This window comes from Triplophysa rosa, linkage group LG21 (assembly GCF_024868665.1).
Source record: "Triplophysa rosa linkage group LG21, Trosa_1v2, whole genome shotgun sequence".
Taxonomy (NCBI): Eukaryota; Metazoa; Chordata; class Actinopteri; order Cypriniformes; family Nemacheilidae; genus Triplophysa; species Triplophysa rosa.
The window spans coordinates 9,545,734-9,687,367 of NC_079910.1; the positions used below are offsets into that span (position 1 = coordinate 9,545,734).

Sequence of the window (141,634 nt, forward strand, 5' to 3'; positions counted from 1 at the left end):
TTATTGCAAAAGGTCAATATATTCAGAATGTCAGTTTACCCATTCTGCTCATAAAGCCATACAGCCCTCATTTGCGTATAAAACAGGTCCTTACCACTTTGCCGAGAAACACAGTGCTGCCTGAGGCGAGCGTGCAGGTCAATCCAACCACTTTAGCAAACAAATTGGAAAGGGACAGGTAATCTGGCATGTCCATCCCTAAGAGAATAGCTCTCACCTCAGGAACACCAGAACCTGAGGGATTGGGAGCGAGACATGAATGTCCCAACTCGAATTGAACAAACAGCACTTTGTGTGCAAATCATGTTTGTGTTTTCTCATATTTTTGTGAAAACTTTTAGATTAGACTTGGTCAGTCCAATTAACTTGTGCCTTCCATAGGCCATTTGCTCTAAATTGAATTTTCTGTTATCAACTATCATGTCATTCAAAGCTATAACTATATTTAAAAATGATGTTTGGTCAGAATTTAAACACTCCTTTCCACAATTCTTCCTATATTGGTTTAAACAGGAAATCAATGGAACAGAGATGTGGTAAATGCATGACAATCTAAACTGGACTGATTTAAAGGGACGGTTCACCCATAAATGAAAATTCTGTCATCATTTATTCACTCTCCCTCCTGTCTTTTCAAACCAGTATGACTTTCTTTGTTCTGCAGAACACAAAAGAAGATATTTTGAAGAATGTTGGTAACCAAACAACAATGGTACCCATTCACTTCTATACGAACACAAAACCAATGCAGGTCAATGGGTACCGTAGTTGTTTGGTTACCAACAATCTTCTTTTGTGTTTTGCAGAAGAAGGAAAGTCTACAGGTTTAAAATAACAAAGGGGGGGGGGGGGAATGATGACAGAATTTAATTTTGAAGATGAACAATCCCTTTAATATAAGCATTCTGGATTTTTAAAGATATGTCTGTGATGGGTTGACCTGCAGAGGATGGGCAGATGCTGTGTGAAAATCCAGTGGATAAAGCACAGAGGCAGGCAGGGTACAGCGTCCAGCAGAGGAATTGCAGCAGGTGGTGACCCTTAAGACAACCGTACAGCCACTGGTGAGCTAATAAGAGACAAGGGCACAGGCTAATCAGTGTATTATAAACGCTAGTGAGCATGAGGTGAAGTGTGCTTTTGAAAGACCTTGCCCTACACACCTGCTAACATGCTTCAGACCTTAAACAGTTAACTTTCCTCTGTCTTTTTCTCATCATGTAAATTTGGTACTGTTGTGGAGCGGCTCACCGTTCAGCACCTTGGTCACAGTCGTGTCCATGAAGAAGCTTATTAGAGCAGTAAGCATGCCTAAAAGGGCATAACAATACCACTCCATACTAGCCAAAGAGACCATCGTCTTCTTCACACACAGCACACAGTCTGCACAAATTCAAAGCACATCGATTGCAGTTGTTTGGAATAATTTGTGTTGATTTCACTGAAATAATCCCCCTCACCTCTGATCCGTGACCGCTCATGTTTCCATGGTTTCCACAGGTGCTTGTGAGAGCTGATTAGCTTTTCCTCCGTATTATCTGCATCTGTCTTATCTTGATGTGTGCACTGTTCTTCATTTGTATCAGGACGCTTCACATCAACGCAAGTCTGATCCATTGCCTGTCAATGTAATGTAAATGATGAGAAATTGTCCATTGACAATTTATTTTAATTTCTCAAAATAAAGTTTAAAAAGAGCTCACCTGTCAGCCTGTGCACTCCACATGAAAGACGTTGAGGTCAGTTTCAGATCCCAACCCTCCACCACCCTGGCGTCACTAGATGTCGCATGAATGGAAAATTAAGCTTTAACTTATTTATGGTGCTTGTCTTTGACTGCTTCGCCTCTGGGCATCCACTGAATTGGAACAATGTGAGATTGAAGTTTCCTTTTTTTTCTTTTTGATCTTGCAAATGTTAGACGGAGCTCCTTTGGCCTTTTGGACCTTTTAATTAGGTGGCTGATAAAATGACCTGTTGCGGATCTTTGGTGCAATGGCAGAAAGGGCATATCAATTTATATAAACCAGCTGACCTTTACAACTGTGCACTGTGTGCATATACCACTCACTTGCTTTAATGAGTCCTGACTAAAATGAAAAGAGCAATATGAATTAAAAAGTGTACCCACTTTTGCATACTTCATGCGATTGGCCCATTTCCTCGATTTGAGCACTGATTCGTGTTGCATTAACCTTCATTCAAGGTGAAAGCAATCAAAGGCACCCCCCCACACACAGTGTAATTGATTTTCAATTAGTTCTATTTCACACAGAATTTCTAAAATCATGTGGTGCTACTGCGGTGCAAATATACTATATATGTACTAAATACATAGTATGCCCATCTGCCCATGGGTATTTCACACACAATCAACATCTGTTGTCTTTTACATTTACCCTGTGAAATTTATATGACAGGCATGATGATTTTTTAACAAATAACACGGTGCATCATTTACATCAGGTGGAGCCAACCATGGGTGTGTATATAATAAAAACCCCCTTGCGGGTCTTGCGAAACCCCCACCCTGAGTGCCAAAAGGTAAAACTTGCTGTTTATTTGAAATTCAACCCCACTGTTTCGAATTGTTATATCCCTCCTGGTAGACTCAAATCTGTTATTCTCAGAGGAGTAGCCAAATCAACGGGGGAATATGTGTGAAATGTCACAATAATAATGCTTGCCTCTCACTCTGTGACTGGTGAATGGTTTCCATCTGTCATTCCATATTGTCTTTGTATTTCCTGTCAATATTCATCGTTTTTTTTCTCAGATATGGGATAAGTGTGTTACAGAATCAGTCACAGAAGCAAACAAAACAATAGATTTGTGAATATATTTTGACAGGGGCGTATATGGATACAGCTTGTCTATATATTTGTTTTCTAACTCATCATGTATTATTTCTTGATTTGTGATATTTTGTATTGTTAGAGCATCATTGTGACTGTGTTTCTGTCCCATAGACCCTACAAATCAAGCTAGTCATATTGAGACGCAGTGACAATCCTGAAGAAATGATCAGCAACCTAAAATGAGCAAAGCAGCTTAATGCACAATTCTTTCTTTGAGCTGGCAATGTAGATTTAAAATTCACTTCAGATACATGATATTAGCTTTAACTAAACACTTTGGAACAATCACGATGAATATTGTACATTGTTGAATGTTAAAATACTTTGTCCTATCCCTATCCCAACTATAAACAAACCATTTTCAAATAAACCTCATAGTGTAAACGTTATGTGTATTATATATATTTGTATATGTATTTGATTAATTTGTTCATTTTTTGTTAAATCATATTTTCTTTTTTTATTTATTTATTCTATTTATTATTTTTTAAAATTGTATTCTGGAATTGTATACAGTTTACACACTGTATTGTTCTCGGGGGTTCTACACAAAAACCAATAAAAACAGAGTTGATCAAAAACATTATGGGTATTATGGCCGTTTGAACATCCCCAACCCTCGCTCTTTGGTGCTCAGTTCTCCTGTCATGGTTTCTGAGCTATAAATGCCATGTAAGTGTCATCATTACAATGCTGATTGACACAAGAATGCACACAGTCCCTAACCCATCCCGAGTGACTATCTTTAGCTGTGATGTGAAAGACAGAAAGACAAGGAAAAGTATGAAAAAATAGTCTATTGACGCTTTCAAGAGCTCCCAAAAAAAAGAAATCAGGCACTGGTAAAACATCTTTTTTTCTCATGACACACAGCTACTTTTAAAGTAAAGCACTGCCAATGGATAAAAATGACTGCAGCCAGATGGTGTAGTTACAAAATCTACCAGCAGGTGTTAATTGGGCAACCCGTGTTTTGACACTTTAAGTTTTGACCAAATTGTTTAGCTCCACATGCTCTTCTGTGTATTCATGCTGTTACAAAATGCTCCCCTAAGAGCCGTCCAATGATATCTACAATTCAGATCAATACCTGGGAGGATATCAAGTGAATGTTATAATGTGAACTCACATAAGCTTGAGGACAAACTGTGCCAGTAGCGATTATACTGCCGACAGATTAAAAGCGCTCTCTCTCTTTCTGTCTCTCTCTCTCTCTTGAACAGAATCAAAATAGAAGAGCTGCACTTGTGACACATGTAAGAGTTAATGTTGGCTTTCTTGGCTGGATTCAGACAATTTGTGAAGGACTTTAAAGCTTTTACTGATAGGAGAAGAAGCTCAGTGAGTCTGTATGTCATGAATTATGCATAGAAGATGGCCCCAGAACTGTCATCGAAAATAATCCACAACCTCAAAAGAAATGTTTATAATAAAAAAAACGTGTGTTTCTAAATACTTGCTGTGCATCTCAAACTGCAAATGCAAAGGAAGACTAGAGCTTTGCAAAATACTAAACATTCTATTATTAGCAGCGGTTCTCCAAAAACAAATCCCACCTAATCCATTTTCCTAACATCATTTGTCCCTCAACTACATACGCTCATCAATATTCCTTCCATCTTTTAGATAGAAGACCCACCATGTGAACTTTCGTTCCACAGCCTTGTTGTTTATAAAGAGATGGACATCTTTTCTCGACCGTAATTTTCAGGTTGACTGACATTTTGCTGTCAAGGAATGGTCTTCGTTCACAGAACGTTTCATAAAAGTGCACCTGGAAATCACAGCAAATTACTCTGGATGGCAAGCTGAAGAGAAATGAATGGAGAACAGGCAGAATGGGAGAGAGGAAAGGAATTGATGGCTATTTCAGGAAGTGAGTGTCTGGAATGTCAGCTGCTTGCTCTCGGCTCGCCTCTCTTTCCTATCTCTGAGTCTTTGTCAGAGTCCCTTTCTCAACTTCAAGCCCTCATGACACAAAACTTTTCCGACCACGGAGCCCCTCACCAGATAAATATAGCACACTGTCGCCCCACAATTAACACACACACATGTGAGCATCTACGTACAGAGCCACTCACAGCAGAGAAGAAAATCTCATAACCTAGACCAAGCATATAAAAGACGGTCAGATAGACAACACAGACCACAGCTAATACGAACTGTGAGACGGGTCTTGAGAGCAACTGTTTTTAATAAGGACAGGCATAAAACTACTTTATTCATAGCCTTTGGGACTCGTCTTATCAATTCAAGACTCTGACTGGATATTGATTTGAGACAAAGAAATCCTCTAAACACTAATGAGCGTGACTAACTCTTCAGCTTATCGATCGGAGTGCAGTCACCACCAGACTTCTTCTTCATCCACAACAAATCCATACATGGAGAAAAGCCGGGGACTCTTTGCTGAGGACTTTGGATCTTTCATGTGTCCAAAAGATGCTTTGGGATTTCCAAGTGAGTTTGAAAACTATTGTGTATTGTACTGTGTATAAGTACACAACTTTTTTCTCTTTAAACACTTGTTTGTTCCTCAAAAACAAACAAACAAACACGCTTCTGTACAGAACTATTTTCCTTATGCCTGTACATATTGGCAGGCCACTTACTATATGACAACTGTGATAAATGCACCAAATGTATGCCACAGACTTATTTATGGTCATATGAACTCCACTAATGACATCAAGACTAAATGAGACATTTCACAGTCATGGGGTGAGCTTATGTAAGTTTCTGTGTAGTTGTGTATGTGAAGGCAGATGTATTTTCACACAGCTGTGTCCATGCATGTGTAAAAGTATGTGGTTAAATTCAACACACAATTTTAATGTGCTGTCGAGCATTGTCTGTCCCCTATACAAGGGCATCTGAGGGGCAAATTGAGGGTGCGAAATCGTGGCTCACAGCCAAAGCTGTGACTTCATTGTTGGGGAATGACTCAAGTGACGCAGTCTCGCAGAGATGCCTGCTGCTCAGTGACATTGATATATAAATATGAAGTATAGTCAGATTCGTCAAATTCCCACATGTCACTTGAGGTATATTAATGCATAGGAATTCCCATTTGCTATAAAGTGACAGCTGTGAGTACACACTCATAATTAAATTAAATTGAGTTTGTTATGATCAGTCACAGATACAGCGGGGGTATTCAAGCTTTTTTAGTCCAGGGACCCTCTGAGTAGATTGAGAGAGGAATTACATGTTTTAATACCCTAAGTGTTATTTTATTAATTGATTTTCCCGTCCCCTGTATATAACAACAACATTAATATATTTACATTTACTTTTTATGATGCTTAAATTACACAGATATTACACAGAATAAGAATTGTTGATGTACATTGCCAAAATTGAGAGAGTCTGTTTCCTATTATGAAGACCCCTTGATTAAACCTACAAAATACAGTTGTTAAATTCAACACAATCGTTGCTGAAAGAGTCTGATGGAAAAATCCTCACACTCTAGTCCCAAATATAATCACCAGATATTAATATTTTATGGTTCACTTTAGACAGAACAGAGACCCCTGGAAACATCAAGACACTGGGAGACACGTACGAATTCACGGTGGATGTCCAAGACTTCTCGCCTGAGGATGTGATAGTCACCACCTCTAACAATCAGATTGAAGTTCATGCTGAAAAGGTAAACACTTGCAGTTTCGGGCTTCCTCTAATACAGTCGAATCTTAAGAATGTGCGAGGCATTTCCTTATGTCTGAATTTTATTCAACAGCTTGCTACTGATGGCACAGTGATGAACACATTTACACATAAATGCCAGCTGCCAGAGGATGTGGACCCCACCTCAGTGAAGTCATGTTTAGGGGCTGATGGGACTCTCACTATAAAAGCACAGAGAAACACGGCAAAACTGGAGCATGCACAAACATTTCGCACAGAGATCAAAATCTAGATGTTTCTACTGTAACTTGTTTTATTAACTGTACCTACTAGATACTTAGTCTTGCTTTGTCATTCCTCCATGATCTCATTTCTTTGACCATATACATTTAATTTAATCATGTTAGATGTAGCCTATGTAAAACATTGAAGACAAATACACTGTTACCGTCAATTTCCCAGCTACACAGATCCCCAACCACATTTTTGACACTGACCAACTTAAAGGGAAAATTCATCCCAATATTAAAATGTTGTCATCATTTACTCATGCTTTAATGGAACACAATAGATGGAATTGACAACCTCAGTCAACATTCACGTTTATTGTACGGAACAATTATGCAATTAAAATGAATGACCGAGTCTGTCAGTGCCTAATAACATTCTACCTTTGTGTTCCACAGAAGAAAGAAAGCCACAGAGGCTTGGAACAACATGGCTGCATGAGTAAATGATGACAGATTTATTTTTATTTTTTTGGTCAACTACTCCTCAATAACCTTTGTACAAAGGTAGCCTAACATTTGCTTGCTTACATTGAAACAGATTCTGGATCATGATCATCGCACTGGGACAACATGGATCATAATACAATTTGTAATTAATATCAATGTTTAAAATGAAGAAGAAGAAAAAACGCTTCATTGAATCATTCTCACTAGTGGTCTCAAACTTTTGGAAAGTGTGGCAAATAGGATAATGACTCACGCAGTTTTTTCCTGAATACCGTATGCATTGTACTTATAATCATTGTAATTTTAAATGTAAAACTGTTGTGCGTAATTTTAAACACTAATTTAAAACAAAACAGAATAAAACCATTTTATCTGATTAATCCTGGTCTCTCGATTAATATATTGATATATTTTAAGCTTGTGAGCCAATGGTTTGGTTTGTGTCTGGACATCATGAGCAAATAACAAAGTACTCTATGTCCCTTTGATTAGGCTACTTGTTCTATGAATAGAGTCTGCAGTCATTTGTCAGTCTTATCACCTACTATTTTTGTGTGTCAATTTTCAACCTGTCACTGCTGTAGCAGATATGAAATGAATGTCAGTCAACACTTATACACATTGGACAAAAAAATAAAAATTCTTGCATTAAACAAATAGTTTTATATCATAACTATAGTTTCATATATTGGTAAAAAATCCTAACCTGTGAATTTATCCAGATGGATGTTATGGCACGCTAATGTTTAGTATTATTTAAGGAATCTGCATATTATATAAGAATTAATTGAAATATGTGGTGCTGGAATTTAGGAGGCCTGTCTATTTTCCCTAAAGCTACAGTGTTATGGTTCACTGGCCATTTAGTTAATGAATAAAAATGTGCACTACAATAAGCCTACAACTGGCTGGTATGTTTGCCCGGATATTAACTGCGTACATATAATGTCGGTAGTGTTTGTTTAAATGCAAAATTTATACAAAATTAATGGGATTTATCTTGAACACATTTGCTCACATCATTCCATTGCATGTAAATTCTGTGAGAACCTCTGCAAGTGCATTTATGATAGCTCAAGCTCGCCGCCATGTGGCAAAAAAGAAAAGCCGCGCATGCGCAGCTGTCGCTCGACATCAGCCATTCTGTCGGCCACTATCAATCGATTAGAGAGTGGAAGATGGCGGCGCGTCGAGACTGAGCATTGAGATCGATCACCGAAACACTCGATTGGACGGATCAGTTGAAGTCCGGTAATTCTTGAAATTCGTCTATTTTATGAGGTAAATAACCTGAAACACCACTCGATCGTTTAAGTTGTTGTTAAAACGGGTCTTTAGAACAGTCTGTAAACGAATGCGTGGAGAAAATAAGTAAAGAAGAGGCAGGATTTCAGCCCACCTCTGTCAGCGCCATCTTGATCCAGCAGGGCCAGGCACGCTGAATTAATCCCGGAGCAGAGTGAAGAGAGAGAGGACTCATAATCAATCCGCAACATCGTCAAACACATTCGTGATAGGAATGGCGCAGTGGCTCGCAAAACACTAGACACGTTTGCTGTCGCTTGCTTAAGTCAGACACCAACGTGCTCAACATGGCTGTAGAGGATAGATTGATATTGAATGCAGAGTGCGTCTCGAGCGATCTCGAGATAATCGTATCAATGTTGCACGGAAATATACTCTTGACTCTTGTTACGTAGTGATAATGTTTGTTGACGTAAACAATAAAGTCTGTTGGGTGGTCATATGTCTGGTAGTGCACATGCATTGAATCATAAGGAGAAGATGCATCAGAATGGAGTCAGAGTAGATTACATAATAACTGTACAGGAAAAAAATAAACAATAACAACCAAAGTTTGACTAAATGTGCAACCCCATTATTTGCTTTAAACGTGTGAAGCTAAACGTTTTGATAGTGAGAATACAAATTTAATGTGGATTACAAGAATAAATCTTAACAGGGGTGCTGCTCCCTGTGAGCCTCATACTTACAATAAATGCAATTGCATTATAATAAAAAAATCTTTGTTTATTTATTTTATTATACATCAGGGTAGTCTCTCTTAGGATCAACTCCATCCATTATGGACTTTCCTTGGCACAGTGGGAAAGTCCTTGGACAGCTCAATGAACAGCGTCAGTTGGGTCTTCTCTGTGACTGCACGTTTGTGGTGGATGGAGTAGACTTCAAGGCCCACAAGGCAGTGCTTGCAGCGTGTAGTGCTTACTTTCGCACTCTGTTTTTGGACCAGAATGACGTTGTTCATCTCGATATCAGCAATGCTGCAGGTAGGACCTCTTTCGAATGGAGAGCATTTGATCTAGGATTGCTTTTTGCATTCCTGTAACACATTTAATGCTTTTCGACAGGATTGGAGCAAGTTCTTGAGTTCATGTATACGGCAAAGCTGACCTTGAACCCTCAGAACGTCGAGGATGTCCGTGCTGTAGCCTCCTTCCTTCAAATGCAGGAAATCGTAAATGCCTGTTCAGCTTTTCAGTCCTTGGCTGTTCCTTTATCATCCAAGCCTGGTTAGTACACACTTCAGGTTTTGATGTGAAAATCAAAGAAGGTATTGGAATAAGGCACCTAATGGCTTATCTTCCTTATTTGTGTTCCTGTAAACTAGTAATTACAGAACCTGTGGAAGAACAGCAGAAATCTGTAAGGAAACCAGAGGATGCATCTTTACAGGAGGAGCCGGCGAGTGATGTAGGAGCTCAGAAAGTCAAACCTGAAGTAAACGAAGCTCCCCCACAATCAGAGACAACAGAAACTCAGGAGGTTTCTTGTAGCCCAGCTGAGAAGCAAAGCTCAAAGTCTCAGAGAGCTGCTAGCAAAGGAAGTGGATCCTCTAAGCTCGCCAGACAAAAGAAAGCTGGTGTCTCAGAGTCCAGAATAGAAACAGAGGAAGAGAGCGCCACAAAAGAGATTCCGCAACTTCAAGATGATCCGAATGATGCAGACTACACTCCCAGTCAGTGTTTCATTTCATTCATTTTATGCTCTCATATCATCTTTTGATACTCATCTGACACTATACTACTCTCACAGAACCCCAGAGGGCGGCAGCTAGACGGTCGTATGTTAGCACAAGAAGAAGCAAATCGAAATATGCCACTGTTCACTCACCCACACAAGGTAAACATCTACCTTCTACCCTAAAAAACAGGGTTTAACTCATGTTTTATGTTTCATGACTGCTAACATGTTTTAACAGTCGATCAAAGTGAAGAAAGCGTGCAGAAGGACGAGAGTGTTAAGAATGTTGCAGAAGATGATGGAATGGATGAAGAAGAAGTTGAGGATGAAGAGCTGGATGAGGAAGGAGATGAGGAGATGGAAACAGAGGATGGAGAAACATCTGGCTCGGATGGGAAGATGTCTGCAACTGCCGCCGAGCGCAGTGAATCTAGAGCTTATGGTTCTGTCACACACAAATGTGAGGTGAGGGATTCTTTAGTTATATCAATCCTTGACAATACAATAGTTTGGACACTCCTACTGATTCTTTATTCTTAATTTTATAACTTTTTATGGAGTAATAGTGAAAACTGAATTTCTGTGAGACATACGGAAGCATAGAAATCGTTGGTAAACAAATCCAGACTATCTGTTATAAAAAAAATCCCAAATTTCTCAGAATAAACCTTGAGAATTCTGAATGGTATCGAAATTTCCATGTGTGCTTGCCGCTTGTTTTTTCAGTTATTATCTCTATTATAGTTATAACTCTATTGTTAAGAAATTAGCACATAGACAATTTGTTTGTCTGCAAAATTAATTTCATGCATTGAAGCATACACATTTCAATTAAAATGTAAAACTAGTAAAATACACGTTCAATCATGTACATCCAAACCTTTGGCTGGCTGTGTATAAATTAGGCTGTGTGGATGTAATAGCTTGTGGATTTGCTACAGAATTTTCATCATTTTCTCCTACTTAGGTTTTTTCATGTTCTTCTACCTATTGCAATAATCTTAATCTTGCAGGACTGTGGGAAGAAATTTACACACACAGGCAACTTTAAACGTCACATGCGCATTCACACCGGTGAGAAGCCCTTTAGCTGCAGAGACTGCAACAAATCCTTTTCAGACCCGGCTGCCTGCAAAGCGCATGAAAAAACACACAGGTGAGTCCTGCACACAGTCTTTAAACCACATCTGTGGTAAAAATGTACCGTTGTTCACACAAATTCCTGCCATCCTTCGCTTGTTAAGCCCTCTGAAGCCGTACTGCTGTTCTACATGCGGAAAAAGCTACAGGCAGATCAGTCTGCTGAATCTGCACAGGAAACGGCACACGGGCGAGGCACGATACAGCTGCGAGGACTGTGGGAAGCTCTTCACCACATCTGGGAACCTGAAGCGTCACCAGCTGGTGCACAGCGGAGAAAAACCTTTTCACTGCGAGTACTGCGAGCGGGCGTTTTCTGACCCCACGGCCAAGATGCGCCATCTAGAGACCCACGACACAGACAAGGGTTACAAATGTCAACACTGTGATAAGAAATTCAACCAGGTGAGAGATCAAAATGAGATCAGTTTGATAATATAAATTTTACTTACAAACAGAAGTTGGCATCACACAGGCTCTAAGGAAACACACCTGTGTTTTTGTTGTTGAGGTTAAATAAGCAGTTTATAAATTGTGTTGATTTCATCTTTTTCAGTTGGGAAACCTAAAAGCACACCTGAAGATTCACATTTCAGATGGGCCGCTCAAGTGTAGAGAGTGTGGGAAACAGTTCACCACCTCAGGTAAGTTTTTAACACTAAGTTGAGATGTGGCACTTGTGCGACACTATATATACATGTGTGACAGAATCAGAATATTGCCTCTGTTGTACGCAGGCAACCTAAAAAGACATCTGCGTGTGCACAGTGGTGAAAAGCCGTTTGTCTGTATGCATTGCCAGAGAGCGTTCGCTGACCCTGGGGCCTTACAGAGACATGTGCGAATCCACACAGGTACACACTGTTTTTCATCTTCTAATTCACATGTGGAGTTGGTTTGATTTGACTGACTGTATTTTCTTGTTTAAGGTGAAAAGCCCTGCCTGTGTCTGATTTGCGGAAAAGGCTTCACACAGGCCAGTTCGCTCATTGCTCATGTACGTCAACATACTGGAGAGAAACCATATGTTTGTGATCGCTGTGGCAAAAGGTAACCGAGAGAATTCCATAATAATGTACTCATACTCAATAAAGCAATATGACAAAAGAATGATTATGATGAATATCACACCTTAAAGGTTTGTCCAGTCCAGCCAGCTGGCCAATCACATCCGTCATCATGACAATATCCGACCACACGTATGCCAGACCTGCAACAAAGCTTTTGTCAATGTGGGAGATCTGTCAAAGCATATCATTATTCACACAGGTAAGATGCGAAATGTCTTCAAAAATATTGAGCTCAAAAATATTGGTCCTGTGCTAAAAATGACTTCCTGTTCACAGGGGAGAAACCATTCCTGTGTGATAAATGTGGGCGAGGATTCAATCGTGTGGATAATCTCCGTTCCCATGTGAAGACGGTGCACCAGGGGAAGGCGGGCATGAAGAGACTGGTGGTGTCTGAGGATGACGGGGAAGAGAATCTCCTCCCTGAATCCACCCCGGAATCAGAACTCGATAATAACGAAGTCAACATTGTGACCGTGACAACCGATGACATCATGACTCTGGCCACAGAGGCTCTGGCTGGCAGTGCCGTTGCACAGCTCACAGGTGATGTAGGGGAATAGGAGAACGTGATAGAAGCATCGTGGGTAAAGTGATTCATGAGAGATTATTGTAAATTGTGAGCTATAAAGAGCTGGAAATGAGAGGAGATGGTGGTGATTGGGTGGTCACCTGAATTTTTTTGTTGTGTTTGAATCCTAGTGGTACCAGTGGCAACATCAGTATCTGCAGATGAAACTGAGGCGCTGAAAGCAGAGATCACAAAGGCAGTAGAAAAAGTGCAGGAGGCAGGTGAGGCAAAGAAAACAAACATAGCAGAGGCCTGCATTTTCGATTTTTATATTTATAGATGTGATGCAATTCTGTGTTGTGCCTGAATCAGCGTGTTAACTTCTATATTATTCCTGCAGATCCCAACACCCAGATCTTGTATGCATGTGACTCTTGTGGTGAGAAGTTTTTAGACGCCAGCTCTCTTGCCCAGCATGTGCGCATTCACACTGCCCAGGCCCTGGTCATGTTTCAGGCGGACTCTGACTTCTACCAGCAGTACGCTGGGGACGGTACATGGCATACCACTGAGCAGGTTATCCAAGGCGGAGAGCTCCTGTTCCGAACCCGGGTGGAGGAGGGTGAGGAAGGCGAGGCAGCTATAGTCCAATGTGAACCTCAGACTGAGGGGGCAGACATGGAGACCAACACACAGGTGAAGACAGAAGAAGTATCTGTGGACTCTGAAAACCAAGAACAGTGAGAAGTTATACACTCAATAAGTCAAAAGGATCCACATGGAGTTTATATGGTCACCAATGCAATTAATATAATGACATGTAAGACCTCCCTCAGAGGGTTAGATTGATGCCTGAAAATCGCTCATGCTACAGCAACGTGTGCAGAATAATAAAGCAATGTATTGATTGTTTAAAAAATATAAGATATTTAAATATGATTCAAACAAATCCATGCTTTATGTATGTAATTTTTTTAATTCTGGTCTAAACTTCTGTCTGTATATTTTTCCTGGCATAGCTTGTATTTAGATCATGTCACCCAAGGTCACGTAAATATGACTGTCCAACAGCTTTCAGTGATTTGTGAACTTGTTTTATTGATTTACTTTTGTGAAGTTTCAGCAAATGTGATAAATCGAGCTTAAACTGGTTCAATAACAAATTGCTTGTTTTACTATATGCTTTTCATAACAGCTAAAGCAATTCTCAAAAATAAATGCTACAAGGATCATATTCATAATGCATAATTTCTAAAGAGTAGGTCTTATTCATTAAATATGATAACTATGTAAATTGTTTATAAACCAATTAAGGTTAATGTGACAGTTTGCATGCAAAGGATGATTGTATATATTATTCATATAGTAGTTATTTTATGCCTCTGTTTAGTGAATGAGATCTAATATCTCTAAATTAATTATATTCTTATTAATGATTTTTTTATTATGAGATCTCATATCAATTGTGTCATTTGTCAGTATATACTGGTCTTGTATATGTTTATTCATACCATTATATACAGTCTGTTTTGTAAACAGAATTCATCCAACAGAAAAATATATATTGCACAACAATTAGAAACAATTACATATTTTTAAAATTTATTTCACTAGGACTCAACCTCAACTAAAGCTTGTAATTTGATTCGTTGTTAATAAACTCATATATTTTGGATGAAAATTGAGTGATAATTTCCCCTGGAAAAAAGCATTCTACACCAATGTCAAGGCAACAAAGACTAATAGTTGTTTACCAGAAACTTATGTTTAGAAGCTCTTTGTTTGTGAAAATGCAGCAGAACTGTGAAGAGAGCTATAAGAATCCAATTCGTTTTCAAATAGAACATTTTAAACCACTGAACAAAGCTTTTTGTTGTAAACTAGTTGACATTATCAGGTACCAGAGGGTTTGCTCTGTTGTTTAAACCAGTGGTTCTCAAACCTTTTTGTTGTAAGGCCCCCTTTGTGTAGAATGCATTGCTTTGCGGCCCCCCAAATAAAGACTTATAATCTTAAACTTAGAATTTTAATTAAACCAAAAACATATTCAGTTATACAATGCTGGAACATCAATTCCTTTGGTTGGTGGTCTTATTTTTTATGTTTGATTGCATAAAATCTATGATAAATTTCTATATTTCATAAAATGCCACAAAATCTGTGGCTCCCCGGATCCATCTTCGGGACCCCCAGGGGGCCACGGCCCCCAGTTTGAGAACCACTGGTTTAAACGCTTTTAATCGCCAATTGCTGTAATGGAGGGTGACACTTAAAGTGTTGTTACAAGTTGTGAACCACTTAATGTTTGAAGATTTGCTTTAAAACGCGTTTTGAATATTTCATGCAGAGAAATAATGAGGTAACTCTTAATAAAAAACAGGTATGGATTGTAAAAATCTATATCTTTCCTCTGCAAAACACAACGGCGGTACCCATTTATTAATTACGGGCACAAAACCAATGAAAGTCATTGAATGTGCACAGCCGTTGTTCGGTTACCAGCATTCTTCAAAATATATATATTTTTTGTGTTCTGCAAAAGACAGAGTCATACAGGCTTGACATGACGAGATGGTGAGTAAGGTTAAATGATGACAGAATTTTCACTTTTGGATGAATTATCCCTCAACAGATGGAAACATAATTAACAAATGTTTATGTTTAATTCATAGTGTGATTTTTTAGGATTACATTGTATTTTATATCCTGTTAAACATGCATTATTATGTGTGGACAATAAAAAACAGAAAGTTTTTAGTGATTACAACAGATGCGTTAGGCATGCGCAAAGCGACCAGAGTATGACATCAACATACCGCGAGAGCTTTGCGAAATATGTCATACACTGTTCAGACTGCGCAGCGCCGCAAGATGTCGAACACACCTAGATCATAATATTCATGAGGTTCCATGAGGCAGTACGCTATTGGCTGCAGCTCTGGGTCAAAGTTCACGCCGCGATAGCGCTGACGTTGTCCAACGGCGGCAAATGGCGACGGGTTGCTTGTCAGTGATGGACACCGCGAGTGTAGCAACATTAATCTGCAAAAGACGAAGTGCTACGATGGTTCCTACATTGTCTGGCTCGTTCTCAAAGAGCAGTCTTTTTGTTTTATCTGTGACGTTAATGCTGCAGGCCGTTTTAGGAGACGGAAAGACTCTCGTTTTGCTTGACAACCCCAACATCAGAGACACTCATTCAATCTTCTTCCGCAGTTTAGCAGGTGAGCTGTACATCTTATAATACGACGGCATTACTAATGGCTGCATTTTATTTATTACGTCATTTCAAATAGGTATATTATTATACACGAAAAGCGACTTTTAGTGTAGGTGGCAAGATTGCTGCTTCCTTGTCTAGGCTTTGAACCTGACTGAGACATTGTACCAACATTCTTGAAACCAGTAACGTTACTTCCACGCTTTTTGTTTGTAGTATTTTAACAATGACCACGTAATTGTTCTCAGATCGTGGGTTTGACCTTACATTCAAGACTGCTGATGATCCTGGTCTCTCACTGATCAAGTATGGCCAGTTCCTGTACGACCATCTCATCATCTTTTCTCCATCTGTGGAAGGTGAGACAATTACAGCAAACATACCAACTAATTCATTTTTAACGTTTATGCATATATACATTTTCTTAACTTTTAATTTAACTCTGATGCAACAGATTTCGGGGGCAACATCAATGTTGAGACCATTACAGCGTTCATAGATGGTGGAGGAAATGTTCTTGTTGCTGCCAGCTTTGAAATTGGTGAGCTTCTAGTTGTAATTGTTACACAAGAAAGAATGCATACGCAATTGTCTTGTAGGTACTAGGTAGTAATGCTAGCAACTATCCCATGCCTTTTCCAGGTGACCCTCTGAGAGAACTAGGAAGTGAATGTGGTATTGAATTTGATGAGGAGAAAACTGCTGTCATTGACCACCATAACTATGACATTTCAGATCCTGGAGAGGTGAATTAAAAGAAGGGAAATATTGTATTGCTCACCTCATATACTGTAAAGCATCACTTTATATACATAGCAATTCTTGTTTGGAGGATTGTTGCATTTAGCTTTAAAATGTCTTTTTTTACAGCACACAATGATTGTTGCTGATTCAGCGAATCTTCTTAAAGCCCCAACTATAGTTGGCAAGCCCACTGATAAACCAGTCCTGTTCAAGGGTGTTGGGTAGGTCTCTCTTAATGTGTTATTTAAAACACTGCTGTTCAAAATCCACAAGTTACAAGTACTTCTCTTTCTCAGTATGGTGGCTGACCCAGATAACTCTCTGGTGCTGGACATTCTGACAGGCTCCTCCACCTCTTACTCCTACTTCCCTGATCGTCCTATCACACAGGTATAGAAATGCCTGTGTATTTGTTTTAATGTTGTTATATTACGTTCATTTATTTATACCAGTCTCCGGAATTAAGATGTTCAGTAGGAGGCAATGTTTGCCTAAAATTGATTTTCAAGTGCATTGTTTCTCCTTATGAGGGCTTATTTAAATATGGTATGGCTTTTATGTCAAATAGAAATATGATAGAATAGAAAATTCTGAAATAAATTGTTTATTAAGAAGGAAAGCACTTTTTGTCTGGGGTGTTTTTGACACACTGTGGTCTGATTAGCCCTGATAACTTGCTGACGTTTACTCATCTCACTTCCCATGTTTCCCAGTATCCTCATGCAGTTGGTAAAAACACCCTTCTCATCGCTGGTCTCCAGGCGAGAAACAACGCACGTGTTGTTTTCAGTGGGTCATTGCATTTCTTTAGTGATGCTTTCTTCAACTCTCCAGTGCAGAAGGCTGCTTCTGGCTCCAAGAGGTCTGACCTGTAATGTTAGAGAAATTGTGAAGTTATTCTAAAATATGAGAAATTAAGACACTAAACATAACTAACAGTGCTATTGAAAGATATTATTTATTTGTATGATGCATGCTGTGTATACTCATCATTTTCTCACAGATATGAAAAGACTGGCAACCAGGAGCTGGCTGAGGCACTGTCCCGTTGGGTGTTTAAAGAGGCGGGTGTACTCAGGGTTGGAGCTGTTAGCCATCATCCAGTTGGAGAGAGCACACCCCCTGCTGCCTACACCATCACTGATCTTGTGGTGAGACATCATGGCATATTACTGTTGATACAGCCAATTATAGATACATTATAGGTCTGTATTATTTGATACACAAGACGGAACGTTTTTTCGTTTTTGGGTGATGAACAGTCACTTCAAGGTGTTTGGTGAATATCTCTTATGTTTTAATCTCACTAATCAGCTGTTTTGTTGTACCTCGCACATAGTAGTAGTCCAAATAGTTAAGCTTATTCCAGGTTGTCCCCCTTAATATGCAAGTCTTTATGGACTAAAGATGTTATAGTCTCGATATATATTCTTGGCATACTACTGTATATGACTTGTCCCAACAGGAATACAGCATTGTGATTGAGATGCTGTCAGGTGGCAAGTGGGTGCCCTTCAACGGAGATGATATTCAACTGGAATTTGTCAGAATTGATCCATTTGTCAGAACGTACCTCAAGAAGAATGGTATGTTACTACTATAGTTCTGCTGCCAGAAGTTATAAGGCAGGGGTTGAAATGATGAATAGCATCTTTAACATGTGACTGCTTTGTGTTTAGGTGGAAAATACAGTGTACAATTCAAGCTGCCAGATGTCTATGGAGTATTTCAGTTTAAAGTTGACTACAACAGACTGGGTTACACACATCTGCACTCCTCAACCCAGGTGAGAGTTTCATTTTTCATTTGTTTTCCTTATTTGTTAAGGGACTATTATCTGTAAATTTTTGTAATACAATTTAAATGTACAAGATTTGTTAAGTAAAAGATTATGAAAAAAATATATTAATTCTTTTGTTATTCCACAGGTTTCTGTCCGGCCATTGCAGCATACCCAGTATGAGCGCTTCATTCCCTCAGCCTTCCCATATTATGCCAGTGCCTTTTCTATGATGGCAGGAGTCTTTGTCTTCAGTGTCGTCTTTCTGCACATGAAAGAAAAAGAGAAATCAGATTGAAATGGGTGAAAGTGAAGAGGAGTCAAAGGAAATGAGAAAGATGCTTCAAACCTCTAGCACACTTCAGGATGTGGACTCATATTCTTGAGTTAGATGGTGTGCCACTACAGCTTAAGACAGCATTTGTAAAAAAATCACATGGTTTTGTTTGTTCCCCCCACCTTTTCTCACTTTCCACTCTTTTCTGTGGACTGATTTAGTCATTTGGTTGTTTAAATTCATTTAGAGGGGCACATCATTTTTTTATTTGTACAAAAGAAAAACTGAATTGGGTTTTTTAACAGATGTTATAAATACAACATGCGCTGATGTCTTGCTCTTGCTAAGAAAAGATTATTGTTTTGAAGTCTACCATTTGTACATGAATGAGGAATGGATGTTAAAATGTGGTTAAACATCTGAAGTCATTAAAATTTTGACATTCCACCACTTGCCGGTTGTCTTTTTTGCTGGTGAATTGCATTATTGATGTGTCTGTGTCATTGTAAACTAAACAATAGTAATTTGGATGAATGGATGGGATAATTTTACACACTAAATCCCTAACAATGGGACGAACAGTTTGCATTTGGCAGCCTACACGTCTGTAAGCTTATATTTAGATTGCCTTTGACATTTTATATAGAGATATTTAAGAGATGCGTTTATATAGAAACAAGTGTGTGAAGAAACGAAGATCAGTCGAGGACTTTTATTTTGAAATTTCACAGCATTCCATTAAACCAATAATTTAGACAAATAAGTAAACTAAACATATATACATAGTAAATAGTTATAAATTGATATCAAATAAAGTAAAAGGTTTGTAGGTTGTCAAATTTAACTTTACTACTTGCTCTTTCATCATCAACCTACTACACTTTCTAAATTGAAACTGCAGTCGAAGAGGAAAGTTGCGACAGGAGATCGTTGACGATTTGTTTGTTCTGTTCGTCTCTTTTTCTTTAGATTATTGACTGATTAATATGATTAAGACTAAATAGGATTTAAGATCATATTAAAGGGCTCTACGCGAGTTACTTGAGTAACTTTAGCGCATGCTGTAGGAAATTGAATAACCAGTTTTAGGTTCGCACTTTGTCCAGCACATAAATCGGCTTTTATGTGCTGTTAAATAGGAATAGAGGTTAACGTTAGGTCGATACGCTTATAAATGAGCGCCGTCGCATTATGAGTAAATCAAACAGTTAACTTAGCCGCTCAAGCTAACAATTTTAAACGACATTAAATTAAATCATTTTACGCCAGAAAAAAACACTTTCACATTTAAACGCTTTATATTTTTCCATTACAGTAAACTTGTTTCAGATCATTTAAATAATTTGTGTCCGCGATGTGTATTTGTAATGACGGACTGTGAACATGCCCGTGTGTCGGGAGCGCGCATCAGCTGACAACCGCAGAGACTGAGCCAGACATGGATCAACTCAAAGTCAAAGACAGGATCCTCGAAAACATCTCTCTCTCCGTCAAGAAGGTAAGACTCTCTTTACTTCCATCGATGATATATTTCAGCTTTCTTGGGTGTATAATTTGAAGGTTTGTGTGAGGTTGTTGCGGTTTACGCTATCAAAACAGTCGGGCCTCCCTCCTACTTTGTAAGACAAACGCCTATACATCTTATGAAGACCTTGAGTGTTGTCACAATATAGTGTTTAATGAATATCAGGTTAGTTAGTTTGCTGTCAGTAGGTCTAGCTGTGTTATAAGAGTTTACATTTTGTACTTTCAGGGTAACGTTAGCTATAACGCGTGTTGATCAGTAAAGGACATGACAGTGATGAAGTCATTCTTGGCTCAAGTCAAGTAAACAGTTTAATATGCGTACAGTTGGAAATAGAATTTAAATAAGATGATACTTTATAAACAATTGATGTCATCAAATAAGAGCCTATTATTAGGGCAAGCATGGGTTGCTACCCATTTTGTGGGGCAATCCCAAATCATTCTGTCCCTGCATAGCCTTCTTTGCTGTGTTTAATTCACGTCTTGGTATGTATTTGCTGTTTAGAATGTTGAAACTTTTACATCTTTGTGTTATACACAAATCAGTCCTTTTAAAACCTGTCACCCTTTGCAGATTCTGATAGACAGGTTCTTGGCATTAGTGTGCTCTTATGGGTTTGTGATGAACTTTAGCACAACTTATATGTTTCACTTTTACAGTATCATCAAAGTGAAATCTTGTTCTTCTTGATTGTTCTTCGGTGCTTGGAATGCCAAGGATGCCTGCACTTTAAGAATTTAACAGACAGAATAAACATTTGATGTAAAAGTACCGCAGTCAATTTCAAAGGATCATTCCTTAACTTTAAACCTATAGTTGCAGAGTTACTTCGCCGCATGTGAAGACGAGACGCCAGCCATTAGAAACCACGACCGGGTTCTTCAGAGGTTGTGTGAGCACTTGGATCATGCTCTTCTCTATGGGTTAGACAAACTGCACCACAAACATGTTTCAGTTTAAAGATTTAAAAAATGAAATTGTAGGCTTACTGATCCTTTCTTTTTTTGTCTTGAAGGCTGCAGGACATCTCATCGGGTTACTGGGTCCTCGTATTACATTTCACACGGCGAGAGGCTGTGCGACAGATCGATGAGCTCCAGCACATAGCCACCAATTTAGGCAGAAGTAAGGACAAACCTTAACCACCCACAGTGACTCTGTGATGTGCATTACGATTGTAGTGAAGTAAATATGAAATATATGTCCATTTGCGTATATATTAAAATATTGGAACTGTTTTGATTTTATGGCACTGATAAAATGCGTGGACTTTTAATGCATGCAGCTAAATATGTGGTTGTTCTACAGGTCGTGCCTGGCTCTACTTGGCACTCAGTGAAAGTTCTTTAGAAAGCTACCTCCGTCTGTTCCAAGAAAATCAAGGACTGCTGCAAAAATACTACTACAAGTGAGTGATTCTATAGCTAGATAGCTTGAGCATGGAGCTTGCAACGCCCAAATCATGGGTTTTAATTGCTGGTAAAATGTATACTTCAAATGCACTGTTGCTTTAAATAAAAGAATAAAAGACATATGCATACTCCAAACGCTCAATAGTGAGATAACAATAGTGTTTTTCATTTTACATGGTTTAGGTTATGTTTCCTTTAACCAGTATTATGTGATTTTTGGTCCTTTTGCAGAAATGCATTGGTTTGCAGTCATGATCATCTGACTCTTTTTCTTACACTTGTCTCTGGACTAGAATTCATCCGCTTTGACCTCGAACTGGTATGACCGTGCATTGATTTGCCTGCTCTGGAATTAGATCAGCTATTCTCCTTAGACCTCTAGTACCTGATATGAAACATGTAGAATTGACGGCTATGTACTTTTTAAGCTAGAAAATATCGAAAAATGCTTACCACTTGTGTTTGAAAAAGTTTTGGATTTGTGCTGTGCATACACAAATACTTTGGAAAAGTATTATATTTTATAGTGTAATTTTTCATCTGTGTTTGGTGACAGGATGTGCCATACCTGGACGTTGCTCCATACATGCCAGAATACTATAAACCTCAGAATCTGTTGGATTTTGAGGAGAGGTTGCCAAGCTCTGACAGTCTGTCTCTACACTCATTCACTTCCCTTACTTCCACTAACCTTGAGTGGGACGACAGTGCCATCGCCCCATCTAGTGAAGGTGAGGTGCTCAGATTTGACTCTCTTTGCCTCTCCACCTGTCACTCTTCCTATCTTTCTTTTTGATATTATCTATTGTTTTTATGATTTCTTTTACAAATAGGCTTATTTGCTTCTAATGCACCAGAATGGCAGTACACAACAAAAATGAATAACCTTCAGTATTTTTGGAAACTAGTGGTTACACAATAATATTTTTTCATTCATTCCATTTGACACCACAATCCACTATGTCACAATGTTTCTTTCAGTTGTTGCTCTTAGTTCCTCATATACCTCAAGTTTCACAATCAATTTTTATCACAGTTGTTTTCTCAGATTTGATCTCATTTTCACTATTTCCTTCCTACTGATGAGTCTTATTTCTCCTTTTGTAGATTATGATTTTGGTGACATCTTCCCTGTGTTGCAGTCATTGCCTAGTGCAGACTGGGAAGGTGGGGCTCGATTATTTCCCCCCTCCTTAACCTAACACTCACTCTCCACCCTGTCCGTTCTCCTGAACCCAGTAACCAGCATCACGCATGTCCATTTCATTTAACACATGTTTATTTCATGCATATAAATGATGAAAGTAGTTGTGCTTGTGACCCATGCATGGGTTTCTGATTTGACGTTTCAGTTTACTCTGTCTAAGCCTGAATGTACTTGTGGTCTTTTTCAGACTAAATGTGAGATAATGGTAAATCATATCAAAACATCTGATATATCTGAAAATAGCTGTCTGTGCTCAGCCTGCGTTTCCTGCTTTCAGCACCTGTGTCTGGTTTACAGCTGTTCTGCGTGTTTGATGCCTGTTTTGACCACAAAAAACCCCAAAAGCTTTATATATCAAGTACAATACCAAAAATCACTATTAACTTAATAACTTAAGAAATGCTATAACAACCATGTAGCAGTGTTTTGAATAAAGTTGTTTCAAGGGTATGCCTGTTGTCTTGGCCTGGCACAATGGATGGGTGGATGCAGCATCGTAACAACAGTTTATCTTCCCTCCCTGTGGTATTCGTTCTGCTAGCACTGAAACAATAAAATGTTAGCCTCTGCTTAAGCTCCTATATGTTCCTGTGTGTTTGAGCTGTTTTTCCCCAACCGTTTTTTCTGACAGAAGGAGATTTGACTGATCCAGTCAGCGTGCCTCGCTCCTTCGGATCAGATCCTCAAACTGTCAGTGACTGCGTGGTGGTGAGGGGGTCTGCGGGCACTATCAGGATCACGGGTCTATCGCGAAGCCCTACGTTTCGACACAATCCCTTCAACGAGGACTCGGACACAAACACTTCGGCTGATGTCACTCCGGTACACATGGCTAGCCGTCATGCTTCCACAATAGCGGAAGATATGGAGAACACCAGCAATGAGCTGGAAGTCATTAGGTAGGTCTTGATCTAAGGTTTTTAAGATGAAATACAAATTTTCTGTGCCTCTTCCATTAAAAACATATTTGTGCCACATCAGGATGGCAAGGCGCCGAAAATCTGGTAAGAAACGACGGTGTAGGGTGTCGACTGATTCCATGAGCAGTGAGCAGAATGTAATCTCTCCGGATGGGCCTGACACAGAGGAATGCCTTCAGATTGTTGTTGAAAGGGACATTGTAATGGACAACCTCAATTTGAACGGTTGTGGTTCTTTGGAGGAACCAGACGGTCCTGTGTCGGAATCCTTGAGGAACCGAAATGAGGAAAGAGAGGATGATGATCCAGAAGCTGGACTGAGGCTTCCTGAGATGTCTGACACTTCTATGGACAGTGTGGGCCAACCCCTTCGTGATGTCATGGACAGGTTGAACGGTTATCTGGATGGAGAGAGCTGGGAGCGACGTGAAGGTGACGAAGAAGGAGTCGTTGGAGTTGTCGGAGCTCAGCGTAGTCCTGATGATGCCACCTCTGCCACAGGACCCCCTCATCAGCGGCCCTTTCGAGAGGACACGGGTGGAGAACCTCCGGACCCAAGCCCTAGCTTCTTGCAGGCCCCACTTCCACCTGCTGACTTCTACTGCTTTACCTCCCAGAGTCCAGAACCTGCTGCCTCGTGTGGTGGCCACCATGACACTGCAGGGAATGGTGAGCCACAGGATGTTCCTGTTGGCCATGAAGATGAAAGAAAAGCAGAGGAACCAGCTGAAGGGCAGGACCCCTCCGTCCACGTAGAAGAGTCAGCTAAGGAGGAACATAATACAACAGAAGAGGAGGAAGACAATAAAGACAAGGGGATACAGAGCTCTCATGCTGCAGAGTTTAAGTGAGATCATAAACTGTGGCTATCCTTGAATGAATTAGACCTCAGCCTTAAAACAATGCATCTGATCTGGAGGGTTTTTTGTTGTTTGTATGTTGTACAGGGTAGATAATAATCATCTACTGCTACTCATGATTCACGTTTTCAGGGAAAATGAAGAACAACTCTTTAAGGTGACAAAGAATTTCATTGTATACAATACAAACGTCTTTTAATAAAACATTGCTGTCGGTTAATTCTGTGAATTTGCTGTATGACACGGACATGCGTGTCATTCCAAACCTGTAGGACTTTCTTTCTTCTGTAGAACACAAACAACATTGGCCACCATTGGCTTCCATTGTATGGAGACAAAACCACTGAGACATTTCTCAAAATATCTTCTTTTGTGTTCCACAGAAAAATAGAGTAACATACAGGTTTTGAACGACATGACAATAAACGATAACAGATTTTGGGGGGGGGGGTTGGGCGAATGGTCGCTTTAAGAATAAGTAAACTATATTTCAGATGATAAGGATGAGCACAGGCCACATGGAGGGAGATTTGCAGCCTCTTTATCTACTTCTGACCGACAGTTACATTTACCTCTTGCGTAAAGGTCAGACAGCCCTCTTGAAACACATTGCAGTGTTGTTAAGACACAATCTCATATGCATTCTTTGTGCCATTGATTTTCAGGGGCGGCAGAGAAGCCTTACGGTGTCGAAGAAGCTGTATCTTATAATGAACTGGACTACATCTCTGTGAGTAGATGCATTGACATCTAAATAATCTGTTTTGTACATCGCATAGACATAAGAGCCCTGATTTTGTGTTTTAGGTGGGACTCCACCAGCAGACTGTTACTCTAGTGTGCACCAACAGAAGACGACAGTTCCTGCTGGATACAGCAGACTCGTCTCTGACTGTGTACGTTTCAAGCCGATTCATTGAAGCAGATGTCTTTGAGATTGAATCAGACATGTTTGATTAGAGCGTATTTTTGTGTTCTTCTCATTCAGTTGGTTTCTGAACGTGTTGAAATCAGCCTTGGAAAACGACTGTCGGGAGACCCCGTACCCATCGGTTCTCACTGACGCCACCATGGAGAAACTCACTCTCTCTAAGTTTGTGTGCCAGGAGACTCAATGTGAGGTAAAACAGGAGATCCATCTCTCTAAATAATTCATGAATGTCTGGCAGACAGTGGCTCACTTTGATCATCTTTACACTAACTCTTCTTGCAGTGCATACAATTAAAGGAACAGTTCACCCAAAAATGAAAATTCTGTCTTTATTTACTCACCATCAAGTTGTTCCAAATATGTATAAATGTCTTTGTTCTGATGAACACAGAGAAAGATATTTGGAAGAATGCTTGAAACCAAACAGTTCTTGGCCACCATTGACTACCATAGTAGGAAAAAATGCTGTCAAAATGTCTTTGTTCTGTTCAACACAAAATAATATATTTTGAAGAATGTAGGAAACCAAACTGTTCTGGCGCACTTTTGACTACAATTGTCCTTTTTCCTACTATGGTAGTCAATGGTGGCCAAGAACTGTTTGGTTACAAGCATTCTTCCAAATATCTTTCTCTGTGTTCATCAATACAAAGAAATTTATTCCGGTTGGAAAAACTCGAGGATGGGTTATTTTTGGGTGAACTGTCCCTTTAAAGCGTTTGTAATGCTGATACATTTAGACGTGTGTCCATTTTGGGATAAGGTTTCACTTTGTGTCACATCTCTTACATTTTACAACTTACATTTCTTACATTTTAGCAGACGCTTGTATCCAAAGCGACATACAAATAACATTCTGTCTAAAATGATTTGACCCTTCTAATCCGACATTGAGCTGACTATGTTGTTTAGTTGTCTGAAGTGAGCATCCGCCTGTATTCTCTGATTCACTGGGAGGATCCCATGGACGTGTCTGTGGCGTCTCCTACATCGCCATCCGGCTTCAGAGAGTCCAGCAGCACTAAAGAGGGGGCGCTGCTGTATCGGGCGGGTAGCTCCTATCTGGGGAAGGAAGTGTGGAAGAGCTGTTACTTGGTGCTCAGGTACCAAATGTCTTGAATTTTAAATCTTTTTAGGGTTTATGTTTTAAACTCATTCTTAATCTGTTGTGTACTTTGCAGCAATGGGATCCTCTATCAGTATGCAGAGAGGACGGATGTTACACCTCTGATGTCTGTTACAATGGGGTAAGCTCCTGTTGTGGTTTCAGTTTATAGATTTCATTCATGTTGACTTAATAGGTGGGACAGGGTCTAGTTGGTTTTTTTAGGGTGTATTTAGTCACACAAATGTGTTTTCTCTGTAGTGTTTTTATGTTTGCTTTAAAGGCTATGATAGGTTGTTTAATGGTAGATTCTGTTGTCACAACTGACAGACGTAATGTTGTGACAATAGTGTAGTGTTCTGTAATGATAACAATGTTAAAAGTAAGGGATAATGTACAAACAGCCGGTTGTTATCGCAGAAATAAGCCCCGACAGTGTAATAAACTCGTATCACATTGAAGGGGCTTATTTTGTGACAACAGCCGGCTGTTTGTACATTATCCCACTTATTACATGGCTACTTGCCACATGAGAAAAAACTGGACATGAAATGTGAGTTTGAAATATTTTATCAGCTCATTATTACCGAATGCAGACCTTCCGCGAGGAAAAGCCGTTTACTTTCGGTTTGGTAAGAAACGGCGTTCAAATGTCACAAACAGGCAATTAGGTTTAATCATTTGTAAATGTTATTATAAGACATATTTATATTTAATTTGTCAAAATGATTTGCTGCATCCAGTTTTGAGAGGTTGTTATCTGGGAATAACAAACCTGCAAATGTCGCGACTGGCCAATCAGAATTGAGCATTCCAACGAGCCGTGTATTAAATAAAAATAAACCTGCCGTTGGAGTAGAAAGTGCCTCCTCTATATAATATTATTTAGAGGTTTGAACATTAGTGTCTTCATTCGATGTTTGTGTCTTTAGGGGTGAGCACTGTGGAGGCTGCAGGCGTTCTAACAGCTCAGAGAAGCTCCATACATTTCAGGTGATCCTGACTGCTAGAGCTCCGTTAGAGCTCAGCGCTGAAAACGATCAGGAAATGGCCGAATGGATGCAGCTGCTCTGTCAGTCTGTCTCTAAGGGGGTGAGCATACATCACATCAATGTACTTCAGTTGTTTTGCTGAATACATTTTCCCTGAAGCTCTCACTTAATGTGTATTTAAGCATATTAGACCTAATGTTTTAAATGCACGTCAGATATTTCTGCTATTTAAATCTATTATGCACACTGTTGTGTTTGAGCTGTTGACTTGTTAGCTGAACTTGGGAGTGTGCATGCTAAATGCTTTCAAAAGCATCACATGACACTGACAGCGTGTTGTTCCTCGTAACTTGCAGACATACCAACCATCTATCTCCTTTCAGACAGCAGCAGTTGCATTTTAATCTGAATCGCCCTGCATGTATGCAAGCAGAATAATTCAGTTGTTGATGATAAAGTTTTATTTGATCTATTTTGTGTTTATCAGGTTATTCCACAAGGGGTGGCTCCTGCACCTTGTATTCCATGCTGCCTTGTGCTCACAGACAGGAAGTTGCTCACGTGTCACCAGGATTGCCAGACGAGTTTTTTCCGCTCCCTGGGAGCAGCTGATCTGAACGATGTCACGGCTGTTTGCTTGGAGGAGGATAAAGAATATTGTGTCATTGTAAGACCTCGTGTTAGTTCTCTTTGTCAGCAGTTTGTTGTTTCACATCGACAAAACAATCATCCTCATTTTTTGGTGATTCAGGAAATACATGCTTGGCACTGTGATTCTTATTATGCACCAGTTTTACTAAAAACACTTGTATGATTCACTGATGCTTTGTATGTGCATTCTTGACCTCTTTTCAGGAGTTTACTGAAGATCGCTCTCAGTTTCTTCCTCCTTGGGTTCTGTATTTCAGTGGATGTGAGGAGCGAGATCGGCTGCTAGCAGAACTAGATCGTGCTTGGACTGACGTTTTTCAGGTTAGTGAAACTAGAAATTTTAGGCGAGTGATAAAGATACCTTTTAAAGGCACTTTTTGTAATATTAATTCAGTCATTTGCTTGTATGCAGTTGTAATGCAGTGTCTTTGATATACGCAATTAATTTGATGCATTTACACGCAACCTCTTATTTATGTGTCCATTACTCTAGGTGAGTCTGGCCCGTAAACCGGTGACAGACCCGACGGTTCAGAAGCGATGCAAGGAGGCACTTGAACTGATGAAGAACGCCTGGCAAAGGAGTGACAGCATTCAAAGAGGTCGATCAGAAAGGGAGCCCTGGTGTTGACCACCTGTCAATCATTGCTGAGAACACAGAATTGCAAACCTACTGTTTATGTAGGTACAAGCAGACTGTCAGCTTTAAGTCCATATAGCTCCCCTAAACAAACCAGAGGAGAGAACAGTGTGGCTTCGTGTGATATTTAAATAAGGTGTGACCTTGTTTACACATGCCTTGCACAAATATTGAACGTTTTCGCTGTCATAAGCAGAAGTTTGCAACAGGAAAAATGACACGAGATCTAAAAGTTCTCTTGCATTACACGTTTGGTATATGTAGAGTGTAAATATGTAATCAGTAGCAAAAACATATTTTTTTTTACTTCTGTTGATAATGTATATTCTTGTACAATATGCAAAGGTACTTCTTGCTTTATATGTGCTCTAGTGAAAGAATTTTCAGTTGATACTTTGTGGCTGCTTTAGAATGGTCACCGTTCGGACATACAGCAGTTTGCATGGCAGTTTGACATAGACACTCAAAACATGAAGCAAGATGGGAGGAGACATTAATCTAGCTTTATTTGAAATATCTAATAATAACAATACTAATAACTGGTACCAGCATGAAACAGCTGTTTTTATATAGGACTGAAATAATTTGCTATTAGAAACCGGTGGTATTGAGAGACTGTAATAGGGATCATATGATTCTGATATACAGATTGTTTTTAGGGCACATTTAATTGAAGTGACAGAACAGTTTATAACTGAAGGAGTTGCAGCAGAATTGCACAGTTTTAAGTTGTTAAAGGACAAGTGTTTTTTTTTACATTCATGCAAAGCATTCGTAGCACCATCCCATCAGCTTCCAGAGAAATGCTGCTCTTATTTTTGTATTTTGGCCTTTTGCTGTGATTGAATGCAGTCAAACTGGCTATTGTTTTTAAGTCACCAAACATAAACTGTTTTTTAAATTTCCATATTTAGCCGAAATATCAAAAGTCATTCCCTGTTTCTTTCTTCGTGGTAGATTCAGTGGAAAATACCACTTTAGTGAAACACTGTGAAGATTGTTTTTAAGAATCTTGAGGGGTTTTAAAGAAAGGCGATCAGTGAGTCAGCTTGAGCATGTGGATATTTTCCTGACTGTAACAAATAATACAAGGGAAAATCTCAGGTATGTTGAGGTTTGTTCCAGTTAACAGCAATTTTAAGAAATACATTGCTGGACAATGGTGAAATGCAGGTGTTCATAAGCAAACTGAAAAGGGGTTGAAGCCTATCATTTTTTAGTTGCGTGTGTGTGTGCGTGTGGTTTGACTGTGCTAAAATGGAAGTGACCTGATCAATTATGTTTTTACGTTCTAATGTCTCAGATACACTAAATTCTGCATGTACATTTTTAATATCGTATTAATAGGATCACATGTAAAAATGACTTTTGTAAATGGGACAAGTACGAATAAAATGATAATAATAACTTCATTTGTAATGCTTGCATATGACATGATACAAAAATGAAGCAAAGCTTGCAGCAAATTTGTACTAAAAATAGAACACAAAGTAAAATATGTAAAATTAAGACAAGACCTAAAAGAATCAAATAAGCAATTCTGTTGTGTCCAAAAAGAAGAAAATGTGCAATATCTGAGTATTCATATGATGTAATAGAAACGTACATAAAAACCTGATGATGCTATCTTATGGCAGTTAACTACACCTCCTTACAGTGAGTGTTGCCTTGCATCCAGAATTCAGATCTTTAAAGGGGTCATATGGCACGGATATGTGTTTTTCTGTGTCTTTGGTGTGATATAAGTTTCCCATGCATGTATTAGACACGTAAAATTGCAAAAATGAAAGTGTCGGAAAAAAGATGCATTCTATTTAAAGCGAATGCTCACCCAGACCTGCCTGAAACGCCTCGTGTAACCACACCCCCACAAATCTACGTCAGTTCGAGGATTTGACTAAGACCGCCCAAATGTATACGCAAGTAAGGTGGGCGCACCTGTCAGTACAATTGCTTTGGAACCTGATGTTCCAAATATGGTAAGAGGCGTTACATCTCACACGCTTGCAGTATTGGACCAATCACTACGCACTGGTTAACTGGCCAATCACAGCACACCTTGCTTTTTAGAGCGATGAGCTTTGTAAAAGATACAAAAAGTAGATACAAACATGCACGGTATGTGGAAAATACAGCGTTTTTTAACCTTAAATCGTGTATATGCATTGCATTACATCTAAAACAAACGATAATATCCGTTTTAGTCATGTCATATGACCCCTTTAAATGGTTGAATTTATGTAAGCAGTACAGGTTAGGGCTCATTGATAGCGTGACATAATAAACAAATGCAATTTGGAAACAACCTGCAACCCTGCTGAATTTAGACCAACACAAATCAGGACTATTGAACATAAAATTTCCTGTAGCCTCTTTTAATTTTTATTGCACATTGCATGCTTTATTTAGTGTGCAGTGTCCTACAAACAATGACATTAATTGTTTAGGTCTCATTAACCTCTAAGTTAGTTTTTTTACTGGGCAACTCCTAAAACGCACAGTGCCATAGCATTTGCCTAGGGCTGCTTTCTATTTCCATGCAGAATGGGGGTTTGAAATGTTAAAATTCAGTGACAACTAGATTCAGTCTCTGTCTTCTGTACTGCTAGTTTTTATTTGACTTTCGTTTTCCCAATGATAGCGTTCTTGTGACTGTATTTAAATTGTTTAAATTGGCAATGGGCAGTAGGTGCTCAAAACCTTCTCCTCCTCTCTCTCTCTCTCTCTCTCTCTCCCCACTGCCGCAGTAACTTCACTTGAAATGTGTGAAATATTAACGCAGCACCGTGGTTTGGGGGTTGGGGTGGCTGAACAAAAAAGAAAAGAAAACGATACATGGAGATTTTTATATTTTGGTGAATCACTGTGCCGGTCACAGTCAATGGCACTTTTATTTTAATTGATTGTTTGTTTATTTGTTTCAAACACCCTCTTACTTTTGAATTTACATGAGAACTGCGAGTTATTTTTGGCTCACAGCCAAGGATGCAGCACTTACAGTCTGACCCCGTCGAATCATCCAGAGAGCTAATGGCAGACTTTAATTGTCTGTGTGGAAGTAATTAGTGAAACACAAATGTACACAATGCAAATAATGGCAATCCAGCTGAAGTAGTAGGAGATGAAATGTATTGCTGTATTCTCTACATCTGAGCTAATGACTCGATCACATTTAAGCAGTTCTGTTTTTTAAGTGGTGATGCTCAGTATCCACTGCGACGGATGCCTTTTGAGTCTTTCAATTCAACAGTTATTACCCAAGTGGTGTGCTCTTTCAATAGATTGAATAATATTCATGTGCTCCGTTACACAATTTAATTGCACAGTGCCTCTGTACGCCCATAATAAACCATAAACAAGCTCATCATCATCAATCTGAAGTGAAATGACCAAAGAAAAATCGCACTGTATTTTGTACGGTACATTTCTATCCTAATAAGGATATATACAGTATGGTTGTTGTGAAGCTTTCTTGCTGGAAAAACTGGAGGTGTTGTGTTTGTTTCTTTGCTGAAGATGAAAGAATATTAGAGGCTCCTCTTTCAGCTGCGCTACGGTAACTCTCCCTCAGGAGTGCTGAGGAGGCAGAGAGATGCTGTGAATGAGAGAGAGAGGTTACTGCAGACCCACTTCAACATTGATGTCTCTCGTCCGCTGCACTTAGTACATTTCCTCTGGTTCTGTCTCCTCTCATCCGTCTCTTCCTCTGAGAAAATGCACTACCACTTTTATCTCAAATTTAATTTCTGTGCATAATTTATTGGAGGCTGATGTTCTCCAGGAGTGCCTGAACCGGAACGTGGGATAGCGTGTGCATATAGACGTCTTGTATGTGAGTTTAGCTACCTCGTCTCTGCTAGTTCCACCTCAGCGTCTGGCTCTGACTGTCTGGGATCCTCATGCTGAAAAAAAGGAACCCTGAGGGGCTTCTGGATCGGGAGGTTCTGCTGGATCTGGACTGTAGTGGAGACACGCATGGTTCCGACAGTTATGGAAGCCTGCACAATGGGGGTTTCATCCCTCCCAGATATGTAAGTACACAATTGTTTATTCTCACAAATGCTTGTCAGATTGCCAGATATTTGTATAAATCCTCTACTGAGGTTTAAAGCAGGTCTTAATGTTCCTCTGTGTAGCATGACTACCATCCACTCATTGCAGAGCTGTGATACATTCTACATCTAGATCTAATTACCATAGGCAGTGTAGAGTATAGACCGACTATTAGACATACTGAGGTTGACCTTCTGAATCCACATCATACCAAGCAGTCTGATATAGTTTTCCTGTAAATATTTAAATGTAACATCCAAATCTGGATACGAGGTCATAAAATAAAATGTTTCATGATTATTTTGATAATGGTTTAATTGAGGTCTCTAAACTTGTAGTGTAAAACGAAATGATGTCATATGATTGTAGTTAAACACTGCAGCTGATGACGATTATGATGACCCCATCTTTGTTCATTGCGAGAGGACAGAAAGCCCACCTGCACGGCCCGCTGGCAACTACTTCAGAGATGGCAAAAGCAAAATAGGTAAAGTATTAATGAAGGGGCAATAATATACCAGCAGTACTCTTATACAAACTACATGACAAAAAATATATGAATATGCCTGCCTATAATAATGCCTGTAAAAAAACAGGTTTAACTTCGGCTACACTCATTGGTAAAGGGTTGAAAATGAAACATACAACCATGTAGTCTCTAACTTTAAGAATTGTTGCTTTTACTGCTTACTGGTTTACTTGTTTTTTTAGTATAAATATCTAAACATTCTGAAGTGAAATAATTATTGTTTTCTTAAAAACAAGAAAAAAAATCTGCCAGTGCGTTAAGAAAAATAATCTTGTTTTCCTGTTGAATTGATTTAAATTGTCTTAGCCCACTGGAAGAAAAATAAAAAGGCACTTCATTTTGATAGTTTCACCCCAAAATGAAAACTTCACCATTTATTCACCCTGTTCAACTGGCACCCATTCACTTGGATTGGTTCTGTGTCCATACAATAGAAGTGAATGGGTGACTGTGCTGTTCGGTTACCAACGTTCTTCAAAATATCTTCTTTTTTGTTCTGCAAAAGAAAGACAGTCACACAGGTTTGAAATGACAAGAGGTTTACGAAATGACATGACAAAATTATACATTTTGGGGTGAACTATCACATTAATATCTTAAGCCATTTTGCTTCTCAAGTACAGTATGTGTCTTGATTTAAGAATGTTCAAATAATGTTAGAAAATAAATTTCTGTTTGTTTTCAAATTTCTAGAAAACAAGAGAACATTTTTTTTTTGCCAATTAAAATGGAATAAAATCCATGAATCCATATTCAAAGATCTGGTGGAAAGCCTTCACAGAAACCTAAAAGCTGTGATGTCAGGGTGAACCAACCCTCTATTAATGCTTGCGAAATTAGATATCATAAAGATATGAACACAAAGGTGATTCAGGTCTCTCTTTCTTCAGACTTCGTGTTGGTGTGGGAGGTAAAGGTACGACGCAAACGCAGAAGTCGGGGGCAGCCGCAGGGAGAGGCGACAGCGGAAGGGGAGGAAGGACTACAGGAGGAGAGCAGGTCAGAGAAAAGAAAAGCTCAACTGGCCCGATCGAGAGACAAATTCATCCAGAATCTTCAGAATGCTGGTCTTCTAATGGAGAAGGTTCAATCTATTTTCTTACAACAGTATTGTTTAGGGGATTTCTTGTGCTGTTTCTGACAGTCCTCTCTTTCTTGCTAGGAGGAATCATCTAGTGCAAAGAAGACTATACATTATCTGAAGCTCAGTGCTCCTTGGGATGTGTTGGTGTATTATGCTGAGGAGTTTTGTCTTAGAGCCCCTCTGCAGGTTAGACCCTATGTTTTTGTGTTTGTCTGAATTTTTTTGTCATTTTAAAAACTCCTAACGCAAAAGAAGGCTTAAAATGGAACACCGGAATTGGAATTGAAACTGATGGGAAATGGTGTGAAATGAGTTGGTTTTGCTCATTAACAGGCACAGCCAAACCCAGACTTCAACACTTCCGCTCGAGTTCTGCAGAAGCTCTGGGTGCCAAACATCATGACTGACTCAGTTCCCAATCGACCTGTGGACTACTACACGTGTGCCTTTCGCAAATCCAAAATGGAAAGGTTGTGCTCTTTTTCTTTTTATATTTGTGTCTTAAGGTGCTCATCTACGAGCAGAAACACATTTTTAAAAAATGTACTTTACGTGTACCTTAATATCCTGTTTTGTTAGGTTTCTGGGCTCTGATGACCGTGAAAACTATTTTACCAACACACAAAGACACAGAATTGTAAGTGCCTGATAAACATTTATTTCAAAAGCAGAACTGGGTTATTGGTTTTGATGGAGAAGCCTTATTGATGAGGCAATAAATGTTGTTAAAATGGGTATGGTGGATGCTTATTGCAGGTGTATGAAATCTTGGCACGGACTATCTATGGCAGACGGAAGCGGGCAGAGGTTGGAGTCGCCCGTTTGCTGAATGAAGGGGCTTTCACGGGTGCATTCCCTCTGCATGAGGTTAGGAACAGAACACAATATTCAGCAATGTACTGTGAACCGGTGTTGTATTGAATTGTATTCCATGATATGCACATGATCACCTTTTTTACTTCTAAGGGCCCGTTTGAGCTCCCAGGTTATGACATCCAACCAGATCAGCTAAATAAGCGACAGGTTCTGTATCACTATTGGGCCAGCTGGATAAAATGGTGCAAGTACCAGCCCTTGGATCACATCCGTGAATACTTTGGAGAGAAGATTGCGCTTTACTTCGCATGGTTGGGTAAGTGAGCACCATATTTCAGCTTATTTTATTTGTGAAATGTGGCCATAAACTGAAGAAAACAAGACGCATTTCTTTTGAGAAGCATAATTGTGTACTTTAAGATGCTTATTGTTCTTAGAGAATATGCCATTAGCAAATATTTTTTAATGATTATGTTCAAAACAAGAAAAATTCAAACTTCAGTACAATGCAGAAGCTCCCATGCTTTAATATTTAATAGGCTGTTAGTCTTTTTCATTGTTCCCAGGGTTTTATACAGCGTGGCTTCTTCCAGCTGCTCTGGTTGGGACATGTGTCTTTGTGTCCGGTATTATGACAATGGGATCCAATACTCCAGCGTAAGAGTCCTCCCATATTATTGATTAACAATGCTTGCTGCTGCCCTGAATTTGTTACTTGACATTACTCACACATTTAGTGCTGCTCTGAGCTGTTTTCTACAGAGAGAATCAATGCCATATCAATGTGCCTTATTACTCATTAGTTTCCATAGCAACTGTTGACCATCTACCTAAAGGACTGGATAAAAATCTGTTTCAATTTACAAAAAGTGATGTCCAGGAAGGGATGTTTGTAAAGTATTTGCTTTTAATGCCATCCCAGGTTAGATTAACCATCATATGAGGTTTTTAAAGGAGCAATGTGGAGATTTTAACGACATGTAGCGGTGAGGTTGCGAATCGCGCAGCTTTGCAGAAGAAGATAACATGTTTACAAAACGCGCTCTGTTGAGCAGTTTGTCCGTTTAGGGCTACTTTAGAAACAACATGGCGAATTCCACTAAGGTAGATAGAAATAGATCATTCTAAGGTAATAAATACATAAAACTTCATTATGTAGTGTCATAGTTATTTAGATTATATTGCATTTCTGTCAATAGATCCTCCAAAATATTACATACAGTACCTTTAATCGAAAATAGATCAAATATTAAACTTAATATTAAATACAAATTATTTGGCAAAAGGCAAATACAGCAATAGGCACTTTTTTCCACTATTTTATATACTCAAGACACTCATTTTTATACTGGGCCTATTAGTCTATTGATCTTTACATAAAACTAAACTATTGCTTTTAGTCAGGGCTGATCTTTGAGCTCATGGTCCTTAGGCAAAAGTCTCAGGAGATCATTACGGCTCCCCCTCGATGTCAGCCTTTCTTCTCGTAACAGATGTCTTGCTGCATTCTTTCCAGATTTCTAACACTGCTTTTTGTTTAAGCTCTGAAACCATTTAATACAAAGCCCTCTGGAAACAGATGCTTTTAAAACAGACTGAATTTGCCATCCACTTTATCTCTTTAGCTTTAACATAATTGCATGTTTCCATTTACTGTCTACAGGCAGGAGATCTGTGAGAGTGGAGGACACTATCTAATGTGTCCTCTCTGTGAGACGTGCAAACCCTGGAATATGTCTGACATCTGTCCCATGGCCAAGGTACGTGTACAAGTATTTTGCTTTTCTGGCAAATTATGTTTAATATCTATCTTACACAGGGCCGGCCCAAGCCTTTACGGGGCCCTAAGCAGAATTTTATTTGGGGGTCCCACTGTGCCCCCAATACAATCGAGTATTGTCAATGTTTGATTATTTGCACACACATTAAACCTAGCACACCCAATTCTATTAGTTGTAGCTGTGTTTGGGATGTAGGAATGTCATAAAAACACATAAACAACGCAAGGTGTATTGTGATTGTCAAAACATTTGATAATTTCATGACTTTCAATTTTAGGTGAACTGTCCCTTTAAATTTCGAGCACAGAACATACAAAGCTTGTGGAATTTATTGATCAATGCATTTAACTATTTGCAAAGATTTTATTTTAAAAATCATTTTTCTCTTCATTTTATTTTAACCACAACCTATAAAACACCCTTTTAAAGCCACACAGCCCTTGACGACGATTTAATCCCCTTTTTATTTTTTTATGTAGTTTATTAATGGTTGATAACCATTAAATTAATTTACAGTATGCACACAATTATTCTCAACCTTATCCCAAATAAAACGCTGAATTAACAGATAATTATAAATTACACGAATCACGTAAATTACATATTTTTTATCTAAATCAGCATTTTGTTGTTTGCATCAACGAATACTGTCAGATGTTCAACATTTCTATCGTTAAACACTAAACAGTTGTCAAATATTTAATGTTTTAGTCACTGTCGTGTGTTGCAAAGCACTCTCTAAACTTTAAAACTTAAGCGTCTTGCTGAACAGCTAAAGATGTGACAGTAGCTCAGTCTTCTTTAATTTGATTGGTCACTGCTCGGTTTTGTAACCAGTAATTCCCGCCTCCTTTCATTTGATTGGCCGCCTCACTTATTTTGATATTGCAATGTTGCGTTTAGTCAGTAATTTCACAAATTTTGACACACACCTCAGAAAAAATAGTGGGCACGGCCCTACGTGAGAAAATGGATGTGTGTCGTGAATATATCACAAAAAAGCAGTCATTTCGTGTGATCTTGGAGGCCCCTAGTGGCGACGAGGCCCTAAGCAGCCGCTTAGTTCGCTTATAGGGAGGGCCGGCACTGATCTTACATAGTAACACTTTATAATGCTTTTGATAAGCCTTTAGATATTATTACCAAAAACATATTCAATAATTTCGGTAAACGTTTTATCAGCCAATTTGGTGATAATAGGGAGTTGGTCCTTTCTAACAGTTTCCACTTTAGATTACAGCTCACCACATTTTTTTGGAAGGTCTGGTTAACTTTCTTTAGTTTTTTATGCACATAAGTGTAAGTGAAACTGGAATTAAGAGGCCAAATGAAAGGAAGGTCTACACACTTTTGGCAAAAGGCTTTCTTGCTTTCTTGTGGTTACTCTCAACTCTTCTTCAGGTTGGTTATCTGTTTGATCATCCTGGTACGGTCTTCTTCAGCGTCTTCATGTCCTTATGGGCTGTCACGTTCCTGGAGTACTGGAAACGCAAGAATGCCACACTCGCTCACCACTGGGATTGCATGGATTTCCAAGAAGAAGAGGTTTGACGTGATTTCTAGTTCTATAATATTGAACATTTTGTATAGAACGCTGATGCGCTGACCAGAAATAATAAAAAATGCGACAGGAACCTCCACGGCCTGAGTTCGCAGCTATGGCACCTGCGATGGAGGAAAACCCAGTGACAGGAGTGAAGGAGCCCTACTTCCCTGAAAAAGCCCGCATTTCACGCATGCTGACTGGATCCATGGTCATTATTATTATGGTGAGACCCATATGGCTTCTGAGGGCTTACTGGAACGACAGAGAGTATTGAAAGTTTAAAAACAAAGCTGTCATCCTATCGATTTTCACTAAAGGAAGTATCGACTTGGGACACTAAGTAACCACCTATACACCGCTTTAAATGCAACCACCCGGAACATCTTTTTATGATAGCAGTTAATTTTATGCATGGGAAAGCATCAGTTACATTTTTCTTATAACGTACAAAAATTTTACCGTTTAACGAATTCTCTCCATCTTCCTTTCTTTCTGTTTAGCTGTGTGTGGTGATAATCTTTCTGGTCACGGTGATCATATATCGCAGTATAGTGAGCGTAATGATGTTTGAAACTGGGAGTTCTGTTCTGCGCACGCAGGTAGGCACACCATTCCATCTGCATTAAACTTCAATATAAGATGACTCGACGTAATGCACCATTTCATTAATCTCCTCACCACCTGCAGCGGTTCTCACATTCTCAATGCAAACCCCTCGCACATTTTGTCTTTCAGGCTGGGAATATTGCCAATATCTCCAGCAGTTTGGTGAACCTGGCCCTGATCCTGCTGATGGGGCAGGTCTACACAGCCCTGGCAGAGCAGCTCACTAAATGGGGTAAGAATCTCATACGCATAGGACCATAAAGCAACACATGCCTGAGAAGTCATGACTTTAAATGAGATTATTCTGGTGTTGCTGTTCCCTGTGGTTCGGAGGAATGAACCTGCCCATCCACACTTTTAGAATCAATAAACCATTAGGGTTTTGTAGAGCTTTTGCACTCTCTAGAGGCAGTTATAATGAAGCATTGAGACTTTTCACATAACAAGCAGCCATTATCCGCCACTTCGATGCTCATTTTTCTCAAATATGTTTGCTTTCAGAAATGCACAGGACTCAGACGCAGTATGAAGGTGCCTTTACATTTAAAGTCTTCATCTTCCAGTTTGTCAACTTCTACTCGTCTCCTTTCTACGTGGCCTTCTTTAAGGGCAGGTAAGACGACCAAGCAACATTACGTGCCGTCATTGTTCAAAATCAATTCTGTTTATTTGAGTACTGATTTGAATTGCTCTTTATTGCAGATTTGTGGGTTATCCTGGTCATTATGGCACATTGTTTGGCATGAGGAATGAGGATGTAAGTGCTTGACTTTATTAGACATAATTTATATGTGCAATTCTCTACCAGCTGTTTTGAAAATTAGGAAGGTCTGTGTTTGTATATCATGAAGATGACACTGCCATGTAATTCTTGTTTGCAAAATTCCCAAATAACTTGCAGCACTGTAACTTTTCAGTAAGCTTTTTAGTTGTCCAATGAGTTGAGCATGGCGCTAGCAACGCCAACATGGGTTTGATTCGCAGCAAAAGAGCATACTTAGAAAATGTATTGCTTGAATGTCACTTTGAATTAAAGTGTCTGCCAAAAGCTCTTTCACAAAGCGATAAATGCGCTGTCATTTGCAAGTTGCCTTGGATGAAACATCTGAAATGTAAATGTAATGTACTATATTTATCTGTGCCTGTGTTTTCAGTGTGGACCAGGGGGCTGTCTGATTGAACTTGCTGAGCAGCTTTGTATCATCATGGTGGGAAAACAGCTTATCAACAACATGCAAGAGTTTATCATACCGTATGTGTTTCTCTTCACATTTAATCAAACTTTACATTTCATGTCGATACACTTGTCTTAATAACCTGTTCTATTGTAAAGGAAACCCCAATTAAAACACACTGAAATCGCACTACTGCAGAATCGAAATGATTTTATCTGATCTGAGAACAGCTAGTCAGCATTGTGTGGGTAAATAAGTGTTGCATTTTGGGTCAGTGCTGCAGCATTGGCACAGGGAACTACTCGGAATCATGCTTCTGCGGAGGTGTGTGTGTCAGGTTTATCCTGCATTGTGGGACGCAAATGCCACCATAAGGACAGTTCAACATATTTGATTTAAAGTGGCCCTAACACACGCGGTTTCTGCCAATCTCATATTAATCTTGAGTACCTATAGAGTAGTATTGCATACTTCGTATCTTCGAAGAGTATTTAGTTTGATCACATTTATAAAAGATAGATACAGCTGTACGATTATTTCCGAAAGCATACGGCACGTGCGGGGGGGAGGGGTAGGCTGAACTAAAGCACGTGCGCACCCATTGCCAACAAAACACAGACATCAGTTTCACTCACCGCATGCGGTTCATGTCCGGTATCCTTTAGCCCTGGGACAGCTCCATATATCAGTTTCAAACGATCTCCAAATCCAGCGTTACATCCACCGTTTATATAACATTCATCACCCAAATGCAGTGAACAAACAAACATCTGAACTTCGCGAACGTATGCTCTCTCTCCTGCACACAAGTGAAAGTGACCTCTGCGCATGCTCCTTCTCCTGGGCTGTGTCCGAAATCGCCCACTATACCCTACATTCACTATTCCCTACATTAGTTCACTAACATAGTCCACTTTAAGGAGCGGGTGAAAACGAGTGAGTAAATTCGGACACTCTGTGCACTGAAAACGCTGTGGGCGCCATCTTCTGCCGAGAGGCGGGAATTCATTCAGCGCGAGCATCACGATAGATGGCTAGCAGCTAGCCGTGAGTGTACATCGGTTGTACACTCGTTATTACCATGCATTGTGGGATTGAATGAGTGCACTCAATAATGTCCACTATGAATACGGACACCACTAAAAATGGATGTCCCCTCAAATAGTGCATTATATTAGTGTATATGGGGCCATTTCGGACACAGCCCTGCACTCTTTGCTGCCGCGTGGGCGTGCCGCGTGCTTTTCCGGGAGAATTGTCCAATAAGGGACTAAGAAAAATTGTTACAAAACAGTTTTATATGTTCGAAAAAACTTTCAGAAACCTGTACGATTGCTGGGGGAGTGTATCAAGCACAGAAATACTATATAATACGCCCAACTCGTTTTTTGACAAGTTGACCATGTTAAGCATGAGAAGACAGCACGTTTAACATTGTAAAGAAGTCAGAATGCATGACACACCGTTGCAACACCCCTTTAATAAACATACTGAGTAATGTCTTAAAAGGCTAATCCACCCAAAGATTAAAATTTTGTCATCATTTACACACTTTCATGTTGTTACAAATGCACATGACTGTCTTTAGTGGAACACAAAAAGGAGAATGGTTGATAGACTCAAGTCACCATTCACTTTCATTGTATGGAAAAAGGTGATTGAAATCTGAATGATGAGCTATATGTTGTCAGTGCCTAACAGTCTTTTGCTTTGTGTTTTACTAAAGTCAGATTTGGAACAGCATTTTATTTTTTAAGGTCCAGTGTATGAAATTTAGTGGCATCTAGCGGTGAGGTTGTGAATTGCAACCAATGGCTCACTCCACCGTTCACCCCTTTTGAAGCACTACGGTAGCTGACACAGGCCTAAGATGTCGTTTTTGCTTTTTTGCCAAAGGAGATAACGTATTTTCGAAACACGCTCTGTAGTGCAGTTTGTCTGTTTAGGTAAGAAATGGTAGAAATGTGTGAATGTGAGCAGGATTAGCCGTCTTAATGTATTTTGACAGATATGTGTGTTGATAAATCTGCAAACATTATTGTAGTGAGCTCTTGGCAAGCTGGAGATTGTTTCACTGCCAGAGCTGCAGAAGCTCTTTTCTCCGAGGCAGCAGTTCTAGTGATTTAGCGAGATGAATGCCAAACACAAGCTTTTAGTTCACTATTAAATAATGCATCAGCACCAACGTCAAGCTCAAGAAAAAACAAATATTTTAAAATGAACACAGGTTATCTCTGAGCTAAAAATAATCTCAAAAGATCCATTACTCAAAAAACTCACTTTAGCTTTGTATGTCCATCTCTCTGTCTATCGGTTTTATGGTGTCTCTTTTTCTCAGTAAACTGAAGGCTTGGAAACAGAAACGGTCCTTATCGTCTGTAAAGAAGGCCCAAAGCTCAGAAGAGCCTCAGCGGTGGGAGCAGGACTATGAGTTGATTCCATGTGAAGGACTCTTTGAGGAGTACCTTGAGATTGGTAAAATGATGCTGTATCTGTGATGGATGTGTTTAAAATTCTTTTTAATGTTTTATTTAAATCTATTGTGCCATTGACTTTTATTACAGTTATATGATCATTATTCCTTCTAGTTCTGCAGTTCGGCTTCATCACTATTTTTGTGGCTGCCTTCCCTCTGGCTCCTCTCTTCGCCCTGCTGAATAACTGGGTGGAGGTGAGGTTGGATGCTCATAAGTTTGTGTGTGAATACCGAAGGCCCGTGGCTGAGCGAGCGCAGCACATCGGTGTGTGGTTCATCATACTGGAGGCTCTTTCCCACGTCTCGGTGATAGTCAATGTGAGCACTCACACATACTTAATACAGATGAGTTGTGTTTCTCATTTACCACTTTATTTTATGAACCTGTTCCACATGTACACATACTATGTCCTTAATGTAAATAAGTAGATTTTTTATTTTATTTAGTCACAATGCCTTCATTCTCAATTTTTTTCTTATTATGCATTTTTCAATATGTTGTGTTCTTCCACAGGCTTTCCTTATAGCATTTACCTCAGATTTTTTGCCCCGCCTGCTGTACCAGTACAAGTTTAACAATGACCTTCATGGTTATGTCAATTTCACACTGGCGTATTCTCCTCCAAGCTACAACCACACCAGCCATACTGTGTGCAGGTAACGCTTACTGATGTTTCTGTTTATATTTTGTATTTGTCTAAAATCATTTTTGTTATCTGTGATGGATGCATTATTGCGCTAATGTCGGCCATGATTTATTACATAAAACAAAGGTGTCTAATAACCCAGATAATGTGTCTGATATTGGACTGGACATGACTGGTTACGTGATCTTAACATTACATGATCTTAAACATTTTAATGCTTTTTAATGAAGGGAGAGAAAAATGACATGGTGGCCCCTTTCCATAAGATTTGTTCCCACTCATTTCCCAATGTTTTGAAATCTTTAATTGTTGGAATTTTAATTTGAATCATGTTCTGACATTTCTCAGCAGTGTCTTGGCTGTTACACCATTTCACACAGTAGAGGGCAAAATTCTAAATCAAAGCAGTGAACCATTCAATTGTAGCTGTAAGCACTGTTACATTTTCTTCTCTTATGCTCATCTTTTGTCATGGTTGTTGTGCTTGTTGTCAGATATAAAGCATTTCGAGATGGAAATGGAAGATACAAACTGGTCTACTGGGAGCTGCTGGCGGTCAGACTGGGATTTATTATCGCCTTTTAGGTGATCACTGGTCCTCCATTCTGCCTTTAACATCATCAATTTCTGTTTACGTTCTTAGTGCATGTTCCAAGTTTTATTGTAAAGCAATTACATGTTCATGTTATTCCCAAAAACTGTAAAATGAAATAAACTTCAGTTAATAGCTTGAATAGCTTTTTGGGGCATTGTTTTAATATTTTAACTTCATTCGTTCTGGCTCATTTCTATACTCTCAATTGAGTACTGTGTCTTGTTTTGCTTACAAATGTCACATCACAGGAGCATTAATGTGTTGCAAATTTACTTTGATTCATATTTCTATATTGTTTCATTATTTTTGGTCATTTTGGTAACATTTGTGTGCACATCCTCAGCATGTGGTGTTCTTTGTGCTGCGTGCCATCGACTGGATCGTTCCTGACATACCTGAATCCTTGCTGCAGAAGATCAAGAGAGAGCGTTATCTGGCCAAACAGGCACTGGCTGACAACCAGGAGGCCCTGCTGGTGAGTGGCAGGATAGGTGAGGTTAGTGCACATGTTGACGTCCACACCCTGCAGCCCCCGTCCACTGTGAGCCAGTGTGTCTCATTAACACGCTCACATCAGAGAGCTCAGACGCTGACAGATTCTCAGCAGAGGTTATAAAAAGTGTTTCTTAATCGCAGTGTGCAGCCATAACCCACATAAGCCTGAGGCAGAAATGTATTAAAACTAATCTCAAAACAAACGGTGTAGTGTTATATCTATAAAAAAGGCTTGTTTGATTGTTGTCAATCATTACATTTTAAGCAGAGCTTAAATGGGCACACATCTAAACACACTGTCAAAAACCCATAACAATTTAACTGCTCTGTTTAGCGGTATTATTTATGGAAAAAGTAATATATGTAAATAGTTAAATATGTCATGACATTCTTAAAGTGATAGTTTACCTAAAAATCAAACTTTTGTTATCATTTATTCGCCCTCATTGCAAGACTGGGTATGACTTATTTTAAGGAAGATATTTTGAGAAATGTCAGGTTTTGTGTCCATACAATGGAAGTCAATATAGAGGCCAATGTAGTTTGCTACCAACGTTCTTCAAACCATCTTCTTTTGTGTTTTGCAGAAAGAAAAAGTTATACAGGCTTGGAATGACATGAGGGCGAATACATTTTGGGCGAACTGTGCATTAATTCCTCTTTAATAAAGACTATCCAATTTGTATTTGATATTAAACAGCCATTGCATAATACCACCTTATATTGCAGGCCCAATTCAACAGCAAAAGAATGTAATTTTCAATAAATCGTTTTAATGCATGTCACATTTCTCAGTCGATTTGGAGCAAAGGCTTTTTTTGCAAAAGTTTTTTTTGTGACACGACAGAAGTACTACACTAATTTTTAAATTAGAAGGTATGAGTGATCAAAATAAATCTCAACCCACTTTTCTGTAAATATGTGTTTAATTGATGCTCTGCCTCTAGTCAGAGTGTATATTTGGCCATTTGATCTAGTTTCTAGGTTTTAGGGTTGGGCTGGACCAAGTGTAAAAGTTAACATCGGCCATTGCAAACACCACTATTCTGAACCTTTGTCGTGGATGTAGGTGATGGAAGGATTTGTGCCACTGCACGTCTCTGGTGATACAGTCTTTTTTCAGTTCCATATTGTGTGACACCTACTCAATTTACACCCATCGTTTTATTAAAATGCATTTTACTTTTAAAGCCACCGTAAATGAAAACGTCTTGTAGCTCTCTGTGTGTTCATCTTTGTGATGTCAGTGGTGTGTACGTCTCAGTGTTCTGACCGTTCTTGTGTGTACTGTCATCACATATGTTCCCCTTAGCAGAATTTAAAGCAATAAAAGTAAAACCAGTTGGTATACTAAAAATACTCTTGGATTCAGAAAAAAGCATGTTGCACATTCATTTTAACAGGAAGAAGTATTTTAAAATAGAATAGAATACCTGTTCTAAAAATGTATTTAATTCTCTTTTCTGCTTTATGAACTGGTCCTCGAAGCAAGCGAAGCGCCCGGCTACATAAGACTGATCTGCAGAGATGAGGGTGCGCCAGGAGGGGGCGCACTTGCTAGAAAAACACTTGACTTGAACTGATCCAAGAAGGACATCTTAGTATTTGCTGCATTTTGTTTTTAGAAAAAAATGCACTTGGACTAAAACGTGGCTTGAGTTTTGTGTTAGTTGATTGTGTGGATGTGTGTGTGTAGGCTGCTGTGTGTGTGTTTGTAAGCATGCGTTTCTAAATATGGAAGTTCGTGCCAAATTCGTTCACTATAAACTTTAGCAAAGGCTGTTTACACGCACAACTTCCTCTGGCTCCAACTGTTTTAAAAGATGTGATCTCTTACACTGTCCCTGTCCTCCTGACAAGTGATATATACTGTACCTGTTTAGTGGAAGTTTGCATTTTTTACATGAATACTAAAGTATATATTTGTACTTAACAAAATGGAGATTGTGAAAGATGGCTGAAGCGAAAGAACCTCATTCTTCACTACGTGTTAATGTAAATGCTTCTCTGAATTACACTTTATGTTTATCTCTGGGCTGTTTAATATATTATGTTTTAAAATAAAGTTAGTTTGAATAATCGTTGAAAACAGTGAAACGTCATCACACTTATTACATTCTGGATTGAACAAGAACAAAAATGATATGCTTGAACAAGTTAAAAAGGTGAAGGAGACAGTGCTAATGTGAAGCCATTGAAGCTCTGTGTTCCACAGCTGAGAGCTGATGCCAGCTGGCAAAAGCACCAGATCCTTAATCTTTGGTTAACACGTTTCATGTAGGCAGCTCCTGTCCCACTTTCAGCTCTGCTTTCTGCAGTCGAGCTCTTGTTCTCACATTCCATTTAATTTGATCAGACAATCAAGCCCACTTTTGTGGGAGCAAACTGCCCCTTTGAAACCCTTTAACTACCAAACAAGAATCTACACATTCACAAGTTGTTACAAAGTTCTCTGCTGGCATCAGCAAACAAGTCTTCTCTTTTTAAAATACATTATTCACTGTATGGGATTCTTGGGTTTATGAAGTCCTTTGTAGATTAAAAAAGTTGTTAGAAGTATGGTTTAATAAGTTGTTTACAGTAAATCTGTGTGTTGCAATTAATGCGCAAGTACACACAGGAGTTGGACAAAATAATAAACACCCATTGTTATAGGGATGAATAATAATTGTGTAGGCTTCTGTGAAAAACAAACAAACATTGCAGTTTATGATTTGTTACCATATTGTCTAGGTTGCATGCCAAAACAAAGTTTCTTTGCTTCAACCTCTCTGAAGCAACTAGTTGTTTTTTATACGAATGATGAAACTTTAAACTGGGTCTGGATGAATGAAATCAATTGGAAAAAGGTTTGAAGCTGTATATTAAAGTGCTCTAGCATTTTTTTTCCAATGTGCTCACATTATTTTAGGGGTAGTTCAACCAAAAATTTAAATTCTGTCATCCTTTACTAACCATCCTCTCATTTCAAACCCGTATTACTTTCTTTCTTCTACAGAACACAAAAGAAGATATTTTGAAGAATGTTGGTACATTTTATCACTTGGGCTTTCGCATTGCACATGCCACGCGTTACCCGTTAAGCTACATTACATTTACATTTAGTCATTTAGCAGATGCTTTTATCCAAAGCGACTTACAAATGAAGTAAACAATGGAAGCAATTGGAACAACATAAGGACAACAAAAAGCATAAGGGCTATAAAACTTGTCTCATAAAACCTACCACAATATACAAAGCTAAGGGTTTTTTTTTTGATAGAAAGAGTAGAAAAGAGATAGACGTCAGATCAGATCGGTCAGGTGCTGACGGAAGAGATTGTTTTTCTCAGACAATTCTTAAAGATGGCTACAGAATCTGCTGATCTCGTAGCAGCGGGCAGATCATTCAACAAATGTGGAACCGATCCAGAGAAGGTATGTGAGAGTGATACTTACCTTTTTGGGATGGGATTACATAAACATTTTAGATTACCAATGTACTTTAGAAAATAACACTCAATGTGAAACACTTTCTTATCACACCTCCACTGAAACTTCATTGAACTGAATTTCATTTTTAAGAATTATTACCTGAAAAAACGTGAACCGGATGGATCAAGCTCCTCTGATTTATTAAAAGTCAAGAGGAGGCAGGTGTTCTGTTAATGATTTCTCTCTATCCCCACCCACCCAAAACCGAAAAAGAATCTCCGTTGCCTAGAGCTCCTTGACTTTTTCCCCTGCTTTCTCTCTCTCTCGCTCTCTCCGTCTCTCCTGGTCTTCTTCATTTTTTGATTGTTATGATTGCTGTGCGTTCCTGCACCATTCAGCCTGCAGGAGGGGTGGGTTGCTACATGTCAAAGTGCTGAAATATGCAACGTGGACAGCAGCTCTTTCTACTGTATTAATAACAGCCTCCATGTGCTTCAATAAGAGCAAACCAGAGCAGCCTGTTTCACGACCAATCGCTTTTCCCTATCAATAGATATGGATTAACCTAAAAAGGTTTTGTTAACAAATGAGATGATCTGTCAGTCTTCCCAAAGAGTTAGCTCATCTCTAATGATCGCCTGATAAACCACTCAGTCCTTTATAAGTCAATAAATGAGTGCGTGTGAAAAGGAGAGCGTTAGAGAGGATTTAAAGAGCATATCTGAGTGAGTTCGAGCACGCCCTCTCAGCTACTTGCCACCTTCAAACCGATACTTACTTAATTATACGCACACACACACACGCACACACACGCACACACACACTCGCTTGCACGGAGGGATATTCACATGCAGCCTTTATCCCACCCTCCTCTTTCCCGTTTCTATCTCACTTCCCACCAAACTACCCCCCCTCCCTCAACTCCCTCCTAACCAACTGCCTGCTATCCCCTTGCAAAGTACTGCTGTTGACACATAGGAATCCAGACCCACACACACACACTTGTGCTCTGTCTCCCTCCTCGGCAGGAAGGACTCTCCTCTGAACCAGACGACAGCTCGCGTCTCCCTCTCCTTCTTTTCCTCTGCTGGCAGGTGTTAGAAATAAAACCATAAATAATTGGCAGAGGGGGCCTGAGACCGCGTGAGACTGGAGGACAAATGTCTTTCTTCATCTGGTGCTGGACAGAGAGGGAAGATAAGCAAAGAGAAACAATATGGAGACGAAACTTGCATTTTTAAGTAGCTAGAACAGTCGTTTTTTCAGTTTCATAAAAATTTTGGTTTTGCTAATAAGTGGAGTGAAGCTGATGGGAAGGACAATAACCAAGAGGAACATAAGGAAGTCATGGGGGCTATAACGTTTCAGCCGCAATCTTGTATGGCTTGGATTTGCACACTGAAGTTGGACCCCGTCCAGCCTGCAGTCCACTGATACCAATGAGGTACTGCCTTTCTGTACATTTCTGTCTGTTGCACGCTAGATGATACCACCAGAATGTTGAGCAACTTGTGTTTAAGAATTTAAGAGTTTTGAGCTTGTGTTGTTTACATGAGGAGATGTCATACATACGGTGGGATCCTGAAATCTGAGGACACTAAAACTCTAGGATTCAAAATCTCATTTAGACAGAAATAGTTTATAAAATACAAAATGTAATTAGGCACCATTAAAAAAATTGTCACTAATTTGATGCACGCAAATTTGCTAGGAATGATGCTGGGGTAACAGATCATTGTTTTGAGCAAACTATGGTAACTAACATTCATGCTGTCATTAATACAAAAAAGTGACATGCCCCAAAACCATCAAATAACTTTTTTTGTTAACAGTTAAAAAAGAAAGTGTTGAGATTTATATTTTTCATGCTGCATTGGGAGCTACAGCCAACAGCAGAAATACAACCGCTTCCTGTATACAGCGTGACACGGTGAAGGTTGTATAAACAAAGATCATTCACAATATATTTTTCAGATAGCTGTAGACTCTCATGCATGAAGTATAATATTCAGCTTTGCATATCTGATACTCCTCACCTGCATAGACAAAGCTCATGAGAGATTTGGGATGTTTTCCAGTTTATAAAATCCTGGAAGAGCGACAGCAACGCTGCCCTCCAGCCGTGCTAAAAAACGCAATCAGATGTAAATACGCCAGCGCTATTAAGCGCTTGCAAGCTACTTAATCTGGCATGCATAATAGTGCAATAGATTTAGCAGGATATTAGGCTTAAATATTAAAGTGCTGCAGGGAGCAGATATGGTAAGTGTGCATGCGTGAGCAGCAGTCGAGAGGGGCAGGTGAGTGCATGTCTGGAACACACAGCCGGAGTGAAGCTGTAAAAGAACTGTACACGGGTAGACGGCAGCACAGCCAGAACTCAATGTCAGTATAGTTTACTGTCTGCTTTATATGGGGAAATCACAGTGGGGGAGTCTGAACTGAGGACTTGCTGTGGAGTTTTTGGGTTGCTTTGTGTAGGTTCATTTTTTCATTTTTTCCCTTTCTGTCATTAAATTGATTAGTTGGTGATATTATTGTTTCTTTTTTTTCATTAAATAATTGATGTTTGTTTTAAACACATGCACTGCAAAACAATATCAAAAAAGTTTTTTGAAACATTTTATAGACATAGACATAAGTCGGAAATATCTGGTGTTGGATTCATGTTATTAGTAATGTTTGAGTTTAAATCGCTTTGGTTCAATGGTGAATCTAAGCATGGTTTGTGACATTGATGAGATCTTATCTGAAACTCCAGAGCAGACACATTACATCACTGGGGTCTTTTTTGAGACATTTGAGAAGCAGGAGCAACGTTCTATTCTTTGTCCAATCTCATTGCTTTCCTGTATATGTTTGATCTCTACATTGTCATAGGTTTGGAGAAGTTGCTGTTCTGTTGAACTCAAGATTTATAATTCGGTTGTGTATCTATTTAGTGTGTTTATGAAGTGCTTCTACTTTTGACTGTTTCATGCCATGTGTGGAGCATGCATTTCGTTTTCTTTCTGAGTGTGGGGTGGGGGTTTGGAGGCTGTTATGGTCTAGCACCTGTCTGATGGTAAGCTTTATGTTCTATACTGCTGTGAGAGGAACAGCAATTATCTTGGGTGCCCAGACAAAATTATTAAACAATACAAATCTTGGAACTAGTTTTCATACAGTATTTTCTATCTGTAGTAAAAAACGAGAACACTCTTAAAACGAGACAAAATTATGCAACCTGTTTAAATACAAAATATAATATTTTTATATATAATATACTTTTGAAACGTCATTGCAAACTGCAATAACATTTTGGTATGAACAAAACTGGAAATAAGAAAATAAGAAAAAGACTTACAGTTCATTATACAGTCAATTATACAATCATCTAATGCAATTTTGCATCTAAAGGCTAAAATACACTACAAGACTTTTGCTAAGATTTTGGCCAGATTTTAAGTCTGGACTTGTTGCAGAAAGTCTGTGCCAGTTTGTAGATTTTATCAGTTAGTGTGTTTCTATCTAAGTGTATGATGTCTAGTTAAAACAAATATGTTCAGATTTTCAAAGTCTTGTAGTGTATTCCAGCCATAAGCAAAAATTGTTTTAGTTAGGTTTTTACTTGAAAATAAGAAAAACATTTTTTTTCTTTTGCGGTGTTTAAACTGGCCTTAGTTATGTATTTGTAGTCTCGGCTCTATAAGTGTCATGGGTTCGCTAATTTGTCTGGGAACTGAGATGCTTCTAAAAGCTGTATCTTTGTCATGGGCCGTGTGTGAAGCCCACATGAGGATATGATGTAAACAAAAAAGTATCACATCACAATAAAGTCTCCCTCCCTTTTTCATCTTCATTCTTATTCTCATCCTGTAAAGCCTCAGAAAGCATTGCTGTGTCATTCCATTGGATGTGTAACAGATACCCTTTTAGTAACACAGATTATCCCACACAATTATAGGGCTCTTTTCAATGAAGAAAGATCAGGTGATTTTGTTCCACCCACAATGGACGGACCTTGTGGACTAGATGAATTGTCTGTGAAATCTTTGCCTCACCCTTTTATTCTATAAACAACATGTAGATCTGCAAGACATACACAGATTTCAATGTCTTCATGCACGTTTGGTAACAGGAGAGATTGATGTGTGCTTAAGCATGGATAGCTATTACGGGGTGTGTCTTGGTGCTTTGCTTTAGTTAATACCGTTGGCAGATCCGAACATAAGAAAGTGGGGAGCGGACAGACCCATGGAATGTCTATCATAGCCTGTGACTTTTCACTCCTCCAGCTCAGTTGTGCCAGTCTGTTTTTGCATGACTCATTGCATTCTCAATGTCCTCAGCAGGTGTGGTGTTCTTATACATGCTGGTAGAGATAAAAACAGGGGTGCAGTCAAATAGTGCTGAATATACTGGCTTGTGGACAATTTAGGTTTTCGTCTTGCTTCAATGTTTTGCAAATCTGAAGTGGGACTGATTTACAGTCCATAAAATGAACTGTAGGTTCCCTCCCTACCATCATTCTTGAGTTTGGAGCACCTGCCCCATCACCTGTCAGTTGGAGGCAACAGGCTGAATATGTATCTGCACATACACGTACTAGATCTGCAACGGAGAAAAGGACGCCAAGCCACACCCTGTAATACTCGATCCCAGTTGGGCTCTGCGTGTGCAAAGTTCTCTCCTCACTTACCCTTATTCACCCAGCCAAAATCGGGTCAACAAGGCCACTCGGGGTGGAAGGGTTATCCAGATCCTCATGGCCCCTTCACTCAACTCATTAGCACGGCTGGCCTAAAAATGGTTGTAAGGGCTGAAAAAACAGCAGAGCTCACCTGCCGAATGAACAGATGGTGACGGAAGAGAGCAATAAGAACAGGCCTTGTTTGTGTGACTGCACGCTCTTAGCACGTTTGTGATCTTCAAAATGCTTCCCCCCGCGGCAAAGATAGGATGCGGCCGGACAAACAGGGCCTGTTCTTGTTGCGTGAGTTTAAACAGATGAGGCTCTTTCTTTGTTCCCTGGCTACTGGGCAATTTAAGTGGAATGACAGAAGCGCAGTTATTTGGGGAATGCCTCTGCATGTGTCAAAGATCTTTATTGAGAGTGGAGGTTGGCCATGAAAATGAACTTGTTTTGCACAGAGGGCTTAATGGTTAACCGTTGTATTGTGCTTTTGTTTTGCATTTGCAAAAGGCCATTGAATTTCAAAACGTATGTAAGAAAGAGGGTACGGTTGTTTGAACGTGTTGGCAGGCTCTTGCACTTCATTTTTTTAAGTCCTTTGATAAAGTTGATGGTTTACATGCGCCACCTGGCAGTTAGTCAATAACAAGCTATTTAATGGTTTAATGTACATATAAATGCATGTCACGGTATCTGCGTCTTTCCTTGTAATGCATGCTTGCACAAATGTGTGTCAATGTGCATGGGCGGGTGAGTATGCGTGCACATGTTTGTGTTTGTCTATGAAAAGTGATCCTGAAAAAGCCAAGCCCTACAGGTATGTGTAAAAGGCCTTTCTCTTGCTCCGCTCTGTGCACACCTGTTTATCTTTGTAGCCTGCGGGCTTTGTCAGGCACTCTGTTGGCTTGGGCCCATTTAATCTCATGGGAATAAAATAATTTGTGTATGTGTGCATTCAATAAACTGAATTAAGTCTCGCATAGAAAATAGCACGGAATACGCAGGAATATGTGATGTTTTCCCCTTGGATATTTGGAATGAAAAAATGACTGTTTGAATTGCACAGAATGGACCTTGATATAGTAAACTGTATTTTTTGCATTTCGTTCATATTTATTTTATGTACATCGAAGCCCGCTACGTGGTCAGTCTTAAAAAGCAAGGGGTACCTGATCACATTTCAAAACAAGCAGCTCAGAATGACTTGTCTTTACCTGTCCATATAATAAAGGAGAGGGAGGAGGGGAGATTGCTGGCTCAGTTCTCCTTTCAAGCACAAAGCGAAAGAAAACAGGAAGCTGCATGGGGATGAATTGTGACTTGAATAAAATGGTTAAAGCAGGTCATCATTTTAATGTGACACAAATTTAACGGCACATTAAAGATCTGATTGAGCAGTATAAATCCAGCAAACATTGGCCGGACTACGGAAGGTTCTGCAGGGTGCAGTTATTCGGTAAATCATAATACTCTGTTCTGACAAAGAGATTAAAAAAAGAAATTATCATGCACTATTACTTTTATAAAGTGACTTTTAGATTGCCCTGATTTTCTTTCTATAAGAAAAATCTTTGATTTAAAAAGTCGATAGTGAATTTTATTTGCTGAATAAAAGGCTTTGATGAAACATTTATTCTGTTTTCCCTTTTATCGTTGTAGTTAAACTAGCACAAATGAAGACAATAACTGATATTTTAATAATTCTATTCTGTGCAGTATGCGTCAGACAGTTATGGGACAGACTGTGTTAGATCTGTGGGTGTGCCGTCTGAAACTAAGCTAAATGGTCTCTGGATTAGATCCAAGATTTTTAAACAGGGGTCTGCAAAGATACTGCATGGAACTGTGAAGAACACAGTATAAGATTTTTTTTCTTTTTAGTTTTTTTGACATTGACTGACTGCTTAAATAACTATTTAAATTACATAATTAATTTGGTAATTATTAAAATTACATTAATTATCAATTCATTTCAAAATTTCAAAATATAATAAAGTCCTTACATGTTAATATTGTACTGTATAATGGGCCTGTAAATAACATGTAAACAATAAAAATAAATACATAAATAAAAAATAGAACTGTAATATAAGCCTAAGCATACTACAGATGAGCCATTCAGACATAACACCATTTAAAGGGATACTCTACCCAAAAAATGAAAATTCTGTCATCATGTACTCACCCTCAAGTTTTTCCAAACCTGTATAAATGTATTTGTTCTGATGAACACAAAGAAAGATACTTGGAAAAATGTTAGCAACTGACATTTCTGGGACATCCTTTTTGGACAGAATTCATGACAGAATTTTCATTTTTGGGTAGCGTATCCCTTTAAATCCACATACCCTAAACTGCAGGGTTTAATAACAGTGCTTTGTTTTCACACTTAGCACCACTGCCTGTGTGTTTAGCCTTCTGTATTTGACTGGGCGTGTTCAGTACGGGAGGTGTTGATGAAAGACGCTGAGTGCACAGTTAATTCTTAATTGTTAACATTTTTCTTTGACACGGGACCACAGGGTTCAAGGCGGTTCTAAGAAACATAGCTGGTCAGAGTAATACCATATAGCAGGCATTGTCGCACCTGTGGGCTTCTTTCTCTTTGTTGTGTTGGTGTTGAGAGGGTCGAGGGCAATGTCAATGCTTTGTAAATGTGAAAAGGGATTTCAGTGTCTATCTTGATGGAGTAGGTGAAGGAAGGCCTCAGGCAGTTTAAAGGATCAGACGGGCCCCACACCAAACAAAAACAAAGTGTTCTCCACCTCCAGTTGGCCCTGTTCACCTCACCAGAATTTAAATCTATACATGCTCTATATCATTTGTTATATATAATAATTTTTGTGTTCTCTCCATGATAGTGTCATCCATTATTAGTAGAAAAACTGAACACCTTAGACAGCCTGAAGTCAACCAGCATCTTTTTGTACTCCATAGACAAAATATACATATAGTTACATAAAAAGTACAAAAATCCACACAAGTTTGGGATGTCACAAGAGTTTAAGCAAATAATGACCTTATTTTTATGTTTGAATGTATTATTTCTTTAGTCTTAGACAAAAAAATGTCTTTTGTTTGTTATATCTGTATCTCGCCTTGATACATTTTAGCAGCTGAAAATGAGCCGAGATGTTTGATCATCTCAAGCAAATGTCATGATGCGTCCCGAGTCTCTGCTCTTCCTCACAGGCCAATTAGAAGAGTGGCGTCAGTCTGCCTCAGAGTAATATAACACACAAACAGTAGCCTATCACACCACACTGTTAGACCCTGCGCTCAAACAAACCAAAAAATGAAAATATTAACAGGGACAAAGGACAGAAGTCATTTCCTATCCCTGATTTGTTTGTCTAGCTAGTAGCTACACTATACAGACTGAAATGTCTGTGAAGGTGCACACTGTACTGAAATCTACTGTACCATATTAGTCTTCATATTCATTGTTAATCTTGACATTCCTGAATATTGTGTTGCATTACATATTTTTGAGTCATGTCATTCTTTACGGGCTCCTGCATGTCAGATGGGAGAATCTGTTTCTTTGATCATAACTACAATAAAGAAAATGGCAGTTTTCTATTCATTTACTTTGCAGACGCCTTTACTTACAGGAGCCCTCTAAAATTACAGGGAATATAGATACAACAAAGACAAAACCATAAGAAAATAACCTGTTGAGGACATGGACAATTACATGCTGGATTTTACTGGAAATTCTAAACGGGACGAGAGATGAAATTGAATTTATGGCTGTATCATAATGGGCTGTAATGTAGCGTATTATCACATTTGTTTTATAGTGATGGTTGTGCAGAGCATTCACAAAATTACTATATGGCCGTTTGGAACTGTATATTTCATTTGTAGAAGCACATGTACCTGGCTATAAAATAATGCTTTACACAAAACCCAATGCTTTATCTGTGTATCTGTACACATTTTACCTTTAGCTAAATGCTTCTTAAAACTTAAATCCTGATGACGACCCTTTAAGTCATCACATTCTTTTAGTGCTGTGTGATAAACCGATTGCACTTTTATTTCAGTATGTGCATGTGAGGGGTCAGATTTGTTCCTTAACTCTCGAATCTCCTGCACACCTGACGTTCTCCATCTGGAGAAATAAAGGGATCCTTTGTTTAGCGTAGTGAACAGGTAACCATTTGTGTTTTGGGGTTTAGTGTGCAGTGTGTTTGTTGTGCAGATGTGGATATAGTAGAGGGTCAGATTGTGCATTGCCTGGGCTTTTCATATCTGTGTAAGTACTTGTGGATCATGTTGAATCGTGCAGTGAAGGAGAGGAGAGAATTAGCCATGTGTACATTCAGCTTTGAGGGAGAAGCTGAGATAAAGACTTCTTTTGTGCTCTCCGAGGAAACTGAAGTACAGCAGATGTTTGTTTGAGAGTATGGAGAATATCACAATAAACAATGGTTTATTTTATTGTACCTTTCATTTGGCCAAAACTGTATGTAGGGGAGAGTTTAAGTTGCTTGGATTTCATCTCGTAGTTTAGAAAACATCTCACTTTATTTCACAGGTCAGTGGATAAGATGTGGGTCATCCGAACTGACAGTTTGCAGAACCTTCATTGCTTCAATACCTCAGGATAGCTCAAGCTGTCTGAGGTTTGCCTGTCCCTCAAGGCAAGACACAGAATACTTATAAGAGTTGCTTCTCCCATGACCCAGATTGTTTGGGTAAATAGAAAGCTGTTTAGAAATATGTATGAGAAAGAGCGAGGAGACGGGCAGAGAATCTAAGTTGACCTCCTCTATCAGGGTCTTCTTTGTGTGGCATTCCATCTCAGGTATAAGCTGCTTGCAACACTAGACACTCGGCTCATTATCATAGCTGGAGAGATCACACGTAAATGTCCTTGTGTGACCGATATCTTCATGCCGAAGCCACAGCGGAGGAGCAGTTTTGTTTGGAGTGAGGGATCCAGCTGTAAGTGATGTTGATAAGTACAGGGGATGAGGGCTGCGTGCTGCTCTCTTTAATTAAAACAGGAAGACGCAGTGGCAGCGACTGAGCCAAGCCTGCTACGGGAGAGATGAGAGCAATATATTTCAGCCAGACCTCATTTAACTTAAACTTAAAACTATACAGAGGAACGTCAAATCCACCAAGAACTGCAGGGATAAGCTGAGCTTTGCTGTGCTTTAGTCTGGTACAATAAAAAGATGGTCGGAGGGATCAGCTGTGTTTATTTGTTGAGATACGAAAACTTAAAAAGTATGATGACACTATTGTATGTACATACTGTAAAGAGCTGTAAAAAAAGCAAATCAGATCTCTTTACGTTCTTTTTCAATGTGACTTTTGTTTAAGTCTCCATTAAAGGGGTGGTTTATCCAAAAATGAAATCTGTATGCATTTTCTTTGTTGTTCTGCTGAACACAAAGAAAGATATTTGGAAGAATAGTTGTAACCAAAATGGGGCATTACTGACTACCATAATAGGAAAGCAAACTAAGGGGTCATTGGTTCCCCATAACTGTTTGTTATTTTGTTTGGTTTTGTTTGTTATCTTCTTCTGTGCTTATCCAAACAAAGACATTTATATTAATCGGGAAAAGATTAGGGTGAGTAAATTATGACAGAATTAAAAAAATGGCCCTAGTAATTTCACTTTGTTCTCTGCTATAGACAAGCCTAACAAAAAATATCAAACAACAAAGGCCCCAAAATCTGTGAACAGAAAGTTTAAAATGAACTGTATGTCAACTATTGTCTCATTTGTTTCAACTTGTCTAAAAAAACAGCCAAGAGACTAAATTGATACATGAAACATAAATGTGCCCCACATTAGGTCCTCTGAGGCAAACAAAAAAAAGACAATAGAAGGCAATAGAACCCATTATAATTTAAAATTTTGTCCACACCGGACATGGCGCGTCCGGTGTAGACACGGTGTAACGTACAAGTGATTAAGCCTTTTTGTTGTTACTTCGTACAAATATTGTTTACTTGCATACCCGAGGTACAGTATCTTATGCTTTGTCTTTATGTCCCATTTGCAGTACCTATGTGCCTCCTGAGCCATGCTCCCTGGCTATGGATTCTCTGCTCTCCTTGATTTCCAGCCTCATCTCCAAGCCTTCCATTGCAGAGGCGAGAGCTCTGACATGTGGTTCCCAGGTTCTGTTGAGACCCAGGCTCTGAGCGACTCTCGGGAAGGTAGGCCTCTGCTGCGGCAGCATCAACACATTGCCGTGTGTCAACAGGAGACGTTGGCCTTTCTCGAGCTTGAACAACCCAACACTAATGGTTTTCAATCACGTACAACAGAAAAGGGCAGTTCCTCCCCTTGCTCTGAGCCTGTCGGGTGCATTGGGAACAGGCCCTCAGACTTTGCTAAGAACGGTAATCCACTGGACAATTATTTGACACACGACAGCAATAATGTGGAGGTGGTTCAGAATCAAATGTGGACACCCATTACTAATTTACCTGAGACAGTTTATGAACAGTCTGAACCAGGAATTAAGAGTCGCAGTTCAAGAGGATTGTTTTTGCCTCTGTCGCCTACATATGTTCCTGGGGACAGGGACTCATTGGAGTCCCAACACCAGAGTACTCCATCTTCCCCCTCAGAGCTCCCAAATCTGGACCCAGTTCGCCCACAGAGACGCACCTCCCTGGGATCCATAAAGGAGAAGTCTATGCGTAAGTGCCAGTCTCACTTAGATGGGTCATGACACATACCTTCCACATTCCTGCATTATCACAAAGCAGTTATAGTTAGTGGCATATTACATAGACAATTCTGTGTACTGTGATTCTTAAAAGGTTTGTGTTTTTAATTGTCTATGGTGATTTTTTTTCAAGAGAATTTTGGTGAAAAGTTGTAAATGAATGTACAATGAATGTGACAACAGGGCGTAAGATGAGGGTGTACTCTCAAGACACCTTGAGCGATGAGTCTCTCAGCAGCCCCGGTCTGGAGTGCGACTATCTGATCCCTGGATCGTTCGAATCATTCGTAGAAGGAGGGCTCAGCACAGTGGGATCTACCATACCCACATCCCAAAGTTCCAGCCCTCTCCCTGGGCTTGATGAACTCTCTCCTTTTTCCATACCAACCCCTCCAAAGTCCTCCTTAGATTCTCTTCAGGAAACTACCAGATTGGAGGGGGGCGTACATGATGACGGGAGGCAGATGCTAGGCCTAGAGGATGGTGGGACTTTGGAAGGCCCGGCCCTCAACAGTGGGACCGTGCTGTCACTCTCCCATTCTCGCTCAGCAGACAATGAGCGCCGGCGCTTCTCTGCATCTGAGCTCATCTCCCGCCTGCAACTCTCACAGAGGAAAAACTCTTTTACCCTCAAGTTGGGCAAATCCCTCTCTGCTCGCGTGGCCTCCCGGGACCGCCACCTGTCTGGAAACCTCAGCCCGGATTGTAAGTGACTCATCAGGACTGATTAGCTCTTTGTACTGTGATGTCATTATGACACTTTGGTGCTACATTTTCAGGCTTTTCCCTTTGTATACCTTCTTTTTTCCTTCTGTGTTTGTAGACAAACCCAACTCCAGACAGCGCTTCTCAGGGGGATCAAGTGACAGTGCGCCACATAGTCCTGTGGGGTCTGCACCACCGCTGCCCTCTGCTGACTGTAACATACATGTTCAGAGGAAGCTCCTCAAGCAAAGGTAGATCTAACATTCAATCTTATTCAACGGATTACTTCAACTCATTATGTTAAATATTTATGGCTTGTTCTTTTACAGAATGAGAAGAGTTTCCATTGATGAGGATGGAGGCAGTCCTCCCAGTGGCTCTAAACGTCTATCACGCTTCCTGCCAAACAGTAAGTCGGCAAAATGAAAAATGTGAGATTTCATTATTTTTATACATATTTTTATTTACCCACTTCTCTTTCTCTCTCAGTGATTCTGTATCAGGAATACAGCGATGTTGCTATTAACAGAGAAATACAGAGGCAGCAGGGGGCGGAGCCTGGGACTGATGAAGAAAGAGGGGACTCAGCATCCCCTGGCAACCTCTCCCCATCCAGTTCATTTCGTTCATCGCGAGGCTCCGCCTTCTCCCTCTGGCAGGATATTCCTGACGTTCGCACCAGTGGACAACTGGACAACTTTAGCAATGAAGAGCGCAAACTACAGGAGGTGATTTGACGTTCAGAATGTGTTATAATTCTTAAGCTACCAACACCTTTTTCTAAGAGCTTATTTCTTGACTTTTTCCCATTTCAGGCCAAGTTTGAGTTGGTGACGTCAGAGGCCTCATACATACGCAGCCTGTCTATTGCAGTTGACCATTTTATGATGTCCGCTGAGCTCTGTGAGTGTCTGGGCACACAGGAGAGGCAGTGGCTCTTCTCCAAACTGCCTGATGTGAAAGAAGTCAGTGAGAGGTGAGAGAACGTAGGCAAGAATTTTGCCATTTTCACACATCCTCACAGATGTGTACTTCCACAGGGGAAAATATCTTTTATCTCACCTTTTTGGTTGAAAGCAATGACATTTGGCTTAGGTTGCCTGCTTCTCACATTTTTCTCCTGACAAAAATCCTACTAATCTTACAGAAGTTTAAGAAAAAATCTCAAGAATGTCACAGAATGTAGATTTGCCTCTGCAATTCCTATTTTAAGATCGATATGTTCTTCATTTTTCAATGTATTTTCCTCTTCACAGGTTTCTTCTGGACCTGGAGCATAGGTTAGAAGGGGACATTTTGCGTTTTGATGTGTGTGACATTGTCCTTGAACACTGTCCTGCTCTGAGGAGGGTCTATCTACCTTATGTCACCAATCAAGCTTATCAGGAACAGACCTATCAACGCCTCCTGTAAGCATCTCATTTTCCAAACAAACAAAATGTACTTGGTGTTATGGCTGCCATTAAGCGGTACAAACATTTGCTTTTTGTTTTTTAGACAAGAGAATCCCAAATTCCCTGGAATCCTTGCCCGTCTGGAAGAGGACCCAGTATGCCAGAGGCTTCCTCTTACATCATTCCTCATCCTTCCTTTTCAAAGAATCACACGCCTCAAAATGCTGGTGGAGGTATGTTACCATTCACTGCCAAACATGAAACACAGTGCTCATAGGCCCTGTTTTACACCTGGTAATAACATCCATCAGACGCATTGCTGTTTACAGATGTACCAAATGGTATCGTAAATGATGCCATGGCCCAAAGTGCCATCAAATCTTATAGCAAGTTTCATTAAAATTCATAGCAGATGATGCATCATGAATGTAAATCTGTTGTGTAATAGTATTGTATCCATTGTAGAATATCCTTAAAAGAACAACTCCCGGATCACGAGATGAGGACACGGCCACCAAGGCCCTTAATGAGCTCAAAAAGGTGAGACAGTAACAGCGAGGATGTAAGACTCTAACAAACAACCATTTACAAAAACATGAAAGTGAAAGAAAATGTGCTCAATAAGTAAAAAGCTCTCACCCGCTGCACTAGATTATAAAGGAATGCAACTCCAGTGTGCAATCCATGAAGAGGATGGAGGAACTCATTCATCTAAATAAGAAAATTCATTTTGAGGGCAAGGTACTTTTAAATATCTTTCATGATTTAATTTATATATATGTTATAGGTATAGAGAAAACGTACAATGTTTGTACACATATGCTTTGTTCCTAAACCTAGATAGCTCCCTTGCTTTCCACTGCCTACAACTCATTTGATTTTAATAGTTGTATGTGCTGTGAGAATGAAAACATAGTATACACAAATGGTATGGAAATGTACTGTTTATTTAAAATTTGCATTTCTTTCGTCTCATTCACCGCAATGGATTCATTTTTTCTGAGCTTTTGCCATGCATTCTGGGATTACAATTTCTGTACGTAATACATGTGATGATGCCCTAGAATGGGGCTATAGTTGAGACGGCATTATTAATTAACCTACAAGGTATTTTAGGAAGATTCAGATGTGTCTTAATTATTAATTAACTTATTGGACCAAAATCAGAATGTTCTTTCCAGATTTGCATGTAGGTTTTGGAACAGAGCACAGGCACGATAACATTTTAGTAATGTGTTAATTTTTTATTCTAGATTTTCCCTCTCATCTCTCAGTCTCGCTGGCTAGTCAAACATGGCGAACTATTAGAAGTGGACACACAAAACTTGAGTATATCTGGGTCAAAGTTTAAACTCACCACCCGGTCTGTGTACCTTCACCTGTTTAATGACTGTCTTCTGCTGTCCCGAAGAAAGGAGTAAGTCTAAGGGGAAGACTGTTTAAAACAAACCTGTTTTGTCTTAGCAACGACCTGCTACAGCATCTCTGATGGACTACTTTAAAAGGCGATTTTCTCAATGTTTTGATTTTTATGCACCCTTAGATTCCAAATGTTCAAATAGTCGTATCTTGGCCAAATATTTTCCAATCCTAACAAACCATACATCATCTTTCAGATGATGTATAAATCTCAATTTTGAAATATTGACCCTTATGACTGGTTTTGTGGTCCAGGGTCACATATGGTCATAAGAAAATGCTTAAAGTGGAAGTTCACCCAAAAATCAACTTGGTGTGATTTTTTACTCACCCACATGATGTTAAACATGTTTATAGAACTTCCGGCGTCTTTGGAGCACAAATAGAGATATTTAGGTGACATCCGAGAGATTTGCAGGCATCCTCATAGACATCATGGTGTCAGTTTTTGCCAAGGTCCAGAAAAGTACTAAAGACATTGTTAAATTGGTCCATCCGTGCAATAGGGGCAAGCCCCATGTGGCGTTCGGCACAAACCCGTCTACTTTTGAAGTGCTCTCGTCCAAGAAGAAGACGAAGAAGAAGTGCTCTCGTAAACGTGCGCCATACACTGACAAGACAGAGGAGAATATATCGATTGAAGTCGGTATTTCGGTTTGTTTTTCGCACATAAAGCATTCTCGTCGCTTCAAAAAATTCAACTGAGCCACTATGCGCGGATGGACCAATTTAACGATGTCTTCAGTAGAGGTGCACCGATTGACCGGACAGAGATCGGAACCGGCCGGTCAGTCTCACCGATTCCAAGCCGATCTTCGGTTGCCCGTGATGCGGGCAAGAACGTCACAGCCGTCAGTACACTCAAAGCCGCAAGTAAACATGTAAACGTGCACGCGCACATTCTGTCTTTCACGGCTCGTTTATACTCGCATGTGTGTCCACCGGACCGCGAGTCTCTGCTGACTGACGCGCATCTCTCATATCCGCTGACTGCACGCGCGTGCACACGCATCATGTATTGTACAGACTGTAGTTCATCTCTCGCTGCTCCGTCTACATGGGGTATGTATGCCAACAGTGATGCTATTAGCATCATGCTAAACTCTGACACATGCTAAACTCATGTTGAAGTCGTTCACTCTGTGTAAAACAAACGTAAATTCCATTCAACCTGATTCCTTGTCGTATGTTAAAACTGTGGTCATTTCACCTAGGTAAAATGACATTCAACACGACTTCTACTTGTTTTTAACAATCCAAAATATAAAAAAATGAATAAATCAACCAATATATGTGACATATATCTGATTGAGTTCTTTACGATCACAAAAAACTGCAAAAACATATACATCTTTAGATTCGAATTCACTCATAAGATTTTTTACTTTTTTATTTAAGTTGCAGCAAAAATCAACCCACTTCTTTTAATACAAGATAAAGACAATTTATTTTACATTTCAGAAAAAATGAAATAAAGCAATGTTAGTTTCATAAACAGAAACAGACGAGAATAAAGTTGAAGTATTTTATTGTTATCTTAGACTTTTGTGAGATGAGTACAAAAATGAAAAAGGTAAATTAAGTGACATGTTTAGTTATATTTTATTATTTGTACTTCTTTTCAGTCACAGAGTTCTTCAATTTAAGAGTTGTTTGGGAAAGAGAAGATTCTGTAATTTAATGCAGCTTGGAGAACTGAATTTGGGGAAATTGTAATGTTCAATCATTTATGTAATGAAAATAAAAAAAAATGTGCGTTGAAGAAATGTTAATATGGTTTTATATACAGTATACTGTCAATTATAGTTTGTGGATAGAAAATCGTAATCGGCAAAAATCAGAATCGGCAGGTTTCACTTATAATAAAATCGGAAACCGGAATCGGCAAAGAAAATCTCTAGTCTTTAGTACTTTTCTAAACCTTGGCAAAAACTGCCTATGAGGAGGCCTGGAAATCTCTCAGATGTCACCTAAATATCTCTATTTGTGCTCCGAAGACGCCGGAAGTTCTCTAAACATGTTTAACGTCATGTGGGTGAGTAAAAAATCACATAAACTTGATTTTGGGGTGAAATTCCCCTTTAAGTCTATTATGATATTGTAAAGATACAACATCTGTCTATTTTCCTGTCACAGCACCTGGAAGTTCATGGTGTTTGTACATGCAAAGATCGAAGACCTCAAGGTTAAAGATCTAAGCCAGAAACTTCAGGGAATCTCAGGCTTTATCTTCTATCTGCAGTTATGTGAGGGACAACAGCTTAAACACCAGATCCTGCTCAAGTCACCCACAGAGTGAGGACAACCAACATCTTTCACAAATATTAACATTCATAAACCTGTCAAAGACAAATAAATGTTAGCGATCCTAAAAGATAAGCTGAATCAAGCAGTGTCCTCACAGGATGCATAAAACGAAGAACATTCTCTCTTACACACAGGAGCAGTAAACAGAGGTGGATCACAGCCATGTTTCCCTCCAATCCAAAGGAAGCTATTGAGCAGACCAATGAGAATGATGGTTTGTACTTAATATTTCACTTGATAAGTCAACATCAGTTTCACAGCATACAAGCAGAAACCAAGTGCTTAATCTCTTTCAAAGATTCCTTGCCAACTTTGCGACTAATCCAGACACTAGCTCTTTCTTGAAAGCCCTCAATCAGATTTTAGAAAACTTGTTTTAATTGCCTTCTGAGGCTTTGACTGATGTCTGCTCATGTTTATCTGCACGTGTCTGTACAGATCTATCTCAGGTGCAGTGCATCAAGAGCTACCAGGCTCAGGAGCATGATGAGTTGACACTGGAAAAGGCTGACATCCTTCAAGCTATAACAATAACAAGTGATGGTAATAAAATAATTTCTCTTCTTCTAGGTACACTCAGTTCTTTCCTTTCAAGCAGATTCGGTGGAAGACATACAGCTGTCATGTTTTTCAATTCACAGGGTGGGTGGATGGGATCCGGTTGTCGGATGGAGAGAGGGGCTGGTTCCCCAAAACGTACGTGGAGACGATCACAAGCCGCAGTGCTCGTTTGCGAAACCTCCGCGAGAACATTCGCATTAAGTGTGTCTCACAAAAATTTGAGGGAGAGACTCTTTAAGATCTTTAAGTACGGTTACAAACTCACTGCTACTTGTGCTTTATCAAACCAGATTGAATTTGACATATTGAGTCATTTACTGTATTTAAAATGGCCATGGCTAACATTTTAGCTGTAGTAAGTTATACTTTATAACTGTAGAAGTTTATCTTTGAAAATGTACTGCAGATAGAATAAATAAAGCTATGCACTGCGTTTTTGAATCACATGGTCATCATCGGTTTTGCACTTCTGTTGGTTTTTAAGCTTATGGCTCTTCTATTGATATTAACTTTATGATTTGCAAGCTCAATAGTGTCAATTACTGCGTAGCATATGGTGCAGAGCTTTCTAACAGTCTATGGATGCACATTGCTGAAAATCCATAGCAAATTAACAGTGTACTATTTAAATTGTTACTGTAGGGCCATTTCATTATTAAGTCAAATAAAGTAGGATGTAAATGTATGTTTTTGTTTAAATCACCAGCCACACAGTAACAAAATGCTACTGCTGGCACATTGGAACCAAATTTTGGACTTATGAATGATGCTGCTACTGCAACCTGAATATTAGTGTAGGCACATGCCATTAGTCTTCTGTAGAAGATCATTTACTACTGGCATAAAAATAAATACAGCAATAAATTAAAATGATAATGTTATTTATGTCAGTGATGCTGTTCTTTTTTGCCATGCTGATTTTATGGGAAATTTGTGGGGTACTGATATCCTGAGCATGTTCTATCAATCACATTTGAAATATAATCCTTTATGGTGACTATGTAAATAAAATAAAATAAATGCATATATTCTAACTGGAAAGGTCTCAAGTTGTCTGTGACAAAAAAAAAAACACAACTTAAATTCAGCCTTCAGGTTCTGTGTGAAATTAACTTTACTGTAACTGGGATTCCCAGCAATGCAGGCAGCTACAACAAAGGATGCCTCATAAAAATGAGTTTCATTCCAGACTCACCTCATATCCCATGGGGCAATAAAGCAGCCGGGTACAACGTAAGAAGAATAGCTTCTTTGTCACAGCTGTTCTAAAAACCTTGAATGCTTTCCAACTGCCGTAAATCAGAGTGAAAGGCTGCAGAAAGGAAGCTGCAGTTAGAGACAGATAAGAGACCGACTCCAGGGGCCCAGGAATGCATTCGTAATTAAAGCAATTTATTACATCTCACTGAAACATTTTGAATTATTTTTATACAATGCTTTGTAATTATGAGTGGTGGAAAAACATAAACACTCAAATGGAGTAAACTGTATGAATTATTATGTTAAATTGTAACTAGTCTTCAAGCATATTTATTCAATATAAGCTAATAATCAGCTTTTTGATCCTGAAGCAGGAAGACTGTAACCACACATTTACCATGACATTTGTAGGTAAACTTATTTGGCTACTGCAAATAACAAAAAGTTACTGTGGTGTCCAATGTTGACATTGGTGTCAAAAGAATAGCTTACCTGTAAAGAGAGCATGACTTATCAAAATGCCAATCAGACACCAGCTGTAACTTGGCAACAAAAAGTTGCGCGTAACTTTAAAATAAATAGTTGTCAGTCAACACCGAAGCCGTGTGTGGTGTGGCTCAGTTGAGTCGGATCTAGGCTGGTTAAAAAAGTACCTCTACCCTTTCTCCTGTTCGCCACTGGCCTCTGCTGACTACAACCTGCAACTACACAAACACTTTTCATGCATCGGACTTGAAGATTTTGTACTATTGCACAATATTATTATTTTTATATTAGTTTCTTTTTAAATTATGTTTCATGAAATGGGGTACGCCTTTATGCATATGGGACGATGACGTACTTCCGCTAAAATCTCAGCCAGCTTAGCCACTTCCGCTCTCATTGAGCTGAGGTAAATGTTTATCAAGTGTTAACTATGTGTTTAGCAGGAAAACTTATCAAATTTAAGCAAACCGACCGACCACACTACATCTGAAAATTGCTATATGCCTTCGTGATCATTTACTTAGCTTTTTTCATATTAGTGAATGTAGCTTGAAGCAGATAGCCTGAAGCGCTTCTCCTTTTCGGTCGTTGATGTATGACGCAGTGTTTGGATAATAAGACTCACGCCGTTAATCGTAATCCGGGGTGCATCTTGAAGCGAAAAACGCTATTGTTTCCTATGGATGTAACAGAGCTGGTTGTAGCGGACATATGTCATCGCTCCGTGTGCATATATGCCTACCTCATTGTTTGTGAGGGCCATGCCTGCCCTGGGTTTATGGATTATAGCGGGTGATATGGGTCAAAATTAATGACTGCTTTCTGTCCTGCAGGAAAAAGTTAGTCTATATAAAAAAAGGTGAAGAGCCTGAGAAAACTAAGTGAAAAGATTTGTTACTTTCCAGCTCTAAGTCCGGGTGTCTGTTTTTCCCATTGACTGGAAATTTAAATGGATTTTTCAAAAATTCTCATTAGTTTAATTGTAAACTATAGCTAACCATGCTTGATGTCTTAAATAGCACATTGACTATACAGCACTGTAATGTAAAAATGGAAAACTAGAGGAGAAAACAGTTCCTGCTTACGGCCTACAGTAAGGACATTCCCTATTATACACAAATATAAACCTGTCACTGCCAACAGAACTCAAAACAAGGTTAAAAATGAAGGTTCCACTTTAAAAAACAACAGAAAACGTACTGGTAATTTTTACAGATATTTCTATGAATGCTAAAACACAACGCAATGCAAAAGTTACAACACAGGTGAAACAGAAGTAAAAAATGTGGATATTAATATAGTATTGCGTGCTTTGTTTTTACAAAAACATTTACAGTGCAAGAATAACCTGGCAGAATTATGACCTGTGCAGAAAATGTTGTACACACAACACTTTTGTCCTAGGCTCTGAACATCTACACAGTGAACCTAAAGGCTTGATATTTCAAAGATGCTGTTGAACCGTAAATGTCAGTTTTTATTCCAACTCCTTAAAGAGGATCATGTGTTTGTGATGGCTATCTACCTCGAAGAACCTTGAACGGTTTCCAGGAGATGTAAAAAGATGCTGCAGTTGAGCGATAAGAGATAGCCCTCCAAGCCCAGGCACGCGTTTCTAATTCAAGTAATTTATTACATCTCACTTAAACATTCTGCATAAATTTCATACAATGCTTTGTACTTACAGTATGTGTGCATGTGTGAGGTATGTACTCATTCAGTACATGAAGTAATACTGTATTAATTATTCTCTAACAGAATTATCTGAACAGTTTTCTAACTATTAAAGATCTTTCTGCAAATCTCACAAACCGAGCTGAAATTTGCAATACACAGTAGTACACAATTGTCTGTTTGTCCCAATGAATAATAGGAGCATTTGTGATGCGTCAAAGAAACTCGGGTCACAGTTATATTCATTTCTCATTCTTCACATTTTCCTCAGCTTCTGCGCTTTTTCGGTATGAGAGGAGGGGTGTGTTGTGGCAACGAATCTGTCACTTTATCAGGCTGTGAGGGATGGAAAACAGCATGTAAACTTAAAATCTACTGTACAGCAATGTTTTTTTTTCCAGATTTTTTGGCAGTGTTGAAATCTACTAAAATCATACTATGTTAAAATGATTTTTACACTATATTATTCAATATATTAATAAAAAAAGAATCTGCTGTAAAAGGCTGCTGCTGTATACAGTTATACCTGTTGCAACTGGAAGATCCAGCTTTGATAATCCTCAGGGTGAGTACAAGAGACTAGCAGAGGCTCAATCAGTTCACCTGAGAAACACATTACACCAGATAAGCAAAGATTGCACAAGTTTAGATAACAGACTTAACTTGTTTCAAACTGTCGTGTGGCTTGAATTCTGTCAGAAACGGTCTAATAGATCTATGTGGGCCTACGTGAAAAACTGCACATATTCTAGTCTAGTGCACCAATTTCGGTCAAATATAAATCATCTTCATAACTTTGCAGTATTGCCATTTTTGTAGGTAGATCAAATACATGCTGTAAGAGGAACAGTGGTAAGCCAGTCTGAGTGTGTTTATCATATGACTGTTTGGTGAAGGTGAGTCATAAGATTCTATGATTGCAACAGATCACTTGATTTCTGACTCTTAGGCCACTCAGATGTAATGTATCCATGTGTATGTTGTTTTCTTATGGTTTATGGTTATCCTACCAGCAAACTCTAGCCAAATGATAAGAAATAACATACCCCAAATGCATTGTATTATTTAAGACCGTTACAGATTTAGTCCGTCCTTGCACACAGGCCTGTACTGTAGTCTAATTTAAGACCACAAAACAACAGACCTCAGCACTCGTCATATAAACATTTCTCTCATATAAACCTCTTCTGCAGCGAGTTCTTTAGGGCTGTTTTGTCACTACTTGTATCACTCACTATTGTAGTTGTGGACAACATCATTGTTAAAAATCATAGGGCCTAATTAGGTTACGCTAAAAATGGCAACTAAACCAGCGGGTTTTCTAACTGGGGTCTGGGGACCCCCAGGGGGCCTCCAGAAGGTTCTAAAGGGTCCCCAGAATTTTTTTTCACAAAAGTGTACTAAACGTTATTACAGTTTTATTTTTAAATGTTGATATGTTCACATAGTGTTTATCCCTCCTGTCTTGCTTCATTCGTATTTTTAGAATTGTTTATATTTGTTTTATATCTCTAGTGTTCGCTTTCAAACAATCGCTCGCTATCTCACTATGGGAAACGCCTCAGGCGTGATAGACCGATAAACAAAAGCTTTTTGGGTGTCCTTCATAATCATAAACTTTGAAAACCCCTGTACTAAACCATCATCAGTGCATGTTTAAAAGTGATGGTTTTAATAAATAATTAAACTATAAAGAGTTAAATGCTTATATTTTTGACCATTTATTGTGGAAACTCTGAAGTTCAGTATTATGTTGACATACTAGACAGGTGAAAAGGTGTTGATACTGTTGCGTACCTTTGAGTTCAAATTCCAGTCTGCCAGGTAGAGCAGACCTCTCCATAGCCTTGATGCTTTTTAGTGGTAACTGGCCCTTCAGTACAAAACCATGATACAACTCAGTTACATACAAACATACTAGCACATAAATAAACAGTACATAGTGTAGCAGAGTTTTAAATTGATTATCAAATAAAAGTCGGGGCTTATTAAAACAGATACAAACACAAACCATTTCCAGTCTGATTGGGATCAGCAACAACAGGTTGAATTTCATTTCATTTTTCATTTTTTCTGCGTTCCAAATTGCCCTTCAGTGGACTAAACTGTTTATTTCCTGTTAGTATGCTACTATGTTTGCAAAAGAGCTAAACGAATGTATTTACAACTGAACCATTTTGCACTTGTGTAGTACATTGTGCAAAACTGCTCTTCCAGCTTGAGCCACAGGTGATTAGTTTGGAAATTCAGAGAACTTGCTGCTGTAGATTTACCGCAATATCAGTCTGTCACTATTTATTCATAAAAACATCTAACCTCGTATTTCACACGAACACGGTGACAGTCAACAGACAGAATGAGCAGGTCAAATGGAAACAGCACCAGCAGACGTTCCTGAGGTCCTTTCAGGATGCGTTCCTGTTGTATGATACATCTGTTTAGTGCAGTTCTGAATCATCTCAGCTATAGTCTAACCCAGCAGTATCTGACCTTTGAGTATACGCTGCTGATGTGCACCAGTGAAATATATTTTGGATAGCCCATGTGTTGAATGGGAGTCCCTTCCCATTGCAAGATGGGAGACCGCAGTAAGTATCTTTTAAGCTCCTCCCTCTTCCAGCTCTCATTACACGGCATCTGGAGTCGTGAAGAAAATTGAAAGATATTTAGCACTCAGTTGCTGTATTGTGCTTGTCTGGTTCACATTTGACCAAAATGGTGATACATTTAGAAATTCTGAATAAAATGTACCAGATATGAAAGAGCACTGTGGGAGGGGCTCAGCTGCTGCCTCAGACTTTTGTGTCTCCGGTCCTCAATGTTCTGCATCCAACTTTTTGTTTCTGCAGCACTTGCACAAATAAAGATCTTTGAGTCCACCATAGGTCCTGTAAAAACATTATAAATTAGAGAACTGTGGACATTTTATGACTCACAAGGGGACAATATTGACTATACAACATAGACTCTTACCGCTAATCTCAAACATATGTGAGCCGGGGTCCTGCTGAGAGATCAGATGCACCTCAATGGCAGAAAGAGGAAGAATGCCCTGTCAGGAGACACACTGATATGTCAGCATGGGCAAATGAAAGCTTGGGGTTAAGTTCATGCCATTAAACATTAGTTCATTTTTTGTGTATACATATTTCCTATTGAAACTGATGAGTTGTTTATTACTCACAGAGCGAGTCTTACCTCATAAATAAAATCATGATTAGAGCTGTCCAAAGCCAGAATTAACAAATGGAAGGAAAATAAAACCAGATATCTTTCACTCATCGCCTGTAAGTAAAAACACATTAATAAGTGTAAGCTACTGTTAACTAAAAAACTTCACATATAGCTTGCAGAGATTGCAGCAACTATGTTGAACAATGTTTGTAAATTGTGACCTTTGTGTGTCCACTGTGTAAATACACAGAAGATGAATAGATAATGTCTCCATAGGTGTGTGATGCCCGCCCTTCCCATTCTCTGATTGGTTTAGTGTACAGTCTATGATGCAGCTCGTCTTTTGTCCATCCCCAAAGCACCAACTGAGAAACAACCAACAAAAATCATCAAATATTTGATAATCATACTTGCTATGTGGCGTTTGTAATTCTGAGAAATGCACAGTGGGATGTTATAGTTTAGTTCTATGTTGACCACATGGTGAAGCTGAATGAACAGACATACTTGTGAATTGGAGTGCTGTGTCAGCTCTCGTGCACAGACAGGATCTGACTTCTTGCAAGAAACACAGATGCAGAGATACGATAAAGTTGACAAAAGTTTACTTTTTTAACAGTTAAAAAAAAGAAATAACACAATGTTGAGTTAAAAGTAACAAATTGCGTTGTCCTAGAAAGAGAGATGTATTCAGTTACAGAAAGGACATATTAACACAACAGTTTTAACAGTGAATGCAGAGAATGCAATCATCTACGTTTATGTAAAGTATTTTATTCAAAATAGAATGTGTAGCTATATGGGCAATTCTAAAGTTATGATACAAAATGTTTTATACATTTATTGTATAGGGAATTAAAAAAAGACAGGCCCAAAATAGCTCTTTAAAAAGTAATTAAAGAGAAACAGTAAATACGTTTGAAGCTATTATGATCTTAAACACAGAATAGTTATATTAGGGACAGAAAAGTTCCTCTGTTTAAAGAATTCTGTATGGTGCATTGCTGTTGTTTTTGACCCGCTTTCGATTCTTCTGCCTTTCACCATTATTTGGAAACCTAGCTACACCCTTCCCCACTTCCTGTGTACTGACTTACCTCCTGCGTCAGGTGCTTCACAGAAGGACAGCGATGATGACCTTCATCTGTATCATTTCTTATGGAAATCTTGAGCTTGAGATGATGACTTTTATCTTTGTCATCCTTTGTGGAAACCTGGAGTTTACGATGATGACCTTCATCTGTGCCATTCATTGTGGAAATCTGCAGCCTGCTTTCAGCAAGACTCCAGAGCCTAAAACAACAGACAATGTCAAATCACTTTATTAAGAAAATCAGACATTTAGCAATTGCAATGCAAATTCTTGTGCTCTCATATTAGTGAAATTTTGGTCATGGATGTTTTCCGTATGAACGTTCACGCACTCGCTAGAACTCACTAGAAGATAAAGTTGTTGCTCTACACAGTAAACATTAATCATCAACAATTAAATCATCTGAGGTTCACTCCCCAACATTTCGTATTTCATCCACAGACCCCCACAGTCTCTCGTTCTCCATCTAGCCACCCAGCTTGCTGGGGGGAGTGCCCAGACATAAGCAGCTTACTGTAGGCACTAAATGACAGACACTCGGCATCTGACCTGCATTTCTTAACTCCCTACAGAATTCATATAAAAACATCAATGAGTGTGTTTCCTATATAATAAATACGTCTTCCTATTACTTCAAACACACTTACTTTTCAGCATTGCACACTTGTGCGTATCTGTGTATTTATATTTTTCAAACAGATGTGTTTATTTCTGCAGATTGAACTGGCGTATGATCCAGCTCCTCTGTTGGTTCGGGCACATAAAGCCCATGAGCTCTGATTAACTCCCACTGTAATCCCCACAGTCTCTTAATGAGAGGATTGAGGCTTCCCGCCCGGAGTAAGACAGCAGACTGTTCAAACACACTTCATTCCTTAAATTAGCTATACTAGCTGCATTAGTTCTGCCTCATTTGTTGTACGAGAGGTTCTAATGAGATCTGTGGCATCGTGAACGCTGCCCATCCGTGGTAAACCTCTATCATTATGAAGCCTAAACATGCGCGGGAAGTGTCATGCGGTTTCATCACACATTATCAATATGCATTTTCATACATTTTGAGACTGGCAGAAATGTAAATGAGATTGACATTGAGAAAATCGTCTAGAAATCATGTATTGCACTCAATGGCTGAAACTAAAACCGTCACTTAGCAAACTTCTGTAAATAACATCCCTCTTTAAACATGAATTCCAGCAACCTCAGTCAAATGCAAAAACTGAAGTCATAAAATCGTAACAATTACTTCTATTTGAACATTAATGTGATTATTAGGAACCACAAACCTAAATACTTGTCAAATATTATCTAACATTCAGATAGAAGGAAGTACTATTTCTATTTCTATTTGCAGTCAGCCCATGAGTCTGAATTTAAAAAACCATGAAACAACCATGGTTGCGGTCAAACTCTTACCCAGCATTGCTGATTTCCATCAGTTCAATCTCATCAGGCCCCACTTCATCAGTTCCCATGTGCCTCTGGGTCACGCTGCAGCATCCCATAGTTCTGGTCGCTTCACCTTACCTCTGTTTTCCTCTGCTTGTCCAGTCTCACATATACACAACCCTAATGGCTTCTTTTCTAAACTACATGCTGAGGGCCATCTGCCCCTGAGCTTCATTCACCCCCACACAAACCCCACCAGCCACTTGGGTATAAGCAGGCAACAGGGTTGAAAATCATGCACAGATACGTAGATCTGGAGAAGTTGAGTCTATCCTTCTTTGTTTGTTGTAAAAGAGTAAACAACACAACTTGGGTGCACACGAACAAGAGCAAACGAAATACAGCAGTTAAACTGACACAAATAGGCTACTGCAGTATTTCTTCCTGTTGCTGGTATAGTGGTGAGGTGATGACGCAGCAGTGGCCAACGCAACTTCCTTGCCTCGCTTTTAGACAGTTTCACCTCATGAGTGATCTACACTAAACTTGGAAAGAAATAGAACGGTTTTGTTTTAACTGGGATGGAGAGAAGGATTGATAAGGCAAATCCTATTTAAGACGATTACACCTTGTGAAGTTGCCACACTTCACAAGTGCACAGAGTCACAACAACAAACCGCAGCTGAACACGAGACAATGTTGCACAGTGTGTTTTTTTGGCAGCAATGAGCGTGTCAGCGTGTGATGGTGCAGTCTAATGTTTGTTTTGTCGCATTTGCCACAGATGGAGGAAGAAGGAGGGCTTTGTGGTCGCATTGACAATTCCACAGAAGCAAAGCTGTGCTGCTTTGAACTTAATGCCAGTCAAAAAGAACAAAATGAATTAATGTTATATCATTATAGCTATCTCATAGATAGTTGACATTGCATCAAAAAACACCACATTCCAAAGTTCTTGTGCAGTATAAGAGAATTTTCAAAAGGTTCTGTATATTGTCATGAAGGACATTTAATGATTAAACTTTAAAAAAGGAATCAGACTGTAATATCACGGTATTGTCAATAACCCTAATCATTGTCAGTCACCCCTGCTGGAAAAAATAATAGAAATAGAAATTCATGGTTTCCATTAAATTACCATTAGCTTTTTTCCATTAAAACCCTTACAACATTTCCTTTTTATAGTGTGCTTTGGGAATTATTCCAATAGGATTAATCTGGCAGATAACACCAGTATCCATCACATACCAGTAGACCCCATTATTGCTTCTATTAAAACCAATGAAATTCGCACTACAACTATTGAATCCATTAACTTTTCTGTTGTAAAATATGAATTTGACCAACAGTATTCCTTATTTCTTTTTAATTCCAATATACAGTATATCTCAAAATATTGTTATCGTGAATTCTTTTGAGCAGAATAACCGCGTAAAAAAATTGGATATGGTGATAGCCCTAAATCAGACACTCTTTTCACTATTGTGAATACAGTCATAACTGAAATGCATGCACTCTGCCCCTTATGGCTGGAATACACTACACAACTTTTAAAATCTGAACAGACCAAAAAAAACTAGACATCACACACTTGCAGACTTTTTGAAAGTTTGCAGAGAAAAACAGGGCATCACACAATATGCGATAAAACCTGCAGACTAGCGCAGACTTTCTGCAACAAGTCCAGACTGAAAATCTGGGCAAAATCTGAGCAAAAGTCTATTCCAGCCTTTAGCCATGACTATTGCAAAGACTTAGACCTCAACTTCGAAAATAACGTCTGGACTGGTACGAAGTTGGACATCTGACCTCTCAGCTCGGCTATCGAATCGATAAACTCCGCGACAGCACGACCTCAAGATCATTGACTTCCAGTAAGATAGCGAGGCGCTAACTCATTTTTTTTTTTTTTTCCATAGCGCGAAATGATATGAAACAAAGTCTGCTCTCTATGTTTAATACATTAATTCAAATACCGTTTTGGTGCTCTTTAATGTGCCATGACGTTTGACAAGAGGTTCGTCTCCAACGCAGCATTGACAATAGCCTAAACCCACAAACCTTATTGCGTAAAAAAACAAATGTAAACATCGAGTAAGGATCTTAAAGTAGCCTACTTTCAAAGCATCCCTTAACACCATGTGGCAATTTATTGAAACAATGATGTTGATGAGGAACAGCATATTAGTCAAAAGCATAGGGTAGGTTACTGTAGGTCAGATATAGATTATTCTATTATTATAAAACTTTTTTAGGCAACGAGTGGTCAGACTCTCAGTTTATCATCTTTTCATCATCCATCCTTTTCTTTGGGCTCCCTTTTGTCCACATGAGCAAAATGAATTTTGGACGTCTTCAGGTTGCAGCTTATATGGTCCCTGTTGTCCATCTGCGTGCTTTGAGCTCCAACTCCTTGTGTAGAGTTTGAGGCTTTGCTGGGGAATGGTGTAGACAGAGACCTGATAGCACTTCTCACAGGCAGCATGCGTGGAGGAACGTTGAGGTTGGAAGTCGCTGGCTCGTGCCAGGTGCACTTGCTGAGGTGCAGCTCTACACGAGCACGAACAGGTTTGGGCTGGTGAGGTCGGAGCTGATTCGTTTCTTGAGTTCTGGGGATCCGGGTCTTCTGCGTTACGGCTGCTCCACCTGAAGGTTTGTGTGGTAACTCTATGGGCTGTTGTGAAGGTGGGCTGGTATTGGACCAAACAGAGACAGTAGAAGTTGCAGGACGTTTGGCTGGAGGTTCTGTCGTGACACCACTAATGGGACACTTGGCGCACCTGTTGGTTGATTTCCATGTTGGTGTTGCTATGAGAGCAGATTTGTATGTTTTGTTAGTGTTCTTTGGGTTAAAGTTTGCCAATGACCCTGAGGTTTTCTGCATTTGCTTTTTCATGGCCATCGACTCACCATCATACAGCAATAGAAAGTCTCTTTGATGGTTTAAGGGCAGCAGCTTCTGCCCACAGCAACACTTCTTGAAGATTTCCAAAGCCAGGTCTAAAAAAAGGAAGGAAGCCACTTTGTCAGATCTGCAGATGAGTGTTGTCACACCTCACTTTATCTTCACACTATTTATTTATTTCCGTGGTGTTAGATTTAAGAATTATTCCACATATTGCATTTAAATTGTGTCCGTAAAACTGATGTAAATGTGATCAATTGATTGTGATTTAACCTGCCTTAATATTTATACGCAAGACAACATATTTAATATATTTTGAGCTATTTACTATTGAATCAAACAGCTCACCGAGGGTCTCTGTGACTGTGCTGGGAATAACTTCTTTCAATACTTCACAGTTAGTATGCAGCGCAGGGTTACAGTTCATCTCTAGCAACCAGACCTGCCAAAACAAGTATACATCACAAACACAAACTGATATCTCAATTACAATGATTACTGTAAATATATTGTGTATCTTTGCCTTGTGTGACAAATTTACAACACAAAAAGTATTTACAAACTATAACCAGCAGAGGGCACCCACACCCTATTACAAGTATTCTGTTCATTTTAACTTCTTGCCAACTAAATACACCATAACGTGCCTAGTACTTTGATAGGTGCAAAGACCACCATGAAAAAATATGTCCAAAAAGGCTTTTGGCATTCTTAAAAGTATATTATGCTAAAACCACTGAAGTTGTCTTGGTGTCTAATCCACTCATATAGCATTAAATGATGCATATTATTACATACATGCTCTGTAATTTCATCCAGTATACAGTATATTGCTGTAACATGTACATCCATAATGATCCAGTAACCTGGAGACCAGAATCCGGCTGGCCCGGGGACCGCGTGTTTACGCTGACAGTACACATGTTGCCTAGCAATGGCTTGGCAGGAATTGAGTTTACGATGCTCCATAGGGGGACAACAGGCTTCTGAACATCATGTTTTCAGAGAACCATGACAGCATAAGAAAATTCATCATAATTGTCTTGAAGAAACTAAGGAGATTACAGTACAGATAAATTAAGACTTTATGTTTGTAATGCTTCTTGTTCATGGATAATTCTGAAACTAATCTCCTGTGTTAAGCCTTCCAGACAGCAACGATGTTAACGCACACACACAATTTGACACAATTTTCGTTCTTGAAGCCCCTACTGTATACCCTCGTTTGTGTCTCACCTTGAAATTCTCATCAATCAAGAAGTCACAACCAATTAGGTCAAAGTAACCGAGTCTGCAGTCCAGTTTTGCTTTAACAGCCTGAAAACAGTGCATAATAATTTGCTGCATCCTTTTCTGTAAAAGAATACACAGTTTAATTACAAGATCAATCAAATAATTATACATTTGGTTAGTTAAAGGGATACTACACCCAAAAAGACACATTCTGTCATCATTTACTCACCCTCAAGTTGTTCCAAACCTGTATAACTTTCTTTGTTCTAATGAACACAAGATATTTGGAAAATGTTAGCAACTGACATTTCTGGGAGGGTGATAATTCATTACAGAATTTTCATTTTGGGTGGAGTATCGTTTTAAAAATAACTTTTGACGTTTTTTAGTGTATTCTATGAGCTTTTAACACATGTTGAAACCATTGTTACCATGACAACAGTACATCTGCATCCTTTTAATATAAATCTACATGTGGTCATAAATAAAACTGTGGTTACATATACACCACCCCACTAACTTTTTTTAGAATTAAGACGGATGTGCTTCTACATTCATCTTTCTACCACAGAGCCAAAGTATATACACAAAATTTACAGCAAAAGGACCCAGAGCCCAATCTTTGGGCAGACCCTTAGGCGCCATGTATGTCTCATTGATGTAGGTATTAAAGTGCTCCATTGACCAAACCGTCTCTTCCTTTAGTAGACTGTAGAGAGGATTCTTTTTCTGCATGTACTAAAACAGACAAATCTGGTGTTATGTTACAGCCATTGAAAAGCTATACACATAATAATAAGGGAAATAAAATACCGTAAAGTAACCTACTTGATTGGTTAGGTGAGCTGTGATGTTGTCTGAATTGGGGTCATAATGGTTACATGTCAATCGGATGTAACCATGGCGAAAAAACACCATGTGTGGTGAAGTACAAGCAATCAGAAAGTATGACCGCACATCAAATTTCCTGCCCTGAAGTAGCAAGGGCTTCTGGATATACCTTGAAAAATCAGAAGAACATATAACATTGATCTGTGTAGGTTAAAGATGCTTGTAATAAAAATATATTCTGGTATAATATGTGTGAAGTTGTACGATGTGAAAAGTATTAGAAAAATATTGAAGCCGCACCCTTAAACCATCACTGGTGTGAAAGCAAAACGTATTAAAATGGACGAATGAGATCATATAATTAATGAATCGTACAGTTTCACATTAATTTTTCACCTCCAAAAAATAAACGATTTGCCGGTAGATTATGTTAAATACACTGGTTTTAACAAACCTGATCTCACCGAAAATGTCATTCTTTTACCAGGTTACGTTAAAATTTGAATGAATACATATAAATTAAGCACCTTGTAAAATAGTTTTGAATTGAGATTGTGTTGGTTTTAACTTATTACATGTTCATGCTTGCTATATTTTGTGCACTACAGCTGCATATTTTAATGGATACTACACTGCAGTAATGAAAAAGAGAACATTTTTTGAGACAGAAACTAACCATGACCTGATCACATGACCTCAAAAAAAGGATTCACTGTAGGCATTTCATGATAGATTTCCACATCTTTTTGTAATGTCGATAGAATTTTAAAATAAAAATAACGTGTGACATTTTGAAATGGTCAACTTTACCCACTGTTGAACAACCCGAGCTTGTGGTAAACTGAAAGGTGACCTCTTGTTTGTCTGTTGTTCCATTGTGCTCTGTAGTCTTTCTCTGAATGCTGCTATGTCTTCTGGTGTCCTCATTAAAAAAATACCACGGCCTTGGTTAAGGCCTGTTGGTTTGCAGATCCACATGCTACTTTTGTCATTGCATACACCTAAAACACAGATGTATTCATGTTTAATGTATCAAATGCTTAAAGAAAAATCTTAAAATGACAATGCAATGACCTGTCATCATACTGTACCATTAAAGAAGGCCTCTCTCTCATCTTTCACATCCATACGGTAAGTGACAGGGAGAAAATCCTCTATCTTCATTCTCCTGCAATGTGTAATCAAATTTGAGAAGGAAGTAAACAAAAACATTCAATAGTAAGCAGTCAGTAGTAAGTTTAGTATCACATTTTTACTGAATGCTAGAAAAAACAAGTTCTGTAAATACAGCCTGACCTTATGGGAATTTATAAATATTTTACGAGGTGGCAAATATCGATACATTCGTACAATGTGATTTATTAGAAAAAAGCAATACTGAAGCCCCGCCCATAAAGTCAAACATACATTAAAACATACAAATGAGATTGTACAAATTCATACAATTTGCCATGTCTAAAAGTAATAAATTTCGGTGAGATTGTACTGGTTAATTTGACCAGGGCCACCCAAATACCCAAATAACTGATCCATCTCTGTGGGCCTCCCTCTTTTATTTCCTTCATGGGTGTCCAAGAATATGGCTAATACTCAAATTATGCAATCAAATATTTTATTCTCTATTGTTCACTATATCTGTTACTATCAAACCGACAGTTTTTTTTTACCTGTTTACACGCCCATAGTTGACTTTGCTGCTGACTCTCTCATACTCTCGTAGGCTGTTCAGCAGACCGATCTTAGTGGTCAGGACTTTATTATTGGGTATCTGGTAAAGCAACTGGCCACCTGTATAAACATCAACAGACAAGGTATTGAGTATTTTTTCTTCTCAGTTAAGATCTTAACAGTAAGAAAATGTGGATCACCTGCTTTGAAGTTGTAGTAGGTAGCAGGTGATTTGGTTTCACACCACTTCAGTTTGTAGTCCAGTCTGTTCTTGTCATATATGCGCTGCCAGCCTCGACTCTCACAATATGAAACAACTCTAAATATGAGATCAGGATAGATGCCACGTTTTTCATAAATGTTCAAAATCCGCCCTTTTCTTTTTTAATCTTGTTACATGTATGTTTTATAAGCTTTAGTTATATAAGCTGTCATCAAGCCCCCAGACTAAAGGGCAAGATTTCGGAAAAGATTACATAAAACATACAACAAATAACCTCTGTAGATCATGAACTTTAAGTCACAATGGAAAACCTTAAAAGTACAATAAATTAAAAACGTCCTCCTAACACACTCACATGGAGGCCCCATTGTTCCCTCCAAAAAAGAAGAAGGGTCCAGGACCTCGTGGATCTTCAAGACGCCTGTCTCTGTCCCTCTCAACAAATGAAACACTCACTGGTCATTTACACACGCATCCACACACACACGCACGCACGCACGCACGCACGCACGCACACGCACACACACACACACACACACACACACACACACACGCACAGAAATTGACATTTAAAATATATACAAGTAAATAGACTGTACATTATCATAATTATTTAATGATTCTTATATAAATCACATACAGTACAATGTACAAATTTCCAAATTATCCAGTTAAAAACGTCTAATGTACTGTAGGATCAATTATGATATGCTATGTTTGCTGGGAGTAGGTGCAGAAGTGGGAGACATCTGATCCCACAAGAGTTTAATTAATCTCACCTCCTCTTCCTGACTACAACCCAACCAGACTTCACCACATTCCCCGTTGACTAGTTTGTTTTTTGGCCCGGAGCCATTTCATAGAATACTAAATAATACACTACGTACAGTACTTTAACTTTCCAGAGTGTCATCTAAAGTACATACTAAATGAAACCACAAGAAAGCTTCTGTCTTTAACACACATGAAGACACATAAAGAACCGATCTGCAGTTTTTCTGTCCTGATACATTTTCCATTGAAACAGGAAGTGTGGGCAGGGCATATAAAACAGACTGTCCATTTCTTTAAAATAGCCAGTATATTTGCTTCCGATGGACTGGGTCAATGTTAAGAGAACATTATAGCTAAAGCTACCACAGACACACACTCGTGATACCTGGTTGCATACCCACCTGCCAGGGTTCCATCTGGCTGTTTTACATGACGTCTGTGTATCTTCTGAGTGGCCCCTTTTCTCCATACCTCCTGGTTCTCCTTCCGCTGTTCATCTTTATTCACTTCACCCTCAGCATTTAACACGTTGTCCATCTCCTTCTCATCTGATTGTTCCTGATCCTCCATCATTTGCTGTGTGTCTCTCAGGACATGTTGTTGGTCCGGTCTCTGTCCAGCATCTGGCTCTTCTCCGGGCTGATGGGGCTCTACACAGCTCACTAATGACATCACTGTCTCTCCCCAGCAACCGGCTTGGATCTATGCAGATGAAACAGGACTTTCCATTAGATTTGCAACAGTGCCTGACTGGCCTCTCTCAACATTGGTGTGCATGGTTACTTTTTAACTTGGTATTTATTGTTGTGACTGCAATAAAAATAGGTCAAGTGCTTGAAAAAATACCCTTGAAATTGTTTTAGTTGTACAATACAGAGTGCATGTGCTAAGAAATTTGAATCAATACAATTTTTCAAATGCATAACCATAAGGAGAGAACAACAACAACAACATGTAGAAAGATCGAGAAGGTAATATTAAACCAAGAAAAAAGTAATGTTTTACATTTTTGCAGGGTATTAGCCTAGCTTAGCTTGTCATCAAAAATTGAATAAACTTTCTTTAACACTTACACTGTAGATTTTGGAGATCACAAACAGCTTTATCTTCAGTTAATAGATCTGTCTCCCTTGGTAACTTCTAAACTGGCCGTGCATGTAGATGTTGTGACAGTCTAACATTTTCTAAGTCAATCCATGTACTTAGAAGACTCTTGGAGCATGTTAAATCTACGCTGACCAAACTAACCAGGCCAATGTAAACAACTACTTGTTGCCTTGGAAACGGGTGTCTTAGAAACAGCTTCTAGTGGTGGGTTGAACCAAACAATAACTCCAGGAAATGATTCCCAGTGTTTACAACCGACCCTGTGGGTTTAACGTCATTTATTATTAATTGTCCTCCAGATTACCGCTTTGGCATTATAGTAATACGAGAATGGATTTTCAAACCCAGTGAATTGTGCTGCTTTCTATCTCTCTCTTAAGCCATTGTGTGCAATTAGGTGTAAAATGATATAAGCCGTGGGGAAATCTGATCTAACATGGGTTGAAACAAAACATAGCCAACTCCATTGATTCTCCCCCCTTTTATATTATTAATAATCCTAATTTCAAAACGGATGAATGTCCTAGAAAGAGATCAATTTATCAGATCAGTTTAATTGCATGACGTGTATAGAGGTGTACAGTGGAGGGCTCTGTATTTTTTATGATCATGTGATGGTACTGGTTTGGGCTGGTGCACAAACAATTGTGTTGTCATGATAAAACATCAAACAAACCCTCAATAAAGGCACACAAATATCTAACCCAAACACACCTGTCTCTATGCAATTACCCTCATAATAAAGGGACTCCTAACAGACTTTGACAGGACATGCTCTTGTTTACATTCTAATTGTCCATAAACCTATTGTGTCACAATTATCCAAAAAATCCTTCAGTTTTAATACACAAAGAGCTTCAGTCATCAACCATCTGTATTCACTTAAAGGGATAGTTCACCCTAAAATAAAATTTCTATCATTACTCTCGTGTCATTTTAAACCTGAATTACTTTTTTTCTTCTGCAGAACACAAAATAAGATATTTTAAGAATGTTGTTAACGGAACAACAGCGGTCCCCTTTGAGTTGCATTGGTTTTGTGTCCATAGAAGTCAATGGTTATCAATATAACTTACAGTGTAAAGATTTTTCCATGTTACCGAGGTACCAGGGTGTCTCCCAGAAAGTGTGTAAATGCTCTTCATAACAAAGACACACCCAGACTATTGGCAGTTAACTGTAATCCCACTCTGCCACTTTTTAATTGTTTCGTCTTTTTGTCCTTCACACTTTTCTAACAGTATGTGATAAAAGTACTGTAGAGTAAGGACATTTTGTTCATTATAAAAGGTTAAAATAATGACTTAAAGGTCCAGTCTATGAAATTTAGCAGAATCTAGTAGTCAACCAACGGCTCACTCCACACCCCCTTTCGAAGCACTACGGTGGCTGACACAGTACTAAGATGTCGACACGTTTTCACTTCTTTGCCAAAGAAGATAATGTATTTACAAAACGAGCTCTAGAGCAGTGTGTCCATTTAGGGCTACTGTAGAAACAACACGGCAAATTCGGTGACCCTTATAAAAACATACACAGCCGGATTATTTTTGAAATTGATTTTAAATATAAAATTAAATCTTAAAGATGTTCATTTAACATGTTAATTTGATTATAAATATTCTGTTGGTGGTATTTTGGTCAAACGTTTGTGCAGTGTTAAAAACGGAAAAAAGGAAGTTCTTCTGGACCAGCGTTTTTTCGTTTTCCGATTTATTTTCAAATCATTAACCCTAATTATGAGCAAAAGCAAAAGTGATGCTTTTATTACCAAGAACCATTTATACACATTTTATCTTGTAAATTTAAAAAGTGGTATTTCGCATCACGCGTACAGTATTCACGTACATTATTCAAATGTCTGTTGGATCGAGGCCACACGCTCCCGGGCTTCAGGTTTTTTATGGCTTGTTGTACATAACCAGTTTCAGCCACACCTTGCCAACAGGCTGCAATCTGATAGACGTTGTGTACAGAGTGTGTGTAGGTGGACAAAGAAAGCAGGTTTGTTTTACAGCCATGTAACTCCCCTGGCTCACCATCTGCTTACGAGTATGTGTGTGTGTAACTGCATCAGAGACAACCCAGGGTTGAGAATTTTCTGGTGGTTGTCACTATCCCAAATCAAGAAAAATCCATACCAAACATGCGCATAAACTTATTGGGCTTAATGTTTTTAATATAAATTCCCAGAATTGTTAGAGAAACTGATCAGGTAACAAATGCAAACTCTCTCTCTTTTGTCATGTTTAGAAATGTACAGCATTTGGAAGGACACACCATCCAAAGGCACATAATAGGCAAATTATCCACCTGCTGTTTTTATAACATCAAAGGGGGATGAGCAGCAACCGTAAATATCATTCACTGTCATCTTTCACCTTTAATATACAGTAGGCGAAAGAGGAATGTAATATTATTGTAATGCCTTGCCAACAATAACTTGTTTGCTAGTCATCAGTACATGTGAAGATAAATATTTTTTCTTCAGCAGCAGTTACAACAGTCATCACAAGCAAACACAAAGGCTTTTTTTAACCTCAGCTGGACACTGTAATTTTAGAACGAGTGGCTATTTTCTCTAAAAACACTGCAAACTAACCAGGGAGTTCCCTACACGTGAGTACTACTCATCCACCCTAAAGGAATGTCATAGCCGTTTAAACACGTGTTCTTCTGACAGCCTGTTCCACTTCATTAGCAAACCTGGGTCAACCTTCTCCTCTATGGTCTGGAATCTAGTTCGACTACATCTGAGCATGCACAGACCAGTGTTGGAATTTTTCACGGTGTTTCCGGCTATGTGGAATTCTAATGATGTCACGCGATGGGAAGCGCTCCTGGTATTGTCACTTGACCTTTTACATGCGTGTTTAACTGACAATCATAAGCATTTCATATGCGTTGTAATTACGTTGCTGCTAATATCATTTTACGCCACACTGTTTGACAATCAGTGGCGTTAATCAAATGATTATTTACACTACTAAAAATAAAAGTGCTACAGTACGTGATGCCATAGAAGACCTATTTCTGGCAGCACAGTGTATTTCCATAAAGAATCTTTCACATCTAAAGAACCTAATAGTTCTTTTGTGACATTGCTCTGAAATAGCTATGGTGGCACTTTTTTTTTTTTAAGAGTGTACGAACCCATTTTAATGACAGATGTACTATACTACTGCAAAGTTATTGCAAAGTATAATTTACAGTAGCATAGGAAATATTTCTGTTTTGTAATGTCTAATGTCTGAGTACTTTGCAACATTTCAATCCTGTTTTGTTGTCTTTTGTTGTTAACTAGATTGCTCATTATTCTCAACCCACGTGATTTTTTATACGAAAGTGGCATTGTTTTTTAATAAATGTCAATTACCATACAAAACCCAAGATTGTATTGACATAAGAGGATTAAATATCCATGCACCTTTTGTATAAGCGGTTATATCAAGTATTTATGTTTAAGAGCATTTTATAAGGTCATATTAGGTCTCTTCACTGAATCAGAACATGGACAACAAAAGCTCACGTTTATTTTTAGTCTCTGTATTACAAAGGTCGTTCAATGTCATATCTTAGACTGCAAATCAAAAAAACATTGTCTGAGTTGAGTGCCAACTGCTGTATCAGACTAATATTTCAGAGATAAGAAAAAAGGGCCATTGTGTTGACTTTATATCAGAACTTGAATGCATCAGACAAACCATTACAATCATTAAATGAGATGTTGAACCATTCATATATCCATTTACAATAGTGTGTACATACACTAGGCATAAAAGCTCTTTAACGTGTCATTGTCGCAGCGTCCTTGCACCCCTCACTGGCAGTCAGTGTGCTTTCCAGAGCAACACAATGAGCTTCTGGCAGAACAGGGCAAATTGAGGTACTTAAAAAGAAGCTCTGTTCACATGTAACTGGATCTGCTCGGCTCTGAGGCCAGGCATTCCGGTCGACCCACTGAGGAGTCGCATGAACACAATGACCAGGCCAGCAGTTGCAGAGCCAGGCCCAGATTTTCTGACAGCCATTAACATACACCTTATCTAAGCACTGAAAACACACCCGACTGACTCGATATCATCTAAAGAAACGTCTCGGACACACTCAATTTACGTCTGAAGTGTTTCTCTTTATTAACATGCTTTTCAACACATTACAATGGATATTTTATTTAGCACAAATCCACATATTTGCAAATCTATCATGAGCAGGTAAAAGAAAGCACATTCTGCTGGATAGAAGCCAGTCAACATACCGTTACACAGTGAATGCTGTAGGCATTTTTATATGTGGAATTTAGTTTCTATGGTAACACAGATAGATCGTTCTGTTGAGTAATCCGTGAGTGACAAAATCCTTTTATAAAGCACATTTCAAGTCTAGTGTTTGACTTGCCCTTTAATACACCCTCTGAACAAAATATTTCTACAGCATTGCATATGAATTCAGTTTATAATGCAATCTCTTGAAATATTAACATACACTGAGCAAAAACACACAAAAAATATATATACACATAAAATATACAGGTGTGTGTCCTAGATTACTAGTCTTCTCAAGTTAAAAGGCTTTTTCTTGGAGGCTGAGTGCAGAAACTTTGACTCATAACACATGGAAAAGAATTGCAAAATCAGTCTTCCAGTGTAGGGTTCACAGTTCCTTAAGAAATTATTTGTATACTAATATATACTGAAATAAATACATGGATATTCAATGGGGTCCAAAAGTCCAAGACCACTTTGAAAGTTGGATCAAATAAAAAAATAGACAATTTTAATTTTAAGGGAAATTGAAGGAGAAATATTTAGTATTTACATTAAAAGTAATGTAACTTTGCGACAATGTAGACTTTGTACAAAAGGCCATTTTACAAAACGTTGTAATAAGTGATAAAGATTTAAATTCCAAACATTCCTAAAGGGATCTTAGACTTGTGGACTCAACTTTTTGTTGCATGTGTCCTGTTATTCAATACAGCACTAGGCGTCAGTGAAGACTATTGGAAATACAACTCAGTTTTGCATCATAACAACTAAACTCTATATATGTATCTTCATAAAAGACAGGAGCCCTGTTCGCATATGCAAATAACAAAAAACATCAATACAAATTCCCCCCAATGTTATCACATCCTCTTACAAGACAGAGACAGTGAAGTTCATTCTTTCAAAGGGACCGTTCAGAAGGCTGGAACTGGAAATGATGACATTGCCACATGATGGACGGCATTACCAGACAGTATTAGACACGAGTTATTAGATCTAACCATGTCTGGTAAGACGCCCATCAGCAGGCCTGACTCTGTGACCACACACCTGCTCAAGGATAATGAGAAAATGATGTTAACTGACAAAAAGCAAAACACACAAAAATCTACAGATAAAGTGGTCTGAATGACTTGCGCCATAAAACGGTTTTGTTCAGAACAAATATTGGCGCAGGTTTGAATCCACAGTTAAGTGATTAGAAAGAAAACGAAAAGGTAAACCTGTTTGGATTTCAAAAGGCCTAAGGGACCTCCTCTTCAATGACGTGATTTTGTAAAGACAGGTAATAAAAACAAAAAAGGGGGATGGTGAATGACAAACACAAGTCCATTTTATATTTATGCAAGGAACATAAAAGTACCCCAGACAAGCAAATATATGGGTGTGGTGCAATATTTGCGTCTCAATTCACCCACCTTGAACAAACATTCAGTGCTTCATTGGTTTATCCCCATTGGTCCTGTCTATACATTCTGTTTAATGTGTTACAAAGAAAACGAAGAACTTTCTGTTTCTTAATGAGTCAGGATTGGTGAATAAGTGATGAATAATTTATGAGAGTCACTTCCATATTGTACTGCTAGATGACATGTCTACCTTGGATTGAGGCCAAGCTGATTTTCGGTGGGAACGTTTCTAGTCAGAGATACAGTATAGCGCGATGAATGAAAGGCGAAGAGGAGGAGCTGAGGATGTCATTATGTCTATTTTTATCAGAAGTGTTACGCCGTGCCCATGTGTCAGTTGCAGGATATGCCACGCAGGTACAACAGACTCATCCAATCACAGCTCGCCTACTTTTACAAAAGCCACCTTCAGCATAAAAGGGGGATTGGGAGGAGGAAACTTTCGGCCTGTCTGGTTTAACAGTCAGCTTACTGGTATTCTTTAACTAAGGTTGGGTGGGGTTCCCACGTCTGAAACAAAAAAATGGGACAACATGAATGAAACAAAGCTGTGGAGGATAAAACCGACTTATCCTTTTCCCCCTCAAGTCAATTCTCTGATCTTTTTTAAAGCGTTGTGGACAAAGGGCTCTGACGTTATGCAATAATTTGCTAGTTTTAACACTATTATATATTTTTTTCTTAAAACAGACAACAAATTAAAAAAAAGAAGTTTAAAGGCATATTCTAAGCCAATGGAAATCAACTTAAAGTACTGAAAACCAATACAATGACGTGCAAAGCCATTATTTCTGTGGAAACATGGCTTGTGTACTGTCAAACAAACGTCTGGTGTAGCTAACGGTGGAAATAAAGACAACAGAAGTGCTGTCAAACACCACAGTGGTGATAAGAACGGCTACCATGACAACAATACAGCTTTACATTGTGGACTATTCCCTATCCACCAATCACATTTTATAGTTATGTATTCGCGTGTATTACCGTATGTAGAAAGGTTCCTAATGAGGTTGTATTTATTGTTCTACTTTAGTCAATGTGAAACAACAGAAAGAGTTCCCCTTGCAGCAAATGGGTCACCCAACAAACATCGTTACCAGACAGTGTTAGAAAACAGATACACAGTCCAGCACTGCCCGGTAAGATGAGTGCTAAGTGCCAAAAATGAGACTTTTCATGGGGGTTAACTTCAGTATTTTTTTGTTGTTGTTGATAAGCAAAGTTCCTCCGATGTGTCACTTCCTGAAGTTCACGGACAGTCATCATCATCATTACCAGGCAGTATTAGAAAAAGTAATGAAATCCAATGCTGCCTCGTAAGATGGAGAATACTACCCAGATAACTCCTAAAAAGCAATTCTTCACATCATCACACATCCATTGGAACATTCAGCGTTACATTGAAATCAGGGCAGTTATAATAAGTAGACAAATTATATCCAGACTATCATACTCTACCCATCCCTTCTGTTTATAAAGCCTGATGGCAAGCGTCATTTCAGGAGGGAACCACAGAAACTACAACTTGAATCAACTGGATCTGATGAGAGCTCTGACTCAGTCAACTGTCCCAGAGAAATACTGTATGCCAACAAAATAACCAGCTCCAAAAACAGGTAAAGCTAGTATGGCCCAGGAAATAGATGGCTTTGTTCCTTTTAAAACTGGAGCTTAGCAAAGCAGCCGAGGCGGTGAGTGGGCCACTAAGGCAGTTAATAATTGCCCAAACCTGTTCTGACTGGTCTGATATGACATCACAACCAGGCTGGGAGGGCTGCTCTGTTTAACAATATACGGTTGAGGAAAAATATGCATTCGAATAAGCGTCGCCCCCAACCCTACCCTTTGCAACAATGGCATTTACTGGGTGGTGATAGTCCATCCTTTACTGAAGACTAAAGTTCACAATTCAAACTACTGTTGTTTAATAAATCGGCATTATGGCAGGTGTGAGAAGGGCTGACTGATGCTAATGATAGTCAACGTTCTCTGTTTAGCTGTGTGTAGTGATAACAGCCAGTTGGAATGTTGTTCCGGGCTGATCTGCGACCGGATTCTGCATGGGGAAGGTCATGCCCAACACCTCCAGTTTACTGAGTAACGTCTGTATCTCGCAAAGTTTAAAACTCCATTTTTAAAATATTGAGTTGCATGCTTGCTATAATGAATTTGGTTTTAAACATCCGGTAAACTGGTAAATTGAATTATTAATACAATCTCAAATCCTAGTTTGAATCATTTTGTTTTCAGTAAATGCCACAAGACGTTAAAATTGACAAAATAGCTAGTGACAACCAATTTAAACTCAAAATTACACAGATAATTCAAAGCAATTTCAACAGCAAAAACTGAAGCTTGTAAGTGAATGGGAAATAAATAAGAGAAAGGGAGGGAAAGAGAGAGAGAGAGAGAGAGAGAGAGAGAGAGAGAGAGAGAGAGAGAGAGAGAGAGAGAGAGAGAGAGAGAGAGAGAGAAAGAGAGAGAAGAGAGAGAGAGAGAGACTGCCTGTAACCTTACCGTCATGAAAGGGACCCTGGTAAAGTAACAAAAAAAGCAAGCATAGGAGAAAAAGAGAGAATAAAATCTCACATTTCCACCAAGTGCTTGTAAAGCCTTTAGCTTCTTCTCGCTCAGTCAGGACCCATGCAATGAAAACCACAAGCAGACCTGCGCTCCCAGCCTCTATTTGGTTAATCATCAGCATTATAAACCAGTGCAGCAGGGCCTTCTGAGAAAGAAAGAGTGGTAGAGGAGAAGAGAGAGAGGGGGGAGAGAATAGGTATAAAAGAGCAGTCAGAAAAAGAAACAAGTTAAGCACATACTTCATTTAGCAGTTCCTCAATGTTGAGCACGAGTTGCCTCTGTTTTGGTCAATTATTTTTGCCCTTCTCATTTCAGCTTCAGTCAGGTGCAGGTTTAAGCTTTCCTGGCTGCCTGCACGGGTCTTTGGGTTGTGAGCGAGGTTTGATCAGGTAACCCTGCCCTCCTTGTTGGAATGTGACTCCACGTTGAAATGGACAACCTGAGGGGTAAACTAGGCTTGGCCTTAATCAATAGTTTGTGAAGAACAAAGATGAGGTAACCCTAAACCTTACTTAAAGGCGGGCCTTGCTCGGATGACTCAATCTGCGTTTCAGGTTTAAATGAATGTGTTGTTTCCTGATGTGCTGCTATGAGCATGCAGAGAGAGAGAGAGAGAAATGTGTCTGTTTTTTTAGGGAAAATCCTCTTTAAGGTTATGCAAAGCTAAAGCTGGAGGTGTTTCTGCCGAATTTGTTTCCTTTCACTTTTGGTTGAATGAAGCTGGAAATGAAGGAGGGTGATTTGCATATGTGATATTATCCTGTTTAATCCAGAATTTCCAAAGAACCCAAATGCGCTAATGTTTTATTATATATTATATAACTGATTTGACACAAGATATTGTCATAAACGTTATTATTCTAAGAAACAATATATTTGCCGAAAAACTAAAAACTCTTAAATAGCTTTCTTGTAATCTCACCTGAAATGATAAAACTGACAAAAACGATGCACACTTGCTAACAGACTAAATGTGCACTGAGGCGGGAAGCTGAATAAAACGTCCGCACTTAAGTACACAAGTTCAATGTGCTGCACTTCCGTGACCTCTCACCCGTACGCGGTAATTAATACGCCATTTTCCTCTCCGTGCTCACGCAGAGGAACAAACACTAAAGCAAGAACCACAGGCCATTTCCAGCATCGTCTTCACACTAAAGTGATCTCTGTGATAAAGGCTTCATCGCCCTCCAATTGTGGAGATCTGTTACCTTTCCACATTGTCCTGCGAAGAGCTTTACTCTAATAATGCTTTGGCTGGGATATAGGACTCTGACAAATGACTCATTCAGATGAGGGAATGAAACAGACTCATTTTCCTCCACCCACCAATCAAAACCCTCCACCTCACTGTGCATCCATTGTGCTGCCTAGCCGACATTTTCTTTCCGCTGTAGAAAAGCTCTTTCAAAATGCGTAATAAAATGACTAACCAACAAAAGTCAAACATTCTTCATAAACAAAATAAGGACAGTAGAGAGTTTTAATCTGCAGAAGCACTTCTGACCGTCAAAAAGGAAACATTAAAGAGAAGACGAGCGATAAGTCTGTATAAGATGAACGGCAGTTGTTTGGTTTTTATGCATTCAAATCTGACAAACCGATTCGATTTTTTTTCTAAAATTCTAAAATTAAAAGTTCTCAACAGCAAAGCTAGAACAAATGCAAAAAAATCAATGCGTAAAATCAATAATGAGGAGCAAAACATATTTCAATTGTGGCTTTCTTTATCAACAATACCTTGCTAAAGGCCTTTTGGATAAAATGAAAAATGTATTTTCAGCAAAAACACAGAGAAGAGAACCTAAGCCCCTCTCTTTATCCCCTCTGACAAGTCTGGCGGTTTGCCTTTACCTGCCCAAACTGGTCTATCCAGTCAAGGAATGACGGTTCGTGTCTATTGTGTTCTCTTTTTCTTTCTGTTTAAATAGATAGCAATTCGATACAGAATATAATAGTGCTCCTACCTACTTCAACAACTTTTCCCCGCTCTGCATTCTGTCTCATTCTGTCTACAAGCAATTTACTTACAAACTGTAAAAACCACTATGAAACAATGACAACTGCTTCGTGGTCTGTTAGCAAACAGGAACAAAACTGAGGGTGGAGACGACAACATCAAGCAACTATGAAAGTCAACCAAACCAGACGGCAGACAAAGAAACAAATAACTAATTTCAAGTTAAAAAGTTACCCTTCAATCCTTAAAATGGTCCAACGGTCAGAAACCGCACGGTGTTGTTTTACTGTTTCAGAAGAACGTCCCCGTCTTTTCTCTTCGGAAGAACGACGCCCTTAAAATTTCTGCCTCCGAAAGCCATGTTGCAGACGGAAGGAGACCATCTTGGGCTGGGAGCCGGATTCCCAACGCAGCACTGGGCGTAAAACTAACAAAAAGTACCGAAGTCGACAGGTGAGCCTTTGTCGGAGCGAAGACGCGCTTTGCCGGGAGCTCGAGGTGATGCTACCTGTTTAACCTCTTCGAGACGAGAGACAGAATTTGTAAAGAGCTTGGTTTACATGTAGCAGGCCCCCCTCCACCCCCACAGGTGTAATTTTCTTGCGCCAGCCAATCTCCTTAGCCTCTAGCGCTTGCAGGTGTGGGCCTAACTCTATGATAGGTCAGTCCCGCCCAGTAGGGCCTTTTCCAACCACCTGCCCCCGCCCAGGTGCTTTGTGTATGCTTATGATGTCATTCCTGGCTTTGTGTGATTGCACCTTCTTTTCCTATTTCAACAGACAACTTCATTTTAATAGACACGCCAGTATCGGAAAAAGGGGGCACGAGATAGAAATGACATAAAAGAAACATGGCCTGTATAACTAGACAGGTAAAGTGTGCCCTTTGCCCAGTTTTGTTCCCACACCCATGTGAACTGTAACCTCAGTTACATAAAACAGGAGACTCAATAAAGTAGATTAAAGCGAGTAAAGTATTATAGCCGAGGGGACGCAGGTAAACTCGGCAGGTGAAGGGGGATTGTAGTTGTGTCACCTGGCAGGAGTATCCAGGCCTTGAGGCATCTGGTCTAATCCCTGTCTACATCAGACTGTCGGGCACAGCTACATAGAGGCTCACTGGCCCAGTGTAATTGCTGGATTAGTCTAAACAATGCAGATTGACTTGATACTGATCCCGGTGTCTGACGGATGTCAAGGAAATCAGGAGAAGAAATGGTTAAATGTCTTGCCAAGTGTTGACAGATTCAGAACAAAAATCTATTTTTAATATTTTCTTTTAGGAAACGTGTTTATGAAGTCAGGATGTTCGAATTTAAACGCAATAAATAGTAAAACACAAACAAATGAAGAATTTTGAACGGTTAAAAGAACTGTGATTTTGAATTTATTGGTGATAACACGATTAAACGAAATAATAGAAAAGAACAGTTTGAATACCTAAAGTCATTTTGCTATATTGTTATAGTAGTTTATATAGTGAAATAACTATTACTACTGACTACTGAAAAAAAACAGTTAAATCTGTCAAATGCAATACCTTACATTTATAAAAACAAATGCACAAATGTATACTAACATTCAAAACTTAATGGCACTTTACTACAATGTTTTTTTATCATTTTTAAAATCTTTCTTTAATTTAATCTTAAATCTTATTTAATTTAAAGGCATATGCCTTAATGTTTTACATTTCTGAAGATAAAAATATAATTGTGCCATAATATTAAATTAAAGTAAAAAGATGCATGACTCGGGCACGAGGCTAGAATAGATGGGAACGTCTTCAATACGGTTTAAAAAGCATTACAGGGTGAGACCTCAAGAGGCTGGTTGAGACAATGCCAAGAGTACATTTTTTTAAATATACTCTACGTAAAATTCTAGACAAATTTTGATCTGAAGGTGCATTTAAAAAATATTTGTATTAGTTTAATTGACAAAAAAGTTAATTGTGCCAGCATATGAACCAAATCTGTATATTTAAAATGGTTTGTGCTTAAAAATACATGATTTGGACTAAATGATAATGAAAAAGCAGCAAATAAGAGCCGAGAACAGATGGGAACTTCTTCAAGACTGTTTAGGAGCATCTCAGGATGAGATATAAAAAATGGTTGATGACAAGGAGCCTACTTTGAGAATGCTCAAATAACAGCTTTGATTTGTTTTTTACATTAAATAATAAACATAATTTTGACATGCCAAGCACAGTTTTCTTTCAAGTAAGCATAATGAGAGCATTACCACTATAGGAAATGTCAGGGGCACAAAGCAACACATTTAATGATGTAGTTAAGGAGCTTAATGGCCAGGTGACTCCTCAGCCATCACTGATTGTGTGCGAGTATCATGTCAGAACAAAAGACTGAGGTTTTTCCCATGATAACCCGACACTCAGAGGTGTGGACCCCGATGACCTGCCTTACCCCTGCCATCATGAGCACATTCATCTTCTCAGACCATTTTGAGCTTTTGACCATTTCTTTATTTAAAGATAGTTAAAGTTGCTTTATAAAACAATGTTCAAAAATAAACCTACATTGGGCGATTTTCACTGAGTGCGACAACTAGCCCAAGTTTCCTCAATTAGAATGAAGATTTTCACGTAAGTAATGCTAAAACAAACATAAATAGAGCTGTCGCAATATCCGATTTTCACTTCGCGGTTATTGTGGCAAAAAAACACCGCAACGGTATTATCATGCACGGTATTATCTTTTAAGTAAACAAATAATGCTATCATTCACATTTCCCCTTTTGTTTATTTTGTTTTTTCTCGTTTTGGGCCAAAAAAATGACACTTAAAATGTATATGTAAGGATTATGGAGGGGTTGTAATCATTGTGGCTCTTAAGTCAAAACTTAAAAGGGGTGTTGAATTATTTACAATATTATCATTATTACAACGTACAATATTATGTGTAGAATGAACACAATATCGATAATCATGGTTCCCCCCCCGCGGTTATTGTCGGCAGCGGTATATTGTAGTACCCCTAAACAGAGAACAATACCACAGAATCGGCTTCTAAGATTTATAATAAAAACAAACTAAATCTAAGTCTATTTTTTTACATGTCTTTTTGAGTTGCAACGATAGCCTACATACAATAAGCACAGTTACCTGTAATTCATTTTAAAAATAGAAAACCCTAGAAGCCCAGTCTTGGAAATGTACTGTAACTCCTAGTTAGTCATTGACTCTTATACGATCTCTTCTCTGATGAGGGCTGACGCATAGCCTTTCTTGATCAGCAGACCAGAGAAGTGCTGCACTAAGGTAAACGGGGACAAAGAGCTGTATCCATTAAGCCCGACTGCTTAGAGTTTCTCTCCCCTGGCTGTCCAGTGTGACTGCAAGGAAATTGTCCTGTCTAAAAGGTTTGCTTTGTTTAGCATTCTTTCATTTGCATTCCAAATGAGGTTTGAGAGTGAACCGGCCAGGCACAACCAAAACTCATTTGGGTAGAGATAGATATCAGCCATGGCTGTCACGCAAGGCTAGTGGAGGGGACTGGCTTCTTTTCCAAAAGATCCATGCCATAGAATGTACGATGCTGTGAGACCACAGCACTGTGAGATCACATCACTGCGTTATCGGTGTTCCTATACTTTGTTCAACCACAAATCAATAATATTCCTTGACCGACATGGCAGTGACAAACATGCGATTTGCCAGAAGCTCACATGCTTATTTACCTACACATCTGCAGGACAGATATGGACATAAACAATGTAAGTGTGTATAGTGACGTGCTGTTTTTCATACTGGTTTGCATTCATGACCCATTCAGGAGTTACTGGAGATGAGTCACTTCTCAGAAAGAAACAAATGATTCCACAAAGTCTGTGTACTCATTAAGCTTCACTAAATCTCTTCATGTAGCTTGGATAAGATATGTTATAATAACTAATACTCAAAGTGTGACTTACACACTCACGGGGCAGCACTCCACTGGTGTCTTAATGTCAATTCATAAAATACCTGTTGCACTAAAGACATTTCCACAAAAGCTGGATCTGTGTTAATGTCATATATTTGTGTGATACGTCTCATACATTTAATGGTTTACGGTTTTTGCTACTACAGTATATAAACTAATCATTTAACAAAAACATTTTGGGAATCCAGATTGGACAATTTTCAGTAAAAAAGTCAGAACTTTATACAACAAAATAACAATAATATAAGAGAATGTTACTTGTCATAGCCATGAGCCATTATTTATTGAGCCATGCTGTTATTGAGATGATTCAGGTTCAGTTTCTGGCTTGTATCACTGCTTTATCATTGTCATTTTAAATTTTAAATCCAGAATAAAGTTGATTTGAAAAAATTGTTGGATACCGTGAGTGTGTTCTTTACAGGCTCGGTGCACTTCAACACCTGTTGCATGTTTTTATCTCTTTGCGTCTCTCACCCCTTATGCTTTGCTTTTGTCTTTTGGTCCGGGTGACTCCTGGGTAATTACAGAGTGTGTTGTCTTAGCAGGAAATAAAGGCTTAGTACAGATGGGTCAATGCAAAGGCTCTTGTTAACTAGACATCTAATTTCGTTCTTACATATACAACAGAGTATTTTATACACCTGCCACAAAAATAAAATGTACAGTATGCGCCTTACCTTAGTTCCAACGGTCACATTTTAGTATGGGGACCAATTCTCACTATTAACAAATTGCTTATTAGCATGCATATTATTAGTATATTGGCTGTTTAATAGTACTTATAAAGCACATATTCGGCATGACCGTATTCTACATCCCTAATCAAATCCCTAACAACTATCATACTAACTATTAATAAGCACCAATTTATGAGTTTATTGAGGCAAAAGTCGTAGGTAATGGTTATAGCGACAATTGGACCTTAAAATAAAAATAAAAGTGTGCCCGTTCCAACTTGTCTTAAATCAACTTACTATTTATCGCTTTAAAATCTGGGATTTCTAAAATGTTCACTTTAAATGTCAAAGACCTAATATTTAGGTGTAAAAACGTTATATTGTCATAGCTGGGTGAAAAAAGGTTATACTCTGCATCTTGAAAAGCGATAAAAAATTCACGAGGGAATGGAGGTTTGAGGGAAGACATAAGCAAATAAGCAACCACAGCCTTGCTCTGACTTGCCATGCATTATCTTCATTGGGTAATTGGTCTCCAGGGATTGTGGGTGTGAGTGTGTGTCACAAAGTCTGTCTATGTGTCCCCATGGAGGAGTTGCCATAGGTGAAGGAAAAATAGAAAACCTACCAATTAATGATGCACCGTTTCTCCACAACAGACTAACAAATCACACCAGACACTGCCTGATCACCGATTCACTGACACTATCTAATACTTCACAGCGTTACAATAATGCATTTATACAATCAGGTCACAGTGCAAGGTATAAATGTTATCAGTTAGTGTGGTCCTAGGGAAACAAACCTAGGTGTTGCTAGTGCTCTAGCTACAGAACAGACTTTCATCATAAAAAAGCTGTCCTCAACCAGAGCTAGTGTACATAATACAGAAAAAAATTAATATCGATTAATAGATGGTTGAACGACGCAGAACAAAAATACAAGGCCTTGAAAAAAGCTCACTACACTCAAATATGAAATATGAATTTATTTTCATATTTGTTTCATAATTAACATTTTGGTTCTCATATCGTCTAGATCTGGGTTTTGTCAAAAAACCAATGGGATTTGATGTGACGTGGTGCTATAATTATTTAGCAAGCTGATCTGCATGTTTACATGGATTCATGATGGATTCAGCTGAGGTTGGCTGAATGCACTGGTTAATATACCACATCATTGTGCCTCAGCACAGACTTCAGTCCCGTCCTTATAAGAATAAATCCATTGAGAATTTAAAACAACCATATTACTGCTGTATTGACTCTGTGCACACATCCGACAAAAAGCTTCTCTTTTTCGCTATGACCCTCAACAGACCATCAAACACACCTGTGCTGGGCCTGTTTACATAATGAGGGAAAAACAAGAGAGAAATAGTTTGTTTGAAAAACGAGGCTGTCTGTTGTCTCGCAGATCTCCTCTCTCATTGTTTTTGCTAAAAGCCTGCTCTGCTCGCTCAGCTTTTAGGCACACGGCGTATTGTTAAGCTATGTGTGCTTTTCAGGAGACGATGCTATAAGCAGCCATTACACCATCTCCTACTGTTACACACCTGCCGGCACAATTATTTTAGTTGATTGTTTGCTTATTACAGTACATTGAGAACTTTATAGAGAACATCAGAGCCCACTTTGCCCAATGAGTCAGCATGCGTGCAGGATAATAGCAAGGGATCAATCCATTCATGCTTTCATTTTTTCAAGTTTATATCACTGTAAATCTCCTTTTGTTTGTTTTAGAATGAAAAGGGGTTTGTGTGGGCACAGATGGAAAAGCAACAGAAGGGCTGGTAATGATGCAAGATTTGTTTGCGAGACTGTCTGCCCACAGGGAGCTCTCATCATGGGTAGACGTTAGATGTACACGGCATAGTTTTGTATCATCAGTTGCATCAATGCTTATCGTATTAATAATTTTAAATGAATCTAAAATTGAATCTAAAGGATGAGAAATTCATGCTGAAGAAATTGTATTAACTGTAAAAGAGCATGGCAAACCTGATGCTGGTCATTATCTTTCATAACTCAAAGTAACAATCATATAGCACTTGACTACTCTCGGAAGTCCCTGCAAAAATGTAAGTGTCAAAAAACAAAACAAAAAGAGAATGTGAAATGACATTATGGTGTATGTGAATGTGTGAGAAGAATTTTACTATAATTCCCTGCAATTAAACTGACTGGCACCTCGTGCACAGAAACAGTATGACATCACAAAAGATGAAGATCTTTTATCAGGATTAGGTTCTCAGAGTGTTAGGAAATCCCAAGAGGTGATGCTACCTTCCTCTGGGAGATGTCAATATTCACAGCAGTGAGAAACAACTCCTGACACATGGATCCTCATTACAGACAGAGCATATAGCACGATTTCACACAATTTCCTGACATCATTCGAATCTATCTCTTCTGTTCTCTACTGTAAGGTGTCAATGATCAGTGTCTTTACCAGATGCCATGCAACACGTTTTACGGAAATTGTCTGTCCACACTGAATGTGAAACCAATGTGACACTATAGTCAATGAAAACTTGTTTGAAGAGCGTCATCTTTTGTGTTCAGCAGAAAAAAGAAAGTCATACAGATTTGAATGACACGAGGGTAAGTAAATTGTGAAAGAATTCTATTTTTTCGAGGAACTATCCCGAATTGTAGGAATCTTATGAACATTTTGCATAAAAGAAACAATAAATTGAATCAACTAAAATAATCGAAGGGTTTTCTCAAGCTTTAAAAAGAGAACCAGACATAAAAAAACGTTTAAAGCGAAGCCAATTTAAATAGCTTAACTAGAGCTCAGCTCTTTATTGTCTGCGATAAAAAATCTTTAAAACAGAATTGCAATATAATATACATAACTATGTCTTCAGAGGTGTATAAAACTTAACATAATGAAGTGTTATGATAACATTATCTTAGAATGAGCTATTTCTATCTACCGCGGGTCCCCTTTCATGGAATTCGCCATGTTGTTTCTACAGTAGCCCTAAAGGGACAAACTGCTCTACAGAGTGCGTTTCGTAAATACGTTATCTCCTTCGGCAAAGAAGCGAAAACGCGAGGACACCTGAGCCCTGTGTCAGCCACCGTAGTGCTCCGAAAGGAGGGGGGGAGCCGTTGGTTGCAATTCACAACCTCACTACTAAATTTCATAAACTTTACCTGTATAATTTGTGCTGCATATACAGCCAAAGCTGAGCACTGACAAAATCACAGAATTTACAGTGAAGAAAACTGATTTCGATTTCATGCATGATGTAACAATTAACCAAAAAGAAGAAATTACCATAACAAAATGATCAAAATTTTAATACAAGCAAAGCTTTAAAGCACATGCGTTAACATGCTATTAAGTATATTTTCAAAATGGCAGCCTATGTCAGCTTACTTCACATTATGTAAATAACTTTTCATGAAGTGAGGAATCAAAGTCCAGTGCCTTAAATGACCACCTGACTCTGTTCTCCAAATACTGTCTCTACGGGAGAGCTCCACTGCAGCACGTTTGATGTTAATAACACAGCACTATCAGAGGGCTCGGTGGTTTTACTGCTGCACAAATACAGCCTAGCGAGCCATTCTGTCTATAAAAAAAACCTTTGCAACAAAAAGCAAATGATAGAGAAAGCTTTCTCAAGCTAGAGAATAATACCGAACACGCCACAGTAGCTATTGCTTCAGTTAATGTTTTGCATGTCAATGTATGACATGCCATGAAATGTTGTGAAACCACACAACAGAAGTTATCTGTGTTTTTAAAGGCATGACAATATAGTTACACTGACAATGGTGATCTGCACAATTCAGACCTATTAAATGTTTGTGGGGAGCAACTTTTCAAACTCTTCACATGGATGAGAAGATGTGCACGGGTGAAGACATTTTGTTTACGTTTAGGACAAAATGCATATAATCAAAAGAAACACAATTTATACATTGGCTTAATCCTAGTAAACACGACTGCAGATATTAGTGTATATGACAACATGATGATACGTGTTTCACTGCTATTTAAAATTCCATTGTGTAAAATACTGTGGCTTTAAAGAACTACGTTAAGAATTTAAACATTTAAAGATTAAAAAGATTTACTAAAATGTATCTAATTAAAAATAACTTGGATAAAATGTAAATCCCCTTTGCTTTGTATTATTGCTCCTTTGTTACTTAGGTAACAATGTAACCAAGCCACATTAAAATTTAAAAGCATAAGATCAAAACACATTTTTTAAATATTTAAAGAACAAACAACAAATCACAAACTGTATGGAGGATATGAATGGAGTGCCACAGAGTAAAATTTACATTCATGGAATTTTAGATACAGTTTATATGAGGGTTACCTAATGTTTACAGCTAGTAAAACCAAATAAGTAAAACCAACACAAAAGCAACAAATGAAGGAAGATGACCATAGACGACAAAAGGGCATTAATACTGACAGCAAGGAGGAAGCATTGGCTTATCAAATTAAGCAGCTTATGAGAACTTCCTTAATCTTAACCCCAGGTGACCTACCTCAGAAGCGGCCCTCCAAACACACAGCCCTTCCAGACCATTTCTAGATCCTTAGCAAAATACATACATTCAAATCCAGACACAGAAACCAAAATGGCACTCGCAGTACTTTGAAAAAAATCCCTTTGACTTTATCCCAATAAGCTCCTTTTTATCCATGCAAGACGAGCAGACTCGCACATGGGGGAAAGATTTTGGGCGTCTAGGGCGACTGCTTTAAAGAATCCGCTAGCGTTATCACCAGAGGTTATGCAAGAATCGTTTGGTGGAAACCTTTGCCTGGTACAGTGATGGGCCCCTGCTGCACGCGGCCAAGGAATCCTGCATGAAAAAATTCCTAATTGCCCTTTCTGAGCGGGAATCTGTCAGGCTCACCCAGGTTGTACCACTTAGGTTATCACACACGCTAGACAGCCTTGCTTGTTTGACAAACTATTTTTAGTTTTGAACTTAATCCTTTCACCGATTCTGAGGTCATTGCTTGAAAGAGGTGATATACAGGGACACAAAAAGGGTGTCATAAATAACAACATCCTTTTTGTTTTCAAAATAAGATTATGTAAACGAAAAGTGTTTCCATTTGGGAAAAGCAAAGCATTTTCAATATAAAAAGAATATAAACATTTTAAATGCTACCAGCACAAAAAACAGACATACCGGAAAAGCAAAATAAACCCAAATTAAAGAATGAAGAACACACAATGACTTTGAGCACCTCGTGTCAAAGGGTGTTACGCTCAATGGCGGTGAGGTGAGGAAGACGGGTATCAAATACTTAGATGAAAGAGGCAGCGCACAGATTTAGAGCTTTTTTTGTTTGCACGTGTTCAAAGGAAGCAGCTGCTGACTGCACAGGGCTCAGGTCCCATTCATCTGTAGGGCGAGACAGACGCAGTATCCTGAGGCACAAAAACACACACACACCACAAAAATACACACTTCAAAGTCGACAGGGACACAGACTGCTTCTGTGTGCTAGACTCCAGGCTTCATAACTCTGTCATTTACTATAGCTGCATACACAAGAATCAGAGAATCCCTGAGCCCGCCTGAAGTCGGTATTAAATGGGTATTTATCAAGCAGGGTATGCTTATTAGTCTGAGGAAACCGTATGATGCCATGCGGCAACTTTAATAATCACTGTAAATCGATACAACTGTTGATATACTGTATTTCAGTGCTTGGAAAAGCAAACCATAAAGGAAAAATATGAAGAAACCCACAACAAAGTAAACATTGAGGTCATATGTCAACAGGTGAGACGCAAGACCTACGCCCAGGTGACCATCCCCCAACCGCACGTGATCGGGTGTATTTTCACTGTCGCTTGTTAAAATTCAAATATTCCCTTGGACATATGGACGTGTGTGCGTGTTTGAATCCCAAGCCTCTGCAAAGCTTCAGTTAATATTTGCATCACAAGCAAATCACTATTGTGTGGCCATTTAGTGAAGAAAGAAAAGTCCATTCCTTACTTAAAACCATTATCATTGGCATACTTATTGACAAACACATTAGCTGGTGTTAAATGTTTAGTTTAGGATTTCTCTCATCTTTGAAAGTATGTATTCGGTACCGCCCAAAATCACAAACTAGCACATACGCCGAGGCTCAGACAGGAAATGAGGTCAGAAAGTGAATGGCTTAGGCAAACTCTACCGGTAGTAGAGCCAGCAATGAAAGCTTATTCTTCTATTTCCCTATTCAAAAATATTTGCATGTGCTGTCTGAGTGATGCTCTCCGGTGACCTCCCATGTGCAACCAAACCAACATGCAAAGCAAACTCCAACAGAACAGAGCACCAACCCCCTCTGCAACAATACACTCCAACTAATAACCAACTGCTCATGGCGGTTTGACTCCCATGCCACCCAAACCTACCCTTATTGTGAAATGGCATATAATATAAATTTCAATATAAAACTAACTTTTTAAGCTGCATCTACTGGTGCTAGTTTTTGATAGACAACAATGGAAGCTCAAGGCAAAGCCAAACCCCAGATTGCTCTGAGCTTCTGTTTGATTCCCGAATGGCTCCTATAAAGGCTTATTTCAAGAGTGATTATTAGTGGACCGAGTTAATGAGGCCCATCTGCATCAGTACAACAGGACAGATGGTCCATAGGACGACGTCTCAATTATACTATACACAAGGGTAAAGAATACACCTTATCCCAGATTTACTACAAAAACCATATGATGTTCAACAGGTGTTTGTTCGGTCCGGGCAACTTTCTTATGTGAATGGTATTAAGCTCTGGTCCCACATTACTCCGGGGAATGACTGCATGTCACATTATTCCTCTACAGCGTCTTCCTCGCACACATTTCATATCGTCGCTGTCATTTCGAAACCATGGATGTCCAATTTCAGTTCTTCAGGAAATGGAAAAAATTGTACTTTTCAAATAATTAAATAATGTGTTGTCCAAGTTGACAAGCACTTTTCAAACAGTTTTTATTGGTTAGATATTTGCAAAACCCAGTGACAAACATAAAGGGAGACTCATAATAAGGATTTATTTATAATAATGATTAAAAAATCACGAAATATTGAGATACGCGGTGTCAGAAGGACAGCGGCAATATAAATGTCAAAATTTCTTACCATCCAACACAAGACATGCTCCGTGTTGAGCGTGAAAACAACAGAGTGTCATATCAGGGGAGGCCAGTGCAAGATAAATTAAGAGCCTGCCTTAGGAGTCAAACCCATAAGGGCTTTCAAAGAGCAAGAATCGTTGCATCAGTCTGTTTTGTGCCATGGAAACAGGGCCTCTCTGGTCTGCTCTATGGAGCGATGCACACGCAAACACGAGTGCTCTCACGCAGAGGCGTCATGCCCATTCGAACAGATTTTTGAACAGTCAGTTTTGCACGTAACCTCCAAATGATGAGTTGAGAGGCATATATTAATCAGTTGCATGATTTTATAGGAAGACACTATATCAGTTATGAGCTGCACCCTCGTCCTCCAATTTTCTACGTTTTTATCACGAACAGGAGCTTAAAGGGATAGTTCATCCAAAAATGAGAAATCTGTCATCATTTACTCACCCTCATGTAATTTCATACCAGTATAAATTACTTTGTTCCGATGAACACAAAGAAAGATATTTGGAAGAATATTAGCAATTTTCAGTTCTGTGACATAGGGAGAGTGGGGTAAGACGAGCCACTTTTTATTTATGTGGTCCTCGAAATAAAACAAAATGAGGCATAAGTGCAATAAAATGATTTAATCTAATTTCAGGATGTTTCCTATCAATCTAAATTACAATACATCTATGACATATGGTTTTAAAAATATGGCTTCTAATAAAAAAGTGCTCCTGTGGCTCAGTTTGCCCCATGATAGGGGTAATTTGATTTGAGTCAGTGGGTAAGTTGAACCATATGGGGATAAACTGAATAAAGACCATGTTTTAAAGATTTAACTAAAAAGTAACTTAGCTAAAAAAAGTAATTCAATCATTTTCCCCTTACAAATACAAATAGTTATTTTCTTAAAGCTAACTTAAACAAAAATAACCAAAAAACTTTACATTTCAATATCTTTAATTTGCAATTTATTTTGATTTGCATTTCTGAAACTTCTGAAATCTTGTGAAACACCAAAGTTGTAACCTTAAAAAAACAGACTAAAAAGAGAGTTTGTTGATAAAAATAAATTAATTCCTGTTCTCACTATGTCTGTTTTTGTAGATTATTGGCATTATACAGTGCTTTTCAATGGCAAACATGTTAGGCCATCAGTGACTACGGTTGGAAAGATAAACAATATACTGTATGAGTAAAATCTGGTGTAAAATGCTTTTCTCAATCAGAGAATATTAAGTGTACTCTGGCGTACACTGTCCATAAACTCAGTATACTAAAATAAACATGATAAACGAAACAGTTATGTAATATTACATGGTTTAAAAGTTAGAAATTGAAGAAAAAAACTAGCTAGATTGCCAAATTAGGGTACTATTTAGCCAAATTATTTTCATGGTTTTATATGTTGGTAAATAACCAACATGCATCATACATTCTTTTTGCTTTGATGTAGCCTACCAGCCATTACAGCTTATATGGCAAAATGTTACTTTGACAAGACAAAAACAGATTTTAAAGTAAATTGATGCTGTCCAATTCTCCCATGTGCTTCTCATTTTCACATTCTGACAGAAGACATACGGTCAAATGGCAACAAAAGTGTCCTCATCTTACCCCAGTCTCCAATACCTTAAACATGAACATTTTAACATAAACACTTAAAGTTCAATGAATATGTTTAGTGGGGGATTTATGGACATGCTATTTTATAAACTACAAAAAGGCTCCAGTTTGTTGTTTACAAACATGGAGCCTACATAATGTAAATGCATATAGTCATATACATACTTTCATTATATTTTAGCTTTTGTACATGTTGTATTGATTTATTTTTTTAAGCCATATCTGCACTAAAGACTACATGTTGTTTTATATGTTATAAAGTAAATATAATCAAAGTATATACCTTTTGTTATGGTAAAATGGCCATTTTTGGCCTATTTTAGTATCAAAAAACGTGATTTAAATTGTTTAATTAAACTATTTAATTACATTAAAGAATCCACTTTATGACAGTCAGTTAGCAATCTGTTTTCTTACCTCGCAATGAGCTCACTCATGATCCTATTGCTTTAGGGAGTAACATTTGTTTCTTTAGTTTACTGTGACGCTAAATAAGATTTTTGTTTATATCAAACATTTAAATGTTCTGGCTCACCACGTATTTGAATTTTTAACTCTTTTTGGTATTTTCTTGTTTGGGAGCAAAAAGTCACTTAACTGAGGGCTGCTACTGATAATATCGTCCTTTGGGACACGAAGGTTTTCAGGTGAGAGCAACCACAGCGGCGTGACACCAGCGATCACCGACAGCTTCCTCCAATACACATTATTTAACAATAGCGCCTCCTTCTGGGATCTCTTAACATAACAGCCAACGATAAAATCTCCATCAGATGCATATAGCCTACTGCAGTTTGATCAGAAGCCTACTCATTTTATTTAGCTTGTTTAAATTCAATATTATTAAATTATAGAGTTTACATTATATTTACATTACTGAACAAATCATGCAAAGAGGTAATATAACTTTAAGATGATATGTTATATTACAATTACATGTATTCATTGGGCAGACGCTTTTATCCAAAGTAGGAGAGCATAATAACATTTTGAAAAAAAAAACATGGGGTAGGCACATGCACTTTTACTATATTAAGCCATGGTTACTTTTTACTACAGGTGAATACAAAGAACTGGTTATAAACACGGAGCATTTTTTTCTAAACGGATGGATTTTTTTCTATCTGCGTGTACATGTAGCATTATGTTTGTCTGTAAAACTGTGAGATGGCCGACAGAGGGCGCCTAGTCTATTCAGTGACAATAATACTCATAAAACTTGGGTTGATGAGGATGAATTTCAAGATGATTTGTTTCTCGTTTACATATTAGGCCTCTTGTGACACTGTAATTTGATTACATGTAAAATATTGACATGGCTGCAGGTGAGTGGATGAAAGCTATAGTTAGATTGTCAAGGCACCTGCGCTTAAACCGGTCGGTCTGGTTTTCATAGACCTGGTTTGAATGCAGCATCAACCACTCAGCTCTAATAGATAAAAGAAAAAACATTGGTCTGTAAATAGTGAATTAATGGTGGGTGAAGAGCCACAGTTGGAATAGATGAACAACAGACATATTCATATCACATTGTCAACCATTCACTGATGTCAAACTCTAAACCTTTACTTGTGAATTTATATGTACAAACCCCTTTTCCCAAGTACCAACATTAAAGCGATAGTTCAACCCAAACTGAAACTTCTTTCATCATTTTCTTACACTCATGTTATTCAAAACCTGTATGACTTTCTCTCTGCAGAACACAAAAGAAGATATTTTAAAGAATGCTGACCAAACAACACTGTACCCCACTGACTTCCATTGTATGGACACAAAGAGACATTTCTCGAAACATCTTCTGTTCTGTTCCACTGAGGAAGAAATCATTCTGTACACAGGTTTAGAAAGACATGGAGGTAAATAAATGATGACAGAATGTGTATTTTGGGGTGAGCTATCCCTTTAACATCAGTTGTGAAATATGTGTGTATGTGTCATGATCCCTTAGATTTATTATGAGGGAGCTTTTCTAATTTTCTTTGGTGTTTGTTTTTGCAAGTTTTTATTCCAAACAACATGCTTGTAGATGAATAAACAGAAACAGGTTTATGGCCTAATTGGCTATGAGACAACAGATACAGGTCGAAGTTCATATTTTAAACATGACTTCCAGTTAAATATGCCATAAATATATATATTGACTTTGACCTATGAAAGATTTTTAGATGATATTCAATTCATTTTTATTACAATTTAATATTTTGTTTTCTTTTCTTGTGTGTGTTTGTGTGTTGTTGTTGTCACACCTTCAGTGAATGTTTCCTAATGGGCTTATTTTCAAATGTTAATTACTATGTTTCATAAAGCCTTGGCTACAGAAAAGATATTCAACATTTCCACCATTATTGGACAGAACTAGCTGTTATGCAGCAAAACAATAAATGAAATCGGTTAAATAAAGGTAGCAGAAAAATAACCATTGTTCTGGGTAACAAATAAATACATTGTTTTTTATGTGAAATTTCTTAACCCACAACTGACATCCTTAAAAGAGCTATAGAAAAATACAGAGTTTAAGTGAAAACCACTGACAGAGTATATACACATTTTCACAAAACCTTACGGGAGACCTATAGCCCTTGTAACAGCTGTGTCAGCCAGCCCCATCAGTGTCCCTATATTTTATTTTTGCTGTGAAGTAAAATTTGATTCAAATCCTCAGTGAAATCAAACTAGCCCGTAGAAGTCAGACCAGTCTTTCCAAACAAGTGCAAGTACTCTACGTGATCTCTCATCTCCTGCAATGATGTATTGTGTTTGTTTACAGTTGATGGAAATGCAGTTTTACCTGTCCTCTGCTGTCGGGATATCAAGGGCATCTTAACAGTCATCTTGATTGACACTCGTAATTATATGGAGTTTCCTATAGGGGGTTGGGTAACAGTTGTTGGCTGCATTGCTCAAGGCAAAAGATATTCAAACAGTCTTACCCCACATCCCAATGGGTTGCAGCCGTCTCAGCATATATTTTCTTTGTAGAGTTTTAGTCTTACACACACACTTACTTACAACAGCCATTGAGGAGCAGTGTAGTAACATTTACACGGATATCAAACTCATGACCATGATATTTAGTGCAACCTTCTACAGGAACACATCCTGTGTATACAGCATGCATGGTTGACACAACTAAACATAAGAACATTTTGTAATATCCCTTGTTTTGAAATGTCATGTTCTATTGTGTTGATGAATAAAGCACTAGACAACACACAAACTTGCACTTTTTGGGTTTATCCAAAGCAACTTACAAATGAGAAAGCATTGAACTTTAAAGGGATAGTTCACCCAAGTTTATTTACACTCGCGTCATTCAAACCCTCTATGACTTTCTACTGTCAAACACAAAAGAAGATATTTTGAGGAGCCTCAATGGTTTTGTGTCCATGTAATAGAAGTCAATGTTGCTTCTTCAAAATATCTTCTTTTGTATTCTGCAGAAGAAAGAAAGTCATATATGTTACTATCACAAAAAATAATTAAACATTTTATTTTGGGGTGAACTATCCCGAACATCTTTGTGATGTCTCCATTGAGTTTCATTTGGCTCAGCTCTTCAGTGCCCTGTCAATATAACACAATGAAATAAATACTGAGAAGCAATGTGATTTTATGGTATTATGGTATTATGGTATTTTATAACTTAGTTCTGATGTTAAGTGTTTGCTAGAGTTAGAAATGCCTTTATTTAGTCCCATCCGCACGTCACAGGTAATTGGGCAGGCATTGTTGTGTGATCATGCAGGACCATCAGAGAAGTATCGGTCAGACATTCTTTAGATTCCTGTGGAATGAGATGCAGAGGAATGACACGTGTCCTAAGAAGACTTGATATTGACCACTGGCAGAGCCTGGATAAGGTTATATTAGATTCACAGATTACCAGCAGTTTGATTTACTCTAGATACTTTGTGGCTATTGTTGCTTTTGTCAGTTTACATCCTGAACATGTTACGTCTGTGTTGAAGGATCAATAGCTAAAGAGCAGCCGCATCATGGTTCTCTTCTAGCATGAGATAGCATGTTTAAGCTGACTGAGATTGTTTTTCGTTTTATTCATCTCACATGAGCTGCCCTTTTACTATGGGGATGACAAAATAACAATTCTTTTACTATTTACCTACCCTCCTGTTCATCCAATTCCAAACCTGTTTAACTTTCTTCCAAAGAACAAAAAAGAACACTGACCCCCATTGACTTCAATTGTGTGGACATAAAACCTTTGAGACATTTCTCAGAATACGTCTTTTAAGCCCCCAAAAGAAAGAATCATAGACAGGTTTTGCACGACACGAGGGTGACTAAATGATGACAATAATGGTTACCCATCACCCAAGTAGAAAGATATAGCAGATATGACACTGCGATATTTGTCCATGATCTACACTTCCCAACAATTCCATCGTATGATATCATAAAAAGTCAGATGGAAACAAAAGCTGTGTTATCAATGCTTTATCACGTTTTCCATCTCTTCCTTATAACAACATTGACTAAACTGCAGTTTACAGTTACCTGTAAAAATGACAGCTCAGTCATTCTTTGTTTGTTGATCGATGTGAAACTTCATAAAAAAAATTCTGTGGACAGACTTTTTACATTTAACCATTTGGTTATGATAACTGCACCAATATTTAAAACTCCATCTTTAGGCCTATATATTTAAGTAAGCAGGTCATAACAAGAGACTAACTGAAAACTTTTGGAATAACACACGTGTGTCACATGTAGAGCTACTGTACTGTAATGCACACTCAACGAGTGCTTTACTCAAATATTCACTAAATCCCAGCCAGCAAAACACAAACTTGTTCACTTAAGTCGCATGCTGGAAATGACAAAACAACAGAAAATGGACAGAGATAAAGCCATACAGAAATATTATACTCTGAATATACTCTCCTTCACCCCCCCACCCCGGCACTCCCTCAAGGCCATGTTATTGTTCCTGCCTATCAGTGTCATTTCCATAGCACGTGCTGAAAGAGAGAAGATAAATTGAGGCAGGTGAGTGTGGATGTGAAACACGGAGAAGGAGCAGGCAACCACACCAACAGCCCACCTGCGCTCAGCTCTGTCTGCACTGGCTCCTGAGAGGAGAACATTACATTATCAAGAGGACTGCTGACAGCCCTGAGCCGATAATGCATTTGAGTCCTTAAGGAGACAAAGTGATGAGAAGATAAAAGTGGAATCATTGGAAGAGGAATACACTGCATTGGAGCTCACGTTATCAGAACAGGTAAGAACATGCGTGTTACTTGCGGCGGTAACTTCAGTTGACATACGAATGAGCACCGGTTTGGATATGAAACTCAACTGAACTGCACGGGTTACTCAACACCTAGAGAGAGAAGTTAACTGCCTATTGTTTGTGGGATTATGCACAGTTCTAAAATGACTGGAAAATGAAACTAATGGAAAGGCATGTACAACATCTGAAAGTGAGCTTTGAGACAAATTTAAAGGATGTTGGAGGTACTATAAGATTTGTGAATGCGCATTTAAAGCTGATTACTTGGTGCTTAAACTGAAACTAGATGTGCAGTTACTTATAAAACGTTGACAGTAACCTTGCAAAGTTAAAGGGATAGTTCACCCAAAAATGAAAATTCAGTCATCATTTACTCCCCCTCTTGTCATTTCAAACCTGTATGACTTTCTTTCATCCGCAGAACACAAAAGAAGATATTTTGAAGAACGTTGGCAGAGGTGGGTAGAGTAGCCAAAATCTTTACTCAAGTAAAAGTACAAGTAACTAGAGAAATTGTTACTCAAGTAAAAGTAAAAGTCACTATTTTAAAAACTACTTGAGTAAAAGTAAAAAAGTATGCAATGAAAAAACTACTCAAGTAGCTAGTTACTTAGTTACTTTGTATCTTATTATATAGGCCTACTACATAAAATTAATATTAACGCCAATATTTTAATAAATATTTTTAATTATCATAAGCAGATATCTTTGCAATATACTAGAGAGACTAAAGAATAGACAAACACAGAAGAGACAAGCATTTCTGTAAATTTCATCTAGTCCTGATGTCAATGTAGTTTACACAACTTATTTAGAATAATAGACCATGTCAAACTAAAGCATGAACTAAACTCAGAGCATTTCCTAAGATGATCTAGAACATCTGCAGTGCTCTCTTAAATGAAATACACATTTTTGAACAAAGCTCATGTTTTCTCGTGTTGTGTCACGTGTGTGTTGTGAAACGCTCTTACTTGTAAACAAACAGTAAACAGTGAACCACACGCCCATCAACAAGTTTTCTTCCTTCTGTTCTTCAAATGTATATTTCTGCAGGCCCACGTCTCTGTGTCGGACGGGTAACGTGCATGTTGCTGTGTCTGACGAACAGGTCGCGCGGGTGCGCGCATATGGCGGGAATTTATCATTGCTGGCAAACAATATGACACATTTGCAGTTTTGATTGTATAGATATAGATTAATATCCACTTCATCCAACGCTCTTTGTGTTCTGCGTGTTCTTAAGTTTCGCGCTACGAGGAGTGAGTAATCCTGCTTCAGATGATTCAGATCGTGCTGCGAACTGAACAAATCATTTGAACTGATTCATTAGCCTATTCAAATGGTTTTGCCCATTGTTCAATTAATGCTTTCAAAAGAATCGACTCAAAAGAATCGATCACTCGGGAATGCCCGTAAAAAGAGACGACAACCTTGAAATAAACAACGCGTTTTAAAAAGCATATTTTAAAATGAAGGAACGAAGGAACGTCACGCAACGTAAGTTATGTAACGAAGTAAAAGTACAGATTTTCTATTAGAAATTTACTCAAGTAAGAGTAAAAGTACACACTTTCAATTTTACTTAAAAAGTACATATTTCCAAAATGTTACTCAAGTAAATGTAACGAAGTAAATGTAGCGCGTTACTACCCACCTCTGAACGTTGGTAACCGAACAACGGCGGTACCCACTGACTTCTCTTGTATGGACGCAAAACCAAGGCAAGTCAATGGGTACCGCCGTTGTTCGGTTACCAACGTTCTTTAAAATATCTTCTTTTGTGTTCTGCAGAAGAAAGAACGTCATACAGGTTTGAAACGACAAGAAAGTGAGTAAATAATGACAGAATTTTCGCTCTCATTTTTGGGTGAACTATCCCTTTAACTAAATGCAGTTTCGTCATTGGGCATCAACCCAGACATGAAATTAGATTAGCAGAGCATCCATGAATTATCTTCCCTAATAAACCCATGTCAACCAAGAGTGTCCAGAAACAATGTAACCAGTTTTTACGAATCATTTATTGTTATATCAAATATCAGGTTCTAGCTATATTGTAGATATAAGAGCACAGTTGAAGTTAAAGCATCAGGGCCCGCTGCACATTGAGAATGAGGATCAGGTCAAGAACCTTTCAAACTCTTAGCTATTTTGCTCGGGCATTACAGTGATGGTTGAGTTAATGAATGGCAAACAACTCGTGCACTTATGGTGGTCAAACAGTTCGCTGAGGCGTAGCTTGAGAAAAGAGATAGAGGACTCGCTCACAGGTGCTCTCAGGGCCACGACTCTGATGGGTCTAGGGGTTTTACACAGTGCTGAGAGACTGGCTGCCTGGGCACCGGCCCGTTCTCTAGGAATGCCAAAGCGAGATCAATCTAATGGAGAACAAACAGGTGCATTGTGCAGTGCAGTGATGGAGAAAGAAACACACACACACACACACACACACACGCACGCACGCACGCACGCACACACACAGAGATCTGCCTGCAGGGCTGTGTGAACAGGCCATCTGCTCCCGGCCAAACCCTTGCCTGAATGTGTGTAAGCACAAAACCACCAGAAAGAAAGCCAACACAGCGTATGGTGGATTAAATGCAAATACTGTTTAACTGAAATGATATGCTGGTGTATATACTGAAGTTTGTTGTAAAGTCAATTTGTTAATAAAATGCTTCACGTCTCTGAATGCCAAGATCAGTGGAGCGATGACTTCCAGAGAGCGTTGGTGCAGCCAAAGGGCTTCTGAAGGACAGTGAAGCTGATGTTGGAAAAAAAACACCTGGTTTGACTACCATAGTAGAAAAAATTGCTTTACAAATGTCTTTGTTCTGTTTAACACAAAATAAGATATTTTGAAGAATGTTGGAAAGCAAACAGTTCTGGGGCAATTTTGACTACCATTGTCATTTTGGTAGTTAATGGTGGCCAAGAACTGTTTGGTTACAAACATTCTTCCAAATATATTTCTTTGTGTTCAGCAGAACATACAAATTTGGAACAACCCGTTGACAGAATTTTCATCTTTGGGTGAACTATCCTTTAAAGAGGTGGTGGTCAAAAGCAAGGTAACACAAGGTGGCCAGACACAACATAGAAAACCTTTTTGTTGTTAATTTTAGGGAACAGACGACCAAAACACAGAAGACCAAATCTGATTTAAAAATGACTTGACCAATATGCCCAAGTCGGTTAAAATCCGTTTAAAAGGTCAGGAAGTCAGACAAAAGGCGTGATGTTGACTTGAAAACCTGTCTTGTTCAGGCTTGTTTTGTGTACTGTTTCTATGTTTGCACAGCCATGTCCATGCAAAGTGTGCTCTCAGTGTCCACATTGAATTCACCTGGCAGTGCATGTTTACTTCAAACAAAGATCTGTTTCAAACTATTAGCTATTTGCTCTGCCTATAGCCTACACGTTAACAGGACAAAAAGAAAAAAACACGTTTGCCATCTTTTTAAAGAGTTTATAAAACCAAATATTTCAAATGTTGTCATTTCATTTTCCAGCGAGTCTGCGAGAAGAAATCACATTCCTGTAAAATGGAGCCCAGCCCTGTGGTGTGGCACACGCAGGTGGTCCCCCGAGACTTTGACCTCGAAAGGGCGAGTTCTCAACCCGAGTGCTCCATCTGCTTTAACATCTACGACAACGTCTTCAAAACACCAAAACAGCTGGATTGCACCCACACTTTCTGCCTAGAGTGCATTTCCCGCATCATGGCCACCTCCATGGACCCCCAAAACTCGCAAATCTCCTGTCCCTTTTGCCGCCATCACACTGTCATTCCTAAAAAAGGGCCGCCGGCGCTGACCACGAGCCAGGAGGTACTGTGCCGTCTGCCCGTCCACCAGCAACATGAGGAGTCGGTATGGCTGGATGGAGAGAGGCTGTGCTACCAGCAGCCCATAGGTAAACCCGGCATGCAGGCTTTCTGTATCTGCCTCGATATTGGTGCCAACGGACAAGGTGGCGTTTCGTCTCCCCAGACTCGACCGAGACTTGGGTTTTTTGAGCGGCTGATGGACTGGAAGCGGCTGTTGCTCTTTATTTTTCTTATGGTACTGCTCATGGTCATCATTCTGTGGCCTCTGCAGTGCATTGTCACGACCGGTTCTATGCGTTGTGCTCCCCAGCACTTGCGGCCATCTACTACCACAACAACAGTCTCTACCACAACAATGACCACCACGACTACAACACCGAATTAGACATGAGCATTGCTTTTGCATTAGACTTGCATCCGGATTTGCAGTGATGTTTACATCCATACTTTTGCAAAGCCTGTTGGATGCTAAGGGAGTTACGATGCGGTTACATGACTTTGTGCTTCATTCACTTTTATTCAAGTGTTCATTTGCTGCATACCAAAGTTTGTGAACCAACATTTGAATCCTAAAAGTTGTATTAGTCAGGAATAAGTATTTTACGCACATGTGGGGTTCTTGAAGTCTAGCCGAACATCTGACAGCTGCATGACTATTTGCCTACACTGATCAAAACAGCTCGTTTATGAAAATGCATTAAAAATACATAAAAAATTAATGAGATCACATACACCTACATTTGTAAATGCATTATTTAAACTGTTTTTTTTTCAAACAGAATTTTCTACTTTTTGTAAATTTGTATATATTTTGACTGTATTCCATGAAATGTATTTTTTGTTGTCATTTTATCTATAAAATAAATGCACATGCAAAAAGCACACGGAAATTGTTCAGGGAATGGTGTCATGGAATGTTTTTCAGAGTTTTTATTGGTACAATATTCATAAACTCAGGCTGACTGACAAAAGAAGGGAAAAGCAAACAGATTCACGTTGCCCTATTATCTCACTTCCTGCTCTGGGACGGTTAAAGGAACACGCCTCAAAGAATAACTGCCTGAAACCTTAAACCCCAACCCCCAGCAGTGGGTGCTATGAACCTGCTCACACCCACGTAAACCGATCCACACAAGTGTTTTGAAATGGGTTTATGAGGAAAAATGCTATTAAACTGGTTCATCATTAAACCTTAAATATGAAAGAGTGGCAAATTATATCTCCTCTCCTTCATCTTTAAGGTACTTGTGCAAATCATTTAGATAAAGGGGGTAAAGCAAGGTAATGGATTCAGTTAATAGATAACACAAATACAGAAAACAATGTATTCGCTATTATCTTTATGACAAAACTGTATGTAAACTTGAATAGACCTTGAAAAACTGCTTTGGAGAAGTGTCCAAACTTGTTTGTCTGCAACAAGATGAAATGAAACAAAAACATTGCAAATGTGCACGTTTTATTATTAAATATCTAATATTTTATTGTCATTTAAGACGCAAGTCATTACATTTGCTGTATTTGCAGGGCAAAAGGCATTTTAGGCTGAACCAGTGCAAGAAGGAACACAATCTTAACACAAATACAGTCAACACAAAACTATTCAGATCAAACCATCAACAGAGTATTTATTCACAACTACCAATGTTACAAATAATAATAATGACAAATGTTAAATGAACACTCCACTTTTTTTGGAAATAGGCTCATTCTCATACTCCCCCAGTGTTAATAAGTTGAGTTTTACCGTTTTGGAATCTATTCAGCCGGGTCCGGTGATGGCACTTTTAGCATAGCTTAGCATAGATCATTGAATCCAATTAGACCAGTAGCATCGCGTTCAAAAATGCCCAAAGAGTTTCGATATTTTTCCTATTTAAAACTTGACTCTTCTGTACTTATATCGTGTGCTAAGACCGGCGGAAAATGAAAAGTTGCGATTTTCTAGGCCGATATGATTAGGAACTAGACTCCCATTCCGGCGTAATAATCAAGGAAGTTTGCTGCCGTAATCGCCTGCTGCGGCCATGTTACCCGGAGATCGGCTGAATAGATTCCAAAACGGTAAAACTCAACTTATTAACTCTGGGGGAGTTGGAGAATGAGCCTATTTCCAAAAAAAGTGGAGTGTTCCTTTAAGCATACAGTGTGCTAAATCTGAACAAACAAGTGAAATTAAACACTAAAAAAGCTCTATAATGCAAAATACAACATTGATAGCAAAAGCACACACAAAAAAAGACATTCTGACAGCTCGCTTTACACTACCTTGTAGTGTAGATATTGCATTTCAAACTGAATTTACTTGCCATTCCAGTACTTCACATCAGCCCATTTTATTCTCCCATAGGCTAATAAATCACAGGTATGTAAATCACAGTCAATCAACCAAAAGGTTCTTTTCAACACCAAAGGTATGTGAAGAACTGTTTCTCCAGTACAATATTCAAATATGCCATACCTTTTCAGTTCATTTCGCTCTAAATAAAAACACAGAACACTGTGCCTTGATCCACAGATACCCCATTTTCAGCAGCTGAGAATACAAAGACTTTTAGCAAGATTACAGAAGAGGAGGAAGATTGCATTGATGTACATGCACATCCATATGCACGGTTGAAGATGAATAAGAGCAAACATCCTCATGTTGCCCAACTTGCAAAACAATACTTGTATAGTAAGTCTTCAGAACATCAGTGCCAAGTGAGTTTTTGCCACTGAAGAAGATTTGACCATGCAAAAAATTGTTACCAAAACATCTTGCAGAAGAACATGAAGAGAATAGCCTAGAACATAGAATTACCCAGTGTTTGGAGCCGCTGAAATGATTATATACAGAGTTTGCACTGTACTGCATTTAGTTCAAGAAACCGTTATGAAACCCTTCGATTTGGCAGTAGTATTTCCTCTCAAACACAGCAGGTACAGAACCATACCAAAACCATGACCATAAAATGTGTGATACAAACCACACCATGATGAAAATGAACCATAACTAGCTCACACTACACTATAAAAAACGTGAAACGAAACAAAAACAACATTCGTTTGAATTTTTCGTTTGAAATGGAACTTTATTATTCCATATCTAATCCTTTCTCATAATTTAAGACAAGAGTCATTACATCAGCTGTATTTGCCAGAGCAGAAGGCATTTTAGGCTGAACCAACGAAACCAGCGTGTGGGGTTGTGGTCGGGTGAAATCTGCAATGATACAGAAAGTCAATTGTGTGATCACTAACACCTTTCTCCTATCCAATAATAAGTTGGGAGTACATAGAGAAGTTGGGAGACACACCAGTGCTTCTCAAATCTAAAGCCGGTTCTTTGTGTTTGAAGAGAGATTTTGAAGAAAAAAAACACTCATAGTCCCTGACTCCACCTTACCCATATTGAGCTGTGGTACAGTGGTAAATTTAGCCGTGAATACTTCCAGCTGTGTATTAATAAACAAATGAAATTGACACCAAAACTGACAATAAAATAAAAACTCACATCAATGGCAAAACACAAAGGAGAAAAACGTTCCTTAGATCGTTTCTAAACAAAGACGTTCTAAAAGCTACCTTGCATATTTCATTTTAGTTTCAAGTACTTAACACTTACAATTTTGACCCCTTTATCCATTTCACAGAGGCAAATAAAACGCATTTAAACAGCAAGAAAACCATTTCGAAGCTTTCAGTTATGCAGTAGCTCAAGACATGCCCACACCCCTATCCTCCATGGGTTAATACATAAATCACATTAAAATTCATTCAGTCATATTCACATATTTACTCAACCAGACATTCAGATCATATAATCTTTCCACTACCAGCAGAATGTGTAGCTCAAAACGGATGAAATGTACGATTACAAACGATTATCACATTCAGTTTACAGCAAATCTAAAGAACGCTTCAACTGTTTCTCCACTTCAAAATTCAAATATCCCCTTATCACTACAATTCAGTACAACTAAAAACACATATCCAGACGCTGTGATAATCAGACACATCGTGACCTCCTTTATCTAGGCCACCACACATATAGCATCTTCTGACGTCATCAGAAACGTTAACCTCAACTAACAATAGCCACGCCTGGATTACAGCCATCATTTCAATTACTTTTATTCCCTACACAAATCTATTCTTTAATCTTAGCCGAGGACCATCTGGCCTGCTCGTTTTTCTAAAGTCTCCGCTTAAGGCTGGCGTTCCCCCCTCGCAGATGTTTAGTAAAACCAGTTCTTCATTTACATTCGCCTTCAAAGACCTTCCCGGCGCAATCACGACCTGCAATTGACGTCGAGCTCCACGTCTTATTTATGTCATTACACGCCATTTCAATCAGACTGACACACACAACCTGTTTAAAGAGATTTAGATTTCTCATCATATTCAAGTCAAGTGACAGAAATGCACGCACACGTGGATAATATTTTCTGCCTCCCGGACAGACCTGCATACGTGGTGGATTTCATGATCACATTTACAAACATCACAACAGCAGAGAAAACATTTCTAAAGGAATCATAGTTGAAAATTAAAATGTCTATTAACAAACAAGCTTTTAAAAAAACATGTCGTCTGATGTTTTTTAGAAGGCCTAAAGGAAGGAACCCGTTGAAGAGTCAACCTGATTGGTGGATAAGCCTACAGTATGATTGACAGTAGCGCTTTTTAAAAAGCTGAAGGTAGTGCTCAGTAAAACAGCGTCGAAGCGAAAGCTTTCACAAACATGTACAGGCTGCTCATTGGCACATGCTGTATAACCCCCACCTCACAGTACCATTTCTGTATATTTAATTTAACTTACATAAGATATCCAATTCATTGACCTGAGCAACCATCACACCACGTTGCATCACCTCTCATACCTTATTAAAAGAAATAGGGGGGAGACTGACATACAGTTCTCCTCTTCTGACATCACCGTGCCGCCGACATCACTCAGCAGAGAGCTAATGACCCGCTGCCTGTAAGATACTGAGCGATAAATCAAAGGTCTTTGGTTACAGTAGACGACATCCAGTACACAAAGCGAGGTCTGGAAACAGCCGTACACAACATGGAAAGAGTGCAGCTTCATCCGAGTTCTATTCAATATAAATATTGAATGAGTGTAAATATTTATATTTCATATATATGATACCTATACAAACAATCGTGTAGCCTAGTGCAGTGTAAAGGCTTATTAGTCAAGAAGGAGGGGAAAAGCACCGAGTCCTCTTTGTGCAAACAGTTCGCACATCAGGCACTTGGTTTTGGAGTTTGAGTTTCTCAGACGTAGTCGGTCGGTCAGGCTGAGAGGGGATGTGGGAAATGAAGAGAGAAACTGCGGAGATCTCAGTGGAATCTCCAGCTGAGCAGCTTCAGTTTAGGAGCCGCCGGTCTCCACAGGGTCGTTGTTCAGGGGTGCTCCAAAGTCAGGTGCGTCTAAGGCACCTCTGCTGGTACCTGCCGGAAAAACAAGAAGAAGGCTTAAAGTGATAGGTCACCCGAAAATAAATTCTGTCATTTATTCAGCCTTAAAGGGGTCATATGTCGCGAATACGTGTTTTTTGTGTCTTTCGTGTGTTATAAGTTGCCCGTGCATGTATAAGACATCTAAAATTGCAAAAATAAGTGAGTCAGAACAAAAGATGCATTCTATCTAAAAGCGAATGCTCACCCAGACCTGCCTGAAACGTCTCGTGTAACCACACCCCCACAAATCAACATCAGTTTGTGGTATGATTTGACTAAGACCGCCCAAATGTATACGCAAGCAAGGTAAGAGACGTTACATTTCCATCACACGCTTGCAGTATTCCACCAATCACTACGCACTGGTTAACTGGCCAATCATAGCACACCTCGCTTTTCAGAGTGATGAGCTTCGTAAAAAATCTGCGCGTTTCAGAGAGGCGGGGCAAAGAGGAGATACAAACATGCACGGTATTTGGAAAATACAGCGTTTTTAAACCTTAAATCGTGTATACACATTGCATTACATCTAAAACAAACGATAATATCCGTTTTAGCCGTGTCATATTACCCCTTTAAAAACGGCATATGAGTCTTTTTTATGTGGAACACAAAAGAAGATTTTTTGAAAAATATCAATGGGGCCATTGTTGTTTGGTTATCGGAGTTCTTCAAAATATCTTCTTGTGTTTTGCAGAAGAAAGAAAGTCATACAGGTTTGGAGTGACATGAGGGTGAGTAAATAATGAGAACTATTCCCTTGAGCTTGATTCATTTTGTGGGTGCATAGATGAGGTACATTAGTTCAGGCAGTGTAGTGAAAATCTGCTGTATTTCAGTTGCTATAGTAATGATGTAGGCGTCAGCAAGGTGCCAAGTGAGTTTTTTCTACAAAAGCTGAGAGTGGCAAGCTGTCAGTATGGAGAGAAAAGACAGAAAACATCTCCATGAAGGAATCATGGAATCTCACAGAGCCGCATATTACACACATCTATATTTGTCTTAGTACCAGTTCACACCACAAACAATAACTGTTAAGATTACTGACAAACAAATGATAACATTATGCTTACTCTAAGCTACAGTTTTACATTTTAAATATGCGACATTACTTTGTTATGTTAAATAACAAATGCGTGACTGATGATATAAGGTGCTTGAATTATGATAAAACAGTCTCGGATAATAAAGAGTCCTAATTCTAAACCACAAATATTCTTTAAAGCACTATATCATTTCCAAGCAATTTATAATAGGCCGCCATTGAGTAAGATTACGCCAAGCAGCATAAAGTCTGATCAAGGGCTTTAACAAAGACACAATTCCCACCCACCCATCTGCTCTATAACTCTATAACTGCAACTCAGGTGAAGGTGCATAACATGAAAACGTGTGCTAATGTGTGCTTATGTATGCATGGCTGTGTAAAGCGAAGGTGATTGAAACGTACTCCCAGAGATTCTGAAACGGCAGCCCATGTGCCTTATCTCCTGGTGTTAGCGCTGGCAGAGCCCTTTGGAGTTTTGATGTTTAAATTCTCATACACACCAGAGTCATCGTTCATTCTGCAGAAGAGTTGAAAAGCAGATTTCAGTTCTCAGGTAATGAAAGAAAATAAGGAGAAACAGGTTACAACCATGTTTTATGGCTCAGGGGTAAAAATAAATGTAAGCGACACCACTGTTGTGTTTGTTTTTATTGAAAGAGAAACTGACTCATCTGCGTCAGAACCCCTTTGACGGAAAATGATTCGCTTAGCAGCAAATAAATTCAGAATTGAGGAAGTGTGGGAGCCGGTTCCGTTTACTCAAGCTTACTGCTGTAATGATTAACTGTTTTCCAGTAACAACAGCGTGTGGGCCATATATTCGAAATGTGTGTGTGCGTGCACATGTGGAAATGAACACTTACACAGATGAAGAGCGAGATGAGCTCACGTTTGGCTTTGCTCTGGCATTTGTCATCGGTGGATACCTGATATTAGAATATTCTCTCTCCTTTGTTTTATTCCTCTATAAAGGTAATAAACAAAGAATACAAAAATGACATATGATTTGAGAAAAATACAACAGACATGCAGCTTTGACAATTCAATGATAATTCATAGTGACCATGTGTCAGACTCTAAAATCGACAAAAACAAGCACAATAGAAGTAGTGCAACTCTCAAACTACATGACAGCTTTGTGTGAGGAACGTATTGAAGTTTAAGTCATCATTCACTGATTATCAATCCAATTCATGAACAAATCCTGTCCAGTCTGTTTTGAGAACCAGATCAACTGGTTCATTGAAAAGAATCTACTCACAGGAATGACTTGTTTTTTAAGCTTAACAGACCAACTGACACTGTACAGAAAAAACAAAGCATATGAAAAATGATACTTTATGAGACGATGACACAATCCTTGCATCATCTGAATTAAAGTGTGCGAGTACCTGTTCTTCCTCCAGTCTCTTCTGAGCAGTATCAATGTACTGCTGCACAGCCATGTAGATGAACTTGTACTGGGCTTCGGTCTGAACCATCCCGGACCTCTGCTGGCGAACTCTCTGAATGGTCTTTGGGATGTCAATGTCACAATCCAACCCTTCAGACAGACGGGGAGATGAAGTGACTACAACGGACAAACCATCTGAAGGGGCTTGTTGCATTTCATCATTAAGATCATATCTGCAATAATAATAATAATGTTGCATAAAGCAGTTACCTTGCCTGTTTATGATGTCGATAAGGATGTCGATCACGATAATTGTGCCGGTTCTTCCGATCCCTGCACTGCAACAACAGTGACAAATACAGTTTACGATTACAGTCAACACAAGGAGGAATTTGCTTGGTTTCAAGTCAACATGTTGAGCAACTGACTTCATCCAGTTTGCTATTAGAAGTCAAGATAATAGTTTTGTTTTAAACCCCAGTGAGCTGATTCAAAGGCAGCTGACATAGACAACTGCTTTCTACAGCAACCTTTCATCATAAAACCTCAAGTGACACATTGGAACTTTTTTTAATAAGCTTGTTGCAGTGCATTTTGGGATTGCCCCTAAATTAGGCTAAAACAATATAATTTAGGAGGCATCTGAGATCAGATTTTAGAATAACGTTTATGCTTTTACCCCTAGGGTGCCTTAAAATACTGCCTCCAGAAGCAGCGCACTTGATTTTGCAACAGAACAAATGAGAGGATCTGATTGGTTGATGTCAATTTTGCAGTACCTGCAGTGAACCACGATAGGTCCACTTTCTGGAATGGTACTCTGGGTTCTGTTGACCTGCTCTAGGAAGCTCAGGACCCCTCCGGGTTCATTAGGAACACCATGATCAGGCCAACTCAAGTACTGATAGTGCCAGATACATCTGGGAGGCTCTCTCTTAAATGACACACGAAAAAATAGATATTAGATCATACTGCATTGAACATAAAATCAAGGCACTAAAAAGACTGCCTCAAAATGACATTTAAAATATTACAATTTTGGTCATGTTTGCCCTCCAGTACTGTCATTTCCTATGAGGCTCTTACCCTGTCTAGACGGGTGACTTCCAGTTCTCGGCGTATGTAGTCCTGAGCCGTGTGTTCCTCAATGTTATTCACGCAGATCTTCCCGAACTCCTTCGTTGAGTTTAAGTCTGGCCAGTACCGCACACACTTATTCTGTGAACACATTCGTTTTTTAGATGCAAAATTTTAAACTAAATCTTTAGTGACAAGTGAAAGGGTTTTAAACTGAAAATCATTTTGAAAGTAGAGATACGTCACGTGCACACACACACGCACACTTACACCAGTGGAGAACCGCAGACAAAAACATCTTAATGTCAAATTATATCCATAAAGCGGTTGAAATGATTTATTATTGAGTTGTTGCACATTAGCATTGAGTTCTACATTAGAATTTCCCGTACGCTCTAATGCAGTTTGAGACATAAAAAATCTGTTATTTTTGTGCAACTGAGACAGTAAATCATCCTCTGTCCGGTCTCATATAGATTTATACTGTACATAACGATAACATTGTGAGATGGTTACAGTATACAATGTCAGTTCAGCATGTGTTGTTTGGTTTCTGTTCATTGCATCTCTGCATGGTGTATTGTGAACTTTGAACTATATCTCCAAACCGACAATTAAAACCTCCAGGGCTGAACCTCACCCGTCCTCTCTCCATCTCCTTGGTCGTCATGACAATAACATGACTGTTTTCCTGGTACACCATTTTCCAGAAGTCTAAGACGGTGTTCTGAAGGGAACCCTGAGTGGCAATAAACACTTTACCTTCATCCACATGATGGCCTTCTTCATGCATGCTCTGAATCACAAAGACAGACAAATATTAGCATTAGAAAGAATAAACAACATATAACAGAATATTGACTATTTATGACTGTTTATTTATGACATTACGAGTGATGGGAGGGGCTTACTCGTATGTAATTAGCATTGATGTAATCAGAGCCAGACACGTCAGGATCCGCCTCCTTGATTTGTACACGCGTGGTGTCAACTGCAACAGACAAAATTATGATTCAAGCAAGAAGACCCTATAAGATTGCTTTGACCCCTCTTGGTCCGTCGCTCCATTAGAAGACTAACCAGTTACTTACAAGGTAAAATATTCTTGTATCTGTTCTTGTTTTTATTTTCCGGTCTCTGTCCTTCTTTCCTGGGATAAAGGAGTTTACATTCCTGCTGCTGTAAAACCTGGAAAATCAAAAGGACAAGATGGAAAGAAACGGTTGAATGTGACGAGCCATATAAAGAAGTCATTATATCTTTGCTGTGTAATGAGATGTTAGGTGAGCACCCCCTGCAGGAATATCTCATTTAACTTAACCATTTACCAGCAAACAGGAAGTGCCGTGTATCTATCAAACAGTCCTTTGAGATTTAATGAGTATATTATTGAGTGGAAAGTACAGAAGTTTCTATTCTTTTGCCAAAATAAAATCTGGAATGATTTCTCATTTCTCATGATGAACATAAAATATGTGTAGACGAGTGAATAAAGACTGAATTACCTCAAATTCTTCCCAGAAGCCTTGCTTGGGTTTTTCTGAGTTGTCGGCCACTTTATTTAATTCTCGCACCCTGTTTTCAATGTTTGCTGCATTTATCCTTGTGGCATTGAATGGCTTTAACATTTGAAAAGAGAAAGAAAATCAGAAAACAGACAATACACTGAGAAATGATACAGTCTTGAATACAGACATATTGTTCTTTTTATATTTTATATTGATATAGAATATTCTTGGCAAAAATGTGACGTGTTCTTTTGTGTCCCTGTAAAAATGTACTAAATTTGAAATATTTAATTGTTTAATTTAAGTGTCTAATTCAAAGAATGTTTAAAAAAACAATTCCATTTTTTCCACAGAAATATCAAATAAATAACCATAAAGAACACAAAGTGTTTCCGACTGTGCAGAAAATGACTCTTAGGCTCATTTTTGTTTTTCTCACCTGTTTAAGGTGCACAACAATTCCGCTCTTCTCCACCATTGGGTTTTTCTTGTAATGCTCTACTAAATCTGCTAAAGTGTCAAATCTTTCCCCCCCTCCAACATCATATTTCCCATCCTGGCAAAAGACACACGAGAAAAAGATTCCTTTTACAAACTCATCTTTTATTTCCAATGCATACTGTGGAGCTTTGTTGCACTTTTACCTGATAGCGAATCATGACATGGGTAACTTTAGTCTTGCGGTCCACATTTTCGTGCTTTTCTTCATTAGTGAGGACGGAAAGCACAAAATCTCCGGGTTTACTTTGACTCTCTCTCACCAGGAAGCTGCCAGACTTGCCCTTTTCTGTGAGGAGCTTCTCGGCGTCTCTACCTGAGAGGTGCCCATGATACCACCTGAGAACAGATGACAAGATGAGAACAGATAAAAGCATTTTTAGCATTTTTTTAAACATGCATTTTAAATAAAAAATGGAATGCAAACATCATGTTTTTTCCTGCAATGTTTTATGGGCAACAAAACACTCAAGTTATGTGACCAATAAAACCGCCCACCCAAAAACTCTTTTTGCTTTGTGTTCCACAAAAATGCTTTTTCACTTGTGATGCGTATATGAAACTTTCACTACAGAAACTATACATTTGTGGTTGGAAAATGAACAGAAGTGTTTGTATAGCACTTGGCTACAAATGGGTACGAGCCGTTATGATATGAGGATATGTGTAGGAGGTGCTCGCTCGTGAGCTGTCTGCTTTCATATAATGGAAAAACCGCATAAACCAACCAATTACAATCTTCAAATGTAAACATCATGCTTTTCACCTGGCAATGGTTTATATTTTTCTACACGTATATAAATATTTTACCTAGACTTTGTGACTTAGAGGATGTTTCGCAGTACAAACAAACCTAAACATATTCAGGTGTAGGAAGTTATAAAGTAAACTGGAGATGATACACATAAACACTAAACATAAACAGTAAGAGGACAGGACCCTTTACACAGTTGCAAACATACTGTTAGTCATAAAATTTAGATAAGCACAACCTAGCTCAGTTAAACATTAAAAGCACCTGGCGCATAATTCTCTTCCCAATAATTAACCCTCTCTCGAGTTTGGCCACCAGGGGGCAGGTCTCCTCTGTCTAGGCTAAAGCCAGAGTCAAGCTCCAGGCGTTCTGGATGGATGTATTTCTGCTGTACCTCTCAGATGTGGGGTCCTTGCAGTTAAGAGGGTATTTCAGCTCAATGACATCTCCGTTTCTCTCCCGAAGGGAATCGTGTTGTTCGGTGTAGTACTGCACCAGCTCAGCCAGTGTGGCAAATTTCTCCCCACCATACAGGTCATAATAGTCCCCAGAGTTCTGGATTTTAATGTGGGTGACCTCATCGTTCCTCCTGTCCAGAACGAACAGATGGGACACAATGGGGAAAATGGGCAGGGGGAGAGACAAAGATGGAAAAGACAGATTATGAGCATTACGAACAGGACACTTTCAATAAAATACTCTTCATGTTTAATTTTATGTTTAGTATTTATTAAATCGTTATGGAGGTGTATGAATTGTTCGGTTTATGTGATGCCTATAGTGATTCCCAACCATGGGCTACTTGAACACGTTCCAGGGGATATTTCAAAAAATATATTTTTTTGCTTGGTTAAACCTATACATAATTGGGAATAAAACTGATACAAAATAAAATCAGCTTAATAAGAGCTCAAAAGGTTACTACGAATAATCTCATTCATTTTCATTTGAACTCATACTCCAAATGCAATATTTTTAGGTCGATGCTGATGGTACCTGGGCCTTGCCGATGGGTACATGATATAGTACATGAAGCAGTTGCATGTTCAACAAAAAAAGTTGTTTAAGGCCGTGTTCACACTTGACTTCTTTTTTGAAGCTGCCAGCGTTTGTTTTACATTATAATCCTATGGAGTAAACCGTGTTTTTTTTTTTTAAACGCCAGCGCCGGCGTCTTTTTCTGCAGCTCCGAGCGTATTGTATATTGTAGATACTGTACTGTACAGTTAAATACTGTAAAATGAAAACAACACTGAAATACTATTTTATTTCATATGACTGCAGATAGACACAAAAGCCTTGGTATCGCCTTTTAAGACAATCTGATTGCTTAGGCAAACAAATTTACTCTTAACGTTTCAGCAAGAAGGTTAAAGTACAAAAAAATAAATAAAAATATAAGTGCATAGAATGTTTGGGGCGATACACCCAAGGAAAAATTATTCTCTGTAGTTTTCAGGTTTATTCTTGCCAAAAGTCAAAACACCGCTGCGTCTTTAAATGCCAGCGTGTGGAAAAAGCAGAAAGGCACACCTGCGTAGATAACATCAGCTGGGCTCAGACACAAAACCACAACCTCACGCTTTGAGAGCAGATCATAATTACTGCAATTCAGCTAAAACACACACACGCGAAGAACTGCACAAACATACATAAAACAACAGCAATGTAGCTCATAAGAGACCTCCATTCTTTTCCCCTCTGCTGTTCTCTGGCCTTCTCTATGCATCCACAGCTCTATCCATCACTGGCCTGGCTCATGAAATTGCACTCTCCTCTGTGTAATTGCATTATGGAAGTAACAGAAGAGCCAGAGCAGCACGGTATCATGGTCTCAGCAGTGAGGGGCTAATAGCTGCTGACTGCTGCATATGAGCGGCCCTGTGCTACGGGTCTGTACGGGCATCTAATGTAATCTCACAACAACCAAACACACGCACACACAATTAGGTAGCTATCTAAGTAAGGACATATATTGTTTTTTATAAAGCTAATTATAATGGCTAGAGAACAGATATTGTTAGATTTTGGGAACAAACTTTTCAATCATTACATAGATTTTCCATTAATTTAAAGGGATAATTGACTCAAACATGAACATTCTTTCATCATTTACACATCCTTGTGTCATTCCGAAACTTTCTTCTACAGAACACAAAAGAAGATATTTTGAAGAATGTTGGTAACCAGAGAACATTGGGGTCCCATTGACTTCCATTGTGTGGACACAAAACAATTGAGACATTTCTTAAAATATCTTCTTTTGTGTTAAAAAAAATCGAATTCAGGTTTTAAACCACATGAGGGTAAATACATGATGACAGAAATTTGCTTTTTGGGTGAGCTATCCCTTTAAATGAACAGTTTTTATACTGAGCTCATGATATTTTCTATCCCCTAACTCCATAAGCATAGTAGGGTGCCTTCACATTGTAGCAAAAGTCAAGTTTTCTTAATTTTTGTGACCCTAATATAGGTCAAACCAGAAACTGGCACACACCCACACACCATATCACAGACAGCCTGTCTGCTATCTCAAGCTTTTCAACATCATTTACATTTTGAGCTTGATGAATATCAAGTATGCAAAAGAGGAAACACAGCGAGCCGTTTTCTTTAGTACGGCATGAAAACATGCACAAATCGCATAACAGGTCATCTATGTACCAACATCTTTCTAGTCTGGTATATTGATCGGTTATCTCATAAGAGTGATATCACTGTCAAATTCTTTCCACAGAAATGTTCATGCAAATGTTCTGCAAGCGATGTGTTGAGAGTCAGGGTAAAGAATGACTGAGCTCTGGCTACTGATTCAAGGACGCCTGCTGACTAATTTTATCTTCGAGCATTGATTTTCCTGTTAAAGCCAGCCTCTGCAGAAACCCAGCGAGAAACACAATACGGCTATTGAGTCTCTCTGTGCTATACGTCCATGTTTTAAACTGCAGGCTGCAACTGTTAGCTCGCTGTCGCTGGAGCAACGAATTTTCACCAATGACCATCTGCATGGAGCAACGTCAATGTTTCTATGGTGATTGAACTGCACAGTTCAGCTTGAGAAACTAGGCTGAATTATTTTTCAGCAGTGGTTGTTTTATATGGAGGACCGGGAATAACGATTAGAAATAAAAGAAATAATAAATTGATCAATTTAATAATTAAAACATAAAAATGTAAACAAATAATTTTTTAATTTTAGAAATGAATATACTTATTTAAACTGTAAAATGTAGTTTAATTGAACAATAAAACACTCAATTACAAAAAACATTTTTAAATGTATAAATAAAAAGATCAATTTAAAACTGTTTATTTAATTCATGCTTTAAAACGTAAAAAATAAAAAGGTCATTCAAAAATAATTTTAAATGCACATTTTTAATCGCTTTTTAAAAAAGCATTTGCCAAATGCTTTTCTCTCTCTTTTTGCCAATAGCTTTTCTTTGTCGTTTTGCCAAATGCTTTTCTTTATTCATTTGTCAATCGAGTCAAAAAATGCCATTATACAGTACACAAGTGGGGACAACCAATCAGCTTCCGGCTCAGTTTAAGGATACACCCCCTCTCCCACATGCGACATGCCATACGAAGTAAATGTAAGGCGGAATTTCATTGGACAGCAAGAAAGACCTACCGCCATTAAAACAGTAACGTTACGTTATACCTTGCGCGCAATAAATCAAGCGTAGCGTTAGTTCTGGCAGGTCACGTGAGTTTAGCTTGCTCCAGCCGGTCACATCAGGTGCATCTAATCAACGTTACCAATAGTCATACAACACACACTAGACTGCGTCCTATTTAAGTTGCCTTTCTTTGCTCCTTATCAGCTGCTTAATCGTGCTGCACTTAACCCAACTCCATCCCCTCCATATCTGGCTGTATCTGTCGTATCATTTAATTTACGCATCATGAACTGTTCTGGTTCCCCAGGTGGGGGAACATGTATTTCTGCGCTCCCGCTCTGGCGGAGAGTTTCCCCAGAACAGTTTCATTCCGCCAATCTTAAATACATGCTATTGTTTAAATATTTGACGACAGTGGTCCTGAGTCTGACAGAACTACATAACATGGCAGAAGTTAATTTCGGACACTGCATATGTGAACAAGCATACAGACAAACTTTCACAAACTTTTATACTATTAATATTCATCAAACTCTGCACAGAATGATCGAAGTTCAGCGCGTGAGAGGCATGGTCGCGTTGTTCTTTTACAATGGTGAGAGACAGAATTGGAGATCCGCACAGAGCGTCTTGGTTACAGATGTAACCTCAGTTCCCTGATGGAGGGAACGAGATGTTGTGTCGAGCCGAACGTGTCACAACGTTCTCGCTCTTGAGAACCTATCAACTTCTGACTAGTTTAGAAAAGGCCAATGAAATTGGCGAATGAAATTTGCATGCCGGACTCCGCCCCCGGATATCCGGGTATAAAAGGGAGAAGGCGTGCTGCATTCATTCACCTTTTGGTCTGAGGAGCCTGAGCATCCCTCGACTGCTGAGGCGGGCTGCCAGCGTTGTGGCAAGAAGGACACAACGTCTCATTCCCTCCATCAGGGAACTGAGGTTACATCTGTTCCTATGGAAAACACCACAGCGCTGTGCCGCGTCACAATCTCTAGCGGAGCGACGCTGACTGGCCTGGGCGAGTCAGGCGTGAGCGCTAGCGCGAAATTGTAACCGTCCAATGGAGAGGTAGGGGGTCCCAGAGCTTTTTAGAAAAAGGTGGGAAGCCCCTGCCACCGGCCGTCACGGGCGGAGGCCTTGATTCTCTAACATCGAGAAGCCTCCCGGCACTGTAAGGGCCACTGGGTAAGCATTATTCCCCCCTGGGGGAAAAACGCTACAGAGACCTCTACCTACCATAGGGAGGAATTAGTGGAGACACCACATGGTCTCACCATCAGGGGAGAACTCGTGGGAAAACATGCGGACTGAAGGAGTTAACCGCAAGGTGGAGGTTCACCTAGGGAGGTCATGTGTTGCCGAGGTGGGAACCATTCATGAGGATACATCAGACGGAACCGCCCACGAGGGGGGGTTACCACGTCTGGAGCACTAGGTCCGGTTAGAGCTATGTGGTAGATAACTCAACTGTTCCCCGGCCTAAGGGGGCAGGGTTGCTCTCCTTGACCAGGTCGTGCTGTCCCAGAGACTTCCCAGCTGGAACGGAGGAAGGGACAGCACGTTCCCGATCGAGCAACTCCGCGGGTCTTCTCACCGAGAAGAGCACCAGGACGAGAAGAGGCGCCACTTATGGGCGTATAGCCGCCTAGTGGCCGAGGCCCTAGCCTGAGTGATGTCCCAACCACCGCAGGGGGTGGACCACTCAGGATCTCCTCGTCCCGTCCAGACATGGAGGTTCCAGGGGTCTGCCTGGGATGCCGTAACGTGCCCCTTCCCCTGGGAAAGCAGGTCCTTTGCCAGGGGGAGCGGCCAGGGGGGGAGTTGTTGTCAAGTAACTAGTACCACTTGATGCTCCTCTTCCCTGGCCTTGCACAAGACCTGTGCAATGAGGCTCGCTGGGGGTAAGGCGTACTTCTGCTTACCCTGGGGCCAGCTGTGCGCTAGGGTATCTGTGCCGAGGGGTCCCTCGGTCAGGGAGTACCAAAGCGGAAATGGGAGGAGTCCAGGGAGGCAACAGGTCCACCTGCGCCTGGCCGAACTGCTCCCATATGAGCTGGACTGCGCGGGGATGGAGTCGCCACTCTCTGCGAGGCGCGACTGACGAGAGAGCGCGTCGGCTGTCTGGTTCAGGTCGCCTGGGATGTGTGTGGCTCGCAGGGAGCTGATCACCTGCTGATTCCAGAGGAGGAGGCGTCGGGCGAGTCGTGTTAGCTGCCGTGAGCGAATGCCACCCTGACTATTAATAACCCCACGGCAGTTGTGCTGTCCTGACCGGACCAGCACGTGCTTGCCCTGCACAAGAGGTTGCCACCTCTTCAGTGCAAGTAGCACAGCCAACAACTCTAGGCAGTTGATATGCCAACGCAGGCGGGGGCCCGTCCACCGCCCCTACACTGCGTGCCCGTTGCACACGGCACCCCAACCCTGCAGGGAGGCATCCGTCGTTACCATGACGTGCCTTGCCCCTGCCCTAGGGGGACCCTGTCTGCAAGAAGGTCATTGAAGACCAGGGGGTCAGTGTGCGTCTGCAGAAAGGTGTGATGACCATACGCCTGCTGCCTGTGTGCCACGCTCTCCAGGGAACCCGTCTCTGTAGCCAGTGTTGGAGCGGTCGCATGTGCATCGACCCGAGGGGGACCACCACCACCGAGGATGCCATGTGCCCAGGAGCCTCTGAAAGTTTCAGGGGGACCGCTGACTGCCTGAAGTGTTTCAGGCAGTTCAACACTGACTGAGCGTGCTCTCATGGAGACAGAGTCGAGTTCCATACCGAAAAAGAGGATGCTCTGCACAGGGGAGAGCTTGCTCTTTTCTCGGTTGACCTGTGGTCCCAACCGATCTAGGTGCCGGAGCACTAGGTCCCTGTGTGTACATAACAGATCTCGCGAGTGTGCCCAGATGAGCCAGTCGTCGAGATAGTTAGTACCCGCACTCCTCTCTCCCCGAGGGGAGTGAGGGCGGCTTCCACGATCTTCGTGAAGACTCGTGGGGAAAGGGACAGACCGAAAGGGAGGACTCTGTACTGATACGCCCGCCCGAAAGCGAGACATGAAAGTAAGCGTCCTTCAGGTCGACATCTGGTAGACGCCAGGATGCGCTTCTGCGTGAGCATCCTGAACGGCAGCTTGAGTAGGTGCCTGTTCAGGGTACGCAGATCTAGCAACCCCCTTTTTTTGGGGACGATGAAGTACGGGCTGCAGAACCCGTTGAACATCTCGGCCAGAGTGAGGAGCACGATCGCTTGCCAGAGGGCTGGTGACCCTGGCCCGAAGCACAGGAGCATCCTTGCCTCTGACTGAGGTAAGAGGATGTCCCGAACTTGAGCGGGTGTCTGGTAAGTTGTATCGCATAGCCGAGACGGATCGTATCCCATAGCCACCATGACGGTTTGGGGGCTCTAGTCAGGTTCCCAGGGACTGAGACTAGGGCTAGGGGTACGATCTGCTTCATCGACCTCCCAGGGGGTGGTTTGATGGCTGGCAGTGTGGATTCCTTGCCGTGGGGAAGCCCCCGGGGAGGAGATCGGCTCTGCTGACTTTCCTGCCTGGCGATGATGTAGCATAACGCACTGTCGACTGAGAGTGCTGAGGGCTACTGATTATCCTCGACATTGGGTCTCGCCGTGACGCAACTTCGAGTTGCCAAACACCATCGTGTAGAGGGTGAGAGCGGCTGTGATATACACCCAGAGAGAGAGAACTCTTAAGAGAGTGGGCTGTTGGGGGCAGGGCAGGAACCGTCCCGGATCGACCACCCAGCATGGAATGGCTGGGGTCTGGCCCGATGGTATTCTCGATCTCCCCGGTGTCTTCCCATGAGGGCCGCTGCTTTTGCTGCGGCTGCTGACCTGGCGATGGTCTCCTCCTCGATGTCTCTTCCGGGGGGCCGCCTGAGTGGGGGGTGCCAGAGCCGGAGGGTGTCGAAGAGGACCAGGGCTGCTGGGAAGCAGACGGTGCACGGGACTCGACGGCCAAGGTGACCGAGTCGCGGGAGGATATGCCTGATATCCTCTATCTGCTTCTTTTCTGTCGAGAACTGCGGGTCGACAGAATCACCAAACAACCCCCCCCCCTTGCAAGATGGGTGAGTCGAGAAAGCGTACCTTCTCGGCGTTACTCATCTGTGCAAGGTTCGGCCAGAGGAGTTTCTCATGGACCACAAGTGTGGACATTGCCCGACCCAGGGCCCGCGTGGTCACCTTGGTCGCCCATATATCGAGGTCGGTGGCGGCGCGGAGTTCCTGCATAAGCGCTGGGTCGGTCTTACCCTAGTGGAGCTCTCACAACGCCTTGGCTTCGCAGGAGCCATAGCGTGGAGAGGAGGCCGCTTGGCCCGCAGCAATGCAAGCTCTCGACACGAAAGATGCCGAGACCCTACATGCTTTGGACGGGAGTCTAGGTCGAGCCCCCCAGGTGGCTGCCGCCTGCGGGCATGAGTGCATCACGGTGTCACGCTCCACCTGGGGGACATCGACGTATCCTCTAGCTGCTTCACCCTCGAGGGAAGAGAGGGTGACAGAACTCTTTAGACGTTAACGTGTCGGAGAGGGGGCGTTCCAGGTCTTACTAAGTTCCTCATGCACTTCCGGTAAACACGGCACTGGGGGCGGGCGCGGCTTCTAGCCTTGCTCAAGCCCGAGGCACCATGTATCTAGCCGCGAGCACCGGGAGAGGCAGTGCGGGCACTGTACCCCAACGCTCACGGCGGCCCGGGAAAGCATGGCTGACATTCTGACGTCCGCTTCTTCCTGGGCTCGACCCCCCGAGGGAGGGAGCTCCGAGGAATCGCCGGAGTCGGATGGCAGTACGTCACCCCCTGATGCTGCAAGGGACATCTCATCATTATCACGCACCGTTTCCGAATACTTGGTTGAGGAACAAGACGGTGTGACCATCTCCTGGTGAACGGTCAGACGAGCGAGACGAGGTGCGAATGGTCCCTGAGCCAGTGGCTGGCGGATTAACGCTCACAGTGATCCTCATATCACCCTCGCTGCTTGCCATAGCGGATGGCAGGGCCGTAGTCCTCCCGTCATGGAACGGGGAGCAGACGAGGTGGTGGCTGAGTCCCGTGGGAACACAGCCACCTGTGACGCAACGTCTGAATCGTCAACCGCCCGCAATGCGGGCAGGACGTATCCACAACGTCTGCCCCAGCGTATTGGAAGCAGACATCGTGTCCGTCCCCCTCCTCGATGAGTGTGTTGCACCCATGAGAACAGCGGGTCATGCCACGCTGGAGAAATTTGCTCTTTTAGAGAAAAAAAAACTCGAACTCTTCTGGCACTGCCGAGACGCCCAGGGGAAGTCGCTGCAGGAAGGAACAGTCCGCTGCATCACGTCATAAGATTCCAGCAGTAATTCGGCGTAGAGATGAAGTCTCGAAGTCAATCAGAGTTAAGCTCCGAAGAACAAAAGGTGAATGAATGCAGCACGCCATCTCCCTTTTATACCCGGATATCCGGGGGCGGAGTCCGGCATGCAAATTTAATTCGCCAATTTCATTGGCCTTTTCTAAACTAGTCAGAAGTTGATAGGTTCTCAAGAGCGAATCCCATCTGTCGGCTCGACACAACGTCGAGAGACCGACAGAAAGGGAAATCAAAGTTATAACGTTAAAGAGTACATTCCTCGAGATCATAAAAAATACATTTCATGAAGTGTTTAATTTTTCCGTGTTTGAATGTAAGCAATCTGCCAAGTTGTAAATCCGAAGGTGAACGAATAACAAAGTTATTAGCTTATAAAAAAGGTAATCGACTCTGAATCACGCGAACAAGCCATGACCTGTCCGAATCTTTAACCACAATGTACCTACGTCACTAGAAAAATCCCCGCCTAATGACTGCGAAAACTTAACTCTCTCCTCCCCAAACACTGTACTAGCTCGTTCGTGACGTGTGCATCATGTCTAAGAGAAGCTGTGTTCTATGTAGTGAAACTAAGTCAGTCTTATTTTCACTACCAAAGGAAGAACTTCTGAGGAAAAAATGGTTACTATTTATTTTTCAAACGACACCAAAGGAGTATAAACCGAACGTTTTACTTTGCGCGCGTCATTTTACCGAAGATTGCTTCATCAATCTTGGCGCCTTTACTGCAGGATACATTAAACGTCTTTCCTTAAAAGATGTTGCAATACCAACTTTATTTGGACCTGTAAGCTCCACCGAATCACAACCTGTAAGTGTGACTCTTTATTTTTGTCTTTACTTAAAATTAAATTTGTGTGACGTTATCTCATGTCTGTGTTTAGCTAACGTTACCGTTATTTTTGGGGTTGTTACTGTTTGTTTACCTAACGTTAGCTATAAACTCGTTGCGCTAATGTAAGTGTTCAACCATATTAACTCGCAAAGTCTTTATTTCAAGAACTGCGTGGTGTACTATAGTTATAATAACATCTGAAGATACGAACACCGTACACTGTATGCCGTGATAACTAACTGTTACAAGAGAAGTGTCTAAAACAGTCCTTTTTCTTACTGGCATCTGTATAAGGATTAAAGAATGATTCGTCAGACTCGGGCTCGAACTGGTAAGGTAAAATCGACGCCATCTCTCTCTATACACTGTTAATATCCAACCACCTGCAAACCGTAATACAGCAGTAATGATAGGCGGTCCATTTGCGACACATGCTGAACGCGTTTGACCAATCACAGCAGACTAGACCATTTGACCAATCACAGCAGACTAGACCATCTGACCAATCACAGCAGACTACACTATCTGACCAATCAGATCAGACTACGCTGGCGGAAAGGCGGAGATTACACAGATGAATCGCGGAACGAATCATTTGAGAGTCAGTCAAGAAGTAAGGTAATAAAAACTGCTTATTATTACGAAATAATAGTATTTTTACATCATGTATGTACATAAACTTGTTGTCGGACACTCCATAAACCAAAATAAGCCCTTAAAAATATTGAGGAATGTACTCTTTAAACTGAGTTCAGCGTGAGCTGTACACACAATGACCTCGACGCTGAACCTATCCGCTCAGTAGAGAGTCCAGAATGTTGTCATTTGTTATTATGGACGGCAAAACGAAAACGCTTTGCTGTGAATCAGGGGTGTAGAAGAGACGAGGGTGAAACTCGGGTTGGGATTGTAATGCTGTCAGGAAAGCTTCAAAACCATTTTCATTTACACCCTGTCTAACACTGGGTTCACACCAAATGCGAATTAAGCGTTCTGCGCGAGTAAATTACATACAAAGTCAACAAAATAATTTAAATTAAATGTTACATCTGTTAGTATGAACAAACAAGGAACAACTGAATTTTTGTTAACATGAACAAATATGAGGAAATGCTGTAAAACCATATTGTTCATTGTTAGTTCATTAGTTCAACAACTAGTGTTACTAAGATTTTTGTTTTACTGACAAAATAACAGAAACAGGTTCAAAACAACATGTCGGTGAAAAAATAATGGCTGACGATAAAATGCTGAAAAAATTCAATACAGGGTTACAAGGTCATTATTTACGTAATTCTCACTTTACATTTCCTTTACACTACTTAAGCAGGTCTGGATTAAAGGTTATGAGAGCGAGAGTCATAGTGAAAGTTTTACGCAAAGTGATACGTCCAACTGTGTTGTGTGACTATGAAAACAGGTCCAGGAGGTCACTTCCTGTAGCCTGCTCCTGATAAACATAACACACAGACAGGAAACATCTCCTGACACGTTTCACCTGGCCCTGACACATATGTTACACTGCAGCGGCATGCTCCCGGCGTTTGCAACATAACGGTTAACAATAGAACAGATGCTGAGCTACAGTCTCCACCCAGGAAAAGTGGTGAGAGACAGATAAGAGAAACATAATGTAATGGAGTCCTGTGTGTCCATTTAGCCAGATAACACCTCCCCTTATCTAATAATGTATTTTAAGAGAACTTTTCCTCCAAACTTTTTAATTTACTTTCTCGTCTGGATACATTAGCCCTGACAGACATTGTTTTTCCACAGCAGATTGCATATCTTGTGGTGATGAAACGGATAATTTTATACTTTGTTGTTTACAATTTGTGCCAAAATCACTAAAATATTCTTTGAAATCATGTTTTTTGTTATTTATTAAATATAAACAAATTAAACCTCTACCAGAGTAATCAGATCCCAGACGCAAATTAAATACTGATTTAAGTTGTGTTTTTTTAAGTGTTAGCAATCCTATTAAAGAAATCCTATAAAACATCCTTCCACATGTACTTTAACAAATAAAAAATAAAAATCACACACTTCACTTGTTTCAAAGGAAGGAAACATATATCAAGCATTATTTACTACAAAAAGAACACCTAATCTGAATGCTAGGTGGAAGAGGAACTAATTCCTACAAGGCATAACTGTAGTTTATGTCTCTTATTCATGGTTCCAGATTAAAATTTCACCTAAATGTCAAAGTCCTTAAATGTTATAATTAACATTTTAAATGACTTGTTCTTATCTCCTCACCCTCTGTCTCTTCTGTGTAGCCTATAAATAATGTATAAAGTTTTATAATTGCTTATATATCTACTATACATTACCTCTTCCTATGTTGCTTCATACTCGTTAAATCATGGTTGTTATGTTAATTGTTTTTGTGATCCTAGACCACAAAACCAGTCATAAGTAGCATGGGTATATTTGTAGCAACAGCCAACAATATATTGTATGGGTAAAAATTACAGATTTTCTTTTATGCCAAAAATCATTAGGATATTAAATAAAGATCATGTTCCATAAATATATTTTGTAAATTTCCTACCTTAAATATTTCAAAACTTTATTTTTGTGAGTGGATGCAGCAAAATCGCAAACAAAATTGGCCGGAAACACGCCAACAAACATTGCTTGGTGCTGCCCGCTCTGAGAATTACCCACTCAAATTTGGCATCCATGTAAAGATTAGAATTTCCGCTTTTGGGTTCATCTACTCTTCACAACATCATTACAGCGGTAAGCCAATAAAGAGCATTTAAACAAACCTGCTTCTTCTTAGCAAAGCATCAATACGCTCAGCGTCACTTGCTCAACCCCTTTGGTGTCACAGAACCACTAAGACGGCAAAAGGTAATATCTTCAAATAGTTTATTGACAACCACACAGGAGAACAACAGGTAAGTAGAAAGTATATAAATGACTGATAAGAGGTTTACTGATAAATACTGTCCTAATGTTGTAGGAGATCATGCTGGTGAATCTAGTGGGGTGCAGGTGAGGAAGGTGACGAACGTGGAAGACGTGGAAAACGGTGGAAGACATGGAGAACATGGAGAACGTGGAGGACCTGAAAAACGTGGAGCACCTGGAAGACGTGGAGGACGTGAAAGACGTGGAGGACGTGAAAGACGTGGAGGACGCGAAAGACGTGGAGGACGCAAAAGACGTGGAGAACTTGGAAGACGTGGAGAACTTGGAAGACGTGGAGAACAGTGGGGTGCAGGTGAGGAAGGTGACGAACGTGGAAGACGGTGGAAGACATGGAGAACGTGGAGAACGTGGAGGACCTGGAAGACGTGGAGGACCTGGAAGACGTGGAGGACTTGGATGACGTGGAGGACGTGAAAGACGCGGAGGACGTGAAAGACGCGGAAGACGCGGAGGACGCGGAAGACGCGGAGGACGCGGAAGACGCGGAGGACGCGGAAGAC

General features: G+C 39.4%; 11 protein-coding genes across 20 annotated transcripts in view; 7 read left to right on the top strand and 4 right to left on the bottom strand.

Annotated features, from left to right (window-relative positions):
- clcnk (chloride channel K) overlaps positions 1 to 3,299 on the bottom strand; it is an 8,890-nt gene extending 5,591 nt beyond the window's left edge. The window contains exons 1-5 of the mRNA XM_057319536.1: positions 1,704 to 3,299; positions 1,461 to 1,620; positions 1,252 to 1,383; positions 941 to 1,069; positions 95 to 234 (exon numbers count right to left, since the gene is read on the bottom strand). Coding sequence (XP_057175519.1) covers positions 95 to 234; positions 941 to 1,069; positions 1,252 to 1,383; positions 1,461 to 1,617 — 558 coding nt within the window. The 5' untranslated portion in view covers positions 1,618 to 1,620; positions 1,704 to 3,299. The remainder of the gene's footprint in view (positions 1 to 94; positions 235 to 940; positions 1,070 to 1,251; positions 1,384 to 1,460; positions 1,621 to 1,703) is intronic.
- Positions 3,300 to 4,918: 1,619 nt separating this feature from the next.
- hspb7 (heat shock protein family, member 7 (cardiovascular)) lies at positions 4,919 to 7,878 on the top strand. The gene is made up of 3 exons (XM_057319895.1): positions 4,919 to 5,318; positions 6,380 to 6,513; positions 6,604 to 7,878. Exons 1-3 carry the CDS (start codon positions 5,162 to 5,164, stop codon positions 6,781 to 6,783), a joined length of 471 nt encoding a protein of 156 aa, XP_057175878.1. The 5' UTR covers positions 4,919 to 5,161; the 3' UTR covers positions 6,784 to 7,878.
- Positions 7,879 to 8,111: 233 nt separating this feature from the next.
- Positions 8,112 to 14,597, top strand: zbtb17 (zinc finger and BTB domain containing 17). 3 transcript variants are annotated; one of them, XM_057319894.1, is made up of 15 exons: positions 8,112 to 8,509; positions 9,283 to 9,519; positions 9,601 to 9,762; positions 9,861 to 10,208; positions 10,286 to 10,372; positions 10,452 to 10,678; positions 11,227 to 11,369; positions 11,530 to 11,758; positions 11,910 to 11,997; positions 12,091 to 12,207; positions 12,283 to 12,403; positions 12,492 to 12,622; positions 12,700 to 12,969; positions 13,126 to 13,215; positions 13,335 to 14,597. In XM_057319894.1, exons 2-15 carry the CDS (start codon positions 9,315 to 9,317, stop codon positions 13,676 to 13,678), a joined length of 2,562 nt encoding a protein of 853 aa, XP_057175877.1. In that variant the 5' UTR covers positions 8,112 to 8,509; positions 9,283 to 9,314; the 3' UTR covers positions 13,679 to 14,597. The 3 variants fall into 3 exon arrangements, with proteins under 3 accessions (XP_057175877.1, XP_057175874.1, XP_057175873.1); XM_057319891.1 differs by having other exon boundaries at positions 8,113 to 8,479; positions 11,458 to 11,758; XM_057319890.1 differs by having other exon boundaries at positions 8,114 to 8,509; positions 11,458 to 11,758.
- Positions 14,598 to 15,886: 1,289 nt separating this feature from the next.
- On the top strand, positions 15,887 to 19,399 carry ddost (dolichyl-diphosphooligosaccharide--protein glycosyltransferase subunit (non-catalytic)). The gene is made up of 11 exons (XM_057319322.1): positions 15,887 to 16,158; positions 16,403 to 16,513; positions 16,609 to 16,695; positions 16,797 to 16,900; positions 17,025 to 17,119; positions 17,195 to 17,288; positions 17,612 to 17,760; positions 17,902 to 18,049; positions 18,364 to 18,484; positions 18,578 to 18,684; positions 18,827 to 19,399. Exons 1-11 carry the CDS (start codon positions 15,924 to 15,926, stop codon positions 18,974 to 18,976), a joined length of 1,401 nt encoding a protein of 466 aa, XP_057175305.1. The 5' UTR covers positions 15,887 to 15,923; the 3' UTR covers positions 18,977 to 19,399.
- A 396-nt stretch (positions 19,400 to 19,795) lies between these two features.
- plekhm2 (pleckstrin homology domain containing, family M (with RUN domain) member 2) lies at positions 19,796 to 30,624 on the top strand. 2 transcript variants are annotated; one of them, XM_057319659.1, is made up of 20 exons: positions 19,796 to 20,453; positions 21,300 to 21,406; positions 21,499 to 21,608; positions 21,792 to 21,891; positions 22,127 to 22,214; positions 22,452 to 22,626; positions 23,003 to 23,062; positions 23,734 to 24,001; positions 24,084 to 24,869; positions 24,970 to 25,039; positions 25,377 to 25,467; positions 25,548 to 25,612; positions 25,690 to 25,778; positions 25,871 to 26,003; positions 26,726 to 26,916; positions 26,995 to 27,060; positions 27,851 to 28,010; positions 28,398 to 28,577; positions 28,766 to 28,882; positions 29,055 to 30,624. In XM_057319659.1, exons 1-20 carry the CDS (start codon positions 20,394 to 20,396, stop codon positions 29,190 to 29,192), a joined length of 3,054 nt encoding a protein of 1,017 aa, XP_057175642.1. In that variant the 5' UTR covers positions 19,796 to 20,393; the 3' UTR covers positions 29,193 to 30,624. The 2 variants fall into 2 exon arrangements, with proteins under 2 accessions (XP_057175642.1, XP_057175643.1); XM_057319660.1 differs by lacking the exon at positions 23,003 to 23,062 and having other exon boundaries at positions 19,799 to 20,453.
- A 2,160-nt stretch (positions 30,625 to 32,784) lies between these two features.
- On the top strand, positions 32,785 to 47,107 carry ano11 (anoctamin 11). The gene is made up of 23 exons (XM_057320146.1): positions 32,785 to 33,232; positions 33,624 to 33,741; positions 34,674 to 34,867; positions 34,946 to 35,053; positions 35,201 to 35,337; positions 35,447 to 35,504; positions 35,624 to 35,734; positions 35,834 to 35,999; positions 36,250 to 36,340; positions 37,347 to 37,443; positions 38,866 to 39,009; positions 39,096 to 39,233; positions 39,511 to 39,609; positions 39,746 to 39,848; positions 40,118 to 40,229; positions 40,319 to 40,373; positions 40,771 to 40,868; positions 43,130 to 43,266; positions 43,380 to 43,585; positions 43,782 to 43,924; positions 44,409 to 44,499; positions 44,853 to 44,984; positions 46,493 to 47,107. The coding sequence occupies exons 1-21, from the start codon at positions 33,101 to 33,103 to the stop codon at positions 44,497 to 44,499; spliced, it is 2,538 nt and encodes an 845-aa protein (XP_057176129.1). The 5' UTR covers positions 32,785 to 33,100; the 3' UTR covers positions 44,853 to 44,984; positions 46,493 to 47,107.
- Positions 47,108 to 49,346: 2,239 nt separating this feature from the next.
- On the top strand, positions 49,347 to 67,216 carry arhgef19 (Rho guanine nucleotide exchange factor (GEF) 19). 2 transcript variants are annotated; one of them, XM_057320125.1, is made up of 16 exons: positions 49,347 to 49,862; positions 59,123 to 59,768; positions 59,981 to 60,502; positions 60,621 to 60,753; positions 60,832 to 60,911; positions 60,992 to 61,230; positions 61,318 to 61,478; positions 61,759 to 61,911; positions 62,000 to 62,129; positions 62,362 to 62,436; positions 62,548 to 62,637; positions 63,150 to 63,313; positions 65,452 to 65,610; positions 65,757 to 65,836; positions 66,061 to 66,165; positions 66,264 to 67,216. In XM_057320125.1, the coding sequence occupies exons 2-16, from the start codon at positions 59,144 to 59,146 to the stop codon at positions 66,419 to 66,421; spliced, it is 2,874 nt and encodes a 957-aa protein (XP_057176108.1). In that variant the 5' UTR covers positions 49,347 to 49,862; positions 59,123 to 59,143; the 3' UTR covers positions 66,422 to 67,216. The 2 variants fall into 2 exon arrangements, with proteins under 2 accessions (XP_057176108.1, XP_057176109.1); XM_057320126.1 differs by lacking the exon at positions 49,347 to 49,862 and adding an exon at positions 50,784 to 50,895.
- A 1,906-nt stretch (positions 67,217 to 69,122) lies between these two features.
- LOC130545137 (uncharacterized) lies at positions 69,123 to 75,669 on the bottom strand. The gene is made up of 12 exons (XM_057319496.1): positions 75,227 to 75,669; positions 73,815 to 74,010; positions 73,225 to 73,275; positions 72,939 to 73,082; positions 72,742 to 72,828; positions 72,517 to 72,595; positions 72,295 to 72,431; positions 72,034 to 72,180; positions 71,860 to 71,961; positions 71,341 to 71,416; positions 70,070 to 70,146; positions 69,123 to 69,879 (listed from the first exon to the last, which is right to left on the bottom strand). Exons 1-12 carry the CDS (start codon positions 75,313 to 75,315, stop codon positions 69,811 to 69,813), a joined length of 1,254 nt encoding a protein of 417 aa, XP_057175479.1. The 5' UTR covers positions 75,316 to 75,669; the 3' UTR covers positions 69,123 to 69,810.
- An 889-nt stretch (positions 75,670 to 76,558) lies between these two features.
- On the bottom strand, positions 76,559 to 94,831 carry ttll10 (tubulin tyrosine ligase-like family, member 10). 5 transcript variants are annotated; one of them, XM_057320109.1, is made up of 13 exons: positions 94,395 to 94,831; positions 83,235 to 83,535; positions 82,415 to 82,514; positions 82,037 to 82,155; positions 81,836 to 81,956; positions 81,260 to 81,336; positions 80,983 to 81,169; positions 80,166 to 80,337; positions 79,935 to 80,075; positions 79,341 to 79,457; positions 78,453 to 78,546; positions 78,110 to 78,199; positions 76,559 to 78,007 (listed from the first exon to the last, which is right to left on the bottom strand). In XM_057320109.1, the coding sequence occupies exons 2-13, from the start codon at positions 83,503 to 83,505 to the stop codon at positions 77,493 to 77,495; spliced, it is 2,004 nt and encodes a 667-aa protein (XP_057176092.1). In that variant the 5' UTR covers positions 83,506 to 83,535; positions 94,395 to 94,831; the 3' UTR covers positions 76,559 to 77,492. The 5 variants fall into 5 exon arrangements, with proteins under 5 accessions (XP_057176092.1, XP_057176090.1, XP_057176089.1 ...); XM_057320107.1 differs by adding an exon at positions 92,207 to 92,345 and having other exon boundaries at positions 76,559 to 78,199; positions 94,395 to 94,826; XM_057320106.1 differs by having other exon boundaries at positions 76,559 to 78,199; positions 94,395 to 94,826.
- Positions 94,832 to 112,533: 17,702 nt separating this feature from the next.
- On the top strand, positions 112,534 to 117,495 carry LOC130545171 (RING finger protein 223). Its single transcript, XM_057319539.1, has 2 exons — positions 112,534 to 112,777; positions 116,305 to 117,495. The coding sequence occupies exon 2, from the start codon at positions 116,338 to 116,340 to the stop codon at positions 117,004 to 117,006; it is 669 nt and encodes a 222-aa protein (XP_057175522.1). The 5' UTR covers positions 112,534 to 112,777; positions 116,305 to 116,337; the 3' UTR covers positions 117,007 to 117,495.
- Positions 117,496 to 117,839: 344 nt separating this feature from the next.
- ptpn11b (protein tyrosine phosphatase non-receptor type 11b) overlaps positions 117,840 to 141,634 on the bottom strand; it is a 39,979-nt gene continuing 16,184 nt past the window's right edge. Inside the window, exons 3-16 of one of the 2 annotated variants that reach the window (XM_057363349.1) lie at positions 128,748 to 128,942; positions 127,746 to 127,938; positions 127,541 to 127,657; positions 127,099 to 127,212; positions 126,685 to 126,781; positions 126,505 to 126,584; positions 126,234 to 126,389; positions 125,603 to 125,734; positions 125,296 to 125,450; positions 124,787 to 124,854; positions 124,515 to 124,666; positions 123,987 to 124,087; positions 123,526 to 123,640; positions 117,840 to 122,066 (exon numbers count right to left, since the gene is read on the bottom strand). In XM_057363349.1, the coding sequence (XP_057219332.1) occupies positions 123,559 to 123,640; positions 123,987 to 124,087; positions 124,515 to 124,666; positions 124,787 to 124,854; positions 125,296 to 125,450; positions 125,603 to 125,734; positions 126,234 to 126,389; positions 126,505 to 126,584; positions 126,685 to 126,781; positions 127,099 to 127,212; positions 127,541 to 127,657; positions 127,746 to 127,938; positions 128,748 to 128,942 (1,642 nt within the window). In that variant the 3' untranslated portion in view covers positions 117,840 to 122,066; positions 123,526 to 123,558. The remainder of the gene's footprint in view (positions 122,067 to 123,525; positions 123,641 to 123,986; positions 124,088 to 124,514; positions 124,667 to 124,786; positions 124,855 to 125,295; positions 125,451 to 125,602; positions 125,735 to 126,233; positions 126,390 to 126,504; positions 126,585 to 126,684; positions 126,782 to 127,098; positions 127,213 to 127,540; positions 127,658 to 127,745; positions 127,939 to 128,747; positions 128,943 to 141,634) is intronic. The other variant, XM_057363348.1, reaches the window with a different exon arrangement.

Excerpts from the sequence above, each read along its gene's own strand:
- hspb7 (XM_057319895.1), top strand. The coding sequence starts at position 5,162 with ATGAGCGTGACTAACTCTTCAGCTTATCGATCGGAGTGCAGTCACCAC. Across the intron at positions 5,319-6,379 it reads AGATGCTTTGGGATTTCCAA|ACAGAACAGAGACCCCTGGA; the intron begins GTGAGTTTGAAA and ends GGTTCACTTTAG. Across the intron at positions 6,514-6,603 it reads TTGAAGTTCATGCTGAAAAG|CTTGCTACTGATGGCACAGT; the intron begins GTAAACACTTGC and ends TTTATTCAACAG.
- zbtb17 (XM_057319891.1), top strand. The coding sequence starts at position 9,315 with ATGGACTTTCCTTGGCACAGTGGGAAAGTCCTTGGACAGCTCAATGAA. Across the intron at positions 9,520-9,600 it reads CGATATCAGCAATGCTGCAG|GATTGGAGCAAGTTCTTGAG; the intron begins GTAGGACCTCTT and ends GCTTTTCGACAG. Across the intron at positions 12,208-12,282 it reads ACATGTGCGAATCCACACAG|GTGAAAAGCCCTGCCTGTGT; the intron begins GTACACACTGTT and ends TTCTTGTTTAAG.
- ddost (XM_057319322.1), top strand. The coding sequence starts at position 15,924 with ATGGCGACGGGTTGCTTGTCAGTGATGGACACCGCGAGTGTAGCAACA. Across the intron at positions 18,050-18,363 it reads ACACCATCACTGATCTTGTG|GAATACAGCATTGTGATTGA; the intron begins GTGAGACATCAT and ends TTGTCCCAACAG. Across the intron at positions 18,685-18,826 it reads ATCTGCACTCCTCAACCCAG|GTTTCTGTCCGGCCATTGCA; the intron begins GTGAGAGTTTCA and ends GTTATTCCACAG.
- plekhm2 (XM_057319659.1), top strand. The coding sequence starts at position 20,394 with ATGGATCAACTCAAAGTCAAAGACAGGATCCTCGAAAACATCTCTCTC. Across the intron at positions 25,040-25,376 it reads ATGAAGAACAACTCTTTAAG|ATGATAAGGATGAGCACAGG; the intron begins GTGACAAAGAAT and ends ACTATATTTCAG. Across the intron at positions 25,468-25,547 it reads CATTTACCTCTTGCGTAAAG|GGGCGGCAGAGAAGCCTTAC; the intron begins GTCAGACAGCCC and ends ATTGATTTTCAG.
- ano11 (XM_057320146.1), top strand. The coding sequence starts at position 33,101 with ATGCTGAAAAAAAGGAACCCTGAGGGGCTTCTGGATCGGGAGGTTCTG. Across the intron at positions 35,054-35,200 it reads GTCTTAGAGCCCCTCTGCAG|GCACAGCCAAACCCAGACTT; the intron begins GTTAGACCCTAT and ends GCTCATTAACAG. Across the intron at positions 43,267-43,379 it reads TGAGGAGTACCTTGAGATTG|TTCTGCAGTTCGGCTTCATC; the intron begins GTAAAATGATGC and ends TATTCCTTCTAG.
- arhgef19 (XM_057320125.1), top strand. The coding sequence starts at position 59,144 with ATGCTCCCTGGCTATGGATTCTCTGCTCTCCTTGATTTCCAGCCTCAT. Across the intron at positions 60,503-60,620 it reads TGGAAACCTCAGCCCGGATT|ACAAACCCAACTCCAGACAG; the intron begins GTAAGTGACTCA and ends CTGTGTTTGTAG. Across the intron at positions 65,837-66,060 it reads GCAGACCAATGAGAATGATG|ATCTATCTCAGGTGCAGTGC; the intron begins GTTTGTACTTAA and ends GTGTCTGTACAG.
- LOC130545137 (XM_057319496.1), bottom strand. The coding sequence starts at position 75,315 with ATGGGATGCTGCAGCGTGACCCAGAGGCACATGGGAACTGATGAAGTG. Across the intron at positions 72,829-72,938 it reads TACACAGTGGACACACAAAG|GCGATGAGTGAAAGATATCT; the intron begins GTCACAATTTAC and ends TTTTACTTACAG. Across the intron at positions 71,417-71,859 it reads GTGTTCGTGTGAAATACGAG|GGCCAGTTACCACTAAAAAG; the intron begins GTTAGATGTTTT and ends TTTGTACTGAAG.
- ttll10 (XM_057320106.1), bottom strand. The coding sequence starts at position 83,505 with ATGTCATTAGTGAGCTGTGTAGAGCCCCATCAGCCCGGAGAAGAGCCA. Across the intron at positions 82,156-82,414 it reads GGGAACAATGGGGCCTCCAT|AGTTGTTTCATATTGTGAGA; the intron begins GTGAGTGTGTTA and ends TCTCATATTTAG. Across the intron at positions 81,957-82,036 it reads CTACTACAACTTCAAAGCAG|GTGGCCAGTTGCTTTACCAG; the intron begins GTGATCCACATT and ends ATGTTTATACAG.
- LOC130545171 (XM_057319539.1), top strand. The coding sequence starts at position 116,338 with ATGGAGCCCAGCCCTGTGGTGTGGCACACGCAGGTGGTCCCCCGAGAC.